This window comes from Mobula hypostoma, chromosome 5 (assembly GCF_963921235.1).
Source record: "Mobula hypostoma chromosome 5, sMobHyp1.1, whole genome shotgun sequence".
Taxonomy (NCBI): domain Eukaryota; kingdom Metazoa; phylum Chordata; class Chondrichthyes; order Myliobatiformes; family Myliobatidae; genus Mobula; species Mobula hypostoma.
In genome coordinates, this window is record NC_086101.1 from 2,150,515 (window position 1) to 2,294,693 (window position 144,179).

A 144,179-nucleotide genomic window follows, 5' to 3' on the forward strand; every position below is an offset into this window, starting at 1 on the left:
TTCAAAACATCCACTGTCGTTCCTGTACCTGAAAAGACCAAGGCAGCATGTCTGAACGACTGACGTCCTGTCGCACTCAGTAATATTCAATATAGATACACTGAACGTCAGAGAAATGTATACAATATACATCCTGAAAAATCTCTTTCTTCGCAAACATCCACAGAAACAGAGGAGTGCTCCAAAGAATGAGTGACAGTTAAACGTTAGAACCCCAAACACTCCCCCCACCCCCAGCTCCCCTCTCCCCCTCCCACTCACCTCAGTAATAAATAAATGCTTTGAGAGGCTGGTCAAGGATTACATCTGCAGCTTGCTACCACCCAGAATGGACCCCTACAATTCACTTACCGACACAACTGATTGACAGACGATGCCATAGCGACAGCTCGACACACCGTCCTTACACATCTGGAGAAGAGGGATGCTTATGTGAGAATGCTGTTCTTGGACTACATGCAACACCATAATTCCCTCCAGGCTCGACAAGAAGCTCAGAGACCTCGGCCTTCACCCTGCCTCGTGCAGCTGGATCCTGGATTTCCTGTCAGATGGTCGGCAGGTGGTAAGAGTGGGCTCCCTCACCTCTGCCCCTCTGACCCTCAATACAGGTGCCCCCAGGGCTGTGTCCTAAACCCCCTCCTTTACTCACTGTATATCCATCAACAGACAACAAAATTCAGATTGATTTGCCCATGGTAAAGACCCATGTGTCTCTGCCTTTTCCAAATGATCAGTATCTTCCCTGCCAGTGAGATTAGGCTTAGAGTTCTATTTCCTGTGGCCTCATTTCTCCCCCTTTCTTACTGCCCCGCCCTCTGGCAGTGAAGCTTTTTAGAATGGCCTGTCTGATGATCTTAGTGAAGAGTAATGGCCTTACCCCTGTCTGATGATCTTAGTGAAGAGTAATGGCCTTACCCCTGTCTGATGATCTTAGTGAAGAGTAATGGCCTTACCCCTGTCTGATGATCTTAGTGAAGAGTAATGGCCTTACCCCTGTCTGATGATCTTAGTGAAGAGTAATGGCCTTACCCCGTCTGATGATCTTAGTGAAGAGTAATGGCCTTACCCCTGTCTGATGATCTTAGTGAAGAGTAATGGCCTTACCCCTGTCTGATGATCTTAGTGAAGAGTAATGGCCTTACCCGTGTCTGATGATCTTAGTGAAGAGTAATGGCCTTACCCCGTCTGATGATCTTAGTGAAGAGTAATGGCCTTACCCCTGTCTGATGATCTTAGTGAAGAGTAATGGCCTTACCCCTGTCTGATGATCTTAGTGAAGAGTAATGGCCTTACCCCGTCTGATGATCTTAGTGAAGAGTAATGGCCTTACCCCTGTCTGATGATCTTAGTGAAGAGTAATGGCCTTACCCCTGTCTGATGATCTTAGTGAAGAGTAATGGCCTTACCCCTGTCTGATGATCTTAGTGAAGAGTAATGGCCTTACCCGTGTCTGATGATCTTAGTGAAGAGTAATGGCCTTACCCCTGTCTGATGATCTTAGTGAAGAGTAATGGCCTTACCCCGTCTGATGATCTTAGTGAAGAGTAATGGCCTTACCTCTGTCTGATGATCTTAGTGAAGAGTAATGGCCTTACCCCTGTCTGATGATCTTAGTGAAGAGTAATGGCCTTACCCGTGTCTGATGATCTTAGTGAAGAGTAATGCTCCTGCCATTGCAGTTGTGACTTTCAAGGCCCTCCATTGGTCAGGCTCGACCATGGATGCTGCATCTCAGCTGTCTGCATGATACGCGAGCCAGGGCAGTACGATGCAGAGGGCAGGCTGTTGTGCACGCAGCAGGCTCCCCCTCTCCACGCAGCTGATGAATCCAAAGGGACGACAGATACTAATACAGTTCGGACCCAGCGACGTCACAGGAGTTGCCAGTCAGTATTGAACTCAACGTAAGACTGCCTCAGGGACTCAAACCCCAGAGTTTTCCTTTGGGTTTACGCCTGAAAGCTTCCCGGTGAAGGTGTATAGTCTTCAGGAAGCGGAGGCTTGAGATCAGAGTTTTCCTTCTCCTAGATGAGCTGCCAACCCCAGTTGTCGAGCTGACTGGCCAGTGGTGTCACTGAGAGCTAAAACCGGCAGGAAATTTTCCATTCCCCCAAAGCTGCTTCCTCTGAACTCTTCATTAATTGTGTCTGTCTCGACCGCAGTCAGGATGTACAGACTTTATAAAGGACTGGTGAAAAGTATTGTGAACATTTACCTTAGAAAGGATGTGCTGAAACTGGAGAGGGTACAAAGGAGGTTCATGAGACTGATTCCAGGATTGAATGGCTTGTCATGTGAAGAGCACTTAATAGCTCTGGGCCTGTATTCACTACAATTCAGAAGAGTGAGGGATGACCTCATTGAAACCTATCGGATGGTGAAAGCCCTTGATAGAGTAGATGTGGAGAGGATGTTTCCTGTCGTGGGAGAGTCTATGACCAGAGGACACAGCTCAGTCCTTTTAGAGCTGAGATGAGGAGGAATTTCTTTAGCCAGAGAGTGCTGAATCTGTGTAATTCTTTGCCACGGGCAGATATGGAGGCCAGGTTTTTACGTATATTTAAGACAGAGGTTGATAGATTCTTGATTGGTCAAGGCATGAAGGGATATGGGGAGAAGGCAGGAGATTGGGGCTCAGAGGAAAATTGGACCAGCCATGATGAACTGGTGGAGCAGACTTGATGGGCCAAATGGCCTAATTCTGCTCCTATATCATATGGAATGCACTGAAGTTCTGTGTGTTTGGGAACTGGATTAATGATTTGTTTCTAAATACCTCTTGTGGGTTCTAGAGTGACTCCCAACTGCAAGGCCTACTCCCACTGGCACCTCCCAGTCTCCACCCAGCTAATGGGATTGACCTGCCACTCACTCCAGACTCATCACCGGCAACCTATTTAGCCCCAGTTCTCATCAATCACTCATAGATATTAAGGAAGAGGATGTGCTGGAGCTTTTGGAAAGCATAAGTTGGATAAGTCACTGGGACCGGATGGGATGTACCCCAGGCTACTGTGGGAGGTGAGGGAGGAGATTGCTGAGCCTCTGCTGATGATCTTTGCATCATCAATAGGGACGGGAGAGGTTCTGGAGGATTGGAGGGTTGTGGATGTTGTTCCCTTATTCAAGAAAGGCAGTAGAGTTAGCCCAGGAAATTATAGACCAGTGAGTCTTACTTCAGTGGTTGGTAAGTTGATGGAGAAGATCCTGAGAGGCAGAATTTATGAACATTTGGAGAGGCATAATATGATTAGGAATAGTCAGCATGGCTTTGTCAAAGGCAGGTCATGCCTTATGAGCCTGATTGAATTTTTTGAGGATGTGACTAAACACATTGATGAAGGTAGAGCTATAGATGTAGTGTATATGGATTTCAGCAAGGCATTTGATAAGGTACCCCATGCAAGGCTTATTGAGAAAGTAAGGAAGCATGGGATCCAAGGAGACATTGACAATAGACAATAGGTGCAGGAGTAGGCCATTCAGCCCTTCGAGCCAGCACCACCATTCACTGTGATCATGGCTGATCATCCACAATCAGTATCCAGTTCCTGCCTTCTCCCCCATATCCCTTGACTCCGCTATCTTTAAGAGCTCTATCTAACTCTTTTTTGAAAGAATCCATAGAATTGGCCTCCACATTGCTTTGTGGATCCAGAACTGGCTTGCCCACAGAAGGCAAAGAGTGGTTGTAGATGGGTCATATTCTGCATGGAGGTCAGTGACCAGTGGTGTGCCTCAGGGATCTGTTCTGGGACCCCTACTCTTCATGATTTTTATAAATGACCTGGATGAGGAAGTGGAGGGATGGGTTAGTAAATTTGCTGATGACACAAAAGTTGGGGGTGTTGTGGATAGTGTGGAGGGCTATCAGAGGTTACAGCGGGACATTGATAGGATGCAAAACTGGGCTGAGAACTGGCAGATAAAGTTCAACCCAGATAAGTGTGAGGTGGTTCATTTTGGTAGGTCAAATATGATGGCAGAATATAGTATTAATGGTAAGACTCTTGGCAGTGTGGAGGATTAGAGGGATCTTGGGGTCTGAGTCCATAGGACTCGCAGGTTGATTCTGTGGTTAAGAAGGCATACGGTACGTTGGCCTTCATCAATCGTAGGATTGAGTTTACAAGCTGAGATAATATTGCAGCTATATAGGACCCTGGTCAGACCCCACTTGGAGTACTGTGCTCATTTCTGGTCGCCTCACTACAGGAGGGATGTGTAAATCATAGAAAGGGTGCAGAGGAGATTTACAAGGATGTTGCCTGGATTGGGGAGCATGCCTTATGAGAATAGGTTGAGTGAACTAGGCCTTTTCTCCTTGGAGCGACGGAGGATGAGAGGTGACCTGATAGAGGTGTATAAGATGATGAGAGGCATTGATCGTGTGGATAGTCAGAGGCTTTTCACCAAGGCTGAAATGGCTAGCATGAGAGGGCAGAATTTTAAGGTGCTTGGAAGTAGGTACAGAGGAGACGTCAGGGGTAAGTTTTTTATGCAGAGAGTGGTGAGTCTGGTGACGGTGGTGGAGGCGGATACGCCAGGGTCTTTTAAGAGACTCCTGGATGGAGCTTAGAAAAATAGAGGGGTGTGGGTAAGCCGAGGTAGTTCTAAGGTAAGGACATGTCCAGCACAGCTTTGTGGGCCGAAGGATCTGTATTGTGCTGTAGGTTTTCTATGTTTCTATGTTTCATCCAACCAGCCGGATTGAACCAGTTGCTCCAAACTTTCACTTTCCCTGCCTAAAGTTTACCTTGTACTGTAGTGATTAGTTTCTTCCCTCTCTTGTTTTGTGTCCTCCCTCTTCCCCCCCCCGTTGAAGTTTAAGGGAATTAGGGGATTCTCAGATTCCTGTAAATAATGGGTTAAGTACCAACTATGTTTGTGTATTTTGTGAGTTACTGCAGTGTGTTTGAATAATGTCTCACAGTTGCTTATTTGGAGCAAGGTTATGGTTAAAGTTCACACAGATCCACATAAGATATCTCCTGATTTTTCCCACCTTTTAGTGTCGACAAAAGGCAGTACCTGATGGGAATTAGACAGGACATTCCTTTCTTAATTAAAGCACAAATTGGTGGATGTTCTTAACTTTGTAATTAAGTTTTGGCTCCAACAAACCAGGTAGGACATTTCTTTCTTTAATTAAAGTGGCTGGAGTGTCTATCAAACTGATTGTTCTTTTGTATTGGTGGCCTTATAAATTGTAACAGTTCTGGAAGGCGAACAGTGAACTTGTGGAACCACCAGAGGGATGAGACGCTTCTCCCCTGATGTCGGGACCAAGTTCACTCTCCGGTTGAACTCGAAGAAATAAATTGGTGAAAAGATAAACGATCCTTTTGTGCTGTTGTTATTTGGTCCGGCATTTTTTAAAGTTTACACCCCTGGTTTGTTATTTTTACAATATATTATTAAAATTATCATTCATCGCTAAATCGATTCCACTACTCTGGGTTTGTATCAAGCATTTCCTAAAACTGACTGTAAGGGGGTTAATTTTAGTAATGCAGTTCAACATAAAGTTATTATCAAAGTACATATATATATATATATATATATATATATTACCATATACAACCCCGAGATTCACTTTTCTACGGATGTACTCAATACATTGAAGTTCAAAGTAAGATTTATTATCAGAGTGCATACACATCACCATAAACAATCCTGCGGGCATACCCAGTAAATCTATAGAACAGTGACTGTAAACAGGATCAATCGACAACAAACTGCGCAAATGCAGATGTAAATAAAGAGCAGTAAATAACAAGATAAAGTGTCCTTAAAGTGAGACCAATGGTTATGGGAACACCAGAAGTAGAATAATCACCATAACAGAATCACTGAAAGACCACTCCAACTAGGGTGATCAACCAATGTGCAGAAAATAACAAACTGTGCAAATATAAAAATAATAAATAATAATAATAAATAAATCAGTAATAAATATTGAGAACATGAGATGAAGAGTCCTTGGACGAGAGTCCACTGGTTGTTGGAACAGTTCAGGATGGTGTGAGTGAAGTTATCCTCTCTGGTTCCACAGCCTGATGGGTGAGGGGTGAGGGGTAGTAACTGTTCTTGCACCTGGTTGTGAGAGTCCTGAGGCTCCTGTACCTTCTCCATGATGGCGGCAGTGAGGAGAGAGCATGTCCTGCGAGGTGGGAGTTTCTGACGATGGTTGCTGCCTTCCTGCAACGGCATTTCATGTAGAGGTGTTCAATGGTGTCAAGGGCTTTACCCGGGTTGGACTGGGCTCTATCCTCCGTTTTGTATCATTTTTCCATTCAAGTGTCCATACCAGGCCGTGATGCAGCCAGTCAATATGCTCTCCACTCTAGAAGTTTGTCAAAGTTTTAGATGTCGTACTGAATCTCCGCAAACTCCTAAGGGAGTAGAGGTGTTGCGTACTGGGCCCAGGACAGATCCTCCGAAATAATAACTCGGGAATTTAAAGCTGCTGACCCTCTCTCTCTCTCTCTGATTCCCCTGATGAGGACTCAATGTCCAAAACACAAAAGAGCTGATTGTGGACTACGGGAGAAACAGAGACGGGCTTACCCCAAGCAACATCAATGGGTCTGCAGCTGAGAGGGTGAGTAGTTTCAAGTTCCTTGGTATACACATCACCGATGATCTCACCTGGACTGTACACATCGGCTTTGTGGAAAAAAAAAGCACAACAGTGTCTCTTCCACGTCAGGTGACTGAAGTCGTCCAGCATGGGCCCCCAAATCCTCGAGAGCTTCTACAGGGGCACCATTGAGAGCATCCTGACCGGCTGTGGGAACTGCACCAACCGTGATCGCTGGGCACCGCAGAGAGTGGTACGGACAGCCCAGCACATCTGTGGGTGTGAACTTCCCTCCACTGAGGACATTTACAGTGGCAGATGCAGAAAGAAGGCCTGGAAGATCATCAGGGAACACCGATCACCCCAACTATAAAATACTTCCGTCTGGCAAACACTACCACAGCATTAGAGCCAGGATCAACCGGCTACGGGACAGCTTCTTTCTACAGATCATTACACTCTTAAATTCACATGTCTGTACATTGCAACGGAGCCATAACACAAAGATTTTTACTCACTCATGTTGTGGGATGGTTGTAAGATTTAAATAAATTCAAATTTACGGACGTCTGGTTTCCTTCTCCTGAAGTCAATAATCGGCTCTTGCTGACATTGAGCAAGTGGTTGTTGTTATGGACCACTCATTCAGATTTTCAACTTCCCTCCTGTATACTGATTTATCGCCGTCTTCCATTCAGTCTACCGCAGTGGTGTCATCGGCAAACTGGAGTATGTGCTGAGCCACACAGTCACAGGTGTGAAGTGAGTGGAACGGGAGGCGAAGCAACAGCCTTGTGGTGGAGATTGTGGAGATGCTGCCGCCAATCGGGACTGCGGTCCGTAAGTGAGGAAATGCACAAGGAGGTACTGAGGTCAAGTTCTGAGAGCTTATCGGTTAGTTTTGAGGGGATGGTGGTATCGAATGCTGAGCTGTAGTCGACAAAAAGCGTCCGGTCATTTGCATCGTTGCTGTCCAGGTGTTCCAGGGTTGGGTCAAGAGCCAAAGACATGACACCTGCTGAGTTGTCAGATAGGAGCGGACCTCAAACAAGAGTCGTTATGTTTCATCGCCAACCTCGCGAAACACCTCATCACTGCTGATGTGAGTGGCTACTCCGCGATACTCCCTGAGGCGGGTCACCGGTATAACTGAAGCCTCACACAGCAGCAGGCCAGGCAGCATCTCTAGGAAGAGGTACAGACAACGTTTCAGGCCGAGACCCTTCTCGAAGCAATTGGTCAAAGCAAGAGGTGAAAGATCTCAGTGAACACTCCAGTCTGCTGATCGGTGTACACGTCGTTGGTACCATATCTGGGCCGAATGCATTTCGCTGATTCGCCCTCCTAAAGGTGGCTTGCAGCGTTAGCCTCATCGGAGGATGAGGGAGTTTGTGATGGTTCCTTCATGACTTGATGCTCAAAGTCAGCATATTACCACCAGGGAGGGGGTACCGGAGCCTGAAGACCCACGTTCAACATTTTAGGAACAGCTTCTTCCCCTCTGTCGTCAGATTTCTGAATGGCCAATGAATCTATGAAAACTACCTCACCATCTTCCTCTATTTTTTTGCGCTACTTTTCAATCTATCTCTTCTTGTAATTTCAAGTCTGGCACTGCACCGCTGTCGCAAGCCATTTCATCAGGGATGGTAACTGTGATTCTGAATGTGGCCGCTCACTGATTGATTGCCACACATCACGGGACAGGACAGGGGGAAGCCGCGTCCACGACAAATACCACAGGGATTTAAGTCCCAGGAGGAGGCTCACGAAAGGGAGGGTTGGACGTTGATGCCCCTGGGCCTGCACTCGCGGATGTTTAGAAGAATGGGACGGGGAGGGATCCCAAGGAAACCTATCAAATGACTCCATAGAGCGGATGTGGAGAAGATGTTGCCGGCGATGGGGGAGTCTTGGACCAGAGAGGACACAGCCTAGGAATAGAGGAACGTCCATTTAGAACGGGGACGAGGAGGAATTTCCTGAGCCACTGGGTGGTGAATCTATGAAATTTATTGGCCCGAAGAGCCGAGCAGTTGGCGTATTTAACGCGGAGGTCTTCATTAGTCAGGGCATCAAAGTTACGGGGAAAAGCAGGTGAACGGGGTTGAGAGGGATAATAAACAGATGGCTCCTTTCTCTGGTGGCCTTACCGCCCACCCGATCGCTATCGCGGTTGTGAGGGGCTCGCTCCTCCGATGGCCGACACCGCCGGTTGGGTAAATTTCGCCGACCAAGCGCAGGCCTCGCGTTCCAGATGCGAACCAGGTACGGGATGTCAGTGATACACGTTACCGGGGTCGGGGGGCGGGGGCCGAGTCCCTCCCCGAGTCTGGCCTCGGCCGCTGCTCATAGCTCTGCCTCCTCGTCCTGTGCGGTCCACAGCCAGTATGCCAGGTAGCGGCCGATAGCCGACCAGTGGGTGATGTACCAGACCTTGTAGACGACCTCGGCGCTGAGGACCAGCAGCAGCAGTGCGAGGAAGACGAAGAAGACCCGGTCGGCATAGTGTATCACCTTGTGTCTGAGGGTCTGGCCCCGGGGTCCGGGCGCCGGCTCTTCTTCCACCTCGTCCTTGCTGATGGCCTCGGACTCGCCCGGGACCGGCTCATCCACGTCCGCCATCCGCCGGGTCCTGTGCCGAGGGGCCCCTCGGACTCGCTGGTTACGGGTGAGAGGGGCGTCCGCCGACAGGAGCGGGTGTCTGATCGCAGCCGGCGGGCGCGGGTGGCGAACACCGCCTCTCAGGTCAACAGCACGTCTAAATCCGCCTTGATCCAGCCCGGTTTTAGCGGAATAATCCCCGGCTGACGACAGCCCGAGCCCGGAACGAGGGAACTGGGTCACCCGTGGAAGAGAGAGAGGCTCAGCGGGTTGGTGGCGTGGCTGGCATCGCCAATGCCCTTGAAAGGAAAAGGCTACAGATTGTAGTGGGCACGGCCCAGGCCACCATGGGCAAAGCCCTCCGCTCCATTGAACACATCTACAGGGAGCGCCGTCATCCCACCATCCAGGCCTCCTTATCTAATCGGGGAGGAGGTACAGGAGTCTCGGGTCACACAACGCCAGGTTAGCAGGATGCTGAGGATGTTCTACGAGTCTGTGGTGGCCAGTGCGATCATGTTTGCTGTTGTGTGCCGGGGCAGCAGGCTGAGGGTAGCAGACACCAACAGAATCAACAAACTCATTCGTAAGGCCAGTGATGTTGTGGGGATGGAACTGGACTCTCTGACGGTGGTGTCTGAAAAGAGGATGCTGTCCAAGTTGCATGCCATCTTGGTCAATGTCTCCCATCCACTACATAATGTACTGGGTGGGCACAGGAGTACATTCAGCCAGAGACTCATTCCACCGAGATGCAACACAGAGTGTCATAGGAAGTCATTCCTGCCTGTGGCCATCAAACTTTACAACTCCTCCCTTGGAGGGTCAGACACCCTGAGCCAATAGGCTGGTCCTGGATTTATTTCATAATTTACTGGCATAATTTACATATTACTATTTAACTACTTATGGCTCTATTACTATTTATTATTTATGATGCAACTGTAACGAAAACCAATTTCCCCCGGGATGACTATGACTACGACGACAACAGGTGGTACCCCTCGAGCTGCGCTCCTGAATCGTGTGGATAAACCCCACCCCACCCCACTCCCCACTCCCCACTCCCCACTCCCCCCCCACTCCCCACCCCACCCCACTCCCCACCCCCCACCCCACCCCACTCCCCACCCCACTCCACACCTCACCCCACCACACTCTACTCCCCACCCCACTCCCCACTCCACCCCACCCCAGTCCCCACCCCACCCCCCCCACTCCCCACCCCACCCCCCCCACTCCCCAACTCTGACTCCGCGACTTTTATATGTCCAGCTGCTGCTGGTGGGGGCTCAGCCCGGAACGTCGACTTTCCTTGCCGTGACTGCTGAGTTTGTGCGCGGTACCTGGGTCTGCGGGTTTTCTCTGGTTCCGGTTCTGAAACTTACTTTGACCCCTGGAGAGGGGGGGCAGTGTCGGAGACAGGACAACTCCCGCGCCGCCGCCGCCGAGCGCTTGCCCGAGGACGCGCGCTCCCGCCGCCGAGCGCTTGCCCGAGGACGCGCGCTCCCGCCGCCGTGCGCTTGCCCGAGGACGCGCGCTCCCGCCGCCGTGCGCTTACCCGAGGACGCGCGCTCCCGCGCCGCCGCCGCCGCCGCCGCCGCTGTTCGCTGACCAAGAGCGCGGGCTCTGATGCCAACCGTCCGCAGTTTGAAATCGCAGGTCGGCGCCGCCTCGGCCAATCAGCTGAGGCGGTGGATGAGACACGTGACTCGGAGCGTCCAATAGATTCAGAGCGGTTGCCCGGTGAGCTGCCGTTTGTTTCAGGAAGGGCTCGGTGAGGCGCCAATTTAAACCGGGGGTGGGGGTGGGGACCGGGCAATGGGGGGGGGCAGGGGGAGAGACGGGACGGGTGAAGGGAGTTGTGGTGAAGAGACGGAGGGGGATGAGACGGGACGGGGGAGTGACGGGGTGGGGGTGAGACGGGGTGGGGGTGAGACGGAGGGGGATGAGACGGGGCGGGGGGGAGACGGAGGGGGGAGAGACGGGACCGGGGTGAGACGGGACGGGGAGACGGAGGGGGATGAGACGGGGCGGGGGGGAGACGGAGGGGGGTGAGACAGGACGGGGGGAGACGGGACGGGGGGGAGACGGGACGGGGGGGAGACGGGACGGGACGGGGGTGAGACGGGACCGGGGTGAGACGGGACGGGGAGACGGAGGGGGAGTGACGGGATGGGGGGACGGAGCGGACAGACGGGACGGGGAGACGGGACGGGGGTGAGAGGGGATGGGGGGACGGAGGGGGAAGACGGGACGGGGAGACGGAGGGGGAGAGACGAGACGGGGGTGAGACGCGGGGGGGGGGAGAAATTGCCTGGGTGGGGAGAGGTGGGACACGGGCAGCCACCGATGGGTTAGGTGAAGAGAGACATGACTGTGGGGAGGAGGGGGGAGAGACGGGCAAGGGGCTGGGGATTGAGAGACGGGGCGGATGAAGACAGACGAGGCGGGGCAGGGAGAGGGGGAGATATAGGCCAGTGCGGACGGGGGGAGAGAAGGGCAGGGGCAGAAAGGAGGTGGGGTAGAGGGGGAGATGGGCCGGTGGGGTAGGGACAGAGACGGGGTTGTGTGGAGATGGGGGTAGGGGGAAGAGAGTAAGTCAGGCCTGGGGGGTAGAGAGATAGAGAGAGTTGGGGTGGGGGGAGTTCGAGAGAAATGAAGAGATGGGGTAGATGGGGTGGGGGCTGGGGAGAGACAGGGTGGGGGTAGAGGGAGTGGGAGGGAGAAGATGCCAAGGGTGATGAGGGTGGTTGGATAGGAGTTGGGGAGAGAGGTGAGGGAGGGGATGGTGGAGGGTGATGAGGGGTTTGGGGAGATGGTGATGGGAGAGGTGAGGGAGGGGAGGGTAGAGAGTGATGAAGGGTTTGAGAAGATGGTGGATAGTGATGAGGGATTTGGGGAGATGGTGATGGGAGAGAGGCGAGGGAGGGGATGGTGGGTGATGAGGGGTTTGGGGAGATGGTGGACAGTGATGAGGGGTTTGGGGAGATGGTGATGGGAGAGAGGTGAGGGAGGGGATGGTGGGTGATGAGGGGTTTGGGGAGATGGTGATAGGGAGAGAGGTGAGGGAGGGGATGGTGGAGGGTGATGAGGGGTTTGGGGAGATGGTGATAGGGAGGGAGGGGAGGGCAGAGAGCGATAAGGGGTGAGTTGACAGAGGAACGGGACTGAAGGGGTGACGGGGTTGGTCGGACTGACGGGGAGTGGGCATGGGCTGGGATGGGGGTGACAGGGGTGTGTGTTGCTCTGTTTCTCCCACCTTTACCCTGTTCTAAAACTGGCTGTGACACACCCACTCCCTCTCCACTCAGCACTGATTCGCAGAATGGATTGGAGCCGGGGGTTACCTGTTGGCCAAGACAGACCCGCTGAGAGCCGGCCCCTGACGAAGAAACGCAAACTACAGGATGAAAATGCAGAGGTGAGCAGCTCCAAATCGGACCAGGATTAGGTTGTTATCGCTGTTTTATAAGACATTGTTTGATTTGGTGATATTGCCCAGAGGTTTTTCAGAAATGAAGAATGAGACACAAAGCTGAGTTATTAAACGTTCTCTCCACACTCAGGATTGTGTGGCCAGACATTGTCTCTGAATTTGCCAGTGGTACAACTGTTGGCAGAATGTTAGATGGTCATGAGGAGGCAAGTGGAGTGGTGTCAAAACAACAAACGGGCACTTCGTCAGGAGAAGACCTGCAGATGCTGGACACTGCCTGGCCTGCAGCATTTTGTGTGTGAAACTTGCACTCTTCATCAGTAAGATAAAGGAGTTGATTGTGGACTTCATAAAGGGCAAGACGAGGGAACACAGATAAGTCCTTTATCAGGGATCTCTGGGGAAAGGGTGAGCAACTTCAAATACCTTGGTGTCAAGATAAAGATGTGACGTAGGATCGGAAGATGTTGAATTCTTGTGGGTTAAATTAACAATCTGCAAGGGTAAGAGGACCCAGATGGCAGTTATCTACAGGCCTCCAACAGTGGCCGGGAGGTGGACCACAGGGAATAGAAAAGGCATGTCTATAGGGCAATGTTATGATAGCTGAGGGAAATTTCATCATGTGGGAAGATCAAGTTGGAAATGGATCTCTAGAGTGAGTTTGTTGAATGCCTACAAGATGGCTGTTTAGAGTAGTTTGTCATTGAGCTTACGACAGCATTAGCTATACCGGATTGGGTGTTATGTAACGAAATGGAGGTGGTTAGGGAGCTTCAGGTAAAAGAATCCTTAGGTATCAGTGATCACAATATGATTGTGTTCAACTTGAAATTTGACAGGGAGAAAGTAAAGTCTGATGTAGCAGTATTTCAGTGGAGTAAAGGAAATTACAATGGAGTAATTACAGAGAGAAGTTGGCCAAAGTAAATTGGAAGGAGTTGTTGGCAGGGATGACAGCCGAGCAGCAATGGTGTGAGTTTCTGGGGAAAAATGAGGAAGGAGCAGGATAGATGGTATTCCAAAAATGAAGAAACACTCAACTGGCAAAATAGTACAATTGTGGCTGACAAGGGAAGTCAAAGCTAATGTCAAACCGAAAGAGAGGGCATACCACAAAACAAAAATTAGTGGGAAGACCGGATTGGGAAGCTTTCAAAATCCTACAGAGCAACTAAAAGAATCATAAGGAGGGAAAAGATGAAATATGAAAGCAAGCCAGCAAACAGTATCAATGTGGATAGTAAGAGCTTTTCAAGCATGTAAAAATTAAGAGATGAGAGTGGATATAGGACCACTAGAAAATGAGGCAGGAGAAATAATAATGGGGGCCAAGTAGATAGCTGATGAACTAAATGAATATTTTGCATCAGTCTTTACTGTGGAGGACACTAGCAGTGTCCCAGATGTTAATGGATATGAGAAAAGAGAAGTAAGTGCAGTTACCATGACAAGGGAGAAGGTGATCAAAAAGCTGAAAGACCCAAGGGTAAATAAGTCACCTGGGGCATATGAACTTCGCCCTAGGCTTCTGAAAGAGGTAGCAGTAGAGATTGTGGAGGCATTAGAAATGATCTTTCAAAAATCATCAGACTCTTGTATGGTGCCAGAGGACTGGAAAATTGCAAATGTCACTCCACTCTTTAAGAAAGGGGGAAGGCAGCAGAAATACAATTATAGACCAGTTAGCCTGACCTCAGTGGTTGGGAAGATGTTGGAGTCAATTGTTAAGGCTGAGGTTGTGGAGTACTTGGTGACACAGGACAAGATAGGTCAAAGTCAGCATGGTTTTCTTAAGGGAAAATCCTGTTGGAATTCTTTGAGGAGTAGGATAGATAAAGGGGATGCAGTAGATGTTGTACATTTGGACCTTCAGAAGGTCAAACATGAAGCTAAGAGCCCATGATATTACTGGAAAGTTACTGGCATGGTTAGAGCATTGACTGATTAGTAGGAGGCAGCGAGTGGGAATAAAAGGATCCTTTTCAGGTTGGCTGCCAGTGAGCAATTACATGTATATTATATAAAATTATAAGCTACCATAGAAAAGTTAAACTAGAAGAAAAAACCAAGAGAAATAACAATCTTACACCCTGCCATTTGTTGTTTGTGGTAAATTACAAAACCACCAAATAAATACAAAAGTGAGCTTGTGTTCGTGGACTGTTCAGAGATCAGATGGTGGAGGGGAAAGATAGGCCACTGCCAGTAGCTCACCAGAGTCTTCTGTCCAGGGCCAGTCTTTTCTGTTGTCTTCAGGTGCAGCTCATCTTTTTGGTGTATCCCTCCTCTCCCAGGGATGAGGTCTTTGGATCTTCTGTTGGCGTTTCGGTAGCGCTGGATTTTTATGGGATGGGGTTGCTAGCCCTGTCCCCAGTCCTCTTTTCACAACAGGTTTGGGACTGTCCATGGGGAAGAATCTGTTCCTAAAACGTTGTGTGTGTCTTCAGACTCCTGTACCCTCCGCCCTGATGGTAGCAATGAGAAAAGGGCGTTGTCTGGGTGGTGAGGGTCTTTTGAACATGCCTCGAAGTTGGGGTGGCTGCTTGAGTCAGCTTGTCTTGATATTGTGCATTAGAGCCTTTGTACCAGCCGTAATTGTACTGAAGGACTGAGTGGCCACCCTTGCTCCCATTTCTAAAGTACTTACCCAGCCAAATTCAAAGCACTGCACATCACCCAAAGGGACAGAATCAGGTGAATTGATAGAGGTAGACAAGGGGGTGGTGCAGGTGGATGCTGAAAATGAGGGCATAGCAACACAATGCAGGAGGGACTCAGCAGGCCAGGCAGTATCTGAGGACGGGAATGAACGACCGAGATCCTTCGTCCAAGATTCATGATTGTTCAATGTCATTTCCAGTGCTCAAGTGTGAAGGAGAACAAAGTAATTGTTGCTTCCAATCTGATGCAGCACAAAAACCCCACAAAAGATAAGAACACAATAATAAAAAACACAATAAATGCAAATACATAAGATAACTTGTATATAGAGATTGTGTGTCCTCAGTATTGCTGGACACAGGAGTGTCTGTACGTAAGGTGACTGACAGGAAATGATAAGGTAGTGGTGTAAGGGTGGGTTAGTGTGTGGAGGTGTTGGTTAGCCTCACTGCTTGGGGAAAGTAACTGTTATTGAGTCTGGTGATCCTGGAGTGGATGCGATGATGTTACCGGCCCTTTTCTGGCACTTTTCTGTATGTACGTCCTTGATGTTGGGTAGGCTGGTGTTGGTGATGCATGGAGAGTTTTGACCACCCGTTATCGAGCCACCTTGCCCGCCACAGTGCCAAGCAACATGTTAGCATGCTCTCTGCAGTTCATCTGTAGAATGACATGAGTATAGATGTGTAAAGTCCAGCTCTCTTCAGTCTCAGAAAGTAGCTTTCCTGATTGTGTGGAATATATTATGGGATCATGAGAGGTTGTGTGAGATGTGCACTTCCAGGAGTTTGAAACTGCTTGAAGTTTCCACTTCTGTGCTGCGGTGTGACTGGTGCGAGTTCTCCCCAAGTTGATAGCCATCTCTTTTGTCTTGTCATGAAGAAAGAGGTTATTTGTCTGGTACCAAGCCTCAGGTTCTTCCACCTTCTCTCTGTAGGCCATCTCATCGTTGTTGGTGGTGAGTTTGTCGTCAGCGAACTGACAGTGTGACTACTGGAGTGTTTGGCCGCGCAGTTGTGTGCGAGCAGAGTGCCCAGCACTGGGCTCGGCACGAGGGGTGGGCTTACCCCTGCTGAGGGTGGTGGGGAGGGAGGAGGGCTCTGAGGTCTGTAACTGGTGCACCAATTGTGAGTTGGAGAGCTCTGAGAGAGGAGGCAGCGCACAGGCCCGGGAGCAAAGTTTAAAAGGGGAAAGCATCACGGGAACTCGGCTATAACCGGAACACCAATCATGAGTCGGAGAGCTGGGAAGGTCCAGGCATAAAAGGGAGACACTGCCTAGTGGAGCGGCCATCGATGGAATGGTTTGAGGCAGAATGGTAGGACTTTGGCTCATTTGGGCTTCAGCGAGGTCAGTGAGTAGGGGGACTTCATTTTTTTTTTCCCCTTGCATTTTTTTTTGAGGGATAGAGAGCACCTGAAGGCACATGACAAGATAGGCCAAAGTCAGCATGGTGCCCTGAAAGGAAAATCCTGCCTGACTAACCAACTGCAATTTTTTGAAGAAATTACAAGCAGGGTAGACAAAGGAAATACAGTAGATGTGGTGTACTTGGATTTTCAGAAGGCCTTTGACAAGACGCCACACATGAGGCTGCTTAGCAAGATAAGATCCAATGGAATTACAGGGGAGTTACTAGCCTGGGTGGAGCATTGGCTGATTGGCAGAAAACAGAGAGTGGGAATAAAGGGATCCTATTCTGGCTGGCTGCCGGTTATCAGTGGGCAAAGAAGTGGCAAATGAAATACAATGTTGGAAAGTGTATGGTCATGCACTTTGGTGGAAGAAATGAATGGGCAGACTATTATTTAGATGGGAAGAGAATTCAAAATGCAGAGATGCAAACGGACTTGAGAGTCCTTGTGCAGGATACCCTAAAGGTTAACCTCCAGGTTGAGTTGGTGGTGAAGAAAGCAAATACAATTTTGACATTCATTTCTAGAGGTATAGAATATAAGAGCAGGCTCTATAAGGCACTTGTGAGACCACACGGAGTGTTGTGTGCAGTTTTGGGCTCCTTATTTTAGAAAGGATATACTAACATTGGAGAAGGTTAGAGAAGATTCACGAGAATGATTCCAGGAATAAAAGGGTTACCATATAGAAACATTCTGAATGTTAAAAGGCCTGCACAGATTAGATATGGCCAAGTTATTTCCCATGGTAGGGGAGTCCAGGACAAGAGGGCACGACTTCAGGATTGAAGGATGTCCACTTAGAGCAGAGATGTGGAGAATGGCCTACTTCTGCTCCTATATCCTATGGTCTGTTGGTTAAGAAATCCAACACCCAGTTGCACAGTTGTGTATATTTATACCGAGGGATTTAACTAAGGTTTGTGGAACAATAGTGTTGAATACCGAACTGATATCCAGAACAACATTCTGGCATAAGTTCCACCAGGACTCGGGTTGAAGATCCAGCAAGACGTCACGGACAGCTGCTTCATGCAGACGCTGATTTGCAGTGAGTTGCCACAGATAGTGGTTGAGGTAGGCAGATTAACGTTATTTGTAACCCTTCCAGGCAAGTCCTTGTATAGGAGAGGTTTCGTGGGCTATGGGTCAAATGCAGACAGCACAGTCAGCGTGGAGGAGTTGTCTCCTTTCTGACCATGTCATCTACCACCCTGACTCCAGTACTTCTCACCAGAGTCCTTGAACAGACTGCAGCTTCCCCGTTTTACATTGGTAATATCCCAGGCTTCATGTCAGGCACACCACCACCCCGCCCCCCCCCCGGGCCTCACCCAAAACACATGAATGATCATTGTGCTCTATCCCTCTGTCCTTCTCTAATGCCAGCATTCCTTGACATGCCCCTACTCCCAAGCCTCACCACCCACTCCTGCTGACATCATTCAGGCCCTAAACAGTCCTTCCAGGTGAGGTGACTCTCCATCAGGGTCATCTACTGTATCCACTGTCCCTAGTGCAGCCTCCTCTATGTTGGTGACATCCAACAGATTGGTGGATTGCTTCGTTGAGCACCTTTGCTCTGACTGCCGCAAAAGACGGGTTTTCCTGTTATCTACCCATTTTAATTCTACTTCCCATTTCCATTTGGACATGTCTGTCATGGGCTCCTCTACCGTCACAAAGAGGCCACTCAAGTTGGAGGAGCCTGATGGCATGAATATCAATTCCTCCAGCCTTGTAATTTCTCCCCCCTCCTCTCCCTAGTCTCTTTTTTCATTCCCCATATCGGCTCTTCCCTCACTCCTTCTCTTCTTCTCACCTGCCCATCACCTCCTGGTGGTGTTCCTCCTTTCCGTTCTTTCACTCTTCTCTCCAATCAGATTCTTTCTTCTCCAGCCCTCTACTTCTTCCGCTTATCACCTCCCAGCTTCCTTCTTCATTGCTCCCCTGCCGCACCCACCTACTTTTCCCCTCACCTGGTCCGCCTAACACCTGCCAGCTTGTAGTCCTACCCCTCCCACACCTTATTCTGGCTTCTGCCCCATTGCTGTCCAGCGCTGGTAAAGGGCATCATCCGCCTGAAGTTTTGACTGTTCATTCCTCTCCATAGATGCTGCCTGACTTGTTGAGTTCCTCCAGCATTATGGGTATGTTGCTCGAGATTACCAGTGTGTGCAAAATCTCTTGTGTTTATCAGTCATGGCCTTGTGTACATTTCCACTGACCCACCAACCCTCCTCGACTGCGACTGCCCACCGGCATAATATTCCTTCAGTGAGATTTACTGGAGGACCAACATTATTCTAATCCATGCCGACTGCCATAACTGAAGCAGGTGAGCACTTGGAAATGTGCTGAGATCAGAGGGTATACTTTGTACTTTATGTTCAGAACAAAATGGGGAGGGTCTGTGATATGAGGAATCACAGAAAGTGTAGTATACCTGTAACCCAGCTCAACATGGTTATTGTACAGAACTGAATTAATTTTGCACTCGGACATTTCCTGAGCTTTGGGAAAGGGCAATTGCCAGTTTTCTTCTAAGTCTTTGGCTTCATAGTGACAGCACAAAGGGGTTAGTTTTAAATGGTGCTTGGCATACATATGACACTGTCTCTTTTTGTTTATGGTTTGGAGCAACAGAATATCACTGGAAGTACAGTTAACAACCGGATCCCATCATTACAACGCTCACGACTTCCACAGCCTTTAGCGAAGAAGACAGAGCTGACAACAGCAGTGACCAGAACCAACGTGAGTCCCTCTGAGTGCCAGTCAAAGTATGGATGGGAGGGTCAGAGTCCCTAATGTGTGACGACTAAACACCGATGATGCTCAGGGAGGGTGGGGTCAGGGTGGGTCAGAGAAGTTTAGTAGAAGTGTAATATTCATTGCCCAGTGTCAGATCTGGATGTGTGGTTGGGAGGAGGGTCGGAGGGAAAGAGAAAAAGGCCTCATTCCCCACGTTACACTCGATGCTTGTGAAATGCCGTTGGTTTCTTCAGCTGTGTAAGTCTAGGGAAGATGCTCCCAATCTGCCAAACCCGTGAGATTGAGACGGCTCTCACCCCGCCCAAACCCTGGTTTGTGTGGATGCTGTGTAACTTGCTACCCGGTTATAAATTAGTGCCACATAATAACAGGCAATACACTGCATATGATTAAAGGAATTATATTTATTAATCTTATGTCACGTGCCCAGCAACAATGAATATATAATTGAGTCAGGTTTGAAAAAACAAACATAAACATTTATTAAACTCTGCTCAACAATAGCGAAAAGAATTCAAACGACTAACTTAACCGGAAGTTAACTGCTATGCGGCAACTCTGGAACAGTTCCTAAAGTGGTAAATTCAAACACAGTCTTAAAATGGTAAATTCGAAAGTCCAAGTGATTTACACAGTCAGTAAGGAGAGACTTCTCTGGAAACAGATTTCTTCGAAGACTTGACGTTACTGCTGATCCCGTCCAAAGGATTCGCGACGAAGGAAATAAAATGGCTTAAAGGAACTGATCTTTTCCTGGTGAATGAACACTGCAAAAAAAAAAACCTTCCTGATATTACAGGGGTTATCTCAGATGCAGGTCACTATTTCTGAACGAAGATTCAATAAGGTCGATCCTTTATGAAACCACCGAACGACACCAACTTTACTCGATCCTTCAGATTCCCGTACTTTAGTAAGATCTTCACTCTCCAATACTACCGTAAAGATAAATCAAAGATACCCCAAGCAAAACTGGCAGCGATTGGCGAAACTGCCAGCACAACGATTTTACCTTGCAATAGAAAGTAAAACTCCACTTTAAAACGAAACTGTGTCATGAGATGAATACGCAGCATAATGGAGTAACAGATGAACTAACGAAAACTAAACTGCGTCACAACAGGGGTTTCCCTTTATATATCTGTTGAGAACATGTCATCACGTGACCTCACACTCGTGGGAAAATCACATCACCCCACCATCACAAGACCATTACGTCATGCTCACAAGATACTCAATTACATCTTGGTCATAAGACAGTCACAAGATGCCTACGAGGTATGTAACACTTAATTTACCTAAAGGTTTAGTAAAGAAAAGGGCCCATTTTAATTAAACAGTCAGATGTACAAGTTGGAGCTGGGCCTCAGTGGCTGTCAGTGAAACAAGTTGGACCTCAATGGATCGGCACCTGGCTCCATCGAATCACGATCGCGCACCGGGTCAAATCCTACACCCGGTTCTGTCCAGCATCTTCGTCTTCATCTCCCACTGAACAAAGACCAGCCCAAAACCAACCTTCTCTGCACTCTTTCAACCTTATTAATATCCTTCCTGTAATTTGGTGACCAAAACTGAGCACGATACTCCAGATTCGGCCTCACCAATGCCTTATACAACCTCATCATAACATTCCAGCTCTTATACTCAATACTTCGATTAATAAAGGCCAATGTACCAAAAGCTCTCTTTACGACCCTATCTACCTGTAACGCCACTTTTAGGGAATCTTGTACCTGTATTCCCAGATCCCTCTGTTCCACTGCACTCCTCAGTACCTTACCATTAACCCTGTATGTTCTACCTTGGTTTGTCCTTCCAACGTGCAATACCTCACACTTGTCTGTATTAAACTCCATCTGCCATTTTTCAGCCCATTTTTCCAGCTGGTCCAAATCCCTCTGCAAGCTTTGAAAACCTTCCTCACTGTCCACTACACCTCCAATCTTTGTATCATTAGCAAATTTGCTGATCCAATTTACCACATTATCATCCAGATCATTGATATAGATGACAAATAACAATGGACCCAGCACTGATCCCTGTGGCACACCACTAGTCACAGGCCTCCACTCTGAGAAGCAATCCTACTACCATTCTTTGGTTTCTTCCATTGAGCCAATGTCTGATCCAATTTACCACCTCTCTATGTATACCTAGCAACTGAATTTTCCTAACTAACCTCCTATGCGGGACCTTGTCAAAGGCCTTACTGAAGTCCATGTACCCATCCCTGCTTAAGGTTGGTCTTGGGCTGGTCTTTGTTCAGTGGGAGATGAAAGTTGCCTCACAGGTGGATAGGGTAGTTAAGAAAGCCTATGGGGTGTTAGCTTTCATAAGTCGAGGGATAGAGTGTAGAGTCGCGATGTAATGATGCAGCTCTATAAAACTCTGGTTAGGCCACACTTGGAGTACTGTGTCCACTTCTGGTCACCTCACTATAGGAAGGATGTTGAAGCATTGGAAAGGGTACAGAGGAGATTTACCAGGATGCTGCCTGGTGTAGAGAGTGTGCATTATGATCAGAGATTAAGGGAGCTAGGGCTTTACTCTTTGGAGAGAAGGAGGATGAGAGGAGACGTGATAGAGGTATACAAGATAATAAGAGGAATAGATAGAGTGGATAGCCAGCACCTCTTCCCCAGGGCACCACTGCTCAGTACAAGAGGCAGCTTTCAGGGATCTGTGGACATGTAACCCCAGATCCCTCTGCTCCTCGACACTACCAAGTATCCTGCCATTTACTTTGTATTTTGCCAGTCACTACGGAAAAGGATCTTGGCGATTGTTGGGATGATTTACATCGGACTGAAAAGCTTGACCGTGTAGATATTAAGGAAGAGGATGTGCTGGAGATTTTGGAAAGCATCAAGTTGGATAAGTCAATGGGACCAGACGAGATGTACCCCAGGCTACTGTGGGAGGCGAGGGAGGAGATTGCTGAGCCTCTGGTGATGACCTTTGCATCATCAGTGGGGACGGGAGAGGTTTCAGAGGGTTGGAGGTTGTTCCCTTATTCAAGAAAGGGGGCAGAGAGAGCCCAGGAAATTGTAGACCAGTGAGTCTTACTTCAGTGGTTGGAAAGTTGATGGAAAAGATCCTGAGAGGCAGGATTATGAACGTTTGGAGAGGCATAATATGATTAGGAACAGTCAGCATGGCTTTGTCAAAGGCAGGTTGTGCCTTACGAGCCTGATTGAATTTTTTGAGGATGTGACTAAATAGATATAGTGTATATGGATTTCAGCAAGGCATTTGATAAGGTACCCCATACAAGGCTTATTGAGAAAGTAAGGAGGCATGGGATCCAAGGGGATATTGCTTTGTGGATCCAGAACTGGCTTGCCCACAGAAGGCAAAGAGTGGTTGTAGACGGGTCATATTCTGCATGGAGGTCGGTGACCAGTGGTGTGCCTCAGGGATCTGTTCTGGGACCCCTTCTCTTCGTGATTTTTATGAAAGACCTGGATGAGGAAGTGGAGGGATGGGTTAGTAAATTTGCTGATGACACAAATGTTGGGGGTGTTATGAATAGTGCAGAGGGCTGTTAGAGGTTACAGCGGGACACTTCTCTGTGGATTGTCACCTTGTCGTGGTGGAGAAGCTTGTGTGGTCCTGTGATCCTGAGAGCAATGCCGTCTGGAGCTATGCTCCTGGTAAGGTCACCCATGGCGGTAAGGTCGAGGGTGAGGTCCCTGACAAAGAACAATCCAACCAAGACCTCAACGGTGGAACAGGCGGATGAAGTTACTTTGAACTCAACGGCTGTGAAGGCGGATGAAGGCTGCAACAAATCCATCAGCTCCAATCGTCATGGTTTCCATGCCATTGGAATCAGTTGGTTGATTTGTGAAGTATCGTGTGCTTCTTGGAGTGCAACATCAAGTACACGTTAAACAAATACACGCACAGGCGTCTTCACTCTGTGGGCTCAATGGAACGAAGACCATCATCCTCGACCTCGAGAGATAGCCACAACGACAACAGCGGGACATCGATAGGATGCAAAACTGGCCTGAGAAGTGGCAGATGGAGTTCAACCCAGATAAGTGTGAAGTGGTTCATTTTGGTCGGTCAAATATGATGGCAGAATATAGTATTAATGGTAAGACTCTTGGCAGTGTGGAGGATCAGAGGGATCTTGGGGTCCGAGTCCATAGGACACTCAAAGCAGCTGCGCAGGTTGACTCTGTGGTTAAGAAGGCATACGCTGCATTGGCCTTCATCAATCATGGGATTGAGTTTAGGAGCCGAGGGGTAATGTTGCAGCTATATAGGACCCTGGTCAGACCCCAATTGGAGTACTGTGCTTAGTTCTGGTCGCCTCACTACAGGAAGGATGTGGAAACCATAGAAAGGATGCAGAGGAGATTTACAAGGATGTTGCCTGGATTGGAAAGCGTGCCTTATGAGAACAGATTGAGTGAACTTGGTCTTTTTTCCTTGGAGCGATGGAGGATGAGAGGTGACCTGGTAGAGGTGTATAAGATGATGAGAGGCATTGATCGTGTGGATAGCCAGAGGCTTTTTCCCAGGGGTGAGATGGCTGCCACAAGAGGGCACAGTTTTAAGGTGCTGGGGAGTAGATACAGAGGAGATGTCAGGGGTAAGTTTTTTACGCAGAGAGTGGTGAGTACGTGGAATGGGCTGCTGGCGGTGGTGGTGGAGGCGGGTACGATGGGGTCTTTTAAGAGACTTTTGGATAGGTACATGGAGCTTAGAAAAATAATGGGCTATGGGTAACCCTTGGTAATTTCTAAGGTAAGGACATGTTCGGCACAGCTTTGTGGGCCAATGGACCTGTATTGTGCTGTAGGTTTCCTATGTTCTATGTTAAATACCTACAGCATAGAAGTAAAAATGTGAACCAGGGCATTACACTTGCATAAAAACACAATGACTGAAGTTCAGTTTATGCTTTCATAGATGCCCTGGGTAATTACAATTTGACATGCCAATTGCCATTACATTCTGGTCGTCTTCTCACTTCTTCTGGAGTTAGATAATATGTCAGTGGATGTTGTACACTCTATTCCTCTGAGCACTTCTCCAGTGTCCTTACCATCCATGCACATGAACTAAAGCTGGAGCAGTTTTCCATTAAACTTTGCTGATTCTAAAGCCTAGTTCTCGCACTCGATTACCCAAACTGAACCAAATGCTTTGCGAGACAATTTCTCAATCACAAGCAGCAAAGTTCTTGGTACACCTTGCATACCATTTGATTGGATTCAAAAGAAGAGGATTTGAGTCGGTTGGATTACCACAACAGCAGGCAGGCACTAAATAAAGACTTCATGATATATTAATTTGGTGGGCAATTCCTGATGGTAAAAACTGAGAAATTACTCCAGCAGTGGGGCTAATCCTCCCAGTTAAGGTTGCTGGATGTTTGAGTATATTCCTCAGTTTGCTTTAAGTAGGCCAGTTAAGGTGTGTGTGTGAAATTGATAGCAATGCGGTACACTCTTTCTTTCTCTCCCTCCACCCCCCCCCACCTCCCCCTTATTTAGCCAGTTGGGGCTGGGGCTGTGAAGAAAGTTGCCTTCAGTAGTGTCTCCCTCAGTACATCCAGGAGCAAGGTGGCGTCAAGCATGGCTGGCAAGGGGGCGAAGAGTCACTATGGAGGTATATGACCTCTCCCTTCTCTCATTTCTCCATGAATGCAATCTGTGTGTTGTCAGCCTCGGGGTGGTATGGACAGGGTGGGTAAACTTTGCCCTCGGGGTGGTACAGACAGGGGGTGGCTAAACTGGGCCCTCGGGGCGGTACGGACGGGGGGTGGGTAAACTGTGCCCTCGGGGTGGTATGGACAGTGTGGGTAAACTGGGCCCTCGGGGTGGTACGGACAGTGTGGGTAAACTGTGCCCTCGGGGTGGTATGGACAGTGTGGGTAAACTGGGCCCTCGGGGCGGTACGGACAGGGGGTGGGTAAACTGTGCCCTCGGGGCGGTACGGACAGGGGGTGGGTAAACTGGGCCCTCGGGGTGGTACGGACGGGGGGTGGGTAAACTGTGCCCTCGGGGTGGTATGGACAGTGTGGGTAAACTGGGCCCTCGGGGCGGTACAGACGGGGTGGCTAAACTGGGCCCTCGGGGCGGTACGGACAGGGGGTGGGTAAACTGGGCCCTCGGGGTGGTACGGACGGGGGGTTGGGTAAACTGTGCCCTCGGGGTGGTATGGACAGTGTGGGTAAACTGGGCCCTCGGGGCGGTACGGACAGGGGGTGGGTAAACTGTGCCCTCGGGGCGGTACGGACAGGGTGGGTAAACAGTGCCCTCGGGGCGGTACGGACAGGGGGGGTAAACTGTGCCCTCGGGGAGGTACGGACAGGGGGTGGGTAAACTGTGCCCTCGGGGTGGTATGGACAGTGTGGGTAAACTGGGCCCTCGGGGTGGTACGGACGGGGGGCGGGTAAACTGTGCCCTCGGGGTGGTATGGACAGTGTGGGTAAACTGGGCCCTCGGGGTGGTACGGACGGGGGGTGGGTAAACTGTGCCCTCGGGGTGGTATGGACAGTGTGGGTAAACTGGGCCCTCGGGGTGGTATGGACAGGGTGGGTAAACTGCCCTCGGGGTGGTATGGACAGGGAGTGGGTAAACTGTGCCCTTGGGGTGGTACAGACAGGGGATGGGTAATGTGCCCTCAGGGTGGTATGGACAGGGGGTGGGTAAACTGGGCCCTCGGGGTGGTACGGACAGAGGGTGGTTAGTTGTTGGCCCTCGTGGTGGTACGGACAGTGTGGGTAAACTGTGCCCTCGGGGAGGTACGGACGGGGGGTGGGTAAACTGTGCCCTCGGGGTGGTATGGACAGTGTGGGTAAACTGGGCCCTCGGGATGGTACGGACGGGGGGTGGGTAAACTGTGCCCTCGGGGTGGTATGGACAGTGTGGGTAAACTGGGCCCTCGGGGTGGTACGGACGGGGGGTGGGTAAACTGTGCCCTCGGGGTGGTATGGACAGTGTGGGTAAACTGTGCCCTCGGGGCGGTACGGACAGGGGGTGGGTAAACTGTGCCCTCGGGGCGGTACGGACAGTGTGGGTAAACTGTGCCCTCGGGGCGGTACGGACAGGGGGTGGGTAAACTGTGCCCTCGGCGGTACGGACAGGGGGTGGGTAAACTGTGCCCTCGGGGCGGTACGGACAGTGTGGGTAAACTGTGCCCTCGGGGCGGTACGGACAGGGGGTGGGTAAACTGTGCCCTCGGGGCGGTACGGACAGGGGGTGGGTAAACTGTGCCCTCGGGGAGGTACGGACAGGGGGTGGGTAAACTGTGCCCTCGGGGCGGTACGGACAGGGGGTGGGTAAACTGGGCCCTCGTTACGGACGGGGTGGGTAAACTGTGCCCTCGTGGCGGTACGGACAATGTGGGTAAACTGGGACCTCGGAGCGGTACGGACAGGGTGAGTAAACTGTGCCCTCGGGGCGGTACGGACAGGGTGGGTAAACTGGGCCCTCGTTACGGACGGGGTGGGTAAACTGTGCCCTCGGGGCAGTACGGACAGGGGGTGGGTAAACTGTGCCCTCGGGGCGGTACGGACAGGGGGTGGGTAAACTGTGCCCTCGGGGCGGTACGGACAGGGGGTGGGTAAACTGGGCCCTCGGGGCGGTACGGACAGGGGGTGGGTAAACTGGGCCCTCGGGGCGGTACGGACAGGGTGGGTAAACTGTGCCCTCGGGGCGGTACGGACGGGGGGGGTAAACTGGGCCCTCGGGGCAGTACGGACAGGGGGTGGGTAAACTGTGCCCTCGGGGCGGTACGGACAGGGAGTGGGTAAACTGGGCCCTCGTGGCAGTACGTACAGGGTGGGTAAACTGGGCCCTCGTGGCGGTACGGACAGGGTGAGTAAACTGGGCCCTCGTGGCGGTACGGACAGGGTGGGTAAACTGGGCCCTCGTTACGGACGGGGTGGGTAAACTGTGCCCTCGGAGCGGTACGGACAGTGTGGGTAAACTGGGCCCTCGTGGCGGTACGGACAGGGTGGGTAAACTGGGCCCTCATTACGGACGGGGTGGGTAAACTGTGCCCTCGGGGCGGTACGGACAGGGTGTGGGTAAACTGTGCCCTCGATGCGGTACGGAGAGGGGGTGGGTAAACTGTGCCCTCGGGGCGGTACGGACAGGGGGTGGGTAAACTGGGCCCTCGGGGCGGTACGGACAGGGGGTGGGTAAACTGTGCCCGCGGGGCGTTACGGACATGGGGTGGGTAAACTGTGCCCTCGGGGCGGTACGGACAGTGTGGGTAAACTGTGTCCTCGGGTCGGTACGGACAGGGGGTGGGTAAACTGTGCCCTCGGGGTGGTACGGACAGTGTGGGTAAACTGTGCCCTCGGGGCGGTACGGACAGGGGGTGGGTAAACTGTGCCCTCGGGGCGGTACGGACGGGGTGGGTAAACTGTGCCCTCCGGGCGGTACGGTCAAGGTGGGTAAACTCTGCCCTCCGGGCGGTACGGACAGTGTGGGTAAACTGTGCCCTCGGGGCGGTACGGACAGGGTGGGTAAACTGTGCCCTCGGGGAGGTACGGACAGGGGGTGGGTAAACTGTGCCCTCGATGCAGTACGGACAGGGTGGGTAAACTGGGCCCTCGGACGGGGTTGGTAAACTGTGCCCTCGGGGCGGTACGGACAGGGGGTTGGTAAACTGTGCCCTCGGGGCGGTACGGACAGGGGGTGGGTAAACTGTGCCCTCGGGGTGGTACGGACGGGGTGGGTAAACTGTGCCCTCGGGGTGGTACGGACAGGGGGTGGGTAAACTGTGCCCTCGGGGAGGTACGGACAGGGGGTGGGTAAACTGTGCCCTCGGGGAGGTACGGACGGGGTGGGTAAACTGGGCCCTCGGGGCGGTAGGGACAGGGGCTGGGTAAACTGTGCCCTCGGGGAGGTACGGACAGGGGGTGGGTAAACTGTGCCCTCGGGGTGGTACGGACAGGGGGTGGGTAAACTGGGCCCTCGGGGCGGTACGGACAGGGGGTGGGTAAACTGTGCCCTCGGGGCAGTACGGACAGGGTGGGTAAACTGTGCCCTCGGGGAGGTACGGACAGGGGGTGGGTAAACTGTGCCCTCGATGCAGTACGGACAGGGTGGGTAAACTGGGCCCTCGGACGGGGTGGGTAAACTGTGCCCTCGGGGCGGTACGGACAGGGGGTGGGTAAACTGTGCCCTCCGGGCGGTACGGACAGTGTGGGTAAACTGTGCCCTCGGGGCGGTACGGACAGTGGGTGGTTAAACTGGGACCTCGGGGCGGTACGGACAGTGTGGGTAAACTGTGCCCTCGAGGCGGTACGGACAGGGGGTGGGTAAACTGTGCCCTCGGGGCGGTACGGACAGGGGGTGGGTAAACTGGGCCCTCGTTACGGACGGGGTGAGTAAACTGTGCCCTCGAGGCGGTACGGACGGGGGGTGGGTAAACTGGGCCCTCGGGGCGGTACAGACAGGGTGGGTAAACTGTGCCCTCGGGGCGGTACGGACAGGGGGTGGGTAAACTGGGCCCTCGGGGCGGTACGGACAGGGTGAGTAAACTGTGCCCTCGAGGCGGTACGGACAGGGGGTGGGTAAACTGGGCCCTCGGGGCGGTACGGACAGGGGGTGGGTAAACTGGGCCCTCGGGGCGGTACGGACAGGGGGTGGGTAAACTGGGCCCTCGGGGCGGTACGGATAGTGTGGGTAAACTGGGCCCTCGGGGCTGTAGGGACAGGGGGTGGGTAAACTGTGCCCTCGGGGCGGTACGGACAGGGGGTGGGTAAACAGTGCCCTCGGGGCGGTACGGACAGGGGGTGGGTAAACTGTGCCCTCGGGGCGGTACGGACAGGGGGTGGGTAAACTGTGCCCTCGGGGCGGTACGGACAGGGGGTGGGTAAACAGTGCCCTCGGGGCGGTACGGACAGGGGGTGGGTAAACTGGGCCCTCGGGGAGGTACGGACAGGGGGTGGGTAAACTGTGCCCTCCGGGCGGTACGGACAGTGTGGATAAACTGTGCCCTCGGGGCGGTACGGACAGGGGTGGGTAAACTGGGCCCTCGGGGAGGTACGGACAGGGGGTGGGTAAACTGGGCCCTCGGGGAGGTACGGTCAGGGGGTGGGTAAACTGTGCCCTCGGGGCGGTACGGACAGGGGGTGGGTAAACTGGGCCCTCGGGGAGGTACGGTCAGGGGGTGGGTAAACTGTGCCCTCGGGGCGGTACGGACAGGGGGTGGGTAAACTGGGCCCTCGGGGAGGTATGGTCAGGGGGTGGTTAGTTGTCCGCCCTCGTGGTGGTATGAATGAAGTGGTGAAAAGTGGACACAAGCCTGACCTGAGCTCACACTGTCAGCTTGTTGAACTGTTAAAGGTTTTCTCAGGCTAATGTAACAAACCACCGAGTGTTTTCCGCAGCCCGGCAGGCGATGACAGTGAAAGGGACTGAGAGCAGACCTGCAACAACGGCCACTGTTTCCAACAGCACTTCAGGTATGGACGTCCATGTCTCCAAACTCGTAAACTAGAACCAATTTCTTGTGCCATTAAACAAAGTGAGGTGAGTTAAGAGATGGATTTAAATTGTGATGGGATGTTTTCACTGTACGGTGGGTGGGGTTTGGGGTGGGGAACTAGGAAGGAGGCGATAGGGCTCTCCTGTCCTTTTGCAGCTGAGATTGTAGTTGATCTACCATCGGGACGCTGCTCCTGCAACAGGCAACAGGTCAGCTTTAAGCTGTAGGCAAGTGGCTGTAGCAATCCCTCGTTGCCTGTGGCCTTGCTCATTGGGATTAGGGAAAGAAGCAGGTTAGCAGTTTGGGGTCTTCAGGTGTGGGACCACTTGATGGACTCTGACCTTGCCATTGTAGGGAAATGGACCATTGGGTCAGCACTCACAAAATGCTGGAGGAGCTCAACTGGTCAGCAATGAAGAGACAGTCAACACCTTGGGCCAGGACCCTTCTTCAAACTAGAAAGGAAGGGGGAAGACGCCGGAATAAAACGGTTGTGGGAGGGGGAGGGAGGCGAGCTGGAAGGTGACAGGTGAAAGCAGGTGGGTGGGGAAGGTAAAGGCCTGCGGGAAGAATCTGGAAAAGGAGGAGAACAGGCCACAAGAGATAGCGAAAGAGAAGTCAGAGGCAACAGTGGGGAACAGGAGAGAGAAGGAGGGAATCATTTCTCTGAGTCAGGATCACAGCTGGGTGAGGGGAGAGATGGCAGCTCAGACTGGGTTATCAGGAATGTCTGAGTCAGGATCACAGCTGGGTGACGGGGAGAGATGGCAGTTCAGACTGGGTTATCAGCAATATCTGAGTCAGGATCACAGCTGGGTGATGGCGAGAGATGGCAGCTCAGACTGGGTTATCAAGAATGTCTGGGTCAGAATCACCGCTGGGTGACGGCAGTAGAATTGGCAGCTCAGACTGGGTTACCAGAGCTGACTTCTTGAATGAAGGACAGAGATGGGGTGATTGCACACAATTTTCCCCAGGGAAGGTTAAGCCACCTGTGGATGACTACATGGATAAGAAAGATTTGGTGGAATATGGGACCATTACAGGTAAAATGTGGATAGATTAGATTGGCACTTGGGCCAGAAGACCAATCTGTATGTTTGTAACAGAAATCTGAATTTATTCTGGTGTTCAAAATGCTGCAGTCCAATCAGACAAGCTATTTTCTTCAAGCCTTGGGGTTGGAGATTGGATCTTTCATCAGAGTGTTGTAGATGGGCACAGGTTGGAGCTGGCATCTTTCATCTGACTGTCGTAGATGGGCACAGGTGGCATGGGATCTTTCATTGGACGCTGTTGTAGATGGGCACAGGTTGGAGATTGGATCTTTCATCTGACCGTGTTGTAGTTGGGCACAAGCAGAGGTTGGACTAAATCTTCATTGACCCCCTTTTGAACGACTGATTGGACAGTGGAGCATGGTGGTGAAGTCCTGTTCGACCTGCAGAGATCGTGGAATATCCTTTGTACAGATGGCTGCAGGGGTGGATGATGGAGACCAGGGAATTGGTTGTTTCTAGAAGAGCAGAGGTGCAGAAATAGTTGAGCTGCGGCCAGCGGATCTCTGTCCACTATGGTAGAGGGGAAATCCAGGTTAGAGAGAAAACAACGTTGGACTAGAATCATTCTTTGTGTAACTCCAAGAAAAGATCAGGGAACAATCTCTATCTAGTGGACACCAAATGTCTAAATCCCTGAATGTCTTCAGATCCACAAGTTTATTTCATGGTGGTCACAGTGAGCAATGGACCATGTCAATCTGTGTTTCCATTGGATGCTTTCTTGTCTCAAGTTTTAAAGCAGTGAATGGTGCCTAGTTGTGCATTGCTGGGTGTTGTATCAAGACCAACCTTTCTTCAGTTGTTGAAAATGTGTTTCAATTTCAATTGAGTTTCCTGTGTCAGATACTGTAAGTAATTTCCTGTACAGGAGAACCTGAGACTTGTTGCTGCGGATCTGATGCCGCACAGGAACACTATAAAGTAAAGAACACAACAACAATAATTAAAAACATACTGAAGAACACATAAGACAGCTGGTATTCATTGATCGATTGTGTGTCCATAAAGTGATGCTGGACACAGGAGTGTCTGTGCAGAAGGTGACTGACAGGAAATGATAAAGTTGTGGGTGTCGAGGGGTGGCTTAGCGGGTGGAAGTGTTGGATTGGCCTTACTGCTTGGGGACCGTAACCGTTTGAGTCTGGTGTGGTTGTTACGGGAGTGGGACAAATAATCCATCAGCAGGGTGGCTGGGAGCCTTCGTGATTGTCACCGGCCTTTTCCCAGCACCTTTCAGTATGTTTGGTATGACTGACAAGCAGTAGTCAGAAATTCTGTTGGTCACTGTCGAAATGTGCTCCTTTTCACAGCAGCGCTGAAGAAGCGCCCAGCTTGGGACTTGAAAGGCCAGCTGGAGGACATGAAGAAACGGATGTCGGAGTACTCGGGAAAGCTCCAGCTCTCGGAGCAGCAGAGGAAAGAGTTTCAGGAAAGTGCGGGTTTGCACAGCAAACATTTGTCTGCCGCCGTTTCACGAAACAAGGAGCTTGAAGACAAGCTGCAGTTAGTATTCCTTTGGAAGGCTATCAGTAATGGCTGGAATTGAATTGGACAGCCCGTTGGCTTCCCTTTGCACCCAGTGTAAATGTTGCTGCAGGCTTTGTGTTCATATTTTAGCATGAGATGGTCGCATTATTTATAGTAATACATGCAGTAAATTAATTCCAGTGGCAGTAGGTCAGAATTGTATTCAATCCTTCCACTTTCCTTGCAGTCATAACGTCTCTTAAAAGTCTCTCATGTATCTGTGTCTACTATCAAAGACAGAGCATTCCAGGCAGCCAACTCAAATGTACTGAAAGGTGTGCTTTTTATAAAATCTTGTCTCTCATATCTCCTTTGAAATTGCCCCCTCTCACCTTCAATGCACAGGGTGGGGTGCCTGGAATGCACTAGAGCCAGCCAGATACATCAGAGACTTTTAGACAGTCACATCAATATGAGGAAAGTGGAAAGATATAGACATTGTGCTGGCAGAGGGGTTACAATAGTTGGCCATTTAATTGCTAATTTAGTTTGGCACATCATTGTGGGGCAGATGGCCTGATCCTATACGGTACTGTTCCATGTTCTAGAAGGTACTCCAGCTGTCATCGCTGAAGATGAGCCTTGTGTCAGAGGGGAGGATAATCACGGAGTCTTTATCTTTTAAACGTTCTCCTAGTGTTAGTGGATGTGGCAGAGTGTTGTTCTGATCATTCTGTTCAGGTTACTGGAGCCTCTGGTGCAGAGCACAAGTTTGGAGTTGGAGAAGTACCGACGAGAGAACGCTGCCCTACAGGAGCTGTTACAACTCCGCGACACTCAACTCAGCACTTTAACTGCTGAAGCTGAAGAACTCTCCGCTGTGGTCAAAGCGTTAAAGGTAATGTCACACTTCTGGGTGTTTAGATAACATTTCCCCTTCCATTCCTCAGCCAAATGAAGGGTAGGAGTAGGGGACCTTAAATCTATCCTCTAGAAACACCTGGCTTGGCTCATTCTGGTCCAGGCCTGATACTTTGCTGTTGAACAGTGTGTGAAGATTGGAGAAGGTGTTAGCTGGAGTCAGTACAGAGAGAATCATGGGGCAATTAAGGAAGGATTAAGATGATTAGAGAGTAGGATGCCTGAGTGGGGTGTTAAGTAGCAGGTGAGGTGTGGGTGGCCCTGGAGGTATCTACAGTGAGTTCAGAGGGAAGGATGAAAAAGATTTAGGGAAGAAGAGTTAAACGTGATGCCCCTCTGGAGGAGGAAGATTGATTCTTTGGACATTCCAGTTGTCCTTGGCCAGAGGCTGGAGAAACTGGAATCATTGCCACAGATGGCTGCAGAGGCCACGTCATTGGGTATATTTAAAGCAGAGGGTGCTAGATTCTTGATTAGTCAGGAGTCAAAGGTAATGGGGAGGAGACAGGAGAGTGGGGTTGAAAATAAATCAGCCCTGATGGAATGGTGGAGCAGACTCGATGGGCTGAGTGGCCTCATTCTGCTCCTGTGTCCTATGGTCTTGCAGGTGAGATGTGGCCCTTCAGCCAAAGCAAGCCTTACCCTTCTGATTTGATCACCTTCTGTACTCTGTTAACAAATGCAGCCTGCGGAAATCTGACTCAAATTCTCAACGGTTCCATTTAGAGAGACGGTGCAGAATCTTCCACAATCTCCAGCGACTTGTAACTTTCCCCATGTGAAGCTTGTGCCTTTCCCAAATCTCATTTACAAGTGACATCAGATGAGTATCTGGAACTGCTTGTGGCCTGTGCAAAATCCTTTTGGGGTTCAAACTCTGCACCTTGTTGTGTTTTGAGTTACCGAGCTGTAAGTAGGTGGAATTGCCAATATTACCTTTAGATTTGGTGCTGATACTGTTAGGAGAGATTTCAGGTGTTGCTAACTCTATGCTATTTCCTCCTCTTGTGCCTCAATGAAGCCATCTTCATGATGCAGGAGCAACACCTTATTCTGTCTGGGTAGCCTTCGACCTCATCGCATGGATATCGATTTCTCCTTTTGATTTTTCTCCCCTCACTCTGTGTTCCTCTCATCTGCGTATCACTTCCCCCGGCCCCCCACCTTTCCCTTTCTCCACACTTGTCTCTTATCAGATAACTTATTCCCTAGTCCTTTACCCTTCCCACCCTCCTGGCTTCACCTATCATCTTTTCGCTATCCTCCTTCCCCTCCCCCGTCTTTTTATTCTGGCATCTTTCCCCCTCCTTTCCAGTCCTAAAGAAAGGTCTTGGTCCGAAACCTTAACAGTTTATTCATTGCCACAGATGGACCTGCTGATTTCCTCCAGCATTTTGTGTGTGTTGCCTCGGGTTTCCAGCACCTGCAGAATCTCTTGTGTTTTTGCCGTGTTTCTGTGACCAGACGGCATGCATCATGTCTGTGAATGTGTACAACTACAATGCTGATTAGCCATATTGCTCTCCTGTCCAGGCCACGCTATCCTGCAAAGAGGAGGAGCTCGTGCAGAAGACTGAGTGTCTGGAGGAACAGCAGAAGATCATTGCCAGTCAGGCAGATAAACTACAAAGTATGGAGCAGACACTTACAAATCTGGAGCTGGAAAGACGGCGACTGCACAATACAGTACAAGAGCTGAAGGTACAGTGGGTCCAAGCAGTCGTGGCACTTCCACTCGCCCAAGGAGGACCTTGTAATCCTTGACGAATTGGGGATGGAATTGAATTCACTGCACCTCTGTGTAGGGGAAAAGCAGGAGAGCCTGCAAGGGCTGGTGGTTCCCCTGACCTGCTTTATATTTGAGGCCATGAGCCAGGACTGCCTGGATGAGTAAGTGCAGTGATTCTCACAAAATGGAAGGCCGGACGGCCACATCTGCGCCAGGTGCGTCGAGCTACAGCTCCTTAGGGACCAAGTTAGGGAACTGGAGCTGCAGCTCGATGACCTTCGTCTGGTCAGGGAGAGTGAGGAGGTGATAGAGGGAAGTTACAGGCAAGTAGTCACACCGGGGCCTTGGGAGACAGCTATATGGATAACAGTAAGGAGAGGGAAGGGCTAGAGTCAGATACTAGAGAGTACCCCTGTGGGTGTCCCCCTTAACAATAAGTACTCCTGTTTGAGTACTGTCTGGGGGGGACAGCCTACCTGGGGGAAGAAACAGTAGCTGCATCTCTGGCACAGAGTCTGGCCCTGTAGCTCAGAAGGGTGGGGAAAGGAAGAAGGCAGCATTGACAGGGGACTCTGGATGCAGGAAAGAAACACAGATGTTAGTTCGCCTCCCAGGTGCCAGGGTCTGGGATGTTTCTGATCGTGTCCACGATATCCTGAAGTGGGAAGGAGAACAGCCAGAGGTTGTGGTACATATTGGTACCAATGACATAGATAGGAAAATGGAGGAGGTCCTGAAAACAGACTAAAGGGAGTTAGGAAAGAGGCTGAGAATCGGGACCTCAAAGGTAATAATCTCTGGATTACTGCCTGTGCCACTTGACAATGAGTATATGAATAGAGTGAAGTGGAGGACAAACGTGTGGCTGAGGGATTGGATCAGGGGGCAGGGATTCAGATTTCTGGATCATTGGGACCTCTTTGGGGGCAGGCGTGACCTGTACAAAAAGGATGAGTTGCGCTTGAATCCCAGGGGAACCAATATCCTGGTGGAGAGGTTTGCTTAGGCTATTGGGGAGAGTTTAAACTAGAACTGCTGGGGGGTGGGAACTGAACTGAAGAGACTGAGGAAGGGGAGGTTGGCTCACAAATAGGAAAAGCTTGTAGTGAGTGTGAGAGGGAGGTTAGGCAGGTGATAGAGAAGGGATGCACTCAGACTGAAGGTTTGAGATGTCTATTTTAATCCAAGAAACATCATGAACAAAGTGGATGAGCTCAGAGCATGGATCAGTACTTGGAGCTATGATGTTGTGGTCATTACAGAGACTTGGATGGTTCAGGGGAAGGAACGGTTACTTAGAGTGCCAGGCTTTAGATGTTTCAGGAAGGACAGGGAGGGAGGCTAAAGAGGTGGGGGCGTGGTACTGCTGATCAGAGATAGTGTCACGGCTGCAGAAAAGGAGGAAGTCATGGAGGGATTGTCTACGGAGTCTCTGTGGGTGGAAGTTAGGAATAGGAAGGGGTCAATAACTACTGGATGTTTTTTATAGACCACCCAATAGTAACAGGAACATCGAGGAGCAGATAGAGAGACAGGTTCTGGAAAGGTGTAATAATAACAGGGTTGTTGTGGTGGGAGATTTTAATTTCCCAAATATTGATTGGCATCCCCCTAGAGTGAAGGGTTTTGATGGGGTGGAGTTTGTTGGGTGTATTCAGGAAGGTTTCCTGACACAATATGTAGATAAGCCTACAAGAGGAGAGGCTGTACTTGATCTGGTATTGGGAAATGAACCTGGTCAGGTGTCAGATCTCTCAGTGGGAGAGCATTTTGGAGATAGTGATCACAATTCTATCTCCTTTACCATAGTATTGGAGAGGGATAGGAACAGACAAGTTAGGAAAGTGTTTAATTGGAGTAAGGGGAAATATGAAGATACCGAGCAGGAACATGGAAGCATAAATTGGGAACAGATGTTCTCAGGGAAATGTACGGCAGAAATGAGGCAGATATTCAGGGGATATTTGTGTGGAGTTCTGCATAGGTACGTTCCAATGAGACAGGGAAAGGATGGTAGGGTACAGGAACTGTAGTGTACAAAAGCTTTTGTAAATCTAGTCAAGAAGAGAAGAAAAGAAAAGCTTACGAAAGGTTCAGAAAACTAGGTAATGACAGAGATCTAGAAGATTATAAGGCTAATAGGAAGGAGCTTCAGAATGAAATTTTGGAGAGTGAGAAGAGGCCATGAGAAGGCCTTGGCGGGCAGGATTAAGGAAAACCCCAAGGCATTCTACATGTATGTGAAGAGCAGGAGGATAAGACGTGAGAGAATAGGACCGATCAAGTGTGACAGTGGGAAAGTGTGTATGGAACCGGAGGAGATAGCAGAGGTAGTTAATGAATACTTTGCTTCAATATTCACCATGGAAAAGCATCTTGGTGATTGTAGGGATGACTTACAGTGGACAGAAAAGCTTGAGCATTTAAATATTAAAGAAGAGGATGTGCTGGAGCTTTTGGAAAGCATCAAGTTGGATAAATTGCTGGGACCAGATGAAATGTACCCCAGGGTACTGTGGGAGGCAAGGGAGGAGATTGCTGAGCCTCTAGCAATGATCTTTGCATCATCAATGGGGACGGGAGAGGTTCCCGAGGATTGGAGGGTTGTAGATGTTGTTCCCTTATTCAAGAAAGGGAGTAGAGATAGTCCATGAAATTATGAGGTGATTCATTTTGGTAGGTCAAAAATGATGGCAGAATATGGTATTAATGGTAAGACTCTTGACAGTGTGGAGGATCAGAGGGATCTTGGGGTCTGAGTCCATACGACGCTCAAAGCTGATGTGCAGGTTGACTCTGTGGTTAAGAAGGCATACGGTGTATTGGCCTTTATCAATCGTGGGATTGAGTTTAGGAGCCGAGAGCTATGTTGCAGCTATATAGGACCCTGGTCAGACCATACTTGGAGTATTGTGCTCAGTTCTGGTCGCCTCACTACAAGAAGAATGTGGAAACTATAGAAAGAGTGCAGAGGAGATTTACAAGGATGTTGCCTGGATTGGGGAGCATGCCTTATGAGAATAGGTTGAGTGAACTTGGCCTTTTCTCCTTGGAGCAACGGAGGATGAGAGGTGACCTGATAGAGGTGTATAAGATGATGAGAGGCATTGATCATGTGGATAGTCAGAGGCTTTTTCCCAGGGCTGAAATGACTAACACGAGAGGGCACAGTTTTTAGGTGCTTGGAAGTAGGTACTGAGGGGATGTCAGGGGTATGTTTTTTACACAGAGAGTGATGAGTGCGTGGAATGGGCTGCCGGCAAAGGTGGTGGAAGCTGATACGATAAAGTCTTTTAAGAGACTCCTCGACAGGTACATGGAGCTTCATGTTCAGCACAGCACTGTTGGCTGAAGGGTCCCTTTTGTGCTGTAGGTTTTCTATGTCTATGAGTGGGCTCAACCATGAGCTGCTCTCAAAAGCCATCTTCAAGGCACTCTAGAAATCCCCCTCCTGGAATCCAGCATCAACCTGATTTTCCCAATCTACCTGCATATTGAAATCCCCCATGACTATTGCCCATTTGGTATGCTTTTCCTATCTCCCATTGCAATTTGTAGACCACAGCTTTACTACTGTCTGGGTGTGTGTGTGTTTGTCTGTGTGTCGTGAGTGATGAGGATCTCTGCCCAGGGTCTAGGCCTTTCAACATTCAAAAGATTTCAATGAGATCTCTCCTCATCCTTCTGAATACGGACCCAGAGCCATCAAACATTCCTCGTATGACAACCCTTTAATTCATGGAATCATCCTTGTGAACCTCCTCCGGACCCTCTCCAATATCAGCACATCTTTTCTTAGACGAGGAGCTCAAAACTGTTCACAATACTCAAGGTGAGACTTCACCAGTGCCTTATAAAGCCTCAGCATCACATCCCTGTTCTTGTATTCTAGACCTCCTGAAATGAATGCTAACATTGCATTTGCCTTCCTCACCACTGACTTGACCTGCAAGTTAATCTTTAGGGTGATCTGCACAAGGACTCCCAAGTCCCTTTGCATCTCAGATTTTTGGATTTTCTCCCCGTTTAGAAAATAGTCTGCATGTTTATTGTGCATTACTAGAGGTGGCGTTACTAGTTAAGGAAAACGTCATAGCAGTGCTCAGTCAAGACAGATTGGAAAGATTGTTTACAGGGGCATTGTGGGTGGAACTGAGGAATAAGAAAGGTATGACCATGTTAATGGGGCTCTATTAAAGTGGGCACATGACCAAGTGGTTAAGGCATTGGACTAGCGACCTGAAGGTCGTGAGTTCAAGCCCCAGCCGAGGGAACGTGTTGTGTCCTTGAGCAAGACACTTAATCACACATTGCTCTGCGACGACACTGGTGCCAAGCTGTATGGGTCTTAATGCCCTTCCCTTGGACAACATTGGTGTCGTGGAGACCACCCAACAGTCTGTGGGACTTAGAGAAACAAGTTTGTAGGGAGAGAGCAGACTGTTGCAGGAAACATGGTTGTTATAGTAGGTGATTCTAACTTTCCACATATTGATTGGAAATCCCTTAAGAGCTGGATGGGAAAAATCTTTACAAATATGTTCCTTAAAGTTTCCTTAAACCTAAGAATATAAGGGATAGGAGCAGGAGTAGGCCATCTGGCCCATCGAGCCTGCTTTGCCATTCAATAAGATCACAGATAATGGACTGGTCTCCACCTACCTGCCTTTTCCCTGTAACCCTTAATTCCCCTACTATGAAAAAATCTATCCAACCTGGTCTTATATTTACTGAGGCAACCTCCACTGCTTCATTGGGCAGAGAATTCCACAGATTCACCACTCTCTGGGAAAAGCAGTTTCTCCTCATCTCCGTCCTAAATCTACTCCCTTAAATCTTGAGGCTATGTCCCCTAGTTCTCACCTACCAGTGGAAACAACTTTCCTGCCTCTATCTTATCTATCCCTTTCATAATTATAAAATTATGTTTCTATAAGATCTCCTCTCATCCTTCTGAATTCCAGCAAGTACTGTAATTCAGGCAACTCAATTAAGTTAAACCCATCTCTGGAGTCAATCTGGTGAACCACCTCCAAAACCAGTAAGGTTTTGAGGAAGGATATATTGGTATACAGCCAGTGACATTTCTGTACTCTTTCTCTCTGTGCAGTGCACAGCCGATGATGCTTCTGTCTGTTGTGCTCCCTGCAGGGGAACATTCGTGTCATCTGCAGAGTCCGGCCACTCCTGGAGCTGGATGGAGATAGCAACATGGCGCATATTCAGTTCTTGCCCAGTGATGAGAAGGTGATTACCCTGTTGAAGCAAGAGGTAAGATTAAGCTTAAGCTGTGTACACTGCCCATAAGGCTGTGAAGCGCAGTGTCACCATGATGCTTGGCCTGGAGGGTTGAGAATAGCCACAGACGAAGGCTGGCCACTGACCGTTGTGCACTGGTGTTACACGTCAAACCAGTTAGTGCTGAGGACTGGAACAACTAGGGCTTGTTCACATTCGCTGCATGTTCCTGACCGTTAAGCACATGGGTGCTAGAGTGTAGAGACGTGGAGGTGTATGCGGGAGGGAAAGGTTAGATTGCTCTGAGTAGGTTAAAGGGTTGGCACAACATTGTGGGCTGAGGGGCCTGTACTGTTATATTCCATATTTCTGGGGTTAATTGTTAGAGGTAGTTGTGCAAAGCTGCGGTACAAAGTTCAATCATGGGATTGAAACTGCACCTGAGAGAGCTGAGGGCTAAGCTTTGGTCTTCAGCTCTTCTGCTGTGTTATACACTGAACTTCTTCAATCTTCCTCCTGCTCCGAAAGGCTCGCACTGGGCACAACCGCAAGGAAGATGCGAAATATAACTTCAGTTTCGACCGCGTTTTCCAGCCAGTGGCGAAGCAGGAAGAAGTGTTTGAAGATATCTCTCAGCTAGTACAGGTAATGTAGGCACGTTCACCATTCACACTTGCTGTACGTAGTGACTTGACACTTGACAGCAGGGGATGATTTGACATGCTGCATGCAAACTGGAGACCAGGGGCTGGGTAAATGAGCAAAGTGCTGATACAGTTGAATTTTGTACTGTTCAAGGGTTTGTTCTAATGTGGCTGCAATCATTTCAGTCATACTGCACAGAAACAGACCACTCCGGCAGCTTAGACAAATTAGAGCACGGTGCCCATTTACCCGCATCCCAGTGTAAACCTTTCCAATCCATGTACCGTGAAGGTGTTTCTTGTATATTATTATCAACCACCTCGTCTGGCACTCTGCTGAAAAGTTTCACCCTTCAACTTCCTACTAATTTTTTCCCCTCTCACCAAACCTCTGCCCTCAAGGCCCTGGGGAAAAGACTGTGAACATTCACCATATCTCTGCCTCTCATGTCGTTATACTCCTCTATAAGATCACCCCTCAGACCTCTGTGTTCCTAACCTGTCCAGTCTCTCTCTGTAACCCAGTCCCTCGAGTCCTTACAATACCTTTGTAAATCTTTCCTGCACTTCAGCTTAATGGCATCGTTCACTTTACAACTGCAGAACAACATCCCACCTTTTGCACTCAATGCCCTGACTGATGAGGGCCAGTAGGCGAGAAGCCACCTTATCACCCTGTGCACCTGTGACGCTGATTTCCGGGACTCTGCATTTGTACTGCTCTTGTTCAACGTTAACGGTCACCCTTCAACAAGGAATGAATATTACTGTACTATATACTAACTGATCAGACAAGAAGCCACCTTATCACCCTGTGTACCTGTGACGCTGATTTCCGGGACTCTGCATTTGTACTGCTCGTTCAGTGTCAATAGTCACCCTTCAACAAGCCATGGGTAGTACTGTACCATACACCCAATCCACTTCAAGTTTCAACGTGTTGCTCTTCCTCACATCACTGTACTAGCGTTGTAGGAAAGTACTGCTTAGGAACAGGCTATTCAGTCCATCTCGTCCATACCGAAACCGTTTAAACTACCTACTGCCATCGACCAGCACCAGGACCACAGCCCTCCAATACCCTACCATCCATGTACCAATCCAAACTAAACTTAAATGTTGAAATCGAGTTTGCATGCACCACTTGTGCTGGCAGCTCATTCCACACTCTCAAGACCCTCTGAGTGAAGAAGTTTCCTCTTGTGTTTCCCTTAAACTTTTCACCTTTCACCCTTAACCTATTGCCTCTGGTTGTAGTCCTACCCAACCTTAGTGGAAAAAGCCTGTCTGTATTACACCTCTATATCCCTCATAATTTTGTATACCTCTATCAAATCTCCTCTCAATCTACTCTACGCACTAAGGAATGAAGTCCTAATGTATTCAATTTTCCTTATAACTCAGGTCCTCCAGACCTGGCAACATCCTTGTAAGGTTTCCATACTCTTTTAACCTTATTTATATCTTTCCTGTCAATAGGTGACCAAACTGCACACAATACTGCAAATTAGGCCTCACCAATGTCTTATACAACTTCAACATAACATCCCATCTCCTGTACTCAATATTCTGATTTATGAAGGCCAATTTCTTTACAACCCTATCTACCTGTGATGCCACTTTCAATGAATTATGGATCTGTATTCCCAGATCTCTTTGACCTACCACACTCCTCAGAGCCCTACCGTTCACTGTGTAAGACCAACCCTGCTCGGTCTTACTGAAACTACCCCATCTGGCACCAGCAATCATTCCCGTCAACGTCACTTAGATCACATCTTCTCCCACTTCTGATGTTTGGTCTGAACTACAACTAAACTTCTTGACTGTGTTTGCATGCTTTCATGATTGGCTGATGAGATATTTGTATTTACGAGGGGGTGTACAGGTAGAGCCCTGAGCTGTAATGGCGTCGTGCTAACTGCCGCGGTAGAGTAATTGTGAGCACGACACCACCACAGCTTGGGATGTTCAATTCCGCCTCCATCCGTAAGGAGTTTGTATGTCACCCCCGTGACCGTCTGTGTTTCCTCTGGTGCTCCCGTTTCCTCCCAGAGCACAGAATCACACTGGTTAGGAAGGGTTAATTTCTCCTGTGGTTAGGTTAGTGTTAAATAGGTCAGTTGCTGTGCTTGTTGAGGGAAGGGCCTGTTCTGTGCCAGAACCTGTAAATAAAAATGATAGTGACCACGCAGTGTATAGCAAATGAAGATTTGGAGATTATTCCACCTTCAGTGATGCCACGTAGTTACGATGTTCTGCATGAATTTCATTGGAGGTGGAATAGGTTCCCAATCTGAAATGATATGATTTGGAATTCTCTAATTGGCGCCAGAGTTGTGTGCCCGAGATAATGACGGAATGGATTTGAATCTGTCTAATTATTTCTTGTTAAACCAGTCACGCCTACTGTGGCACAAGTATAGCAGCTCTGTCCAACAGGCCGTAACTTGCCCTTTCACCACATGACTTCATGTGTCTTCCAGGTAAAGATCCTTCCTCTCTCCAGGATGAGGACTTTGCAGCCTCTGCTGGTGTTTCTGTAGTTCGGGTATTTACAGGATGGGGTTACCAGCCGTGTCCTCCTTTCACAGCCAGGCTCGGACCATCTGCAGTAGAATTAGTCTAATTATTTGCCCTGCTGTAACCTTGTCTGCCTTTCTCTTTCAGTCTGCTCTAGATGGATACAATGTGTGCATCTTTGCCTATGGTCAAACGGGCAGTGGCAAGACCTATACAATGGAGGGACCTGATAACTTCACACGGGACACGAAGGGGATGATCCCACGAGCTGTCGACCAGCTCTTCACCACTGCACACAGACTGGAGAGCATGGGATGGGTGGTGAGTTGGCATGCGTCTCCCTATGTTCACCATTGTCGTGTGCTGTTCAGCTAGGTCTTCTAAATATACAGTGACAGACTACAACAAACACGAACAGATCAAATTATGTGCGCATTTATTACTTGCAAAGGAAGTCTACATGTTAAGTCATTGGTAGGTAGCTTACAGCTCAAAACAGATTATTTTTATGTCTAGAGTACAGTAATTTCATCAATTTCATGTCTCTGAGGTTATTCCATCCCTAACTGTATTCCTAAATAATCCCGTATCTGTCTTGAATGAGCTGCAAAGCACTCTGGAATCATACAGTTTCCACTTTGCCACATTACATTTAACAAAAGTCATAAATTCATAAAGACTTCAGGGCTACATTCTGTAGGAAAATGCAAGGCTTAGATGAGTGAATGACCAGAGACTTTTCCCCAGGGTGACAAAGGCAGATCAGAGTGGGTGTTTCATGAAAAGAGTAGCTGGGACGTCAGAGATCAGTTTTCATACAGAGTGGTGTGTGTGTGGAATGCCGTGCTGGAGGTGGTGGCAGGAAATACAGTGGCATTTGGGATGGGGAACCTGGATGATAGGAAAAGTCAGACTGATCTTGGAGTGGTTTAAAGGTCCGCACATCATCGTGGGTGCACTGTGCTGTTCCATGTTCACAACGAGAATGAACAATTGAAAAGAGATTTCATATCTCAGAGGATTAAATCTCCGGGAGTCAGGAAATTTCAGGGTCAGAGAACACTACAGCACGGAAACAAGACCCATCTAATCTATGCCTAGTCCCATTGCCCTTCACCCGGGCCATTTCCCTTCATAGCCCTCCCGTCCGTGTACTTGTATTCAGCTGAGGTGCTGGTGACTGGAGGGCATCGAATCTGGCTCCAGGCCTCTCAGCTGAAAACTAAGGAAGGTATTGAGCGAGGGTCGATCCACACTAGGCATGGGAACTACGAATCAAAGATGGTTAGCAGAGCTTTTTGGTTGTAGACCCTGTGTTTGGAGAGGCAACCAATTCCTGAGGGCAATGTTTGATGTAGAAGAACAAGGATTTTAACATGGTCCACACAAGAGGTCAGAGCTCGGGTCCACCATTGCCTTGTGATAGAAAGCTTGGTATGGTTGCAGATCAGCAGACTATGACCGTTACTTACTGCAGAGAGTGGTTATCGGGTCCTTGCTGTTAATTGTGTCCATTGTCCATACGGAGGTGTCATTTACCAAGCAGAGTTACTGAGAAGACTTCTAATTGACGTCAATCACATTGTTTGATGGTCAGAGCAATGGCAGCTGGAATAGAACGCTGATAAATTTGATGCAAACTCCCCTCCCCCCCAGACTGTGTGTGATCTCCAAACCCCTCCCTATAGATGGTGTCTGAAACAGGAAGATGGAGATGGTATCTCTCCCCCCACCACCACCACCCACTGTCCAAGAAGTGAGAAATGATCAGCTTCAACGTTCCTCACCGAGGGAAAAGTGCCAGGTTTCAGATAAACTCTTAAATCAACAAGATGTAGCAGAGGGCTTCCTTCACTTGGGGAGGATGGTCAGTATAAATGTGTGGGCTGAAGGGCCTTTCGTCTCACCATTAACCACACTTCTACATCAGGTTTTCTCCTGGCAACGCCAGTAGAGGATTGTGGAGAGATTCAATAGAGCTTTGAGTGGTATAGATAGGTAAATGCAAGCAGGCTTTCTGTACTGAGGTTGGTTGGGACTACGACCTAAGGTCATGTGTTCAGGCCGAAAAGTGGAATATTTAAGTGACAATAGACAATAGGTGCAGGAGTAGGCTATTCAGCCCTTCGAGCCAGCACCACCATTCACTGTGATATGGCTGATCATCCACAATCAGTACCCTTTTCCTGCCTTCTCCCCATATCCCTTCACTCTGCTATCTTTAAGAGCTCTATCTAACTTTTTCTTGAAAGAATCCAGAGAATTGGCCTCCACTGCCTTCTAAGGCAGAGCATTCCACAGAACCACAACCCTCTGTGTGAAAAAGTTTTTCCTCAACTCCGTTCTAAATTGTCTACCCCTTATTCTTAAACTGTGACCTCTTGTTCTGGACTCCCCCCAACATCGGGAACATGTTTCCTGCCTCTAGCGTGTCCAATCCCTTAATAATCTTATATGTTTCAACCAGATCCCCTCTCATCCTTCTAAATTCCAGTGTATACAAGCCCAGTCACTCCAATCTTTCAACATTTGACAGTCCCGCCATCCTGGGAATTAACTTCGTGAGCCTACACTGCACTCCCTCAATAGCAAGAATGTCCTTCCTCAAATTTGGAGACCAAAACTGTACACAATACTCCAGGTGTGGTCTCAGCAGGGCCCTGTACAGCTGCAGAAGGACCTCTTTGCTCCTATACTCAACTTCCCGTGTTATGAAGGCCAACATGCCATTAGCTTTCTTCACTGCCTGCTGTACCTGCATGCTTACTTTCAGTGACTGATGAACAAGGACCCCTAGATCTCATTGTGCTTCCCCTTTTCCTAACTTGACTCCATTCAGATAGTAATCTCCCTTCCTGTTCTTGCCACCAAAGTGGATAACCTCACATTTATCCACATTAAACTGCATCTGCCCACTCACCCAACCTGTCCAAGTTACCCTGCATTATCATAACATCCTCCTCACATTTCACACTGCCACCCAGCTTTGTGTCATCGGCAAATTTGCTAATGTTACTTTTAATCCCTTCATCTAAATCATTAATGTATATTGTAAATAGCTGTGGTCCCAGCACCGAGCCTTGCGGTACCCCATCAGTCACTGCCTGCCATTCTGAAAAGGACCCATTAATCCCTACTCTTTGTTTCCTGTCTGCCAACCAATTTTCTATCCATGTCAGTACCCTACCCCCAATACCATGTGCCCTAATTTTGCACACTGACCTCCTACATGGGACCTTATCAAAGGCTTTCTGAAAGTCCAGGTACACTACATCCACTGGCTTTCCCATGTCCATTTCCATAGTTACATTCTCAAAAAATTCCAGATTAGTCAAGCACGATTTCCCCTTTGTAAATCCATGCTGACTCAGACCGATCCTGCCACTGCTATCCAAATATGCTGCTATTTCATCTTTTATAATTGATTCCAGCATCTTCTACACCACTGATATCAGGCTAACTGGTCTATAATTGTCTGTTTTCTCTCTCCCTCCTTTCTTAAAAAGTGGGATAACATTCGCTACCCGCCAATCCGCAGGAACTGATCCTGAATCTATAGAACATTGGAAAATAATTACCAATGCATCCACGACTTTTAGAGCCACCTCCTTAAGTACCCTGGGATGCAGACCATCAGGCCCTGGGGATTTATCAGCCTTCAGTCCCATCAGTCTATCCAACACCATTTTCTGCCTAATGTGAATTTTCCTTTAGTTCCTCCGTTACCTTAGGTCCTCGGGCCATTATTACATCTGGGAGATTGTTTGTGTCTTCCATACTGAAGACAGATCGAAAGTACCTGTTCAGCTCGTCTGCCATTTCTTTGTTCCCCATAATAAATTCACCCATTTCTGTCTTCAAGGGCCCAACTTTGGTCTTAACTAATCTTTTCCTCTTCACATACCTAAAGAACTGAGTGGAAATGCTTAAGTGGACGTGTTGGGAAATTTTGTCACTCAGAGGGTGCTGTGAGTGTGGAGCAAGATGCCAGCGTGTGAGATGGGTACGTGCATGGGAGGGGTATGAGGTGCTGTGCTCAATGGGACGAGACGCATTACTACTTGGGCATGAACTAGATGGGCTGAAGAGCCCGTTTGTGTTCTGTGAATGATTAGATTATTAATGGCCTTAAGTTCGTTATTTGTGAGTGCTGTCTATCGTTTTCAGTACAAGTTCACTGTCAGCTTTCTGGAGATCTACAATGAAACGATCCGCGACCTGCTGGTCAGAAAGCCGGAGAAGAACGTTGAGTATGAGATCAAGCAGCTGAGCAGCACCAACCAGCAGCTCCATGTGACGAACCTCAAGTACGTCGGTGTTGAGACACAGGAGGAGGTGTGTATCTCTGCCGTCCGTCCAGCATTGCTTGTGTGTTCTGTCCTTTCTCCTCCCACAGCACGGATCGGGTGTTGTACAGAACATTGTCTCTGAGGCACTGGGCAGCTCGTGGTGTCCATATCCGCTGCTGGCCTGGTCACTGCCCCCAAAGACTGAGCTGCAGCTTGGGGTTCAGTCCCGGCCCTGTTCCGTAAGGAGTCTCTGTGTGCCCTGCCCTCCCGTGGAATGAGTGGGGTTTCTCCGCTTTCCTTCCACAGTTCAAACACGTTCCTGGTGGCTTAATTGGTCATTGTAACTCGTTCCATGATTAGGTTAGGGTTAATTGGGGTTGTTGGGGGCTGGGAGAGCAGTGTGGCTCGAATGGCCCGAAGGGCCTACGCCACACTGGATCGCTAAAATAAAAATAAAATCTGTACATTGCTCTGGTTCACCTATGACCACTAAATTGAGTGGAATAGAGTCACAGGTGAGCACAGCAGAATGGGATCAAGAGCACAATAACCTCCTCTTTGTGCTCTCTGCTCGTTCAACTGTTCAACACCTCCATGGTGAGACTGATGCAGTGGGGTGGGTGGTTGGGTTCTGGTGTGAAAGTGCTCTTTGCTCTCCCCACAGGTCTACAAACTGATTGCCATTGCAAAAGCTAACCGATCAGTGGCGAAAACCGCAATGAATGATCACTCTTCGCGAAGCCACAGTGTCTTCCAGCTGCACGTAGAAGGGACGGATTCTGCCCACGGTCTGCAGTGCACGTGTGAGTATCTACCCCATTGTGCGTGGGTTCAACCGAACCATCTGTCATTGAGAAACTCAACCATCTGTCATTGAGAAACTCAACCATCTGTCATTGAGTTTTGATGGATGGTTCGACCGAACCATCTGTCATTGAGTTCTGATGGATGGTCAATCGAACCATCTGTCATTGAGTAATCGAACCATTTGTCATTGAATTCTGATGGATGCTTCAACTGAACCATCGGTCATTGAGAAACCGAACCATCGGTCATTGAGAAACTGAACCATCTGTCATTGAGTTCTGATGGATGGTTCATATCGAACCATCTGTCATTGAGTAATCGAACCATCTGTCATTGAGAAACCGAACCATCCGTCATTGAGTTCTGATAGATGGTCAAATGAACCATCTGTCATTGAGAAACCGAACAATCTGTCATTGAGTTCTGATGAATGGTCAATCGAACCATCTGTCATTGAGAAACCGAACTATTGGTCATTGAGTTCTGATGGGTGGTTCAACAGAACCATCTGTCATTGAGAAACCCAACCATCTGTCATTGAGTTTTGATGGGTGGTTCAATCGAACCATCTGTCATTGAGTTCTGATGGGTGGTTCAATCGAACCAGTTCTGATGGATGGCTTCAACAGAACCATCTGTCATTGAGTAACTGAAGCATTTGTCATTGAGTTGGCTGATGGATGGTGGCTGTTGTCATTTCTGCTTTCGAGGCCACAGTGGCCAGAAACACCCATTTCCACTGCTCATTCATCATGAGTTTCTTTTTTCTCCCAGTCCCTCTCCGTTACTTGCTCAGTTATTTATTCCACTCTGAATGTAGCTGAGTGCTGTCTGAACACACTACAGAATAATCCAGTGCTCGTTTCCACGCTGGAAGCAGGTGCTGGATTATTCAGCACACGATGTTGTGCCAGTGTTTTGACTGACTCTAAAATTAATCTCCCCCTCCCCTCTCACATCACCCTTTGTTTTTCTTTCGTCCATGTTCTTATCTTCTTAAATGCCCCTAATGTACCTGCCGCTACCATCACCCGGGCAGGGTGTTCCATGCACCAGCCACTCTGTATTAAAACAACAACTTACCTCGGACATTCGCCCCCCACCCCCCAATACTTTCCCCCAGCACCTTACAATTATGTGGCGTCGTATTAGTCATTTTCACCCTGGGAAAAAGTCTTTGGCTGCTCACTCGATCTATACCTCTTATCATCCGGTACACCTCTCTCAAGTCCCCTCTCAACCTGCCTCACTCCAAAGAGTAAATGCCAAGCTTGTTAAACCTACCTGAGAGTCATAGAGAAGTACAGCACAGAAACAGGCCTTTCAGCCCATCTAGTCCTTGCCAAAACCATTCAAACTGCCTACTCCCATTGACCTGCTTCAGGACTATCACCCTCCCATATCTCGGCCATCCATGTACCTATCCAAACTTCTCTTAGCGTTGAAATCGAGCTCGCATGCACCACTTGTGCTGGCAGTTCATTCCGCACTCTCACCACCCTCTGAGTGAAGAAGTTTCAACTTAAACTTCTCACCTTACACTTTACACTCGTCCTACCCAAGTCATTGGTATCCACATGGACCACAATCTCTGGCTGTTCTGTAGGTCCTACCCTTTAACTTGGTACCTGACTCCCTCTGCAGAATCTCGTCACTCGTCCTACCCATGTCATTGGTACCCACGTTAGCCATGATCTCTGGCTGTTCTGCTTCCTACTGCAGACTCAGTCCAAAGATGTCTTGGATCTCCACCCAGATGCAGCACAGAGCGTCACAGGAAGTCACTCCTGCCTGTGGCCATCAAACTTTACAACTCCTCCCTTGGAGGGTCAGACACCCTGAGCCAATAGGCTGGTCCTGGACTTATTTCATAATTTACATATTACTATTCAACTATTTATGAGTTTATTACTATTTATTATTTATGGTGCAACTGTGACGAAAACCAATTTCCCCCGGGATCAATAAAGTATGACTATGACTATGATCCTGGCATCTGGGAGGCAATATACCATCTGGGAGTCTCGTTCCCACCCACAGAACCTCCTGTCCATTCTCCTAACTGATGAATCCCCTCTCACCACAGCTCTCCTCCCCTCCCTTCTGAGTCACAGAGGCAGACTTGGTGCCAGACACCCGACCACTGTGACTTTCCTCTGTTTGGTCATTTCGCCCTGACAGTATGTAAAGTGGTTTATCTGTTGAGGAAAATGGCCACAGGGCTACACTACACTGGCTCCTTAGCCCCTTTTCCCATCCTGACTGTCGCCCAGTTTGCCGTGTCCTGCACCTTGGGTGTAACTAACTCTCTGTATGTCCTGTCTATCACCCCTTCAGCCTCTGAATGATCTGGAGCTCATCCAGCTCCAGCTCCAGCTCCTCGACACGGTTTGATAGAAGCTGCAGCTGGATGTACTCCTTGCAGTTGTCAGGGACCCTTGAGCTTTTCTCCTTTTCCAGAGTTCTCTGACTGAAGCCTCTCCTCATGGAAGCCTCGAAGAGCCTAAAGACTCAGGACCACCACTCTATCTCTGTCCACTCATGATGGCCGCTGCACTTGCCTCAGCTTCCCTTTAATTTGCTCTCGCTGATCAATCCCAAACACTGACTGGTCGCTGGTTAGGGCTGTACTACGCTGCCGCGATCAGATGCTGCCTCTTTCTACTTGGTCAAATCTCCTCCTTTCAAATTTCTGATGTCTGAATTGGTCGCGAGTCAAAGCTCAGTTACTTCAGAAAAGATGCTCTCTATTCCTGGTAAATCTCCTCTGCACCTTCTCTGAAGCTTCCATGTCCTTCCTAATAATGAGCCGACCAGAACTGAGCACTCCCTAAATCTGTCTTCTCCGGCAATGAGGGTGAACCAGTGGGAGTGCAAAGATGTGCACGGGGGACGTAGCGAATTACTGTGTCCAGTGTTGCTACTCTGACAATGCTGGCTAACCTGAATCACCCCAGAACACAGACTCAGCAAATTGATCCTGATGAATTATTTCCTCCTCAGTCCGTGACCTGTGACGTACTTAATGGTGCGTAGCAAGCTCTGTATCCCGCTGTTCCCACGTTGCAGTCACGGCCCTGTCCACCCAGGCTGGAAATCATCGGGGAAGGAAGTGAAGCAGAACCCAGAGCCATTTCTCATTCTGACTCTGAGTGGGCACCTCCCACAGGTGATGTGTCCTGGCGTTTCCCTGCTCAAAGTACACGCCACTCAGCTCGCTTCAGGTACCCGTCTCCATCTTGCCTCCTGGAGCTGCCCCGGGCGACGTGTGGTGCTGGAGCTTCTGCTCACTCTGCTGTTTTACCCTTTCCTAGCGACCCTGTGCCTAGTGGACTTGGCAGGCAGTGAGCGCCTGACTAAATCGCAGTCGAAAGGTGAACGTCTCCGCGAGGCTCTGGCGATCAACACAAGCCTCTCCTGCCTCGGACGTGTTTTCATGTCGCTCTCCAACAAGGTAAGGCACAGCACGACGGTGGGTTGGGTTTGTTTGTGTCTCATCCCCCGGTCCAGTCTGGAGCATTCCCTTCTCCCTTTCCCCTTTCCAAGTGTTCCAGAGGGTGCAGACCAGTTTCACCAGGATCCAGCGCATGTGCTAAGATGAGGGATTCAGCAAAGCTGGGTTGACTTCTCTGGAGTGGCGGAGGCGAAGGGGGGATCTGCTGGAGGTTGATAAGATTAAGAGAGACGTAGACAGACGGTATCTTTACCCCAGGGTTGAAATGTCTATTTCCAGAGGGCATGCATTGTAGCTGGGAGGCAGAATTTCACAGGAGATGTGAGAGGCAAGTGTTTTTACACGGAGTGGTGCGTGCCTGGAATGCGCTGTCTGGGTGGTGGTAGATGCAGAAACAGTAGAGACGTTTATGTGTGTGTAGTTTAACTGTATGTGTTGCTCCAGCACCTGTGCCATCTCTTGTGTTTAGACTTTTAAGAGACATTTGGATAAGTACGTGAATGTGAGGGAGAGGGGTGGATATGGAGTTTGTGTTGGCAGAGGGCCCTTCGATTACTAATTTAATCAGTTCCGCACAACATTGTGGGCCGAAGGTCTGTTCCTCCACTGTACTGATCTGTGTTTCATGTTCCAAGGTCACAGCAACTCCTTAGCGTAAAGAATATTGTGTGGGAGTTTACCGATCTGTACTGATTATACTCGCTGTCTGATAGTCTGTGGCTGCCTGGTTAAACTCTGTTTCCAGATCCTGTGCTGTTGCTGCTCGTAGCTATGACAGTGGATGATTGGACGATTCAGCTGGGCATTTGTGCAAGTGAAGTAGACTGCGGCTGCAGGGACTGACTACTTACAGGAGTGTGGTGTGTTGGGGTCAGCCCCCTGCTCCCTGACACGTTCCCTCCCTGTGGACCCTTTACCAGGACAGCTCTGGGTGCTGCAGGGACTGACTACTTGCAGGACTGTGGTGTGGTGTGTTGGGGTCAGCCCCCTGCTCCCTGACACGTTCCCTCCCTGTGGACTCTTTACCAGGACAGCTCTGGGTGCTGCAGGGACTGACTACTTGCAGGACTGTGGTGTGGTGTGTTGGGGTCAGCCCCCTGCTCCCTGACACGTTCCCTCCCTGTGGACTCTTTACCAGGACAGCTCTGGGTGCTGCAGGGACTGACTACTTACAGGAGTGTGGTGTGTTGGGGTCAGCCCCCTGCTCCCTGACACGTTCCCTCCCTGTGGACCCTTTACCAGGACAGCTCTGGGTGCTGCAGGGACTGACTACTTGCAGGACTGTGGTGTGGTGTGTTGGGGTCAGCCCCCTGCTCCCTGACACGTTCCCTCCCTGTGGACTCTTTACCAGGACAGCTCTGGGTGCTGCAGGGACTGACTACTTGCAGGACTGTGGTGTGGTGTGTTGGGGTCAGCCCCCTGCTCCCTGACACGTTCCCTCCCTGTGGACCCTTTACCAGGACAGCTCTGGGTGCTGCAGGGACTGACTACTTGCAGGACTGTGGTGTGGTGTGTTGGGGTCAGCCCCCTGCTCCCTGACACGTTCCCTCCCTGTGGACTCTTTACCAGGACAGCTCTGGGTGCTGCAGGGACTGACTACTTGCAGGACTGTGCTGTGGTGTGTTGGGGTCAGCCCCCTGCTCCCTGACACGTTCCCTCCCTGTGGACCCTTTACCAGGACAGCTCTGGGTGCTGCAGGGACTGACTACTTGCAGGACTGTGGTGTGGTGTGTTGGGGTCAGCCCCCTGCTCCCTGACACGTTCCCTCCCTGTGGACTCTTTACCAGGACAGCTCTGGGTGCTGCAGGGACTGACTACTTGCAGGACTGTGCTGTGGTGTGTTGGGGTCAGCCCCCTGCTCCCTGACACGTTCCCTCCCTGTGGACTCTTTACCAGGACAGCTCTGGGTGCTGGAGGGACTGACTACTTGCAGGACTGTGGTGTGGTGTGTTGGGGTCAGCTCCCTGCTCCCTGACACGTTCCCTCCCTGTGGACTCTTTACCAGGACAGCTCTGGGTGCTGCAGGGACTGACTACTTGCAGGAGTGTGGTGTGTTGGGGTCAGCCCCCTGCTCCCTGACACGTTCCCTCCCTGTGGACTCTTTACCAGGACAGCTCTGGGTGCTGCAGGGACTGACTACTTGCAGGACTGTGGTGTGGTGTGTTGGGGTCAGCCCCCTGCTCCCTGACACGTTCCCTCCCTGTGGACTCTTTACCAGGACAGCTCTGGGTGCTGCAGGGACTGACTACTTGCAGGACTGTGGTGTGGTGTGTTGGGGTCAGCCCCCTGCTCCCTGACACGTTCCCTCCCTGTGGACTCTTTACCAGGACAGCTCTGGGTGCTGGAGGGACTGACTACTTGCAGGACTGTGGTGTGGTGTGTTGGGGTCAGCCCCCTGCTCCCTGACACGTTCCCTCCCTGTGGACTCTTTACCAGGACAGCTCTGGGTGCTGCAGGGACTGACTACTTGCAGGAGTGTGGTGTGTTGGGGTCAGCCCCCTGCTCCCTGACACGTTCCCTCCCTGTGGACTCTTTACCAGGACAGCTCTGGGTGCTGCAGGGACTGACTACTTGCAGGAGTGTGGTGTGTTGGGGTCAGCCCCCTGCTCCCTGACACGTTCCCTCCCTGTGGACTCTTTACCAGGACAGCTCTGGGTGCTGCAGGGACTGACTACTTGCAGGAGTGTGGTGTGTTGGGGTCAGCCCCCTGCTCCCTGACACGTTCCCTCCCTGTGGACTCTTTACCAGGACAGCTCTGGGTGCTGGAGGGACTGACTACTTGCAGGACTGTGGTGTGGTGTGTTCTTCCAGCTGGAGTGTGCTGTCATTAATTTGGTGTGTATTTTGGATGAATGTACTGACACCCCTCCCACTGGTTCTGTTTTCCAGGAGTCGCACATTCCTTACCGGAGCAGCAAGCTGACATATCTCCTGCAGAACAGTTTGGGAGGCAACTCCAAAGTGTAAGCTGCCCCCCTCTTTGTACCTGTGGCGGCCATGTCCCACTGTTGCTGCATATGCTACAAATCCTGCCATTAACCCGCTCTTCAAATTCAGATCTCCAGAGTGAATCACTTCACACTTCTCCAGTTTGAACTCCATTCTGCCACGTCTCAGCCCAGCTTTACATCCTGTTAATACCCTGTCGTAACCTACGACACCCCTCAACCAACTTTCATGTCATCTACAAATTTGCGAACCCATCCTTTCACTTCCTCATCCAAGTCAATAAAAAGGAGCCCCAGAACAAATCCTGTAGAACCCCACTGGTCACAGGCAGCAAGCACTACACCGATACCACCATTCTCTGGGCAAACCAATTCTGAATACATGACCAAGTTTCTCTGGGTCCCATGCCTCAGGACTCCCTGAGAACAAAATCCGATTATACCATATCCATGGCTCTAACTTCACCTCTGGGCGTTACAAATCCTCATGGTGGTGAGATGCAACCTGCAATGCTGGCGATCCTGAATCCTTCCACAAATCCTGGTTAATCTAGTTTCCAAGAAGAGTTTGCCCACTACTGTCATAAGATTCATTGGTCTATAATTTCCAGGAGTATCTTTATTAAATTTCTTGAACAAAGAACTAACATTTGCCACCCTGCGATCATCTGGTACAGTTATATACCATTGTGGCCATTGAGGACGCAAAGTCATTGACAAAGGTTCAGCAATCTCTCCCCATGTTTCCCATGGGATATATCCTGTCCAGAACCAGAGACATCTCCCCCCCTCGTTTTCCATGGGGTATGTCCTGTGCAGACTTGGGGACAATAGACAATAGGTGCAGGAGTAGGCCATTCAGCCCTTCGAGCCAGCACTGCCATTCACTGTGATCATGGCTGATCATCCACAGTCAGTATCCAGTTCCTGCCTTATCCCCATATTCCTTGACTCTGCTATCATTAAGAGCTCTATCTAACTTTCTTGAAAGCATCCAGAGAATTGGCCTCCAGTGCCTTCTGGGGCAGAGCATTCCATATATCCACCACTCTCTGGGTGAAAAAGTTTTTCCTCAACTCCGTTCTAAATGGCCTACCCCTCATTCTCAAATTGTGGCCTCTGGTTCTGGATTCCCCCAACATCGGGAACATGTTTCCTGCCTCTAGCGTGTCCAATCCCTTAATAATCTTATATGTTTCAATCAGATCCCCTCTCATCCTTCTAAATTCCAGTGTATACAAGCCCAGTCGCTCCAATCTTTCAACATATGACAGTCCCGCCATCCCGGGAATTAACCTTGTGAACCTACGCTGCACTCCCTCAATAGCAAGAATGTCCTTCCTCAAATTTGGAGACCAAAACTGTACACAGTACTCCAGGTGTGGTCTCACCAGGGCCCTGTACAACTGCAGAAGGACCTCTTTGCTCTTGTACTCAATTCCCCTTGTTATGAAGGCCAGCATGCCATTAGCTTTCTTCACTGCCTGCTGTACCTGTATACTTACTTTCAGTGACTGATGTACAAGAACACCTAGATCTCATTGTACTTCCCCTTTTCCTAACTTGACTCCATTTAGATAGTAATCTGCCTTCCTGTTCTTGTCACCAAACTGGATAACCTCACATTTACCCACAATAAACTGCATCTGCCCACTCACCCAACCTGTCCAAGTCATCCTGCATTATCTCAAAATCCTCTGCACATTTCACACTGCCACCCAGCTTTGTGTTATCTGCAAATTTGCTAATGTTACTTTTGATCCCTTCATCTAAATCATTAATGTATATTGTAAATAGCTGTGGTCCCAGCACTGAGCCTTGCGGTACCCCACTGGTCACCGCCTGCCATTCTGAAAGGGACCTGTTAATCCCTACTCTTTGTTTCCTGTCTGCCAACCAATTTTCTATCCCTGTCAGTACCCTACCCCCAATACCATGTGCTCCAATTTTGCCCACTAATCTCCTATATGGGACTTTATCAAAGGCTTTCTGAAAGTCCAGGTACACTACATTCACTGGCTCTCCCCTGTCCATTTTCATAGTTACATCCTCAAAAAATTCCAGAAGATTAGTCAAGCACGATTTCCCCTGTGTAAATCCATGCTGACTTGGACCGATCCTGTTACTGCTATCCAGATGTGCTGCTATTTCATCCTTTATAATTGACTCCAGCATCTTCCCCACCACCGATGTCAGGCTAACTGGTCTATAATTCCTTGTTTTCTCTCTCCCTTTCTTAAAAAGTGGGATAACATTAGCTACCCTCCAATCCACAAGAATTGATCCTGAATCTATAGAACATTGGAAAATGATTACCAATGCGTCCATGATTTCTAGAGCCACCTCCTTAAGTACCCTGGAGTGCAGACCATCAGGCCCTGGGGATTTATCAGCCTTCAGACCCAACAGTCTATCCAACACCATTTCCTGCCTAATGTGAATCTCCTTCAGTTCCTCCGTTACCCAGGTCCTCTGGCCACTATTACATCTGGGAGATTGTTTGTGTCTTCCCGATTGAAGACAGATCCAAAGTACCTGTTCAGCTCGTCTGCCATTTCTTTGTTCCCCATAATAAATTCACCTGTTTCTCTCTTCAAGGGCCCAATTTTGGTCTTAACTATTTTTTTCCTTTTCACATACCTAAAGAAGCTTTTACTATCCTCCATTATATTCTTGGCTAGTTTACCTTCGTATCTCATCTTTTCTCCCCGTATTGCCTTTTTAGTTACCTTCTGTTGCTCTTTAAAAGTTTCCCAATCCTCTGGCTTCCCACTCATCTTTGCTATGTTATACTTCTTCTCTTTTATTTTTATACTGTCCCTGACTTCCCTTGTCAGCCGCGGTCGCCCCTTACTCCCCTTAGAATCTTTCTTCCTCTTTGGAATGAACTGATCCTGCAGCTTCCGCATTATTCCCAGAAGTACCTGCCATTGTTCCACTGTCATCCCTGCTAGGGTATCTTTCCAGTCAACTTTGGCCAGCTCCTCCCTCATGGCTCCATAGTCCTCTTTGTTCAACTGCAATACTGACACTTCCGATATTCCCTTCTCCCTCTCAAACTGTAGTTTAAAACTTATCATATTATGGTCACTACCTCCTAATGGCTCCTTTACCTCAAGTTCCCTGATCAAATCCGGTTCATTGCACAATACTAAATCCAGAATTGCGTTCTCCCTGGTAGGCTCCATTACAAGCTGTTCTCAGAATCCATCTCGGAGGGACTCCACAAACTCCCTTTCTTGTGATCCAGTACCAACCTGATTTCTCCAGTCTACCTGCATGTTGAAATCCCCCATAACAACTGTAGCATTACCTTTGCGACATGCCAATTTTAACTCTTTATTTAACTTACACCCTACATCCAGACTACTGTTTGGGGCCTGTAGATAACTCCCATTAGGGTCTTTCTACCCTTAGAATTTCTCAGTTCTATCCATACTGACTCTACGTCTCCTGATTCTATGTCCCCCCTCGCAAGGGACTGAATATCATTCCTCACCAGCAGAGCCACCCCACCCGCTCTGCCCATCCGTCTGTCCTTTCGATAGGACGTATACCCTTGAATATTCATTTCCCAGGCCCTGTCCACTTGAAGCCATGTCTCTGTTATTCCCACAACATCATACTTACCAATTTCCAACTGATCCTCAAGCTCATCCACTTTATTTCTTATACTTCGTGCATTCATATACGATACTTTTAATCCATTACTCCCCTCACCTTTCACATCGATTCCTATTGCTCTTGGCCATACTCTCCGATCTCTTCCTGAGCTTTCTGTCCCGTTAATTCTGTTGTCTTTCTTAACTTTCCTTATTCTCTCTTTCCCTTTAACTCCATCCTTATATTTCCTCTCCTTCCCCCCCCCCCATTACTTAATTTAAACACACCCGTGTAGCAGTGGCAAACCTGCCTGCCAGAACGCTGGTCCCCCGCCTGTTAAGATGCAACCCGTCCCTTCTGTACAATTCACCCTTGCCCCAAAACAAATCCCAGTGGTCTAAGAATCTAAATCCCTGCTCCCTGCACCAGCTCCTCAGCCACACATTCAGATCCCCTATATCCCTCTTCCTGCCCTCACCAGCACGAGGAACTGGAAGCAAACCGGAGATAACTATCCTGGAGGTCCTGCTTTTCAGCCTTCTTCCGAGTTCTGTGAAGTCACGCTGCAGAATTTCTTTCCTCATCCTCCCGACATCTCTCCCTCTGTCTCCCCAGGGACGTCTATCCAGATGTTTTTCTAAAGTTCCAGCTCAGACTGTTCTACTCTGTTATTGGTGAATAATATCAAAGTATTCATTAAGGTCCTCTCCTACCTCCTCCAACTGCAGGAACTCGTTTCCTCTTCTATACCTGACTGGGCTTCCCCTCGCTTTTGTCATCCTGTTCTTCATGTACGTGTAGAACGTCTTGGCATTTTCTTCAATCCAACTTGCCAGTCACTTCTCACATTCCCTTCTATCTAAATCCTCTGGTCGCCTCACTACAGGAAGGATGTGGAAACCATGGAAAGGATGCAGAGGAGATCTACAAGGATGTTGGCTGGATTGGGGAGCATGCCTGATTAGAACAGGTTGAGTGAACTTGGTCTTTTCTCCTTGGAGCGACAGAGGGTGAGAGGTGACCTGATAGAGGTGTATAAGATGATGAGAGGCATTGATCATGTGGATAGTCGGAAGCTTTTTCCCAGGGCTGAAATGGTTGTCACAAGGGGACACAGGTTTAAGGTGCTGGGGAGTAGGTACAGAGGAGATGTCAGGGGTAAGTTTTTTACACAGAGAGTGGTGAGTGCGTGGAATGGGCTGCCGGCAACTGTGGTGGAGTTGGATACGACAGGATCTTTTAAGGGACTTTTAGATAGGTACATGGAGCTTAGTAAAATAGAGGGCTATGGGTAAGCCTAGTAATTTCTAAGGTAGGGACACGTTTCGCGCAACTCTGTGGACCGAAGGGCCTGTATTCTGTTTGTAGGTTTTCTATGTTTCTGTGCTCTATCTCCATTCTCAAACTCCTTCCTGGCTACATTTTAACTCTCTAAGACCCTGTTCCTAAACTTCCAAGACCCCGTTCTTGCTTCCTAAACTGTAAGTAAGCTGCTTTCTTCCTTTGACAAGATGGTTGACATCTCTTGCTAACTATGATTCCTTCACCCTACCATCCTTTCCCTGTCTCAATAGGAGAAACCTACTCAGAACCCCCTGTAGGTGCTCCCTTAACAACCTGCACATCCATTGTGAGAGCTGTCATAGATCGGGGGAGTGTTTTGTGGGGCATCAAGCAGGATTTCCTGAGTGGAAACCATTTTAATTCCAGTCCCAGTCTCATTCTGACAAGTCAGACCATGCCCTCCTCGGGATGGAGCAGGAACACCTTGTTCTATCTTTTACATTTCTCTCATTTCTAATCATTTCTCCCCTTACTCTTCTCTCTTCTTTCATTCTCCACTTTGGATCACGTCTTAGCTCCTCTCCTCACCTGTCTATCACCTCCCTCTGGTGCTCGTCTTCCTTCAGTCCCTCCCGTGGTCCACTATCCTCTCCTATCGGATTCCTCCTCCTGTTGCCCCCCCCAGCTTTTTACTCCATCCCCCTTCTCCACCCACCTGTCTCCTAGTTTGTCCTCCTTCCCCCCCACCCCCTTCTTATTCTGGCTCTGCCCCCTTCCTTTCCAGTCCTGATGAAATAAACTATCCCAAAACATCAACTATTGATTCATTTCCATGGGTGCTGCCTGACCTGCTGAGTTCCTCCAGCATTTTGTGTGTGTTGCTGTGAACCCCCACATTTCCCTGGGTGCACCTTTTCCCAATTTATGCTCCCAGGCTCCTGTCTAACAACATGATAATATCCCCATGCCAATGAAATACTTCCCCATACCATCGGCTCCTATCCCTCTCCAATCCTCAGTGAGTTGCGCCCACCGAGAGTTCGGATGTCCCACGTGCCTCATTGCTTGGTACCAGGTGCAGAATGGCCTCTCCTCTCGTCGGCCTGTCTACGTATTGTGTCAGGAGTCCTAACAAACTCTGCCCCATCTGAACCTTTGCCGCCAAGGAGCTGCCATTGGTATTCGGGAAATTGAAGTCACACGTGACAACCTGTTATCTGTTTCCCAGAGTCTCTGCTGCTATTGGGTGGTCTATCGAATACTCCCAGTGGAGTTACTGCTCCCTTCCTCTTTCTGACCGCAGCCTCACTGACTCAGTAGAAGATCCCTCCGTGACGTCCTCCATTTCTGCAGCGGTGGTACTATCCCTGATTGGCAATGCACTGCCCACCTCTTTGACCTCCCTCCCTCCCTCCCTTTTAGACGGCCTGGCACATCCAGCAGCCATTCCTGCCCTTTCCTCTGTGTCGGTCACAGTCTTGTAGCTCCATGTAGTGACCCACGCAGACTCTAAGTTCATCACCCTTGTTCCTGATACTTCACTTCAATTCATCCGCTGACTGCAATTTTGCCTAATCACCGGCCTGTCCTTCCTGAGTCTCACTGCACACTGTATCCACCTGTACACCAGCCTTCCCAACCTCTGACCTATTGCTCCAGGTCCCATCTCCCTGTCAGATTCGTTTAAACCTTCCCCAACAGCTCTGGCAAACCTGTCCACAAGGACATTGGTTTTCCTCGGCTTCATCTGTAACCCGTCCTTTGGGCTGTATCTTCCCCTGAAGAAGTCCCAATGATCTATAAATCTGATCCCCTGCCCCTGCACTGATCCCTCTGCCACTCATTCACCAGCCAGATCATTCTATTCATCCTCACTGGCACGTGGGGCAGGGGGCAATCCAGAGATTACCACCCTGAAAATCCTACTTTTCAGTTTACTGCCCAACTCCCTATATTCTCTATTCAGGACCTTTTTTTAACCTATATTGTTGGTACCAATATATACCCTAACTTTCAGCTGTTCATCGTCTCCCTTTAGGAAGATGTTGACCCAATGCGAGATCATAAGAGACAGGAGCAGGATGCAGCTCTGTATCATGGCTGCTCCATTTTCCTCTCGACACCATTCTCCGGCCTTCGCCCCATAATCACTGACATCCTGACCAATCAAGGACCTATCAATCTCTGCCTTAAATACACCCAGTGTCCCGGCCTCCACAGCTGCCTGTGGCAATGAATTCCACAGATTTCCCACCCTCCAGCTAAAGAAATTCCTCCTCATCTCTGCTCTAAATGGATGTCCCTCTGTTCTGAAGCCCTGTCCTCTGGTCTTAGACTCCCCCATAATAGGAAACATCCTCTTCACATCGACCCTATCAAGGCCTTTCGATGTTTGATAGGGTTCAACAATAGGTTTCCCCTCTCCCTCATTCTTCTGAATTCCAGTGAATACAGGCCCAAAGCCATCAAACACTCATTGTATGAGCCTTTGTATGACTCAACCTGCAAATTAACCTCATAGGGTCACTCAAGCTCTTTGCACCTCGGATTTTTGAAATTTCTCTCCCGTTGAGAAAACAGTCTATGCCTTTATCCCTCATACCAAAGTGCACTTCCTTCCCATCACTGTATTCAATCTGCTGTTTCTTTGCCCATTCTCCAAAGCTGTCTAAGTCCTTCTGTTTCCTCAACACTGCACATCTTCCTCATATCTTCTGCAAACCTGCCCACAAAGCCTTCAATTCCATCATCCAAGTCATTGACGTGCAATGTAAAAAGAAGCGGAACACCAGCAGTCAATCTGAAAAAGCTCCCTTTACTCCTATTCTTTGTGTCCGGAACCCTTCTTGAATTTAGTGATTCTTGAAATGCTTCCACAGTCTCTACCTTCAGATCTTCAGTTTCCCAAGTCCCTTCTCCCTAGTAATGGCAACTGCACTCACTTCTGCCCCCAACACCCTCAAACTTCTGGCATACTGCTTGTGTCTTCCACAGTGAAGACTGATACAAAATACTTGTTCATTTCATCTACCATTTCCCTGTCCGCCATTACTACCTCTTCAGCATCATTTCCAGTGGTCTGATATCCACTCTTGCCTCACTTTTACACTATATATTTGAAAATCCTTTGGAATCCTCTTTGATATTATTAGCTGTCTTACCTTCATATTTCATCTCTTATGGCTTTTTTAGTTTCCTTCTGTTGGTTTTTAAAATATTCTACTTTTCCACTAATGATGTTCCCTGTCTTTGGCTTTTATGTTGCCATCGACTTCCCATGTCAGCAATGGTTGTGTCATCTTTCCTTTAGAATCCTTCTTCATCTTTGAGATGTATATATCCTGTGCCTTCCAAATTGCTACCAGAAATTCCAGCTGTTGCTGCTCTGCCGTCATCCCTGCTAGTGTCCCCTTCCAACCAACTTTGGCCAATGCCTCTCTCTAGCCTCTGAAATCTCCCATACTCCACTGCAATATTGAAACATTTCACTTTAGATAGATAGATGAGTTACTGATCGCAAAGGAAATTAAAGTGTCATAGATTACAAATATTAGAACAGAAGTAAGAAAGAATAAAAATAATAATAAATTTAAAAAGTGCTTCTCTCTCAAATGGCAGGATGAATTCTATCATATTATGATTGCTGTCTCCAAAGGGTTCCTTAAGCTTCCTAATCAAATCTAGGTCATTGGAGAACACCCACTCCAGATAGCTGAGCCCCTACAGGTCTCAACCATGAGCTGCTCTAAAAAGCCATCTGGGCACTCTTTGCATCCAGCACCAACCTGATTTTCCCAATCTATCTGCACATTGAAATCCCCCAGGACTATTGCAACATTGCCTTGTCTAACTCCTGTTGTAACTCTCATCGGGGTCTGTATACCCTTGCTGCCTTGCAGATCTCTAGATCTGCCATAAAGAGCACATCACAGACCTTGGATCCATTCTGACTGCTCTAATTAGACAAAGAACGAGAAATCTGACAGTAATCTCAGCCTGGCCTGCGCCTCTTCTCACAGAAACCTCAAGGTGCTCCACCCTGACCCTGTCCGCTTGGGCCCTGGACGCGCCAGTTAAGCCTGACTTTTTTTTTAATTGGCTCTTGCCAAGTGCCCATTATCCAAAACTATCTCCAGAATGTCCCGAAAATCTAGCATTAAACTCCATAAGTGACTGTCTCAGATCTGGATTGTAATTGGAACTTGTATCTTGCAGGCTGATGTTCGTGAATGTGTCTCCTCTGGAAGAAAATTTCAGTGAATCACTGAATGCCTTGCGTTTTGCCTGTCAGGTAGGCTAACTGTTCTCAGCTTGGGAGAGAATGTGAGTGGCAAGGTGAGGTCTGTGGGCGATAGCAAAACTGGTGGGATGCAGAGGGTGAAAGGTTACCAGGGCTACAACAGGATCTAGGTGAACAGGGGTACGGGCCACAGATCAATATTTCATTGATCCCAAAGGAAATGGCAGTGTCACAGAAGCATTACAAGTGCACAGGTATACAAATATTAAATGAGAAGAAAGAAAGAATTAAAAAATAAGTTGCCCTCTGCTCTGGCTATAGGTTGACTCATTACAGAGAAACATAGAAACATAGAAAATAGGTGCAGGAGTAGGCCATTCGGCCCTTCAAGCCTGCACCGCCATTTATTATGATCATGGCTGATCATCCAACTCAGAACCCAGCCTTCCCTCCATACCCCCTGACCCCTGTAGCCACAAGGGCCATATCTAACTTCCTTTTAAACATAGCTAATGAACTGGCCTCAACAGTTTGCTGTGGCAGAGAATTCCACAGATTCACCACTCTCTGTGTGAAGAAGTTTTTCCTAACCTCGGTCCTAAAAGGCTTCCCCTCTATTCTCAAACTGTGACCCCTCGTTCTAGACCTCCCCAACATCGGGAACAATCTTCCCGCATCTAGCCTGTCCAATCCCTTTAGGATCTTATACGTTTCAATCAGATCCCCCCTCAATCTTCTAAATTCCAACGAGTACAAGCCCAGTTCATCCAGTCTTTCTTCATATGAAAGACCTGCCATCCCAGGAATCAATCTGGTGAACCTTCTTTGTACTCCCTCTATGGCAAAGATGTCTTTCCTCAGATTAGGGGACCAAAACTGCACACAATACTCCAGGTGTGGTCTCACCAAGGCCTTGTACAACTGCAGTAGTACCTCCTTGCTCCTGTACTCGAATCCTCTCGCTATAAATGCCAGCATACCGTTCGCCTTTTTCACCGCCTGCTGTACCTGCATGCCCACTTTCAATGACTGGTGTATAATGACACCCAGGTCTCGTTGCACCTCCCCTTTTCCTAATCGGCCACCATTAAGGTACCCCACTCCTCAGAAAGGAACAGCGTGTGTGTGAGTGGATTTTAGGTGAGTAGGGGGTTGCACAGGTCCAGACCCACCCTCTCGACATTCCCTCCTGATCCAGTGGCATGGTGGGGTCCAAGACGGCTGGGGGAAGTTCTGTTGCGGTGAATGGCCAGACCAAGCTTCGATGCGAGGGATGCCCTTTCCGCGCTTCACGGCACGTGTTTGCTAGATGGCCGTTGACCCTACGAGAGGGTTCATCCACCCTTTGACAGGTCTTGTTTTTCATCCTGCAGGGTGTCTGGCCACCCTCCTCACCAGGCAAGCCTGGAGGGGGAGCCGGTTTAGTCGCCGACCACCCGACCACGCGACAGGTAGTACTGGGTTACATGGTACCAGTAGCACGCAGACAAGTGACCTGACCAAGTTTTTTACATAGGGTGTCTAGGAATGGGTTGCCAGCGACGCTGGTGGAGGCGGATACGATAGGGTCTTTTAAGAGACTCCTGGACAGGTACATGGAGCTTAGAAAAATAGAGGGCTGTGGGCAACCCTAGGTAATTTCTAAGGTAAGGACATGTTCGGCAGAGCTTTGTGGGCCGAAGGGCCTGTATTGTGCTAGAGGTGTTTTATGTTTCTATGTAACTAACCCAAGAGTGTGGAAAAGATCATGACGAATGTGATTCTGAATCTCTGTGTACGGTGTCATTAATCCGGAGAGTGTGGAAAAGATCGTGGTGAATCTGATTCTGAACCTCTGTGTACGGTGTCATTAATCCGGAGAGAGTGGAAAAGATCGTGACGAATGTGATTCTGAATCTCTGTGTACGGTGTCATTAATCCGGAGAGAGTGGAAAAGATCGTGACGAATGTGATTCTGAATCTCTGTGTACGGTGTCATTAATCCGGAGAGTGTGGAAAAGATCGTGGTGAATCTGATTCTGAACCTCTGTGTACGGTGTCATTAATCCGGAGAGTGTGGAAAAGATCGTGACGAATGTGATTCTGAATCTCTGTGTACGGTGTCATTAATCCGGAGAGAGTGGAAAAGATCGTGGTGAATCTGATTCTGAATCTCTGTGTACGGTGTCATTAATCCGGAGAGAGTGGAAAAGATCGTGACGAATGTGATTCTGAATCTCTGTGTACGGTGTCATTAATCCGGAGAGAGTGGAAAAGATCGTGGTGAATCTGATTCTGAATCTCTGTGTACGGTGTCATTAATCCGGAGAGAGTGGAAAAGATCGTGACGAATGTGATTCTGAATCTCTGTGTACGGTGTCATTAATCCGGAGAGTGTGGAAAAGATCGTGGTGAATCTGATTCTGAACCTCTGTGTACGGTGTCATTAATCCGGAGAGAGTGGAAAAGATCGTGACGAATGTGATTCTGAATCTCTGTGTACGGTGTCATTAATCCGGAGAGAGTGGAAAAGATCGTGACGAATGTGATTCTGAATCTCTGTGTACGGTGTCATTAATCCGGAGAGTGTGGAAAAGATCGTGGTGAATCTGATTCTGAACCTCTGTGTACGGTGTCATTAATCCGGAGAGAGTGGAAAAGATCGTGGTGAATCTGATTCTGAACCTCTGTGTACGGTGTCATTAATCCGGAGAGAGTGGAAAAGATCGTGGTGAATCTGATTCTGAACCTCTGTGTACGGTGTCATTAATCCGGAGAGAGTGGAAAAGATCGTGACGAATGTGATTCTGAATCTCTGTGTACGGTGTCATTAATCCGGAGAGAGTGGAAAAGATCGTGACGAATGTGATTCTGAATCTCTGTGTACGGTGTCATTAATCCGGAGAGTGTGGAAAAGATCGTGGTGAATCTGATTCTGAACCTCTGTGTACGGTGTCATTAATCCGGAGAGAGTGGAAAAGATCGTGACGAATGTGATTCTGAATCTCTGTGTACGGTGTCATTAATCCGGAGAGAGTGGAAAAGATCGTGACGAATGTGATTCTGAATCTCTGTGTACGGTGTCATTAATCCGGAGAGTGTGGAAAAGATCGTGGTGAATCTGATTCTGAACCTCTGTGTACGGTGTCATTAATCCGGAGAGAGTGGAAAAGATCGTGGTGAATCTGATTCTGAACCTCTGTGTACGGTGTCATTAATCCGGAGAGAGTGGAAAAGATCGTGGTGAATCTGATTCTGAACCTCTGTGTACGGTGTCATTAATCCGGAGAGAGTGGAAAAGATCGTGACGAATGTGATTCTGAATCTCTGTGTACGGTGTCATTAATCCGGAGAGTGTGGAAAAGATCGTGGTGAATCTGATTCTGAACCTCTGTGTACGGTGTCATTAATCCGGAGAGAGTGGAAAAGATCGTGACGAATGTGATTCTGAATCTCTGTGTACGGTGTGATTAACCCGGAGAGGGTGCAGAAGAGATTTCCCGTGTTGTTGCCAGCGATGTTGTGAGAGAGTTTGCGTAGGCTGGGGATGTTTTCCTGATGTGAAGGAAACTGATGAGCGAGCAGGAGAGGTTTCTGAAATGATGAGGAAATGTGGATTACTGGAGAGGGAAGCCTAAATCTAGTCGGCAGAGGTTTAAAGTGAGTTGGGAAACATTTGGCAGTGCTTAGAGGCTGTGGGGTTCGAGGTGACATTGGTATCATGGTTTCCCTACCACTATCACAGTGGTATGGGGGGGAAGGTATTTGAGATGACACTGATATCCCTAACACTATCACGGTGAGGTGGGGGGAGGTATTCGAGGTGACACTGGTGTCGTGGTTACCGTAACACCATTACGGTGGGGTGGGGGGAAGATATTCGAGGTGACACTGGTGTCGTGGTTACCGTAACACCATTACGGTGGGGGTGGGGGGAGGTATTCGAGGTGACACTGGTGTCGTGGTTACCGTAACACCATTACGGTGGGGTGGGGGGAGGTATTCGAGGTGTCGTGGTTACTGTAACACCATTACGGTGGGGTGGGGGTAGGTATTCGAGGTGACACTGGTGTCGTGGTTACTGTAACACCATTACGGTGGGGTGGGGGGAGGTATTCGAGGTGACACTGGTGTCATGGTTACCGTAACACCATTACGGTGGGGTGGGGGTAGGTATTCGAGGTGACACTGGTGTCGTGGTTACTGTAACACCATTACGGTGGGGTGGGGGGAGGTATTCGAGGTGACACTGGTGTCATGGTTACTGTAACACCATTACGGTGGGGTGGGGGGAGGTATTCGAGGTGTCGTGGTTACTGTAACACTATTACGGTGGGGTGGGGGGAAGGTATTCGAGGTGACACTGGTGTGGTTACTGTAACACCATTACGGTGGGGTGGGGGAAGGTATTCGAGGTGACACTGGTGTCGTGGTTACCGTAACACCATTACGGTGGGGTGGGGTGGGTATTCGAGGTGACACTGGTGTGGTTACTGTAACACCATTACGGTGGGGTGGGGGGAGGTATTCGAGGTGACACTGGTGTCGTGGTTACTGTAACACCATTACGGTGGGGTGGGGGGAGGTATTCGAGGTGTCGTGGTTACTGTAACACCATTACGGTGGGGTGGGGGGAAGGTATTCGAGGTGACACTGGTGTCATGGTTACTGTAACACCATTACGGTGGGGTGGGGGGAGGTATTCGAGGTGTCGTGGTTACTGTAACACCATTACGGTGGGGTGGGGGGAAGGTATTCGAGGTGACACTGGTGTCGTGGTTACTGTAACACCATTACGGTGGGGTGGGGGAAGGTATTCGAGGTGACACTGGTGTCGTGGTTACTGTAACACCATTACGGTGGGGTGGGGGAAGGTATTCGAGGTGACACTGGTGTCGTGGTTACTGTAACACCATTACGGTGGGGTGGGGGAAGGCATTCGAGGTGACACTGGTGTCGTGGTTACTGTAACACCATTACGGTGGGGTGGGGGAAGGTATTCGAGGTGACACTGGTGTCGTGGGCAGATGAGTGACGTGGGTTTGTTGGGTCAAAAGGTCCCATTCCCGTGTTGTTATCTCGGAATAAATTTATACGTCTGCCTGAGGAAGGTGTGGTGACTTTTTATCCAGCATAGAGCATATCTTTTCAGCCCACAAAGTGTGCTGCCTAGCAACACACCAATTTAACCTTGGCCTAATCATAGGAGAACCTAAAATTACTGATTAACTTTGGACTGGGAGGAAACCAGAGCCCACACGGTCGCAGGAAGCAGGCAGAAATGTGCTTACAGAGGGCACCAGCATTGAACTCTGAACTCCAACACCCTGAGCTGTAATCATCACTACCCCACGTTTCAGCGCAGTGGGACTGGTACACGGATCGGGGAGCTTCCGTCAGCATCTGGGTTGGATTGCAGGATGGAGGAGGGGTCAGCAGATCACTGAGGGTTTGCTGCAGCCTCCGGGAATATCTGAGGAGCTGGGCTCCATGTGGCTCACTGCATCTTTCAGCTGAGTTAGTGAGATTCTAGTTGCAGTGCTTCTAATCAGGAGAGATGAGATGATCTGCAGTCTAAGATTGCGCTGATGTGCCAGGGGTTATAGGTGAGGTGCAGAGTGTCTAACCTCTCCTGCTTGGGGAAACCCAGCCCCCCATATCTCTATCTTCCCGTCAGAACCTCAAAGATATTAAACTTGAAATGTCATTGTCCATGAAGTGGGGGAACAGGAATATTTCACCCTGTCTCTTCTGGTACCCATCCCTGTCTAGGTGAACGAGTGTGTGATTGGGACTGCACAGGTGAACCGTAGACACATCATGTGAGTGAACTGGTACCCAAAGCCGAGAAATGTATCGCATCTTCAGTAACATTGCGTCTCCTCAATCGCTCTCTTTGCTTACCAGCTCTTGGGCTCTTTTTTTAATTACTATTTCAATCAATTTTATTGGTATTTTAATCAATAAAGATGAATTTGTTATGTCAGCTTGTTTGTGTCTCTCTCTGCACACTGACCCTAACCCTGACCTCAGGACTAGCAGAGCATTTGGATATACTGAGTGTTCATGGCAGCCAGCTTTCTCCTCACGAATTTGTGGGCGGTTGTATGTACAGATTCCAAGCTGTTTTGGTGGAAAAGACACGCTCAAATCATCCTTCCCTTGAAACACTGCACTCTGTTCTGAGGCACGACCTGTCCTGGGGGGAGGTTTCTGCAGGTCGCAGGTCCCAGCTCCTCATTTCTGCTGTGATGGGGTCCTGACTTACCTTGTACAGCAGGCAGTGCCCACCCTGTGCCCTCTGCTCCTTGTACAGCAGGCAGGCAGTGCCCACCCTGTGCCCTCTGCTCCTTGTACGGCAGGCAGTGCCCACCCCGTGCCCTCTGCTCCTTGTACGGCAGGCAGTGCCCACCCTGTGCCCCCTGCTCCTTGTACGGCAGGCAGTGCCCACCCTGTGCCCTCTGCTCCTTGTACAGCAGGCAGTGCCCACCCTGTGCCCCCTGCTCCTTGTACGGCAGGCAGTGCCCACCCTGTGCCCTCTGCTCCTTGTACAGCAGGCAGTGCCCACCCTGTGCCCTCTGCTCCTTGTACGGCAGGCAGTGCCCACCCTGTGCCCTCTGCTCCTTGTACGGCAGGCAGTGCCCACCCTGTGCCCTCTGCTCCTTGTACGGCAGGCAGTGCCCACCCTGTGCCCTCTGCTCCTTGTACGGCAGGCAGTGCCCACCCTGTGCCCTCTGCTCCTTGTACGGCAGGCAGTGCCCACCCCGTGCCCTCTGCTCCTTGTACGGCAGGCAGTGCCCACCCCGTGCCCTCTGCTCCTTGTACGGCAGGCAGTGCCCACCCCGTGCCCCCTGCTCCTTGTACGGCAGGCAGTGCCCACCCTGTGCCCTCTGCTCCTTGTACGGCAGGCAGTGCCCACCCCGTGCCCTCTGCTCCTTGTACGGCAGGCAGTGCCCACCCTGTGCCCTCTGCTCCTTGTACGGCAGGCAGTGCCCACCCTGTGCCCCCTGCTCCTTGTACGGCAGGCAGTGCCCACCCTGTGCCCTCTGCTCCTTGTACCGCAGGCAGTGCCCACCCTGTGCCCTCTGCTCCTTGTACGGCAGGCAGTGCCCACCCTGCGCCCTCTGCTCCTTGTACGGCAGGCAGTGCCCACCCTGTGCCCTCTGCTCCTTGTACGGCAGGCAGTGCCCACCCCGTGCCCTCTGCTCCTTGTACGGCAGGCAGTGCCCACCCTGCGCCCTCTGCTCCTTGTACGGCAGGCAGTGCCCACCCTGTGCCCTCTGCTCCTTGTACGGCAGGCAGTGCCCACCCTGTGCCCTCTGCTCCTTGTACGGCAGGCAGTGCCCACCCTGTGCCCTCTGCTCCTTGTACGGCAGGCAGTGCCCACCCTGTGCCCTCTGCTCCTTGTACGGCAGGCAGTGCCCACCCCGTGCCCTCTGCTCCTTGTACGGCAGGCAGTGCCCACCCTGTGCCCTCTGCTCCTTGTACGGCAGGCAGTGCCCACCCTGTGCCCTCTGCTCCTTGTACGGCAGGCAGTGCCCACCCCGTGCCCTCTGCTCCTTGTACGGCAGGCAGTGCCCACCCTGTGCCCTCTGCTCCTTGTACGGCAGGCAGTGCCCACCCTGTGCCCTCTGCTCCTTGTACCGCAGGCAGTGCCCACCCCGTGCCCTCTGCTCCTTGTACGGCAGGCAGTGCCCACCCCGTGCCCTCTGCTCCTTGTACGGCAGGCAGTGCCCACCCTGTGCCCTCTGCTCCTTGTACAGCAGGCAGTGCCCACCCTGTGCCCCCTGCTCCTTGTACCGCAGGCAGTGCCCACCCCGTGCCCCCTGCTCCTTGTACCGCAGGCAGTGCCCACCCTGTGCCCTCTGCTCCTTGTACGGCAGGCAGTGCCCACCCTGTGCCCTCTGCTCCTTGTACAGCAGGCAGTGCCCACCCTGTGCCCCCTGCTCCTTGTACGGCAGGCAGTGCCCACCCTGTGCCCTCTGCTCCTTCTACGGCAGGCAGTGCCCACCCTGTGCCCTCTGCTCCTTGTACGGCAGGCAGTGCCCACCCTGCGCCCTCTGCTCCTTGTACGGCAGGCAGTGCCCACCCTGTGCCCTCTGCTCCTTGTACGGCAGGCAGTGCCCACCCTGTGCCCTCTGCTCCTTGTACGGCAGGCAGTGCCCACCCTGTGCCCTCTGCTCCTTGTACGGCAGGCAGTGCCCACCCTGTGCCCTCTGCTCCTTGTACAGCAGGCAGTGCCCACCCCGTGCCCTCTGCTCCTTGTACGGCAGGCAGTGCCCACCCTGTGCCCTCTGCTCCTTGTACGGCAGGCAGTGCCCACCCTGTGCCCTCTGCTCCTTGTACGGCAGGCAGTGCCCACCCTGTGCCCTCTGCTCCTTGTACAGCAGGCAGTGCCCACCCCGTGCCCTCTGCTCCTTGTACGGCAGGCAGTGCCCACCCTGTGCCCTCTGCTCCTTGTACGGCAGGCAGTGCCCACCCTGTGCCCTCTGCTCCTTGTACGGCAGGCAGTGCCCACCCTGTGCCCTCTGCTCCTTGTACGGCAGGCAGTGCCCACCCTGTGCCCTCTGCTCCTTGTACGGCAGGCAGTGCCCACCCCGTGCCCTCTGCTCCTTGTACGGCAGGCAGTGCCCACCCTGTGCCCTCTGCTCCTTGTACGGCAGGCAGTGCCCACCCTATTACTCCTCTGCTCCTTGTACGGCAGGCAGTGCCCACCCTGTGCCCTCTGCTCCTTGTACGGCAGGCAGTGCCCACCCTGTGCCCTCTGCTCCTTGTACGGCAGGCAGTGCCCACCCTGTGCCCTCTGCTCCTTGTACCGCAGGCAGTGCCCACCCTGTGCCCTCTGCTCCTTGTACGGCAGGCAGTGCCCACCCTGTGCCCTCTGCTCCTTGTACGGCAGGCAGTGCCCACCCTGTGCCCTCTGCTCCTTGTACAGCAGGCAGTGCCCACCCTGTGCCCTCTGCTCCTTGTACCGCAGGCAGTGCCCACCCTGTGCCCTCTGCTCCTTGTACGGCAGGCAGTGCCCACCCTGTGCCCTCTGCTCCTTGTACGGCAGGCAGTGCCCACCCTGTGCCCTCTGCTCCTTGTACCGCAGGCAGTGCCCACCCTGTGCCCCCTGCTCCTTGTACCGCAGGCAGTGCCCACCCTGTGCCCTCTGCTCCTTGTACGGCAGGCAGTGCCCACCCCGTGCCCCCTGCTCCTTGTACGGCAGGCAGTGCCCACCCCGTGCCCCCTGCTCCTTGTACCGCAGGCAGTGCCCACCCTGTGCCCTCTGCTCCTTGTACGGCAGGCAGTGCCCACCCTGTGCCCTCTGCTCCTTGTACGGCAGGCAGTGCCCACCCTGTGCCCTCTGCTCCTTGTACGGCAGGCAGTGCCCACCCTGTGCCCTCTGCTCCTTGTACGGCAGGCAGTGCCCACCCTGTGCCCCCTGCTCCTTGTACGGCAGGCAGTGCCCACCCTGTGCCCTCTGCTCCTTGTACAGCAGGCAGTGCCCACCCTGTGCCCTCTGCTCCTTGTACGGCAGGCAGTGCCCACCCTGTGCCCTCTGCTCCTTGTACGGCAGGCAGTGCCCACCCTGTGCCCTCTGCTCCTTGTACGGCAGGCAGTGCCCACCCTGTGCCCTCTGCTCCTTGTACGGCAGGCAGTGCCCACGCTGTGCCCTCTGCTCCTTGTACCGCAGGCAGTGCCCACCCTGTGCCCTCTGCTCCTTGTACAGCAGGCAGTGCCCACCCTGTGCCCTCTGCTCCTTGTACGGCAGGCAGTGCCCACCCTGTGCCCTCTGCTCCTTGTACGGCAGGCAGTGCCCACCCTGTGCCCCCTGCTCCTTGTACGGCAGGCAGTGCCCACCCCGTGCCCTCTGCTCCTTGTACGGCAGGCAGTGCCCACCCTGTGCCCTCTGCTCCTTGTACGGCAGGCAGTGCCCACCCTGTGCCCTCTGCTCCTTGTACGGCAGGCAGTGCCCACCCTGTGCCCCCTGCTCCTTGTACGGCAGGCAGTGCCCACCCTGTGCCCCCTGCTCCTTGTACGGCAGGCAGTGCCCACCCTGTGCCCTCTGCTCCTTGTACGGCAGGCAGTGCCCACCCTGTGCCCTCTGCTCCTTGTACGGCAGGCAGTGCCCACCCTGTGCCCCCTGCTCCTTGTACGGCAGGCAGTGCCCACCCTGTGCCCCCTGCTCCTTGTACGGCAGGCAGTGCCCACCCTGTGCCCTCTGCTCCTTGTACGGCAGGCAGTGCCCACCCTGTGCCCTCTGCTCCTTGTACGGCAGGCAGTGCCCACCCCGTGCCCTCTGCTCCTTGTACGGCAGGCAGTGCCCACCCCGTGCCCCCTGCTCCTTGTACGGCAGGCAGTGCCCACCCCGTGCCCTCTGCTCCTTGTACCGCAGGCAGTGCCCACCCCGTGCCCCCTGCTCCTTGTACCGCAGGCAGTGCCCACCCCGTGCCCTCTGCTCCTTGTACGGCAGGCAGTGCCCACCCTGTGCCCTCTGCTCCTTGTACGGCAGGCAGTGCCCACCCCGTGCCCTCTGCTCCTTGTACAGCAGGCAGTGCCCACCCCGTGCCCTCTGCTCCTTGTACGGCAGGCAGTGCCCACCCTGTGCCCTCTGCTCCTTGTACGGCAGGCAGTGCCCACCCTGTGCCCTCTGCTCCTTGTACGGCAGGCAGTGCCCACCCCGTGCCCTCTGCTCCTTGTACAGCAGGCAGTGCCCACCCTGTGCCCTCTGCTCCTTGTACGGCAGGCAGTGCCCACCCTGTGCCCTCTGCTCCTTGTACGGCAGGCAGTGCCCACCCTGTGCCCTCTGCTCCTTGTACGGCAGGCAGTGCCCACCCTGTGCCCTCTGCTCCTTGTACGGCAGGCAGTGCCCACCCCGTGCCCTCTGCTCCTTGTACGGCAGGCAGTGCCCACCCTGTGCCCCCTGCTCCTTGTACGGCAGGCAGTGCCCACCCCGTGCCCTCTGCTCCTTGTACAGCAGGCAGTGCCCACCCTGTGCCCCCTGCTCCTTGTACGGCAGGCAGTGCCCACCCCGTGCCCTCTGCTCCTTGTACAGCAGGCAGTGCCCACCCTGTGCCCCCTGCTCCTTGTACGGCAGGCAGTGCCCACCCTGTGCCCTCTGCTCCTTGTACAGCAGGCAGTGCCCACCCTGTGCCCTCTGCTCCTTGTACGGCAGGCAGTGCCCACCCTGTGCCCTCTGCTCCTTGTACCGCAGGCAGTGCCCACCCCTATTACTCCTCTGCTCCTTGTACAGCAGGCAGTGCCCACCCTGTGCCCTCTGCTCCTTGTACCGCAGGCAGTGCCCACCCTGTGCCCTCTGCTCCTTGTACGGCAGGCAGTGCCCACCATGTGCCCTCTGCTCCTTGTACGGCAGGCAGTGCCCACCCTGTGCCCCCTGCTCCTTGTACGGCAGGCAGTGCCCACCCTGTGCCCTCTGCTCCTTGTACCGCAGGCAGTGCCCACCCCGTGCCCTCTGCTCCTTGTACGGCAGGCAGTGCCCACCCTGTGCCCTCTGCTCCTTGTACGGCAGGCAGTGCCCACCCTGTGCCCTCTGCTCCTTGTACAGCAGGCAGTGCCCACCCTGTGCCCTCTGCTCCTTGTACGGCAGGCAGTGCCCACCCTGTGCCCTCTGCTCCTTGTACGGCAGGCAGTGCCCACCCTGTGCCCTCTGCTCCTTGTACGGCAGGCAGTGCCCACCCTGTGCCCTCTGCTCCTTGTACGGCAGGCAGTGCCCACCCTGTGCCCTCTGCACCTTGTACGGCAGGCAGTGCCCACCCTGTGCCCTCTGCTCCTTGTACGGCAGGCAGTGCCCACCCTGTGCCCCCTGCTCCTTGTACGGCAGGCAGTGCCCACCCTGTGCCCTCTGCTCCTTGTACCGCAGGCAGTGCCCACCCTGTGCCCTCTGCTCCTTGTACGGCAGGCAGTGCCCACCCTGTGCCCTCTGCTCCTTGTACGGCAGGCAGTGCCCACCCTGTGCCCTCTGCTCCTTGTACGGCAGGCAGTGCCCACCCTGTGCCCTCTGCTCCTTGTACCGCAGGCAGTGCCCACCCTGTGCCCTCTGCTCCTTGTACGGCAGGCAGTGCCCACCCTGTGCCCTCTGCTCCTTGTACGGCAGGCAGTGCCCACCCTGTGCCCTCTGCTCCTTGTACCGCAGGCAGTGCCCACCCTGTGCCCTCTGCTCCTTGTACGGCAGGCAGTGCCCACCCTGTGCCCTCTGCTCCTTGTACGGCAGGCAGTGCCCACCCTGTGCCCTCTGCTCCTTGTACGGCAGGCAGTGCCCACCCTGTGCCCCCTGCTCCTTGTACGGCAGGCAGTGCCCACCCTGTGCCCTCTGCTCCTTGTACGGCAGGCAGTGCCCACCCTGTGCCCCCTGCTCCTTGTACGGCAGGCAGTGCCCACCCTGTGCCCTCTGCTCCTTGTACGGCAGGCAGTGCCCACCCTGTGCCCCCTGCTCCTTGTACGGCAGGCAGTGCCCACCCTGTGCCCCCTGCTCCTTGTACGGCAGGCAGTGCCCACCCCGTGCCCCCTGCTCCTTGTACGGCAGGCAGTGCCCACCCTGTGCCCTCTGCTCCTTGTACACCACCCTGTGCCCTCTGCTCCTTGTACGGCAGGCAGTGCCCACCCTGTGCCCTCTGCTCCTTGTACGGCAGGCAGTGCCCACCCTGTGCCCCCTGCTCCTTGTACGGCAGGCAGTGCCCACCCTGTGCCCTCTGCTCCTTGTACGGCAGGCAGTGCCCACCCTGTGCCCCCTGCTCCTTGTACGGCAGGCAGTGCCCACCCTGTGCCCTCTGCTCCTTGTACGGCAGGCAGTGCCCACCCTGTGCCCCCTGCTCCTTGTACGGCAGGCAGTGCCCACCCTGTGCCCTCTGCTCCTTGTACGGCAGGCAGTGCCCACCCTGTGCCCCCTGCTCCTTGTACGGCAGGCAGTGCCCACCCTGTGCCCTCTGCTCCTTGTACGGCAGGCAGTGCCCACCCTGTGCCCCCTGCTCCTTGTACGGCAGGCAGTGCCCACCCTGTGCCCTCTGCTCCTTGTACAGCAGGCAGTGCCCACCCTGTGCCCTCTGCTCCTTGTACAGCAGGCAGTGCCCACCCCGTGCCCTCTGCTCCTTGTACGGCAGGCAGTGCCCACCCTGTGCCCTCTGCTCCTTGTACGGCAGGCAGTGCCCACCCTGTGCCCCCTGCTCCTTGTACGGCAGGCAGTGCCCACCCTGTGCCCTCTGCTCCTTGTACACCACCCTGTGCCCTCTGCTCCTTGTACGGCAGGCAGTGCCCACCCTGTGCCCTCTGCTCCTTGTACGGCAGGCAGTGCCCACCCTGTGCCCTCTGCTCCTTGTACGGCAGGCAGTGCCCACCCTGTGCCCTCTGCTCCTTGTACGGCAGGCAGTGCCCACCCCGTGCCCCCTGCTCCTTGTACGGCAGGCAGTGCCCACCCTGTGCCCCCTGCTCCTTGTACGGCAGGCAGTGCCCACCCTGTGCCCTCTGCTCCTTGTACGGCAGGCAGTGCCCACCCCGTGCCCTCTGCTCCTTGTACGGCAGGCAGTGCCCACCCCGTGCCCTCTGCTCCTTGTACGGCAGGCAGTGCCCACCCCGTGCCCTCTGCTCCTTGTACGGCAGGCAGTGCCCACCCTGTGCCCTCTGCTCCTTGTACGGCAGGCAGTGCCCACCCTGTGCCCTCTGCTCCTTGTACGGCAGGCAGTGCCCACCCTGTGCCCTCTGCTCCTTGTACGGCAGGCAGTGCCCACCCTGTGCCCTCTGCTCCTTGTACGGCAGGCAGTGCCCACCCTGTGCCCTCTGCTCCTTGTACGGCAGGCAGTGCCCACCCTGTGCCCTCTGCTCCTTGTACGGCAGGCAGTGCCCACCCTGTGCCCTCTGCTCCTTGTACGGCAGGCAGTCTGCTCCTTGTACGGCAGGCAGTGCCCACCCTGTGCCCTCTGCTCCTTGTACGGCAGGCAGTGCCCACCCTGTGCCCTCTGCTCCTTGTACGGCAGGCAGTGCCCACCCTGTGCCCTCTGCTCCTTGTACGGCAGGCAGTGCCCACCCTGTGCCCTCTGCTCCTTGTACGGCAGGCAGTGCCCACCCTGTGCCCCTCTGCTCCTTGTACGGCAGGCAGTGCCCACCCTGTGCCCTCTGCTCCTTGTACGGCAGGCAGTGCCCACCCTGTGCCCTCTGCTCCTTGTACGGCAGGCAGTGCCCACCCTGTGCCCTCTGCTCCTTGTACGGCAGGCAGTGCCCACCCTGTGCCCTCTGCTCCTTGTACGGCAGGCAGTGCCCACCCTGTGCCCTCTGCTCCTTGTACGGCAGGCAGTGCCCACCCTGTGCCCTCTGCTCCTTGTACGGCAGGCAGTGCCCACCCTGTGCCCTCTGCTCCTTGTACGGCAGGCAGTGCCCACCCTGTGCCCTCTGCTCCTTGTACGGCAGGCAGTGCCCACCCTGTGCCCTCTGCTCCTTGTACGGCAGGCAGTGCCCACCCTGTGCCCTCTGCTCCTTGTACGGCAGGCAGTGCCCACCCTGTGCCCTCTGCTCCTTGTACGGCAGGCAGTGCCCACCCTGTGCCCTCTGCTCCTTGTACGGCAGGCAGTGCCCACCCTGTGCCCTCTGCTCCTTGTACGGCAGGCAGTGCCCACCCTGTGCCCTCTGCTCCTTGTACGGCAGGCAGTGCCCACCCTGTGCCCTCTGCTCCTTGTACGGCAGGCAGTGCCCACCCTGTGCCCTCTGCTCCTTGTACGGCAGGCAGTGCCCACCCTGTGCCCTCTGCTCCTTGTACGGCAGGCAGTGCCCACCCTGTGCCCTCTGCTCCTTGTACGGCAGGCAGTGCCCACCCTGTGCCCTCTGCTCCTTGTACGGCAGGCAGTGCCCACCCTGTGCCCTCTGCTCCTTGTACGGCAGGCAGTGCCCACCCTGTGCCCTCTGCTCCTTGTACGGCAGGCAGTGCCCACCCTGTGCCCTCTGCTCCTTGTACGGCAGGCAGTGCCCACCCTGTGCCCTCTGCTCCTTGTACGGCAGGCAGTGCCCACCCTGTGCCCTCTGCTCCTTGTACGGCAGGCAGTGCCCACCCTGTGCCCTCTGCTCCTTGTACGGCAGGCAGTGCCCACCCTGTGCCCTCTGCTCCTTGTACGGCAGGCAGTGCCCACCCTGTGCCCTCTGCTCCTTGTACGGCAGGCAGTGCCCACCCTGTGCCCTCTGCTCCTTGTACGGCAGGCAGTGCCCACCCTGTGCCCTCTGCTCCTTGTACCGCAGGCAGTGCCCACCCTGTGCCCTCTGCTCCTTGTACCGCAGGCAGTGCCCACCCCGTGCCCTCTGCTCCTTGTACCGCAGGCAGTGCCCACCCCGTGCCCTCTGCTCCTTGTACCGCAGGCAGTGCCCACCCCGTGCCCTCTGCTCCTTGTACCGCAGGCAGTGCCCACCCCGTGCCCTCTGCTCCTTGTACCGCAGGCAGTGCCCACCCCGTGCCCTCTGCTCCTTGTACGGCAGGCAGTGCCCACCCCGTGCCCTCTGCTCCTTGTACGGCAGGCAGTGCCCACCCCGTGCCCTCTGCTCCTTGTACACGAGGCAGTGCCCACCCTGCTGAAAATGAGTTACTAAATTTGACCAGGATGACAGGAGATTAATTTGTGAAGAAGGTATAAGGAAATGAGACTGCCCCTGCTGAAAATGAGTTACTAAATTTGACCAGGATGACAGGAGATTAATTTGTGAAGAAGGTATAAGGAAATGAGACTGCCCCTGCTGAAAATGAGTTACTAAATTTGACCAGGATGACAGGAGATTAATTTGTGAAGAAGGTATAAGGAAATGAGACTGCCCCTGCTGAAAATGAGTTACTAAATTTGACCAAGATGACAGGAGATTAATTTGTGAAGAAGGTATAAGGAAATGAGACTGCCCCTGCTGAAAATGAGTTACTAAATTTGACCAGGATGACAGGAGATTAATTTGTGAAGAAGGTATAAGGAAATGAGACTGCCCCTGCTGAAAATGAGTTACTAAATTTGACCAGGATGACAGGAGATTAATTTGTGAAGAAGGTATAAGGAAATGAGACTGCCCCTGCTGAAAATGAGTTACTAAATTTGACCAGGATGACAGGAGATTAATTTGTGAAGAAGGTATAAGGAAATGAGACTGCCCCTGCTGAAAATGAGTTACTAAATTTGACCAGGATGACAGGAGATTAATTTGTGAAGAAGGTATAAGGAAATGAGACTGCCCCTGCTGAAAATGAGTTACTAAATTTGACCAGGATGACAGGAGATTAATTTGTGAAGAAGGTATAAGGAAATGAGACTGCCCCTGCTGAAAATGAGTTACTAAATTTGACCAAGATGACAGGAGATTAATTTGTGAAGAAGGTATAAGGAAATGAGACTGCCCCTGCTGAAAATGAGTTACTAAATTTGACCAGGATGACAGGAGATTAATTTGTGAAGAAGGTATAAGGAAATGAGACTGCCCCTGCTGAAAATGAGTTACTAAATTTGACCAGGATGACAGGAGATTAATTTGTGAAGAAGGTATAAGGAAATGAGACTGCCCCTGCTGAAAATGAGTTACTAAATTTGACCAGGATGACAGGAGATTAATTTGTGAAGAAGGTATAAGGAAATGAGACTGCCCCTGCTGAAAATGAGTTACTAAATTTGACCAAGATGACAGGAGATTAATTTGTGAAGAAGGTATAAGGAAATGAGACTGCCCCTGCTGAAAATGAGTTACTAAATTTGACCAGGATGACAGGAGATTAATTTGTGAAGAAGGTATAAGGAAATGAGACTGCCCCTGCTGAAAATGAGTTACTAAATTTGACCAGGATGACAGGAGATTAATTTGTGAAGAAGGTATAAGGAAATGAGACTGCCCCTGCTGAAAATGAGTTACTAAATTTGACCAGGATGACAGGAGATTAATTTGTGAAGAAGGTATAAGGAAATGAGACTGCCCCTGCTGAAAATGAGTTACTAAATTTGACCAGGATGACAGGAGATTAATTTGTGAAGAAGGTATAAGGAAATGAGACTGCCCCTGCTGAAAATGAGTTACTAAATTTGACCAGGATGACAGGAGATTAATTTGTGAAGAAGGTATAAGGAAATGAGACTGCCCCTGCTGAAAATGAGTTACTAAATTTGACCAGGATGACAGGAGATTAATTTGTGAAGAAGGTATAAGGAAATGAGACTGCCCCTGCTGAAAATGAGTTACTAAATTTGACCAGGATGACAGGAGATTAATTTGTGAAGAAGGTATAAGGAAATGAGACTGCCCCTGCTGAAAATGAGTTACTAAATTTGACCAAGATGACAGGAGATTAATTTGTGAAGAAGGTATAAGGAAATGAGACTGCCCCTGCTGAAAATGAGTTACTAAATTTGACCAGGATGACAGGAGATTAATTTGTGAAGAAGGTATAAGGAAATGAGACTGCCCCTGCTGAAAATGAGTTACTAAATTTGACCAGGATGACAGGAGATTAATTTGTGAAGAAGGTATAAGGAAATGAGACTGCCCCTGCTGAAAATGAGTTACTAAATTTGACCAGGATGACAGGAGATTAATTTGTGAAGAAGGTATAAGGAAATGAGACTGCCCCTGCTGAAAATGAGTTACTAAATTTGACCAGGATGACAGGAGATTAATTTGTGAAGAAGGTATAAGGAAATGAGACTGCCCCTGCTGAAAATGAGTTACTAAATTTGACCAGGATGACAGGAGATTAATTTGTGAAGAAGGTATAAGGAAATGAGACTGCCCCTGCTGAAAATGAGTTACTAAATTTGACCAGGATGACAGGAGATTAATTTGTGAAGAAGGTATAAGGAAATGAGACTGCCCCTGCTGAAAATGAGTTACTAAATTTGACCAGGATGACAGGAGATTAATTTGTGAAGAAGGTATAAGGGAAATGAGACTGCCCCTGCTGAAAATGAGTTACTAAATTTGACCAAGATGACAGGAGATTAATTTGTGAAGAAGGTATAAGGAAATGAGACTGCCCCTGCTGAAAATGAGTTACTAAATTTGACCAGGATGACAGGAGATTAATTTGTGAAGAAGGTATAAGGAAATGAGACTGCCCCTGCTGAAAATGAGTTACTAAATTTGACCAAGATGACAGGAGATTAATTTGTGAAGAAGGTATAAGGAAATGAGACTGCCCCTGCTGAAAATGAGTTACTAAATTTGACCAGGATGACAGGAGATTAATTTGTGAAGAAGGTATAAGGAAATGAGACTGCACGGCCTTGCAAAAGGGAGTATTGTTCTGTGAACTGAGAGATCGCTAAGGAACCCGGGAATTCTGGAGCACCGCGGGAAAGGTGGAAATGAAGGTTACAGTATTCGGAAACAAATACTTGCGAATGGTTGGGTATTAGTGAGAGCTCATTCTGAGTCCTGTATTCAACACTAATCTTATTAACATCCTTGCTTAACTAACATATGATTAGCGGATTATTCGGCCCCCGGGGTCAGCAGAGTGTCCAGATGGGGGAGGGTAGAGATGTCTGGGTTTGGATCCCAGTCTGCACTGATGTGGCTGGGTATCAGTATTGGGACAAATGTCGAGGCCAAGTCACTGACAAACGAGAAAATCTGCAGATACTGGAAATCCAAAGCAACACACACAAAATGCTGGAGGAACTCGGCAGCTCAGGTAGCATCTGCAGAAGAGTAAACAGTCGATGTTTAGGGTTGAGACCCTTCTTCAAGGCAAGTTATCGAGTATATTTAAAGCAGAGGTTGATTGGTTCTTGATCACTGAAGGTGTCAAAGGAGAATGGGATTGAGAGGGATAATAAATAGAAACAGAAAACCTACAGCACAATACAGACCCTTCGACCCACAATGCTGCGCCGGACATGTACTTAACTTAGAAATTACCTAGGGTCACCCATAGCCCTCTATTTTTCTAAGCTCCAGGTACCTATCCAGGAGTCTCTTAAAAGACCCTATCGTATTCGCCTCCACCACCATTGCCAGCAGCCTATTCCACGCACTCACCACTCTCTGTGTATATAAAAAAAATCTTACCCCTGACATCTCCTCTGTACCTACTTCCAAACACCTGCCTTCTCGAGTTAGCCATTTCAGCTGGGAAAAAGCTTATCATCATCTTACACACCTCTATCAGGTCACCTCTCATCCTCCATCGCTCCAAGGAGAAAAGGCCGAGTTCACTCAACCTATTCTCATAAGGCATGCTCCCCAATCCAGGCAACATCCTTGTAAATCTCCTCTGCACCCTTTCTATGGTTTCCACATCCTTCCTGTAGTGAGGCGACCAGAACTGAGCACAGTACTCCGTGGGGTCTGACCAGGATCCTATATAGCTGTAACATTGCCTCTCAGCTCTTAAACTCAATCCCATGGTTGGTGAAGTCCAGTACACCGTATGCCGTCTTAACCACAGAGTCAACCTGCGCAGCAGCTTTGAGTGTCCTATGGACTCGGACCCAAAGATCCCTCTGATCCTCCACACTGCCAAGAGTCTTACCATTAATACTATATTCTGCTATCATATTTGACCTACCAAAATGAACCACTTCACACTTATCTGGGATATAACTCCATCTGCCACAAATCGGTCATGATGGTATAGCATAGCAGACTTGATGGGCTGAATGGTCTGAGCCCCACGTCTCAAGTTACAGCCCTGGCCATGCATATACTGGATGTGAGTCGGTCGAGTTAGCACGGCCCAAAGCAGGCAGACTGGATGGGGTGGTGGGAGCAGGGACAGGATCTTGCATGTGTGAGGAGAGAGCTATCTGTCTAACTTGAGGTGTATGCACCCCTTCCATTTCCTCATCCGAGTCATCTTTAAACATCACAAAGAGCAGGGGTACCAGAACAGAGGTGGAAATCAAATCATTAGAAAGAGGTCACGTAGGTAGAGGTAAGGAACTGCAGGGGTAAAAAGGCCCTGATGGGAGTTCTGTACAGGCCCGCAAAGAGTAGTAAGGATGTGGCCTACAGATTAAAATAGGACATGGAAAATGCAGGCCAAAAGGTTACTGGGGGTCCTGGGGGGCTTCAACATGCAGGTAGATTGGGAAAATCAGGTTGGTGTTGGGGTACAGGATTTTTTGGAGTTCCTGTAACATGCCTTTTTAGAGCAGCTCATGGTTGAGCCCATTAGAAGATCAGCTATTCTGGACTGAGTGTTGTGCAATGCACCAGAATTGATTAGAGAGCTTAAGGTAAAGGGACCCTGAGGAGAAAGTCATCATAATATGATTGAATTCACCCTGAAATTTGGGAGGAAGCTAAATTCAGATGTATCAGTATTCCAGTGAAGAAAAGGGAATTACAGAGGCCTGAGAGAGGAGCTGGCCAGAAATGATTGGAAAAGAATATTGGTAGGGATGAAGGCTGAGCAGCAATGGCTGGAATCTCAGGAAGCAATTCGGAAGGCACAGGATATACACAAAGAGGAAGAAGTATTCTAAAGTCAAGATGACACAGTCATGGCTAGCAAAAGAAGTCAAAGCCAGCGTAGCCAGAGAGAGGCATATAATAGAGTAAAAATTAGTGGGAATTCAGAAGATTGGGAAATGTTTGAAATCAACAAATGGCAACCAAAATAGTTGTTAAGACATTAAAGATGGATATGAAAGTAAGCTAGTCAATAACTAGATACATGAGATGTAAAGAGAGGTGAGAGTAGATATTGGATCGCTGGAAAACGATGCTGAAGAGGTAGTAATGGGGGTTAAGGAAATGGCAGACACACTGAATAAGTATTTCGTATCAGTCTTCACTGTGGAAAACATGAGCAGTATGGTGGGAGTTCCAGGAGTCGGGGTCAAGAAGTGTGTGAAGTTACTAACACTAGAGAGGAGGTTCTTGGGAAACTGAAAGCTCTGAAGGTAGGTAAGTCACCTGGACCAGATGGTGTACACCCCAGGGTTCTGAAGGAGGTGGCTGAAGAGATCGTGGAGGCATTAGTAATGATCTTTGAAAAATCTAAGTTCTGTAATGGTTCTGGAAGACTGGAAAATTGCAAATGTCACTCCACTCTTCAAGAAGGGAGAGAGGCAGAAGGAAGGAAACTATAGGCCAGTTAGTCTGACCTCAGTGGTCGGGAAGATTTTGGAGTGATTATTATGGAAGAGGTTTCAGGGTACTGGGAGGCACATGATAAAATAGGTTAGTCAGCATGGTTTCCTCAAGGGAAAATCTTCCCTGACAAATCTGTTGGAATTCTTTGAAGAAATGACAAGCAGGGGTCCTGACGAAGGGTCTCGGCCTGAAACGTCGACTGCGCCTCTTCCTATAGATGCTGCTTGGCCTGCTGCGTTCACCAGCAACTTTGATGTGTGTTGGTTGATGTTGTGTACTTGGATTTTCAGAAGGCCTTTGACAAGTTGCCACACATGAGTTTCCTTAACAAGGTATGAGCCCATTGTGTTACTGAAAAGATTCTAGCACGGATAAAGCAGTGGCTGATTGGCAGGAGGCAAAGAGTGGGAATAAAGGGAGCCTTTTCTGGTTGGCAGCCAGTGTTTCATAGGGGTCTGTGTTAAGACCGATTCTTTTTGAGTTATGTGTCAATGACTTGATGATGGAATTGGTGGCTTTCTTGCAAAGTTTGCAGGTGATATGATAGGTGGAGTGGCAGGTAGTTTTGAGGAAGTAGAGAGCCTGCAGAAAGACTTATTCAGATTAGGAGAATGGGCAAAGAAATAACAGATGGAATACAGTGTTGGGAAATGTATGGGCATGCACTTTGGTAGATGAAATTAATGGGTTGACTGTTTTCCAAATGGAGAGAAAATACAAAAACCTGAGTCACAAAGGGACTTGGGAGTCCTTGTGCAGGATTGCCTGAAGGTTAACTTGCAGGCTGAGTTCGTGGTGAGGAAGGCAAATGCAATGTTAACATTAATTTCAAAAGGACTAGAATACAAAAGCAAGGATGAGTGGTGAGGCCTCATTTGGAGTATTGTGAGCAGGTTTGGGCCCCGTATCTTAGGCGAGACTGGAGAGGGTTCAAAGGAGGTTCACAAAAATGATTGCAGGATTGAATGGCTTGTCAGATGAAGAAGTCTGCATTCACTAAAATTCAGAAGAATGAGGGCCAACCTAATTGAAACCTACTAACAGTGAAAGACCTTGAGAGAGCAGATGTGGCGAAGATGGTAGAGTCTATGACCAGAGGACACGGCCTCAGAATAGAGGGGGATCTTTTAGAATGGATCTGAGGAGGAATCTCTTTAGCCAGAGAGTGGTGAATCTGTGGAATTCGTGGCCACAGACAGGTGTGGAGGCAAAGTCTTTATGTGCACTTAAGGTGGAGGTTGATAGATTTTTGACCCATCAGGGCATGAAGGGATTCAGGAAAATGAAGGAGATTGGGACTGAGAGGGAAAATGGATCAGCCATGATCAGCCAGGCCTTCGGCAGTTGAACGGGGCACAACTGCGCAAGTGCGTGGAAGTCGGACCGTGAGGCAGCGGGAGTATTTAAAAGAGAGAAGATTAACGGAGCGGGTGACATTGTAGTGAGCGACGGAGTAGTGGGAGACAGTAGGAAGGCTTTGGCTCCTGAGGCTTCGGCGAGCAGAGGCTGAGGAAGAGCTTCACTCCAAGTGAGGTAAGGCCGGGTAAGTTCCTTTAATAAATCTAATTACCTTAAGAGGAGGTAATGGAGGCAGCAGTTAGGGCAGTCGAGTGCTCCGTTTGCAGGATGTGGGAAGTCAGGGGCAGTACAATCGTCCCTGATGACTACACCTGTGAAAGGTGCATCCAGCTGCAGCTCCTGACAAACCGAGTCAGGGAACTGGAGCTGGAGCTGGATGAACTTCGGATCACTCGGGAAGCAGAGGCAGAAATAGACAGGAGTTACAGGGAGATAATCACCCCTAAGAGTCAGGAGGCAGGTAGCTGGGTGACTGTCAGGAGAGAGAAGGGGAATAGACAGAATGAGCAGAGCACCCCTGTGGCCGTTCCCACCAATAATAAGTACACCGTTTTGGATACTGTTGATGGGGACGACCTACCAGGGACAAGTTGCAGTGGTTGCGTCTCTGGCACCGAGACTGGACCCTCAGCTCAGAAGAGAAGGAGGGAAAAGAGGAGAGCAGTAGTGATAGGGGATTCGATAGTAAGGGGGACAGATGAGAGGTTCTATGGAAGAGATCGAGAATCTCGGATGGTCTGTTGCCTCCCTGGTGCCAAGGTCCGCGATATCTCAGATCGAGTACAAGAGGGAGGGTGAGCAGCCAGATGTCGTGGTCCATGTAGGGACCAATGACGTGGATAGGAAGAGTGAGGAGGTCATGAAAGGTGAGTTCAGGGAGTTAGGCGCCAAGTTAAAGGACAGGACCTCCAGAATAGCAATCTCAGGATTGCTACCAGTGCCACGTGCATGCAGGTTTAGAAATAGTAAGATAGTGCAGATTAACAGGTGGCTGAAGACATGGTGCAGGAGGGAGGGCTTCAGATTTATAGATAATTGGGTAGTTTTCCAGGGAAGGTGCAACCTGTCCCAGAGGGACGGTCTACATCTGAACTGGAGGAGGACAAATATTCCTGTGGGTAGGTTTGCCAGAGAGGCTTCAGTGGATTTAAGCTAGATACAAGGGGGGAGCGGAACCAGAGTGTAGGAACAGATGTAGTAGAGAAGGAAGAAAAAGAAAATAAAGTTATTTGCACTGTTAGTGATAAACAGAGAGTAAGAGGTGGAAAATTTCTTAAATGCATTTATTTTAACGCTAGGAGATTTATAAGAAAGGTGGATGAGCTTGAAGCATGGATTGATACCTGCAAGTATAATATTGTAGCTATTAGTGAAACATGGTTGCAGGAGGGGTGTGATTGGCAACTAAATATTCCGGAATTTCATTGCTTCAGGTGTGACAGAATCAGAGGGACAAGAGCAGGAGGTGTTGCATTGCTTGTCAGAGAAAATATTACAGCGGTGCTCTGCAGGATAGATTAGAGGGCTCGTCTAGGGAAGCTATTTGGGTGGAATTGAGGAATGGGAAATGTGTAGTAACACTTATGGGGGTGTATTATAGACCACCAAATGAGGAGAGAGAATTGGAGGAGCAAATTTGTAAGGAGATAGCAGATATTTGTAGTAAGCACAAGGTTGTGATTGAGGGAGATTTTAATTTTCCACACATAGACTGGGAAACCCATACTGTAAAAGGGCTGGATGGTTTGGAGTTTGTAAAATATGTGCAAGATAGTTTTTTGCAGCAATACATAGAGGTACCAACTAGAGAAGGGGCAGTGTTGGATCTCCTGTTAGGGAATGAGACAGGTCAGGTGACGGAAGTTTGTGTTGGGGAGCACTTCGGGTCCAGTGATCACAATGCCATTAGTTTCAATATAATTATGGAGAAGGATAGGTCTGGACCCAGGGTTGAGATTTTTGATTGGAGGAAGGCTAACTTTGAGGAGATGCGAAAGGATTTAGAAGGAGTGGATTGGGACAATTTGTTTTATGGGAAGAATGTAATAGAGAAATGGAGGTCATTTAAAGGTGAAATTTTGAGGGTACAGAATCTTTATGTTCCTGTTAGGTTGAAAGAAAAGGTTAAAAGTTTGAGAGAACCATGGTTTTCAAGGGATATTGGAAACTTGGTTTGGGAAAAGAGAGATATCTACAATAAATATAGGCAGCATGGAGTAAATGAGGTGCTTGAGGAATATAAAGAATGTAAAAAGAATCTTAAGAAAGAAATTAGAAAAGCTAAAAGAAGATATGAGGCTGCTTTGGCAAGTAAGGTGAAAATAAATCTCAAGGGTTTCTACAGTTATATTAATAGCAAAAGGATCGTGAGGGAAAAAATTGGTCAGAGAATCAGAGTGGACAGCTATGTGTGGAGCCAAAAGAGATGGAGGAGATTCTGAACAATTTCTTTTCTTCGGTATTCACTAAGGAGAGGGATATTGAATTGAGTAAGATAAGAGAAACAGGTAGAGAGATTATGGAAACTGTGATGATTAAAGAAGAGGAAGCACTGGCACTTTAAAGGAATATAAAAATGGATAAGTCTCTGGGTCCTGACGGGATATTCCCTAGGACCTTGAGGGAAGTTAGTGTGGAAATAGCAGGAGCTCTGACAGAAATATTTCAAATGTCATTAGAAACAGAGATGGTGCCGGAGGATTGGCATATTGCTCATGTTGTTCCATTGTTTAAAAAGGGTTCTAAGAGTAAATCTAGCAATTATCGGCCTGTGAGTTTGACGTCAGCAGTGAGTAAATTGATGGAAAGTATTCTTAGAGATGGTATATATAATTATCTGGATAGACAGGGTCTGATTAGGAACAGTCAACATAGATTTGTGCATGGAAGGTCATGTTTAACAAATCTTATTGAATGTTTTGAAGAGGTTACTAGGAAAGTTGACGAGGGTAAAGCGGTGGATGTTGTCTATATGGACTTCAGTAAGGCCTTTGACAAGGTTCCACATGGAAGGTTGGTTCGGAAGGTTCAATCGTTAGGTATTAATATTGAAGTAGTAAAATGGATTCAACAGTGGCTGGATGGGAGATGCCAGAGAGCAGTGGTGGATAACTGTTTGTCAGATTGGAGGTCGGTGACTGGTGGTGTGCCTCAGGGATCTGTACTGGGTCCAATGTTGTTTGTCATATACATTAATGATCTGGATGATAGGGTGGTAAATTGGATTAGTAAGTATGCAGATGATACTAAGATAGGTGGAGTTGTGGATAATGAAGTAGGTTTTCAAAGCTTGCAGAGAGATTTAGGCCAGTTAGAAGAGTGGGCTGAAAGATGGCAGATGGAGTTTAATGATGATAAATGTGAGGTGCTACATTTTGGTAGGACTAATCAAAATAGGACATCCATGGTAAATGGTAGGACATTGAAGAATGCAGTAGAACAGAGGGATCCAGGAATAATGGTGCATAGTTCCCTGAAGGTGGAATCTCATGTGGATAGGGTGGTGAAGAAAGCTTTTGGTATGCTGGCCTTTATGAATCAGAGCATTGAGTATAGGAGTTGGGATGTAATGTTGAAATTGTGCAAGGCATTGGTGAGGCCAAATTTGGAGTACTGTGTACAGTTTTGGTCACCAAATTATAGGAAAGATGTCAACATATTAGAGTAGAGTGAAGATTTTCTAGAATGATACCTGTGTTTCATCACCTAAGTTATAGTGAAAGGTTGAACAAGTTGGGTCTTTATTCTTTGGAACATAGAAGATTGAGGGGGGACTTAATAGAGGTATTTAAAATTATGAGGGGGATAGATAGAGTTGACGTGGATAGGCTTTTTGCATTGAGAATGGGGGAAATTCAAACAAGAGGACGTGAGTTGAGAGTTAAGGGGCAAAAGTTTAGGGGTAACATGAGGGGGATCTTCTTTACTCAGAGTGGTAGCTGTGTGGAACGAGCTTCCAGCAGAAGTGGTAGAGGCAGGTTCGATGTTGTCATTTAAAGTTAAATTGGACAGCTATATGGACAGGAAAGGAATGGAGGGTTATGGGCTGAGTGCAGGTTGGTGGGACTAGGTGAGAGTAAGAGTTCAGCATGGACTAGAAGGGCTGAGATGGTCTGTTTCCGTGCTGTAATTGTTATATGATTATAAGATGATGAGAGGCATTGATCATGTGGATAGCCAGAGGCTTTTCCCCAGGGCTGAAATGGCTAACACGAGGGGGAATGGTTTAAGATGCTTGGAAGTAGGTACAAGGGGGATGTCAGAGGTAAGTTTTGCACATAGGGAGCATGGAATGCACTGCCAGAAAAGGTGGTAGAGGCAGATATGATAGGGTATTTTAAGGTAGATGGAGCTTAGAAAATTAGAGAGCTATGCGGTAGGGAAATTCTAGGCAGCTTCTAGTTCAGGTTACGTGGTCGCAGTGTGGGCTGGAGGGCCCTGTAATGCGCTGCTGATTTTCTATGTTTTATCTTCTTTCTATGTTAATGATGAAACAGCGGAAGAGAGTCAATGAGCCAAATGGCCTAATTCTGCTCCTATACTTCATGGTCTGATGGTCACCAAACTCCAGACAGGATACCCTCCAACTACAATTGTGCTCTGCCTTCCATGGACAAGCCAGTTCTGAATACACATGGCCAAGCTGCCCCGGATCTCATGACTCCTGAAATGACCATACCATTGGGAAGCTCAGCAAATGCTTCAGCACTCTCTGCCTTCATGGGACTGGCATCTGGGAAGACAAAGACAGCCTGACTAAGATCGGCCAAGGGTGAGTGTGGGTGTGAGGGGTGGGGCTGGGGCCTAGATCCCTTCCCTCAAGAACACCATCTCTGGGTTCAAGGCCGGTGGGAGTAGAGGGTGCACTTTCGATCGAGAAGGTTGGAATCCCTGCTCACAAAGGTTAACTGGTCACTGGTATGCCTGGCTGTCTGGGCAAAGAGACAATGAGCTTGAGAGGGCTTGAAGGCAGAGGTTGTACCTTCTCCCCGTGACCATGTGGGTCTCCTCCGGATGCTCCCGTCTCCTCCCACACTCCAAAGACGTACTGTTAGGGTTCGTGAGTTGCGAGATGGCGGCACGTCTGCAGACTGGGCCAGTCATTGGTGCAAGGTGATGCATTTCACAGTGTGTTTACATGACAAGTCAAGTTAATCTTTAATCAATTCGTAACAGAGCCGGGTTTTCTGAAGGAAGGTAACAGCCCCTGCAACTCAGTGTTGTTTGGGAATGCCGGCTGTGTTATCATAGCTCTGGCCGGGATCGCAGGTGGGAGGCTCCCTCACTCTCTCCTCCCTCACCGAGGGGCGGTTCGGGTTATTGGCCAACAGCCAGTCAGCCAGCCAGACCTGGAGCGGAGAAGAACGTCAGACCAATGCCGTCTGTTCGGAAAGCCCAGTTCCGGTTCCCTCCCTGGCTACAGTCAGGCTGGGCACGTCTGATCCAGCTGGGCAGGTGGCAGCCGCAGAGGAAGACCCAATCAGCTTCCCTGGGAGTTTGAAATCGCACCCGGGTCCTTCCCCCTGAACTCACTGACCGATACGCCAGGTGTTTTCATGGCTCTCTGGGGGTAATTTCAGATTCCCAGAGGGACTCTGGGGATTTGCTGGTGATTGTTCAGATACGCTGTGATTCCGGGCACCTGGGTGGAGAACTGTGGATCACTCGGGCACAATGTCCATCCAGCAGATCCACCTCAGAGTGCCCAACACACTGGGGACACAATGCCCTGGGACCAACCATCACTACGGGGAGCAAAAACACCCTTGGGATATAATGCCACGGGGAGCCAACACTCTGGGGACCGAACACACAGAGGACTGAACACACAGGGGCCCGAACCCTCTGGGGACGGAACACACGGGGGACCGAACCCTCTGGGGACCGAACACACAGGGGCCCGAACCCTCTGGGGACCGAACACACAGGGGACCGAACACACGGGGAATGGAACACACAGGGGACCGAACCCTCTGGGGACCGAACACACAGGGGCCCGAACCCTCTGGGGACCGAACACACGGGGGACCAAACCCTCTGGGACCCGAACACACAGGGGCCCGAATCCTCTGGGGATGGAATACACAGGGGACCGAACCCTCTGGGGACTGAACACACAGAGGACTGAACACACAGGGGACCGAACACATGGGAGCCCGAACCTTCTGGGGACCGAACACACAGGGGCCCGAACTCTCTGGGGACCGAACACACAGGGGCCTGAACCCACTGGGGACCGAACACATGGGGGACCGAACCCTCTGGGGACGGAACATACAGTGGCCCGAACTCTCTGGGGACGGACCACACGGGGGACCGAACCCTCTGGGGACGGAACACACAGGGGACCGAACCCTCTGGGGACCAAACTCTCTGGGTCCGAACACATGGGGGCCCGAACCCTCTGGGGACGGAACACACGGGGGACTGAACACACGAGGGATGGAACACACAGGGGACCGAACCCTCTGGGGACCGAACACACAGGGGCCCGAACCCTCTGGGGACCGAACACACGGGGGACCCGAACCCTCTGGGACCCGAACACACGGGGGCCCGAACCCTCTGGGGACAGAACACACAGGGGCCCAAACTCTCTGGGGACCGAACACACAGGAGCCCGAACCCTCTGGGGACCGAACACACGGGGGACCGAACCCTCTGGGCACGGAACACACAGTGGCCTGAACTCTCTGGGGACGGACCACGCGGGGGACCGAACACACGGGGGACCGAACACACAGGGGACCGAACACACGGTGGCCTGAACCCTCTGGGGATGGAACACACGGGGGACCGAACTCTCTGGGGACGGAACACACATGGGACCGAACCCTCTGGGGACCGAACACACAGGGGCCTGAAACCTCTGGGGACGGAACACACGGGGGACTGAACCCTCTGGGGACGGAACACACGGGGGACTGAACCCTCTGGGGACGGAACACACGGGGGACCGAACCCTCTGGGGACAGAACACACGGGGGACCGAACCCTCTGGAGACGGAACACACAGGGGACCGAACCCTCTGGGGACCGAACACACAGGGGCCTGAACCCTCTGGGGACCGAACACACAGGGGACCGAACACACGGGGAATGGAACACACAGGGGACCGAACCCTCTGGGGACCGAACACACAGGGGCCCGAACCATCTGGGGACTGAACACATGGGGGACCAAACCCTCTGGGACCCGAACACACAGGGGCCCGAACCCTCTGGGGATGGAACACACAGGGGACCGAACCGTCTGGGGACTGAACACACAGAGGACTGAACACACAGGGGACCGAACACATGGGAGCCCGAACCTTCTGGGGACCGAACACACAGGGGCCCGAACTCTCTGAGGACCGAACACATGGGGGACCGAACCCTCTGGGGACGGAACATACAGTGGCCCGAACTCTCTGGGGACGGACCACGCGGGAGACCGAACACACAGGGGACCGAACACACAGGGGACCGAACACATGGGGATCCGAACACTCTGGGGATGGAACACACGGGGGACCAAACCCTCTGGGGATGGAACACACAAGGGACCGAACCCTCTGGGGACAGAACACACGGGGGACTGAACACACGAGGGATGGAACACACAGGGGACCGAACCCTCTGGGGACCGAACACACAGGGGCCCGAACCCTCTGGGGACCGAACACACGGGGGACCCGAACCCTCTGGGACCCGAACACACAGGGGCCCGAACCCTCTGGGGACCGAACACACGGGGGACCGAACCCTCTGGGCACGGAACACACAGTGGCCTGAACTCTCTGGGGACGGACCACGCGGGGGACCGAACACACGGGGGACCGAACACACAGGGGACCGAACACACGGTGGCCTGAACCCTCTGGGGATGGAACACACGGGGGACCGAACTCTCTGGGGACGGAACACACATGGGACCGAACCCTCTGGGGACCGAACACACAGGGGCCTGAAACCTCTGGGGACGGAACACACGGGGGACTGAACCCTCTGGGGACGGAACACACGGGGGACTGAACCCTCTGGGGACGGAACACATGGGGGACCGAACCCTCTGGGGACAGAACACACGGGGGACCGAACCCTCTGGAGACGGAACACACAGGGGACCGAACCCTCTGGGGACCGAACACACAGGGGCCTGAACCCTCTGGGGACCGAACACACAGGGGACCGAACACACGGGGAATGGAACACACAGGGGACCGAACCCTCTGGGGACCGAACACACAGGGGCCCGAACCATCTGGGGACTGAACACATGGGGGACCAAACCCTCTGGGACCCGAACACACAGGGGCCCGAACCCTCTGGGGATGGAACACACAGGGGACCGAACCGTCTGGGGACTGAACACACAGAGGACTGAACACACAGGGGACCGAACACATGGGAGCCCGAACCTTCTGGGGACCGAACACACAGGGGCCCGAACTCTCTGAGGACCGAACACATGGGGGACCGAACCCTCTGGGGACGGAACATACAGTGGCCCGAACTCTCTGGGGACGGACCACGCGGGAGACCGAACACACAGGGGACCGAACACACAGGGGACCGAACACATGGGGATCCGAACACTCTGGGGATGGAACACACGGGGGACCAAACCCTCTGGGGATGGAACACACAAGGGACCGAACCCTCTGGGGACAGAACACACGGGGGACTGAACACACGAGGGATGGAACACACAGGGGACCGAACCCTCTGGGGACCGAACACACAGGGGCCCGAACCCTCTGGGGACCGAACACACGGGGGACCCGAACCCTCTGGGACCCGAACACACGGGGGCCCGAACCCTCTGGGGACAGAACACACAGGGGCTCAAACTCTCTGGGGACCGAACACACAGGAGCCCGAACCCTCTGGGGACCGAACACACGGGGGACCGAACCCTCTGGGCACGGAACACACAGTGGCCTGAACTCTCTGGGGACGGACCACGCGGGGGACCGAACACACGGGGGACCGAACACACAGGGGACCGAACACACGGTGGCCTGAACCCTCTGGGGATGGAACACACGGGGGACCGAACTCTCTGGGGACGGAACACACATGGGACCGAACCCTCTGGGGACCGAACACACAGGGGCCTGAACCCTCTGGGGACGGAACACACGGGGGACTGAACCCTCTGGGGACGTAACACACGGGGGACTGAACCCTCTGGGGATGGAACACACGGGGGACCGAACCCTCTGGGGACAGAACACACGGGGGACCGAACCCTCTGGAGACGGAACACACAGGGGACCGAACCCTCTGGGGACCGAACACACAGGGGCCAGAACCCTCTGGGGACCGAACACACAGGGGACCGAACACACGGGGAATGGAACACACAGGGGACCGAATCCTCTGGGGACCGAACACACAGGGGCCCGAACCATCTGGGGACCGAACACATGGGGGACCAAACCCTCTGGGACCCGAACACACAGGGGCCCGAACCCTCTGGGGATGGAACACACAGGGGACCGAACCGTCTGGGGACTGAACACACGGGGACCGAACCCTCTGGGGACGGAACACACGGGGGACCGAACCCTCTGGGGACGACCGAACACACGGGGGCCCGAACCCTCTGGGGACCGAACACACAGGGCCGAACCCTCTGGGGACCGACACACAGGGGACTGAACCCTCGGGACCGAACCCTCGGGGACGAACCCTCTGGGGACACAGGGGCGAACCCTCTGGGGACGGAACACACAGGGGACCGAACCCTCTGGGGACTGAACACACAGGGGACCGAACCCTCTGGGGACCGAACACATGGGAGCCCGAACCTTCTGGGGACCGAACACACAGGGGCCCGAACTCTCTGAGGACCGAACACATGGGGGACCGAACCCTCTGGGGACGGAACATACAGTGGCCCGAACTCTCTGGGGACGGACCACGCGGGAGACCGAACACACGGGGGACCGAACACACAGGGGACCGAACACATGGGGATCCGAACACTCTGGGGATGGAACACACGGGGGACCAAACCCTCTGGGGATGGAACACACAAGGGACCGAACCCTCTGGGGACCAAACTCTCTGGGGACCGAACACATGGGGGCCCGAACCCTCTGGGGACAGAACACACGGGGGACTGAACACACGAGGGATGGAACACACAGGGGACCGAACCCTCTGGGGACCGAACACACAGGGGCCCGAACCCTCTGGGGACCGAACACACGGGGGACCCGAACCCTCTGGGACCCGAACACACGGGGGCCCGAACCCTCTGGGGACGGAACACACAGGGGCCCAAACTCTCTGGGGACCGAACACACAGGGGCCCGAACCCTCTGGGGACCGAACACACGGGGGACCGAACCCTCTGGGCACGGAACACACAGTGGCCCGAACTCTCTGGGGACGGACCACGCGGGGGACCGAACACATGCGGGACCGAACACACAGGGGACTGAACACACGGGGGCCTGAACCCTCTGGGGATGGAACACACGGGGGACCAAACTCTCTGGGGACGGAACACACGGGGAACCGAACCCTCTGGGGACGGAACACACGGAGGAACGAACCCTCTGGGGACGGAACACACATGGGACCGAACCCTCTGGGGATCGAACACACAGGGGCCTGAACCCTCTGGGGACAGAACACACAGGGGACCGAACACTCTGGGGACCGAACACACAGGGGCCCGAACCCTCTGGGGACGGAACACACGGGGGACTGAACCCTCTGGGGACGGAACACACGGGGGACCGAACCCTCTGGGGACAGAACACACGAGGGACCGAACCCTCTGGGGACAGAACACACAGGGGACCGAACCCTCTGGGGACCGAACACACAGGGGCCCGAACCCTCTGGGCACGGAACACACATGGGACCGAACCCTCTGGGGACCGAACACACAGGGGCCTGAACCCTCTGGGGATGGAACACACAGGGGACCGAACCCTCTGGGGACTGAACACACAGAGGACTGAACACACAGGGGACCGAACACATGGGAGCCCGAACCTTCTGGGGACCGAACACACAGGGGCCCGAACTCTCTGAGGACCGAACACATGGGGGACCGAACCCTCTGGGGACGGAACATACAGTGGCCCGAACTCTCTGGGGACGGACCACGCGGGAGACCGAACACACGGGGGACCGAACACACAGGGGACCGAACCCTCTGGGCACCGAACACACAGGGGACCGAACCCTCTGGGCACGGAACACACATGGGACCGAACCCTCTGGGGACCGAACACACAGGGGCCTGAACCCTCTGGGGACGGAACACACGGGGGACCGAACCCTCTGGGGACAGAACACACGGGGGACCGAACCCTCTGGGGACGGAACACACAGGGGACCGAACCCTCTGGGGACCGAACACACAGGGGCCCGAACACACAGGGGACTGAACACACGGGGAATGGAACACACAGGGGCCCGAACTCTCTGGGGACCGAACACACAGGGGCCTGAACCCTCTGAGGACCGAACACATGGGGGACCGAACCCTCTGGGGACGGAACATACAGTGGCCCGAACTCTCTGGGGACGGACCACGCGGGGGACCGAACACACGGGGGACCGAACACACAGGGGACCGAACACATGGGGGCCCGAACACTCTGGGGATGGAACACACGGGGGACCGAACCCTCTAGGGACGGAACACACAGGGGACCGAACCCTCTGGGGACTGAACACACAGAGGACTGAACACACAGGGGACAGAACACATGGGAGCCCGAACCTTCTGGGGACCGAACACACAGGGGCCCGAACTCTCTGGGGACCGAACACACAGGGGCCTGAACCCTCTGAGGACCGAACACATGGGGGACCGAACCCTCTGGGGACGGAACATACAGTGGCCCGAACTCTCTGGGGACGGACCACGCGGGGGACCGAACACACGGGGGACCGAACACATGGGGGCCCGAACACTCTGGGGATGGAACACACGGGGGACCGAACACTCTGGGGACCGAACACATGGGGGACCGAACACTCTGGGGATGGAACACACGGGGGACCGAACCCTCTAGGGACGGAACACACAGGGGACCGAACCCTCTGGGGACCAAACTCTCTGGGGACCGAACACATGGGGGCCCGAACCCTCTGGGGATGGAACACACTGGGGACTGAACACACGAGGGATGGAACACACAGGGGACCGAACCCTCTGGGGACCGAACACACAGGGGCCCGAACCCTCTGGGGACCGAACACACGGGGGACCCGAACCCTCTGGGACCCGAACACACGGGGGCCCGAAACATCTGGGGACGGAACACACAGGGGCCCAAACCCTCTGGGGACGGACCACGCGGGGGACCGAACACATGGGGGACCGAACACACAGGGGACCGAACACATGGGGGCCTGAACCCTCTGGGGATGGAACACACGGGGGACCGAACTCTCTGGGGACGGAACACACGGGGAACCGAACCCTCTGGGGACCGAACACATGGGGGCCCAAACCCTCTGGCGACCGAACACACAGGGGACTGAACCCTCTGGTTACCGAACCCTCTGGGGACGGAACACACGGGAGACTGAACCCTCTGGGGTCGGAACACACGGGGGACCGAATCCTCTGGGGACAGAACACACGGGGGACCGAACCCTCTGGGGACAGAACACACAGGGGCCCGAACCCTCTGGGGACCGAACACACAGGGGACCGAACACACGGGGAATGGAACACACAGGGGACCGAACCCTCTGGGGACCGAACACACAGGGGCCCGAACCCTCTGGGGACGAAACACACAGGGGACCGAACCCTCTGGGGACCAAACTCTCTGGGGACCGAACACATGGGGGCCCGAACCCTCTGGGGACGGAACACACAGGGGACCGAACTCTCTGGGGACCGAACACACAGGGGCCCGAACCCTCTGGGGACCGAAAACACGGGGGACCGAACCCTCTGGGCACGGAACACACAGGGGCCCGAACTCTCTGGGGACGGAACACACGGGGGACCGAACACACGGGGGACCGAACACACAGGGGACCGAACACACGGGGGACCGAACCCTCTGGGGACGGAACACACAGGGGACCGAACCCTCTGGGGACCGAACACACAGGGGACCGAACACACGGGGAATGGAACACACATGGGCCCGAACCCTCTGGGGACCGAACAGATGGGGGACCAAACCCTCTGGGACCCGAACACACGGGGGCCCGAACTCTCTGGGGACGGAACACAGAGGGGACCGAACCCTCTGGGGACTGAACACACAGAGGACTGAACACACAGGGGACCGAACACATGGGAGCCCGAACCTTCTGGGGACTGAACACACGAGGGATGGAACACACAAGGGACCGAACCCTCTGGGGACCAAACTCTCTGGGGACCGAACACATGGGGGCCCGAACCCTCTGGGGACAGAACACACGGGGGACTGAACACACGAGGGATGGAACACACAGGGGACCGAACCCTCTGGGGACCGAACACACAGGGGCCCGAACCCTCTGGGGACCGAACACACGGGGGACCCGAACCCTCTGGGACCCGAACACACGGGGGCCCGAACCCTCTGGGGACAGAACACACAGGGGCCCAAACACTCTGGGGACCGAACACACAGGAGCCCGAACCCTCTGGGGACCGAACACACGGGGGACCGAACCCTCTGGGCACGGAACACACAGTGGCCTGAACTCTCTGGGGACGGACCACGCGGGGGACCGAACACACGGGGGACCGAACACACAGGGGACCGAACACACGGTGGCCTGAACCCTCTGGGGATGGAACACACGGGGGACCGAACTCTCTGGGGACGGAACACACATGGGACCGAACCCTCTGGGGACCGAACACACAGGGGCCTGAACCCTCTGGGGACGGAACACACAGGGGCCTGAACCCTCTGGGGACGGAACACACGGGGGACTGAACCCTCTGGGGACGGAACACACGGGGGACCGAACCCTCTGGGGACGGAACACACGGGGGACCGAACCCTCTGGGGACCGAACACACAGGGGCCCGAACCCTCGCTGGGGACCGAACACACAGGGGCCCGAACCCTCTGGGGACCGAACACACGAAGGGGACCGAACCCTCTGGAGACGGAACACACAGGGGACCGAACCCTCTGGGGACCGAACACACAGGGGACCGAACACACGGGGAATGGAACACACAGGGGACCGAACCCTCTGGGGACCGAACACACAGGGGCCCGAACCATCTGGGGACCGAACACATGGGGGACCGAACCCTCTGGAGACGGAACACACAGGGGCCAGAACCCTCTGGGGACCGAACACACAGGGGACCGAACACACGGGGAATGGAACACACAGGGGACCGAACCCTCTGGGGACCGAACACACAGGGGCCCGAACCCTCTGGGGACAGAACACACGGGGGACCGAACCCTCTGGAGACGGAACACACAGGGGCCAGAACCCTCTGGGGACCGAACACACAGGGGACCGAACACACGGGGGACCGAACACACAGGGGACCGAACACACAGGGGACCGAACCCTCTGGGGACCGAACACACAGGGGCCCGAACCATCTGGGGACCGAACACATGGGGGACCAAACCCTCTGGGACCCGAACACACAGGGGCCCGAACCCTCTGGGGACGGAACACACAGGGGACCGAACCCTCTGGGGACCGAACACACAGGGGCCCGAACTCTCTGAGGACCGAACACATGGGGGACCGAACCCTCTGGGGACGGAACATACAGTGGCCCGAACTCTCTGGGGACGGACCACGCGGGAGACCGAACACACGGGGGACCGAACACACAGGGGACCGAACACATGGGGATCCGAACACTCTGGGGATGGAACACACGGGGGACCAAACCCTCTGGGGATGGAACACACAAGGGACCGAACCCTCTGGGGACCAAACTCTCTGGGGACCGAACACATGGGGGCCCGAACCCTCTGGGGACAGAACACACGGGGGACTGAACACACGAGGGATGGAACACACAGGGGACCGAACCCTCTGGGGACCGAACACACAGGGGCCCGAACCCTCTGGGGACCGAACACACGGGGGACCCGAACCCTCTGGGACCCGAACACACGGGGGCCCGAACCCTCTGGGGACGGAACACACGGGGGCCCAAACTCTCTGGGGACCGAACACACAGGGGCCCGAACCCTCTGGGGACCGAACACACGGGGGACCGAACCCTCTGGGCACGGAACACACAGTGGCCCGAACTCTCTGGGGACGGACCACGCGGGGGACCGAACACATGCGGGACCGAACACACAGGGGACTGAACACACGGGGGCCTGAACCCTCTGGGGATGGAACACACGGGGGACCAAACTCTCTGGGGACGGAACACACGGGGAACCGAACCCTCTGGGGACGGAACACACGGAGGAACGAACTCTCTGGGGACGGAACACACATGGGACCGAACCCTCTGGGGATCGAACACACAGGGGCCTGAACCCTCTGGGGACAGAACACACAGGGGACCGAACACTCTGGGGACCGAACACACAGGGGCCCGAACCCTCTGGGGACGGAACACACGGGGGACTGAACCCTCTGGGGACGGAACACACGGGGGACCGAACCCTCTGGGGACAGAACACACGAGGGACCGAACCCTCTGGGGACAGAACACACAGGGGACCGAACCCTCTGGGGACCGAACACACAGGGGCCCGAACCCTCTGGGCACGGAACACACAGGGGACCGAACCCTCTGGGGACCGAACACACAGGGGCCCGAACACACAGGGGACTGAACACACGGGGAATGGAACACACAGGGGACCGAACCCTCTGGGGACCGAACACACAGGGGCCGGAACTCTCTGGGGACGGACCACGCGGGGGACCGAACACACGGGGGACCGAACACACAGGGGACCGAACACATGGGGGCCCGAACACTCTGGGGATGGAACACACGGGGGACCGAACCCTCTAGGGACGGAACACACAGGGGACCGAACCCTCTGGGGACTGAACACACAGAGGACTGAACACACAGGGGACAGAACACATGGGAGCCTGAACCCTCTGAGGACCGAACACATGGGGGACCGAACCCTCTGGGGACGGAACATACAGTGGCCCGAACTCTCTGGGGACGGACCACGCGGGGGACCGAACACACGGGGGACCGAACACATGGGGGCCCGAACACTCTGCGGATGGAACACACGGGGGACCGAACCCTCTAGGGACCAAACTCTCTGGGGACCGAACACATGGGGGCCCGAACCCTCTGGGGATGGAACACACGGGGGACCGAACCCTCTGGGGATGGAACACACAGGGGACCCGAACCCTCTGGGACCCGAACACACGGGGGCCCGAACCCTCTGGGGACCGAACACACGGGGGACCCGAACCCTCTGGGACCCGAACACACGGGGGCCCGAACCCTCTGGGGACGGAACACACAGGGGCCCAAACCCTCTGGGGACGGAACACACAGGGGCCCGAACCCTCTGGGGACGGACCACGCGGGGGACCGAACACATGGGGGACCGAACACACAGGGGACCGAACACACGGGGGCCTGAACCCTCTGGGGATGGAACACACGGGGGACCGAACTCTCTGGGGACGGAACACACGGGGAACCGAACCCTCTGGGGACGGAACACACGGGGGACCGAACCCTCTGGGGACGGAACACACAGGGGACCGAACCCTCTGGGGACCGAACACATGGGGGCCCGAACCCTCTGGCGACCGAACACACAGGGGACTGAACACACAGGGGCCTGAACCCTCTGGTTACCGAACCCTCTGGGGACGGAACACACGGGGGACTGAACCCTCTGGGGACGGAACACACGGGGGACCGAACCCTCTGGGGACAGAACACACGGGGGACCGAACCCTCTGGGGACAGAACACACAGGGGACCGAACCCTCTGGGGACATAACACACAGGGGCCCGAACCCTCTGGGGACCGAACACACGGGGGACCAAACCCTCTGGGACCCGAACACACAGGGGCCCGAACCCTCTGGGGACGGAACACACAGGGGACCGAACCCTCTGGGGACTGAACACACAGAGGACTGAACACACAGGGGACCGAACACATGGGAGCCCGAACCTTCTGGGGACCGAACACACAGGGGCCCGAACCCTCTGGGGACGGAACACACAGGGGCCCAAACTCTCTGGGGACCGAACACACAGGGGCCTGAACCCTCTGAGGACCGAACACATGGGGGACCGAACCCTCTGGGGACGGAACATACAGTGGCCCGAACTCTCTGGGGACGGACCACGCGGGGGACCGAACACACGGGGGACCGAACACACAGGGGACCGAACACGTGGGGGTCCGAACACTCTGGGGATGGAACACACGGGGGACCGAACCCTCTGGGGATGGAACACACAGGGGACCGAACTCTCTGGGGACCAAACTCTCTGGGGACCGAACACATGGGGGCCCGAACCCTCTGGGGACGGAACACACGGGGGACTGAACACACGAGGGATGGAACACACAGGGGACCGAACCCTCTGGGGACCGAACACACAGGGGCCCGAACCCTCTGGGGACCGAACACACGGGGGACCCGAACCCTCTGGGACCCGAACACACGGGGGCCCGAACCCTCTGGGGACGGAACACACAGGGGCCCAAACTCTCTGGGGACCGAACACACGGGGGCCCGAACCGTCTGGGGAACGAACACACGGGGGACCGAACCCTCTGGGCACTGAACACACAGTGGCCCGAACTCTCTGGGGACGGACCACGCGGGGGACCGAACACACGGGGGACCGAACACTCTGGGGACCGAACACACGGGGGCCTGAACCCTCTGGGGATGGAACACACGGGGGACCGAACTCTCTGGGCACGGAACACACGGGGAACCGAACCCTCTGGGGACCGAACACATGGGGGCCCGAACCCTCTGGCGACCGAACCCTCTGGCGACGGAACACACGGGGGACTGAACCCTCTGGGGACGGAACACACGGGGGACCGAACCCTCTGGGGACAGAACACACGGAGGACCGAACCCTCTGGGGACGGAACACACAGGGGACCGAACCCTCTGGGGACCGAACACACAGGGGACCGAACACACGGGGAATGGAACACACATGGGCCCGAACCCTCTGGGGACCGAACACACAGGGGCCCGAACCCTCTGGGATCCGAACACACAGGGGCCCGAACCCTCTGGGGAACGAACACACGGGGGACCGACCCCTCTGGGGACTGAACACACAGAGGACTGAACACACAGGGGACCGAACACATGGGAGCCCGAACCTTCTGTGGACCGAACACACAGGGGCCCGAACTCTCTGGGGACCAAACACACAGGGGCCTGAACCCTCTGGGGACCGAACACATGGGGGACCGAACCCTCTGGGGACGGAACATACAGTGGCCCGAACTCTCTGGGGACGGACCACGCGGGTGACAGAACACACGGGGGACCGAACACACAGGGGACCGAACACATGGGGGCCCGAACACTCTGGGGATGGAACACACGGGGGACAGAACCCTCTGGGGACCAAACTCTCTGCGGACCGAACACATGGGGGCCCGAACCCTCTGGGGACGGGACACACAGGGGCCCAAACTTTCTGGGGACCGAACACACAGGGGCCCGAACCCTCTGGGGACCGAACACACGGGGGACCGAACCCTCTGGGCACGGAACACACAGTGGCCCGAACTCTCTGGGGACGGACCACGCGGGGGACCGAACACACAGGGGACCGAACACACAGGGGACCGAACACACGGGGGCCTGAACCCTCTGGGGACTGAACACACAGAGGACTGAACACACAGGGGACCGAACACATGGGAGCCCGAACCTTCTGGGGACAGAACACACAGGGGCCCAAACTCTCTGGGGACCGAACACACAGGGGCCTGAACCCTCTGAGGACCGAACACATGGGGGACCGAACCCTCTGGGGATGGAACACACAGGGGACCGAACCCTCTGGGGACGAAACTCTCTGGGGACCGAACACATGGGGGCCCGAACCCTCTGGGGACGGAACACACGGGGGACTGAACACACGAGGGATGGAACACACAGGGGACCGAACCCTCTGGGGACCGAACACATGGGGGCCCGAACCCTCTGGCGACCGAACACACAGGGGACTGAACACACAGGGGCCTGAACCCTCTGGTTACCGAACCCTCTGGGGACGGAACACACGGGGGACTGAACCCTCTGGGGACGGAACACACGGGGGACTGAACCCTCTGGGGACGGAACACACGGGGGACCGAACCCTCTGGGGACAGAACACACGGGGGACCGAACCCTCTGGGGACAGAACACACAGGGGACCGAACCCTCTGGGGACCGAACACACAGGGGCCCGAACCCTCTGGGGACCGAACACACGGGGGACCAAACCCTCTGGGACCCGAACACACAGGGGCCCGAACCCTCTGGGGACGGAACACACAGGGGACCGAACCCTCTGGGGACTGAACACACAGAGGACTGAACACACAGGGGACCGAACACATGGGAGCCCGAACCTTCTGGGGACCGAACACACAGGGGCCCGAACTCTCTGGGGACCGAACACACAGGGGCCTGAACCCTCTGAGGACCGAACACATGGGGGACCGAACCCTCTGGGGACGGAACATACAGTGGCCCGAACTCTCTGGGGACGGACCACGCGGGGGACCGAACACACGGGGGACCGAACACACAGGGGACCGAACACATGGGGGTCCGAACACTCTGGGGATGGAACACACGGGGGACCATACCCTCTGGGGATGGAACACACAGGGGACCGAACCCTCTGGGGACCGAACTCTCTGGGGACCGAACACACGGGGGACCGAACCCTCTGGGGACGGAACACACGGTGGACTGAACACACGAGGGATGGAACACACAGGGGCCCGAACCCTCTGGGGACCGAACACACAGGGTACCGAACCCTCTGGGGACCGAACACACAGGGGCCCGAACCCTCTGGGGACGGAACACACAGGGGCCCAAACTCTCTGGGGACCGAACACACAGGGGCCCGAACCCTCTGGGGACCGAACACACGGGGGACTGAACCCTCTGGGGACCGAACACATGGGGGACCGAACACACAGGGGACCGAACACACGGGGGCCTGAACCCTCTGGGGACAGAACACACGGGGGACCGAACCCTCTGGGGACCGAACACCTGGGGGCCCGAACCCTCTGGCGACCGAACACACAGGGGACTGAACACACAGGGGCCTGAACCCTCTGGTTACCGAACCCTCTGGGGACGGAACACACGGGGGACTGAACCCTCTGGGGACGGAACACACGGGGGACCGAACCCTCTGGGGACAGAACACACGGGGGACCGAACCCTCTGGGGACAAAACACACAGGGGACCGAACCCTCTGGGGACAGAACACACAGGGGACCGAACCCTCTGGGGACCGAACACACAGGGAACCGAACCCTCTGGGGACCGAACACACAGGGGACCGAACACACGGGGAATGGAACACACAGGGGACCGAACCCTCTGGGGACCGAACACACGGGGGACCAAACCCTCTGGGACCCGAACACACAGGGGCCCGAACCCTCTGGGGACGGAACACACAGGGGACCGAACCCTCTGGGGACTGAACACACAGAGGACTGAACACACAGGGGACCGAACACATGGGAGCCCGAACCATCTGGGGACCGAACACACAGGGGCCCGAACTCTCTGGGGACCGAACACACAGGGGCCTGAACCCTCTGGGGACCGAACACATGGGGGACCGAACCCTCTGGGGACCGAACACACAGGGGCCCGAACTCTCTGGGGACCGAACACACAGGGGCCTGAACCCTCTGGGGACCGAACACGTGGGGGACCGAACCCTCTGGAGACGGAACATACAGTGGCCCGAACTCTCTGGGGACGGACCACGCGGCGGACAGAACACACGGGGGACCGAACACACAGGGGACCGAACACATGGGGGCCCGAACACTCTGGGGATGGAACACACAGGGGACCGAACCCTCTGGGGACCAAACTCTCTGGGGACCGAACACATGGGGGCCCGAACCCTCTGGGGACGGAACACACGGGGGACTGAACACACGAGGGATGGAACACACAGGGGACCGAACCCTCTGGGGACCGAACACACAGGGGCCCGAACCCTCTGGGGACCGAACACACGGGGGACCCGAACCCTCTGGGACCCGAACACACGGGGGCCCGAACCCTCTGGGGACGGAACACACAGGGGCTCGAACCCTCTGGGGACCGAACACACAGGGGCCCAAACTCTCTGGGGACCGAACACACAGGGGCCCGAACCCTCTGGGGACCGAACACACGGGGGACCGAACCCTCTGGGCACGGACCACGCGGGGGACCGAACACATGGGGGACCGAACACACATGGGACTGAACACACAGGGGCCTGAACCCTCTGGTTACGGAACCCTCTGGGGACGGAACACACGGGGGACAGAACCCTCTGGGGACGGAACACACGGGGGACTGAACCCTCTGGGGACGGAACACACGGGGGACCGAACCCTCTGGGGACAGAACACACAGGGGACCGAACCCTCTGGGGAGCGAACACACAGGGGCCCGAACCCTCTGGGGACCGAACACACAGGGGACCGAACCCTCTGGGGACCGAACACACAGGGGACCGAACCCTCTGGGGACCGAACACACAGGGGCCCGAACCCTCTGGGGACCGAACACACGGGGGACCAAACCCTCTGGGACCCGAACACACAGGGGCCCGAACACACAGGGGCCCGAACCCTCTGGGGACGGAACACACAGGGGACCGAACCCTCTGGGGACTGAACACACAGAGGACTGAACACACAGGGGACCGAACACATGGGAGCCCGAACCTTCTGGGGACCGAACACACAGGGGCCCGAACTCTCTGGGGACTGAACACACAGGGGCCTGAACCCTCTGGGGATGGAACACACAGGGGACCGAACCCTCTGGGGACTGAACACACAGAGGACTGAACACGCAGGGGACCGAACACATGGGGGCCCGAACCCTCTGGGGACGGAACACACAGGGTCCCAAACTCTCTGGAGACCGAACACACAGGGGCCCGAACCCTCTGGGGACCGAACACACGAGGGACCGAACCCTCTGGGCACGGAACACACAGTGGCCCGAACTCTCTGGGGACGGACCACGCGGGGGACCGAACACACGGGGGACGGAACACACAGGGGACCGAACACACGGGGGCCTGAACCCTCTGGGGATGGAACACACGGGGGACCGAACTCTCTGGGGACGAAACACACGGGGAACCGAACCCTCTGGGGACGGAACACACATGGGACTGAACCCTCTGGGGACCGAACACACAGGGGCCTGAACCCTCTGGGGACGGAACACACGGGGGACCGAACCCTCTGGGGACGGAACACACAGGGGACCAAACCCTCTGGGGACCGAACACACAGGGGCCCGAACCCTCTGGGGACGGAACACACGGGGGACCGAACCCTCTGGGGACAGAACACACGGGGGACCGAACCCTCTGGGGACGGAACACACAGGGGACCGAACCCTCTGGGGACCGAACACACAGGGGCCCGAACCCTCTGGGGACCGAACAGATGGGGGACCAAACCCTCTGGGACCCGAACACACGGGGGCCCGAACTCTCTGGGGACCGAACACACAGGGGCCTGAACCCTCTGAGGACCGAACACATGGGGGACCGAACCCTCTGGGGATGGAACACATGGGGGACTGAACACACGAGGGATGGAACACACAGGGGACCGAACCCTCTGGGGACCGAACACACAGGGGCCCGAACCCTCTGGGGACCGAACACACGGGGGACCCGAACCCTCTGGGACCCGAACACACGGAGGCCCGAACAGTCTGGGGACGGAACACACAGGGGCCCAAACTCTCTGGGGACCGAACACACAGGGGCCCGAACCCTCTGGGGACCGAACACACGGGGGACCGAACCCTCTGGGCACGGAACACACAGTGGCCCGAACTCTCTGGGGACGGACCACGCGGGGGACCGAACACACGGGGGACCGAACACACAGGGGACCGAACACACGGGGGCCTGAACCCTCTGGGGATGGAACACACGGGGGACCGAACACTCTGGGGACCGAACACACGGGGGACCGAACCCTCTGGGGACCGAACACACGGGGGCCCGAACCCTCTGGGGACGGAACACACGGGGGACCGAACCCTCTGGGGACGGAACACACGGGGGACCGAACCCTCTGGGGACCACTCGGGGGACCAAACACACGGGGGCCTGAACCCTCTGGGGATGGAACACACGGGGGACCGAACTCTCTGGGCACAGAACACACGGGGAACCGAACCCTCTGGGGACGGAACACACATGGGACCGAACCCTCTGGGGACCGAACACATGGGGGCCCGAACTCTCTGGGGACGGAACACACGGGGGACCGAACCCTCTGGGGACGGAACACACAGGGGACCGAACCCTCTGGGGACCGAACACACAGGGGACCGAACCCTCTGGGGACCCAACACACGGGGGACCGAACCCTCTGGGGACGGAACACACAGGGGACCGAACCCTACACAGGGGACCGAACCCTCTGGGGACGGAACACACGGGGGACCGAACCCTCTGGGGACCGAACACACAGGGGACCGAACCCTCTGGGGACCGAACACACAGGGGACCGAACCCTCTGGGGACCGAACACACAGGGGCCCGAACCCTCTGGGGACGGAACACACGGGGGACCGAACCCTCTGGGGACGGAACACACAGGGGACCGAACCCTCTGGGGACCGAACACACAGGGGCCCGAACCCTCTGGGGACCGAACACACGGGGGACCGAACCCTCTGGGACCCGAACACACGGGGGCCCGAACTCTCTGGGGACGGAACACACAGGGGCCCAAACTCTCTGGGGGGAACACACAGGGGCCCGAACCCTCTGGGGACCGAACACACGGGGGACCGAACACATGGGGGACCGAACACACAGGGGACCGACTCTGGGGATGGAACACACACGGGGGCCCGAACTCTCTGGGGACGGAACACACGGGGGACCGAACCCTCTGGGGACGGAACACACGGGGAACCGAAACGGAACACTGGGGACCGAACACACGGGGGGCCGAACCCTCTGGGGACGGAACACACGGGGGACCGAACCCTCTGGGGACCGAACACATGGGGGCCCGAACCCTCTGGGGACGGAACACACGGGGGACCGAACCCTCTGGGACGGAACACACGGGGGGAACCGAACCCTCTGGGGACCGAACACACGGGGGACCGAACCCTCTGGGGACGGAACACACATGGGACCGAACCCTCTGGGGACCGAACACATGGGGGCCCGAACTCTCTGGGGACGGAACACACGGGGGACCGAACCCTCTGGGGACGGAACACACGGGGGACCGAACACTCTGGGGACCGAACACACGGGGGACCGAACCCTCTGGGGACGGAACACACATGGGACCGAACCCTCTGGGGACCGAACACATGGGGGCCCGAACTCTCTGGGGACGGAACACACGGGGGACCGAACCCTCTGGGGACAGAACACACGGGGGACCGTACACTGTGGGGACCGAACCCTCTGGGGACCGAACACACAGGGGCCTGAACCCTCTGGGGCCCAAACACACAGGGGCCCGAACCCTCTGGAGATCGAACACACAGGGGACCGAACACACGGGGGCCCGAACCCTCTGGCGACCGAACACACAGGGGACTGAACACACAGGGGCCTGAACCCTCTGGTTACCGAACCCTCTGGGGACGGAACACACAGGGGACCAAACCCTCTGGGGACAGAACACACGGGGAACCGAACCCTCTGGGGACGGAACACACGGGGGACCGAACCCTCTGGGGACCGAACACATGGGGGACCGAACCCTCTGGGGACCGAACACACAGGGGCCTGAACCCTCTGGGGCCCAAACACACAGGGGCCCGAACCCTCTGGAGATCGAACACACAGGGGAACCGAACACACGGGGGCCCGAACCCTCTGGCGACCGAACACACAGGGGACTGAATACACAGGGGCCTGAACCCTCTGGGTACCGAACCCTCTGGGGACGGAGCACACAGGGGACCGAACACACGGGGAATGGAACACACAGGGGCCCGAACCCTCTGGGGACCGAACACATGGGGGACCAAACCCTCTGGGACCCGAACACACGGGGGCCCGAACCCTCTGGGGACGGAACACAGAGGGGACCGAACCCTCTGGGGACCGAACACACAGGGGCCCGAACCCTCTGGGGACCGAACACATGGGGGACCAAACCCTCTGGGACCCGAACACACGGGGGCCCGAACCCTCTGGGGACGGAACACACAGGGGACCGAACCCTCTGGGGACTGAACACACAGAGGACTGAACACACAGGGGACCGAACACATGGGAGCCCGAACCTTCTGGGGACCGAACACACAGGGGCCCGAACTCTCTGGGGACCGAACACACAGGGGCCTGAACCCTCTGAGGACCGAACACATGGGGGACCGAACCCTCTGGGGACGGAACATACAGTGGCCCGAACTCTCTGGGGACGGACCACACGGGGGACCGAACACACGGGGGACCGAACACACAGGGGACCGAACACATGGGGGTCCGAACACTCTGGGGATGGAACACACGGGGGACCAAACCCTCTGGGGATGGAACACACAGGGGACCGAACCCTCTGGGGACCAAACTCTCTGGGGACCGAACACATGGGGACCGAACCCTCTGGGGACCGAACACACGGGGGACCGAACCCTCTGGGCACGGAACACACAGTGGCCCGAACTCTCTGGGGACGGACCACGTGGGGGACCGAACACAGGGGGGACCGAACACACAGGGGACCGAACACACGGGGGCCTGAACCCTCTGGGGATGGAACACACGGGGGACCGAACCCTCTGGGGACTGAACACACAGAGGACTGAACACACAGGGGACCGAACACATGGGAGCCCGAACCTTCTGGGGACCGAACACACAGGGGCCCGAACTCTCTGGGGACCGAACACACAGGGGCCTGAACCCTCTGAGGACCGAACACATGGGGGATCGAACCCTCTGGGGACGGAACATACAGTGGCCCGAACTCTCTGGGGACGGACCACACGGGGGACCGAACACACGGGGGACCGAACACACAGGGGACCGAACACATGGGGGTCCGAACACTCTGGGGATGGAACACACGGGGGACCAAACCCTCTGGGGATGGAACACACAGGGGACCGAACCCTCTGGGGACCAAACTCTCTGGGGACCGAACACATGGGGACCGAACCCTCTGGGGACCGAACACACGGGGGACCGAACCCTCTGGGCACGGAACACACAGTGGCCCGAACTCTCTGGGGACGGACCACGTGGGGGACCGAACACAGGGGGGACCGAACACACAGGGGACCGAACACACGGGGGCCTGAACCCTCTGGGGATGGAACACACGGGGGACCGAACTCTCTGGGCACGGAACACACGAGGAACCGAACCCTCTGGGGACGGAACACACATGGGACCGAACCCTCTGGGGACCGAACACATGGGGGCCCGAACTCTCTGGGGACGGAACACACGGGGGACCGAACTCTCTGGGGACGGAACACACATGGGACCGAACCCTCTGGGGACGGAACACACATGGGACCGAACCCTCTGTGGACCGAACACATGGGGGCCCGAACTCTCTGGGGACGGAACACACGGGGGACCGAACTCTCTGGGCACGGAACACACGGGGGACCGAACTCTCTGGGCACGGAACACACGGGGGACCGAACCCTCTGGGGACCGAACACACAGGGGCCTGAACCTTCTGGGGCCCAAACACACAGGGGCCCGAACCCTCTGGAGATCGAACACACAGGGGACCGAACACACGGGGGCCCGAACCCTCTGGCGACCGAACACACAGGGGACTGAACACACAGGGGCCTGAACCCTCTGGTTACCGAACCCTCTGGGGACGGAACACACAGGGGACCAAACCCTCTGGGGACAGAACACACGGGGAACCGAACCCACTGGGGACGCAACACACGGGGGACCGAACTCTCTGGGGACCGAACACACGGGGGACCGAAACCTCTGGCGACCGAACACACAGGGGCCTGAACCCTCTGGGGCCCAAACATACAGGGGCCCGAACCCTCTGGGGACCGAACACACGGGGACCGAACACACAGGGGACCGAACACACGGGGGCCTGAACCCTCTGGGGATGGAACACACGGGGGACCGAACCCTCTGGGGACGGAACACACAGGGGACCGAACCCTCTGGGGACCGAACACACGGGGGACTGAACCCTCTGGGGACGGAACACACGGGGGACTGAACCCTCTGGGGACGGAACACACGGGGGACCGAACCCTCTGGGGACAGAACACACGGGGGACTGAATACTGTGGGGACGGAACACACAGGGGACCGAACCCTCTGGGGACGGAACACACGGGGGACTGAACCCTCTGGGGACGGAACACACAGGGGACCGAACCCTCTGGGGACCGAACACAGAGGGGACTGAACACACAGGGGCCCGAACCCTCTGGGGACCGAACACACAGGGGCCCAAACCCTCTGGGGACGGAACACATGGGGGACTGAACCCTCTGGGGACGGAACGCAGGGGGGACCGAACACACAGGGGACCGAACACACAGGGGCCCGAACCCTCTGGGGCCCAAACACACAGGGGCCTGAACCCTCTGGGGCCCAAACACACAGGGGCCCGAACCCTCTGGAGATCGAACACACAGGGGACCGAACACACAGGGGCCTGAACCCTCTGGGTACCTAACCCTCTGGGGACGGAACACACAGGGGACCAAACCCTCTGGGGACGAAACACACGGGGGACCGAACCCTCTGGGGACAGAACACACAGGGTACCGGACCCTCTGGGGATGGAACACACAGGGGACCAGACTCTCTGGGGACAGAACACACAGGGGACCGAATCCTCTGGGGACCGAACACACAGGGGCCCGAACCCTCTGGGGACGGAACACACGGGGGACCGAACCCTCTGGGGACAGAACACACGGGGGACCGAACCCTCTGGGGATGGAACACAGAGGGGACCGAACCCTCTGGAGATCGAACACACAGGGGACCGAACACACAGGGGACTGAACACACAGGGGCCTGAACCCTCTGGGTACCGAACCCTCTGGGGACGGAACACACAGGGGACCAAACCCTCTGGGGACAGAACACACGGGGAACCGAACCCTCTGGGGGCGGAACACACGGGGGACCGAACTCTCTGGGGACCGAACACACAGGGGCCTGAACCCTCTGGGGCCCAAACATACAGGGGCCAGAACCCTCTGGGGACGGAACACACAGGGGACCGAACCCTCTGGAGATCGAACACACAGGGGACCGAACACACGGGGGCCCGAACCCTCTGGCGACCGAACCCTCTGGGGACGGAACACACAGGGGACTAAACCCTCTGGGGACAGAACACACGGGGGCCCTAACCCTCTGGGGCCTGAACACATGGGGGACCGAACACACAGGGGCCCGAACCCTCTGGGGACCGAACGCACGGGGGACTGAACCCTCTGGGGACCGAACACACGGGGGACCGAACACACAGGGGACCGAACCCTCTGGGGATGGAACAGACGGGGAACCGAACCCTCTGGGGACCGAACTCTCTGGGGACGGAACAGACGGGGGACTCGATGCCCTTGCGACTCCCCATTTTTAAACATCTTATTGAGACCACCTTCAGTCGCAATACTTGGGGACCCAGTATGAATCCCCACCCCTCACCTCTGTGACTCACCACGGGCTTGCGAGGCTTCAGTTTGCACAGCTGGGTGAGGGCGAGGATCAGGGTCGGGGTGACGTACTTGCTGAGAAAATCCTCGGCCGCTTGACCACTCGGGAACGGCTCCATTGTGGCTGTGGGTCGTGAGAGTGTAGGGTCACTGCCAGTCGCTCCCCACCCCGCCTGTCCCAAAGCACTTCCTCCAGTCCACTCCCTCCCCAGTAATCCCAGACCTCCTCACCCCACCCATCCCATCCCCTCCCACCCTCATCCTCTCCCTCATCCCAGACCTCCTCACCCCACCCATCCCATCCCACCTCACCCCACCCATCCCATCCCATCCCACCCTCATCCTCTCCCTCATCCCAGACCTCCTCACCCATCCCAGACCTCCTCACCCCACCTGTCCCATTTCATCCCACCCTCATCCTCTCCCTCATCCCAGACCTCCTCACCCATCCCAGACCTCCTCACCCCACCCATCCCATCCCACCCTCTTCCTCTCCCTACCCATCCCATCCCATCCCACCCTCTTCCTCTCCCTCATCCCAGACCTCCTCACCCATCCCAGACCTCCTCACCCCACCCATCCACATCCCACCCTCATCCTCTCCCTCATCCTCTCCCTCATCCTCTCCCTCATCCCAGACCTCCTCACCCATCCCAGACCTCCTCACCCCACCCATCCCATCCCACCCTCGACCTCTCCCTCATTTCAGACCTCCTCACCCCTCCCATCCCATCCCACCCTCATCCTCTCCCTCATCCCAGACCTCCTCACCCCACCCATCCCATCCCATCCCATCCCACCCTCATCCTCTCCCTCATCCCAGACCTCCTCACCCATCCTAGACCTCCCCACCCCTCCCATCCCATCCCACCCTCATCCTCTCCCTCATCCCAGACCTCCCCACCTATCCCAGACCTCCCCACCCCTCCCATCCCATTTCATCCCACCCTCATCCTCTCCCTCATCCTCTCCCTCATCCCAGACCTCCTCACCTATCCCAGACCTCCCCACCCCTCCCATCCCATTTCATCCCACCCTCATCCTCTCCCTCATCCCAGACCTCCTCACCCATCCCAGACCTCCTCACCCCACCCATCCCATCCCACCCTCGACCTCTCCCTCACTTCAGACCTCCTCACCCCTCCCATCCCATCACACCCTGTCCTTTTCCTCATCCCAAACCCTCCTCACCCCTTCCATCCCATGTGCTCTGCTCTCATCCCAAACCCTCCTCACCACTCCTGTCCCATCCCACCCCGTTCTCTCCCTCCCTCCAGATGTCCTCACCCCTCCCGTCCCATCCCCTCCTGCCTCAGGCTCCTCACTGTTGGGGAAGAAGAAAGTGATTTCTCTCTCAGCCGCGGAGAAGCAGTCACTGCCGTGGAGCCCGTTCCGGATCCGATCCGTCCCGTAAATGGCCCTCAGACTGTGGGTGGAGTAAGCACACATAACCTCCGGAAAGCCCCACTGACCCAGTGTGCGTACACCCCTCCGCTCCCCTCCACTCGCCTCCCCATCCCAATGTCCGTACACCCCTCCCTTCCCCTCCCCATCCCAATGTCCGTACACCCCTCCCCTCCCCGCCCCATCCCAATGTCCGTACACCCCTTCCAATCCCCATCCCCATCCCTATCCCAATGCCCGTACACCTCTCCCAATCCCCATCCCAATGTCCGTACACCCATCCCCATTCCCATCCCCATCCCAATCCCAATGTCTGTACACACCTCCCCCCCTCCCCATCCCAATGTCTGTACACCCCTCCCCTCCCCTCCCCATCCCAATGTCCGTACACCCCTCCCCTCCCCTCCCCATCCCAATGTCCGTACACCCCTCCCAATCCCCATCCCCATCCCTATCCCAATGTCTGTACACCCCTCCCCATCCCCACCCCAATGTCTGTACACCCCTCCCCATCCCCATCCCCATCCCCACCCCAATGTCCGGACACCCCTCACCATCCCCATCCCAATGTCTGTACACACCTCCCCATCCCCATCCCCACACCAATGTCTGTACACCCCTCCCCATCCCAATGTCTGTACACCCCTCCCAATCCCCATCCCCATCCCCATTCCCATCCCAATGTCTGTACACCCCTCCCAATCACCAACCCCATCCCAATGTCTCTACACCCTTCCCCATCCCCATCCCCATCCCAATGTCTGTACACCCCACTCCATCCCCATCCCCATCCCAATGTCCGTACACCCCTCTCCATCCCCATCCCCATCCCAATGTCTGTCCACACTTCCCATCCCCAATCCCCACCCCAATGTCTGTACACCCCTCCCAATCCCCATCCCCATCCCAATGTCTGTACACCCCTCCCCATCCCCATCCCCATCCCAATGTCTGTACACCCCTCCTCATCCCCATCCCCACCCCAATGACTGTACATCCCTTCCCAACCCCATCCCCACCCCAATGTCTGTACACCCCTCACCATCCCCATCACAATGTCTGTAGACGCCTCCCCATCCCCATCCCCATCCTCATCCCCATCTCAATGTCTGTACACCCCTCCTCATCCCCATCCCAATGTCTGTACACCCTTCCTCATCCCCATCCCCACCCCAATGACTGTACACCCCTCCCCAACCCCATCACCATCCAAATGTCTGTACACCCCTCCTCATCCCCATCCCCACCCCAATGTCTGTACACCCCTCCCCAACCCTATCCCCATCACAATGTCCGTACACCCCTCCCCATCCACATCACAATGTCCATACACCCCTCCCCATCCCCATCCGCACCTCAATGTCTGTAAACCCCTCCTCATCCCCATCCCAATGTCTGTACACCCCACCCAGTCCCCATCCCAATGTCTGTACATTCCTCCCCATCCCCATCCCCATCACAATGTCTGTACACCCCTCCCCATCCCAATCCCAATGTCTGTACACCCCTCCCCTCCCCTCCCCATCCCAATGTCTGTACAGCCCTCCCCATCCCCATCCCCATCCCCACCCCAATGTCTGTACACCCATCACCATCCCCATCCCCACCCAAATGTCTGTACACCCCTCCCCATCCCAATGTCTGTACACCCCTCCCCATCCCCATCCCCATCCCCATCCCCATCCTCATTCCAATGTCTGTACACCCCTCCTCATCCCCATCCCCACCCCAATGTCTGTACACCCCTCCCCAACCCACCCCAATATCTGTACACCCCTCCCCTCCCCTCCCCATCCCAATGTCTGTACAGCCCTCCCCATCCCCATCCCCATCCCCACCCCAATGTCTGTACACCCATCACCATCCCCATCCCCACCCCAATGTCTGTACACCCCTCCCCATCCCAATGTCTGTACACCCCTCCCCATCCCCATCCCCATCCTCATTCCAATGTCTGTACACCCCTCCTCATCCCCATCCCCACCCCAATGTCTGTACACCCCTCCCCATCCCCATCCCAATGTCTGTACACCCCTCACCATCCCCACCCCAATGTCTGTACACCCCTCCCCATCCCCATCCCAATGTCTGTACACCCCTCCTCATCCCCATCCCAATGTCTGTACACCCCTCCTCTCCCCATCCCCACCCCAATGACTGTACACCCCTCCCCATCCCCATCCCCATCACAATGTCTGTACACCCCTCCCCATCCCAATCCCAATGTCTGTACACCCCTACCCTCCCCATCCCAATGTCTGTACAGCCCTCCCCATCCCCATCCCCATCCCCACCCCAATGTCTGTACACCCATCACCATCCCCATCCCCACCCCACTGTCTGTACACCACTCCCCATCCCAATGTCTGTACACCCCTCCCCATCCGCATCCCCATCCCCATTCCAATGTCTGTACACCCCTCCTCATCCCCATCCCCACCCCAATGTCTGTACACCCCTCACCATCCTCATCCCAATGACTGTACACCCCTCCTCATCCCCATCCCCACCCCAATGACTGTACACCCCTCCCCAACCCCATCCCCACCCCAATGTCTGTACACCCCTCCCCATCCCCATCCCAATGTCTGTACACCCCTCCTCATCCCCATCCCCACCCCAATGACTGTACACCCCTCCCCAACCCCATCCCCATCACAATGTCCGTACACCCCTCCCCATCCCAATGTCTGTACACCCCACCCAATCCCCATCCCAATGTATGTACACCCCTCGCCATCCCCATCCCCATCACAATGTCTGTACACCCCTCCCCATCCCCACCCCAATGACTGTACACCCCTCCCCAACCCCATCCCCATCCAAATATCTGTACACCCCTCCCCATCCCCATCCCCACCCCAATGTCCGTACATCCCTCCCAATCCCCATTCCCATCCCAATGTCTGTACACCCCTCACCATCCCCATCCCCACCCCAATGCCTGTACACCCCTCCCCAACCCCATCCCCATCCAAATGTCTGTACACCCCTCCTCATCCCCATCACGATGTCCGTACACCCCTCTCCATCCCCATCCGCACCTCAATGTCTGTAAACCCCTCCCCATCCTCATCCCAATGTCTGTACACCCCACCCAATCCCCATCCCCATCCCAATGTCTTTACACCCCTCCCCATCTCCATCCCCATCCCAATGTCTTTACACCCCTCCCCATCTCCATCCCCATCCCAATGTCCGTACACCCCTCCCCATCCCCATACCCATTCCAATGTCTGTACACCCCTCCCCATCCCCATCCCAATGTCTGTACACCCCTCCCAATCCCCATCCTCATCCTTATGTCTGTACACCCTTCCCCATCCCCATCCCCATCCCAATGTCTGTACACCCCTCTCCATCCCCATCCCAATGTCTGTACACCCCTCCCAATCCACATCCCCATCCCAATGTCCCTACACCCTTCCCCATCCCCATCCCCATCCCAATGTCTGTACACCCCTCCCCAACCCCATCCCAATGTCTGTACACCCCTCTCCATCCCCATCCCCATCCCAATGACTGTCCATCCTTCCCATCCCCAATCCCCACCCCAATGTCTGTACACGCCTCCCCATCCCCATCCCAATGTCTGTACACCCCTCCCCATCCCCATCCCAATGTCTGTACACCCCTCTCCATCCCCATCCCAATGTCTGTACACCCCTCCTAATCCGCATCCCCATCCCAATTTCTGTCCACCTTTCCCATCTCCAATCCCCATCCCAACGTCTGTACACCCCTCCTCATCCCCATCCCAATGTCTGTACATCCCTCCCCATCCCCAACCCCATCCCAATGTCTGTCCACCCCTCCCCATCCGCATCCCAATGTCTGTACACCCCTCCCCATCCCCATCCCCATCACAATGTCTGTACACCCCTCCCCATCCCAATCCCAATGTCTGTACACCCCTCCCCTCCCCTCCCCATCCCAATGTCCGTACACCCCTCCCAATCCCCATCCCCATCCCTATCCCAATGTCTGTACACCCCTCCCCATCCCCACCCCAATGTCTGTACACCCCTCCCCATCCCCATCACCATCCAAATGTCTGTACACCCCTACTCATCCCCATCCCCACCCCAATGTCTGTACACCCCTCCCCAACCCCATCCCCATCACAAAGTCCGTACACCCCTCCCCATCCCCATCACAATGTCCATACACCCCTCCCCATCCCCATCACAATGTCCATACACCCCTCCCCATCCCGATCCGCACCTCAATGTCTGTAAACCCCTCCTCATCCCCATCCCAATGTCTGTACACCCCACCCAGCCCCCATCCCAATGTCTGTACATCCCTCCCCATCCCCATCCCCATCACAATGTCTGTACATCCCTCCCCATCCCAATCCCAATGTCTGTACACCCCTCCCCTCCCCTCCCCATCCCAATGTCTGTACAGCCCTCCCCATCCCCATCCCCACCCCAATGTCTGTACACCCCTCACCATCCCCATCCCCACCCCAATGTCTGTACACTCCTCCTCATCCCAATGTCTGTACACCCCTCCGCATCCCCATCCCCATCCCCATTCCAATGTCTGTACACCCCTCCTCATCCCCATCCCCACCCCAATGTCTGTACACCCCTCACCATCCCCAACACAATGTCTGTACACCCCTCCACATCCCCATCCCCATCCCCATCCCAATGTCTGTACACCCCTCCCCAACCCCATCCCCACCCCAATGTCTGTACACCCCTCCCCATCCCCATCCCAATGTCTGTACACCCCTCCTCATCCCCATCCCCACCCCAATGACTGTACACCCCTCCCCAACCCCATCCCCATCACAATGTCCGTACACCCCTCCCCATCCCAATGTCTGTACACCCCACCCAATCCCCATCCCAATGTATGTACACCCCTCGCCATCCCCATCCCCATCACAATGTCTGTACACCCCTCCCCATCCCCACCCCAATGACTATACACCCCTCCCCAACCCCATCCCCATCCAAATATCTGTACACCCCTCCCCATCCCCATCCCCACCCCAATGTCCGTACATCCCTCCCAATCCCCATTCCCATCCCAATGTCTGTACACCCCTCACCATCCCCATCCCCACCCCAATGCCTGTACACCCCTCCCCAACCCCATCCCCATCCAAATGTCTGTACACCCCTCCTCATCCCCATCACGATGTCCGTACACCCCTCTCCATCCCCATCCGCACCTCAATGTCTGTAAACCCCTCCCCATCCTCATCCCAATGTCTGTACACCCCACCCAATCCCCATCCCCATCCCAATGTCTTTACACCCCTCCCCATCTCTATCCCCATCCCAATGTCTTTACACCCCTCCCCATCTCCATCCCCATCCCAATGTCCGTACACCCCTCCCCATCCCCATCCCCATTCCAATGTCTGTACACCCCTCCCCATCCCCATCCCAATGTCTGTACACCCCTCCCAATCCCCATCCTCATCCTTATGTCTGTACACCCTTCCCCATCCCCATCCTCATCCCAATGTCTGTACACCCCTCTCCATCCCCATCCCAATGTCTGTACACCCCTCCCAATCCACATCCCCATCCCAATGTCCCTACACCCTTCCCCATCCCCATCCCCATCCCAATGTCTGTACACCCCTCCCCAACCCCATCCCAATGTCTGTACACCCCTCTCCATCCCCATCCCCATCCCAATGACTGTCCATCCTTCCCATCCCCAATCCCCACCCCAATGTCTGTACACGCCTCCCCATCCCCATCCCAATGTCTGTACACCCCTCCCCATCCCCATCCCAATGTCTGTACACCCCTCTCCATCCCCATCCCAATGTCTGTACACTCCTCCTAATCCGCATCCCCATCCCAATTTCTGTCCACCTTTCCCATCCCTAATCCCCACCCCAACGTCTGTACACCCCTCCTCATCGCCATCCCCATCCCAACGTCTGTACACCCCTCCTCATCCCCATCCCAATGTCTGTACATCCCTCCCCATCCCCAACCCCATCCCAATGTCTGTCCACCCCTCCCCATCCGCATCCCAATGTCTGTACACCCCTCCCCATCCCCATCCCCATCACAATGTCTGTACACCCCTCCCCATCCCAATCCCAATGTCTGTACACCCCTCCCCTCCCCTCCCCATCCCAATGTCCGTACACCCCTCCCAATCCCCATCCCAATCCCTATCCCAATGTCTGTACACCCCTCCCCATCCCCACCCCAATGTCTGTACACCCCTCCCCATCCCCATCACCATCCAAATGTCTGTACACCCCTCCTCATCCCCATCCCCACCCCAATGTCTGTACACCCCTCCCAAACCCCATCCCCATCACAATGTCCATACACCCCTCCCCATCCCCATCACAATGTCCATACACCCCTCCCCATCCCGATCCGCACCTCAATGTCTGTAAACCCCTCCTCATCCCCATCCCAATGTCTGTACACCCCACCCAGCCCCATCCCAATGTCTGTACATCCCTCCCCATCCCCATCCCCATCACAATGTCTGTACATCCCTCCCCATCCCAATCCCAATGTCTGTACACCCCTCCCCTCCCCTCCCCATCCCAATGTCTGTACAGCCCTCCCCATCCCCATCCCCACCCCAATGTCTGTACACCCCTCACCATCCCCATCCCCACCCCAATGTCTGTACACTCCTCCTCATCCCAATGTCTGTACACCCCTCCCCATCCCCATCCCCATCCCCATTCCAATGTCTGTACACCCCTCCTCATCCCCATCCCCACCCCAATGTCTGCACACCCCTCACCATCCCCAACACAATGTCTGTACACCCCTCCACATCCCCATCCCCATCCCCATCCCAATGTCTGTACACCCCTCCTCATCCCCATCCCAATGTCTGTACACCCCTCCTCATCCCCATCCCCACCCCAATGACTGTACACCCCTCCCCAACCCCATCCCCATCCAAATGTCTGTACACCGCTCCTCATCCCCATCCCCACCCCAATGTCTGTACACCCCTCCCCAACCCCATCCCCATCACAATGTCCGTACACCCCTCCCCATCCCAATGTCTGTACACCCCTCCCCATCCCCACCCCAATGACTGTACACCCCTCCCCAACCCCATCCCCATCCAAATGTCTGTACACCCCTCCCCATCCCCATCCCCACCCCAATGTCCGTACATCCCTCCCAAACCCCATCCCCATCCCAATGTCTGTACACCCCTCACCATCCCCATCCGCACCCCAATGTCTGTACACCCCTCCCCAACCCCATCCCCATCCAAATGTCTGTACACCCGTCCTCATCCCCATCCCCACCCCAATGACTGTACACCCCTCCCCAACCCCATCCCCATCCAAATGTCTGTACACCCGTCCTCATCCCCATCCCCACCCGAATGTCTGTACACCCCTCCCCAACCCCATCCCCATCCAAATGTCTGTACACCCCTCCTCATCCCCATCCCCACCGCAATGATTGTACACCCCTCCCCAACCCCATCCCCACCCCAATGTCTGTACACCCCTCCCCATCCCCATCCCAATGTCTGTACACCCCTCCTCATCCCCATCCCCACCCCAATGACTGTACACCCCTCCCCAACCCCATCCCCATCACAATGTCCGTACACCCCTCCCCATCCCAATGTCTGTACACCCCACCCAATCCCCATCCCAATGTATGTACACACCTCGCCATCCCCATCCCCATCACAATGTCTGTACACACCTCCCCATCCCCACCCCAATGACTGTACACCCCTCCCCAACCCCATCCCCATCCAAATATCTGTACACCCCTCCCCATCCCCATCCCCACCCCAATGTCCGTACATCCCTCCCAATCCCCATCCCCATCCCAATGTCTGTACACCCCTCACCATCCCCATCCCCACCCCAATGCCTGTACACCCCTCCCCAACCCCATCCCCACCCCAATGTCTGTACACCCCTCCTCATCCCCATCACGATGTCCGTACACCCCTCTCCATCCCCATCCGCACCTCAATGTCTGTAAACCCCTCCCCATCCTCATCCCAATGTCTGTACACCCCACCCAATCCCCATCCCCATCCCAATGTCTTTACACCCCTCCCCATCTCCATCCCCATCCCAATGTCCGTACACCCCTCCCCATCCCCATCCCCATTCCAATGTCTGTACACCCCTCCCCATCCCCATCCCAATGTCTGTACACCCCTCCCAATCCCCATCCCCATCCTTATGTCTGTACACCCTTCCCCATCCCCATCCCCATCCCAATGTCTGTACATCCCTCTCCATCCCCATCCCAATGTCTGTACACCCCTCCCAATCCACATCCCCATCCCAATGTCTCTACACCCTTCCCCATCCCCATCCCCATCCCCATCCCAATGTCTGTACACCCCTCCCCAACCCCATCCCAATGTCTGTACACCCCTCTCCATCCCCATCCCCATCCCAATGACTGTCCATCCTTCCCATCCCCAATCCCCACCCCAATGTCTGTACACCCCTCCCCATCCCCATCCCAATGTCTGTACACCCCTCTCCATCCCCATCCCAATGTCTGTACACCCCTCCTAATCCGCATCCCCATCCCAATTTCTGTCCACCTTTCCCATCCCCAATCCCCACCCCAATGTCTGTACACCCCTCCTCATCGCCATCCCCATCCCAATGTCTGTACACCCCTCCTCATCCCCATCCCAATGTCTGTACATCCCTCCCCATCCCCAACCCCATCCCAATGTCTGTCCACCCCTCCCCATCCGCATCCCAATGTCTGTACACCCCTCCCCCTCCCCATCCCCATCCCAATGTCTGTACACCCCATCCCCATCCCCATCCCAATGTCTGTACACCCCTCCCCTCCCCTCCCCATCCCAATGTCCGTACACCCCTCCCAATCCCCATCCCCATCCCTATCCCAATGTCTGTACACCCCTCCCCATCCCCACCCCAATGTCTGTACACCCCTCCCCATCCCCATCACCATCCAAATGTCTGTACACCCCTCCTCATCCGCATCCCCACCCCAATGTCTGTACACCCGTCCCCAACCCCATCCCCATCACAATGTCCGTACACCCCTCCCCATCCCCATCACAATGTCCATACACCCCTCCCCATCCCGATCCGCACCTCAATGTCTGTAAACCCCTCCTCATCCCCATCCCAATGTCTGTACACCCCACCCAGCCCCCATCCCAATGTCTGTACATCCCTCCCCATCCCCATCCCCATCACAATGTCTGTACATCCCTCCCCTCCCCTCCCCATCCCAATGTCTGTACAGCCCTCCCCATCCCCATCCCCACCCCAATGTCTGTACACTCCTCACCATCCCCATCCCCACCCCAATGTCTGTACACTCCTCCTCATCCCAATGTCTGTACACCCCTCCTCATCCCCATCCCCACCCCAATGTCTGTACACCCCTCACCATCCCCAACACAATGTCTGTACACCCCTCCACATCCACATCCCCATCCCCATCCCAATGTCTGTACACCCCTCCTCATCCCCATCCCAATGTCTGTACACCCCTCCTCATCCCCATCCCCACCCCAATGACTGTACACCCCTCCCCAACCCCATCCCCATCCAAATGTCTGTACACCGCTCCTCATCCCCATCCCTACCCCAATGTCTGTACACCCCTCCCCCACCCCATCCCCATCACAATGTCCGTACAGCCCTCCCCATCCCAATGTCTGTACACCCCTCCCCATCCCCATCCCAATGTCTGTACACCCCTTGCCATCCCCATTCCCATCACAATGTCTGTACACCCCTCCCCATCCCCACCCCAATGACTGTACACCCCTCCCCAACACCATCCCCATCCAAATGTATGTACACCCGTCCTCATCCCCATCCCCACCCCAATGACTGTACACCCCTCCCCAACCCCATCCCCATCCAAATGTCTGTACACCCCTCCTCATCCCCATCCCAATGTCTGTACACCCCTCCTCATCCCCATCCCCACCCCAATGTCTGTACACCCCTCCCCAACCCCATCCCCATCACAATGTCCATACAGCCCTCCCCATCCCAATGTCTGTACACCCCTCCCCATCCCCATCCCAATGTCTGTACACCCCTTGCCATCCCCATTCCCATCACAATGTCTGTACACCCCTCCCCATCCCCACCCCAATGACTGTACACCCCTCCCCAACCCCATCCCCATCCAAATGTCTGTACACCCGTCCTCATCCCCATCCCCACCCCAATGACTGTACACCCCTCCCCAACCCCATCCCCATCCAAATGTCTGTACACCCCTCCCCATCCCCATCCCCATCCCCACCCCAATGTCCGTACATCCCTCCCAATCCCCATCCCCATCCCAATGTCTGTACACCCCTCACCATCCCCATCCCCAACCCAATGTCTGTACACCCCTCCCCAACCCCATCCCCATCCAAATGTCTGTACACCCCTCCTCATCCCCATCCCCACCCCAATGTCTGTACATCACTCACCAACCCCATCCCCATCCAAATGTCTGTACACCCCTCCTCATCCCCATCCCCACCCCAATGTCTGTACACCCCTCCCCAACCCAATCCACATTACAATGTCCGTACACCCCTCCCCATCCCAATGTCTGTACACCCCTCCCCATCCCCATCACAATATCCATACACCCCTCCCCATCCCCATCACAATGTCCGTACACCCCTCTCCATCCCCATCACAATGTCCGTACACCCCTCTCCATCCCCATCCGCACCTCAATGTCTGTAAACCCCTCCCCATCCTCATCCCAATGTCTGTACACCCCACCCAATCCCGATCCCCATCCCAATGTCTTTACACCCCTCCCCATCTCCATCCCCATCCCAATGTCTTTACACCCCTCCCCATCTCCATCCCCATCCCAATGTCCGTACCCCCATCCCATCCCCATCCCCATTCCAATGTCTGTACACCCCTCCCAATCCCCATCCCCATCCTTATGTCTGTACACCCTTCCCCATCCCCATCCCCATGCCAATGTCTGTACACCCCTCTTCATCCCCATCCCAATGTCTGTACACCCCTCCCAATCCACATCCCCATCCCAATGTCTCTACACCCTTCCCCATCCCCATCCCCATCCCAATGTCTGTACACCCCTCTCCATCCTCATCCCCATCCCAATGACTGTCCACCCTTCCCATCCCCAATCCCCACCCCAATGTCTGTACACGCCTCCCCATCCCCATCCCAATGTCTGTACACCCCTCCCCAACCCCATCCCCATCACAAAGTCCGTACACCCCTCCCCATCCCCATCACAATGTCCATACACCCCTCCCCATCCCCATCACAATGTCCATACACCCCTCCCCATCCCGATCCGCACCTCAATGTCTGTAAACCCCTCCTCATCCCCATCCCAATGTCTGTACACCCCACCCAGCCCCCATCCCAATGTCTGTACATCCCTCCCCATCCCCATCCCCATCACAATGTCTGTACATCCCTCCCCATCCCAATCCCAATGTCTGTACACCCCTCCCCTCCCCTCCCCATCCCAATGTCTGTACAGCCCTCCCCATCCCCATCCCCACCCCAATGTCTGTACACCCCTCACCATCCCCATCCCCACCCCAATGTCTGTACACTCCTCCTCATCCCAATGTCTGTACACCCCTCCCCATCCCCATCCCCATCCCCATTCCAATGTCTGTACACCCCTCCTCATCCCCATCCCCACCCCAATGTCTGTACACCCCTCACCATCCCCAACACAATGTCTGTACAGCCCTCCACATCCCCATCCCCATCCCCATCCCAATGTCTGTACACCCCTCCTCATCCCCATCCCAATGTCTGTACACCCCTCCTCATCCCCATCCCCACCCCAATGACTGTACACCCCTCCCCAACCCCATCCCCATCCAAATGTCTGTACACCGCTCCTCATCCCCATCCCCACCCCAATGTCTGTACACCCCTCCCCCAACCCCATCCCCATCACAATGTCCGTACACCCCTCCCCATCCCAATGTCTGTACACCCCTCCCCATCCCCATCCCAATGTCTGTACACCCCTTGCCATCCCCATTCCCATCACAATGTCTGTACACCCCTCCCCATCCCCACCCCAATGACTGTACACCCCTCCCCAACCCCATCCACATCCAAATGTCTGTACACCCGTCCTCATCCCCATCCCCACCCCAATGACTGTACACCCCTCCCCAACCCCATCCCCATCCAAATGTCTGTACACCCCTCCCCATCCCCATCCCCACCCCAATGTCCGTACATCCCTCCCAATCCCCATCCCCATCCCAATGTCTGTACACCCCTCACCATCCCCATCCCCACCCCAATGTCTGTACACCCCTCCCCAACCCCATTCCCATACAAATGTCTGTACACCCGTCCTCATCCCCATCCCCACCCCAATGACTGTACACCCCTCCCCAACCCCATCCCCATCCAAATGTCTGTACACCCGTCCTCATCCCCATCCCCACCCCAATGACTGTACACCCCTCCCCAACCCCATCCCCATCCAAATGTCTGTACACCCCTCCTCATCCCCATCCCCACCCCAATGACTGTACACCCCTCCCCAACCTCATCCCCACCCCAATGTCTGTACACCCCTCCCCATCCCCATCCCAATGTCTGTACACCCCTCCTCATCCCTATCCCCACCCCAATGACTGTACACCCCTCCCCAACCCCATCCCTATCACAATGTCCGTACACCCCTCCCCATCCCAATGTCTGTACACCCCACCCAATCCCCATCCCAATGTATGTACACCCCTCGCCATCCCCATCCCCATCACAATGTCTGTACACCCCTCCCCATCCCCACCCCAATGACTGTACACCCCTCCCCAACCCCATCCCCATCCAAATATCTGTACACCCCTCCCCATCCCCATCCCCACCCCAATGTCCGTACATCCCTCCCAATCCCCATCCCCATCCCAATGTCTGTACACCCCTCACCATCCCCATCCCCACCCCAATGCCTGTACACCCCTCCCCAACCCCATCCCCACCCCAATGTCTGTACACCCCTCCTCATCCCCATCACGATGTCCGTACACCCCTCTCCATCCCCATCCGCACCTCAATGTCTGTAAACCCCTCCCCATCCTCATCCCAATGTCTGTACACCCCACCCCATCCCCATCCCCATCCCAATGTCTTTACACCCCTCCCCATCTCCATCCCCATCCCAATGTCTTTACACCCCTCCCCATCTCCATCCCCATCCCAATGTCCGTACACCCCTCCCCATCCCCATCCCCATTCCAATGTCTGTACACCCCTCCCCATCCCCATCCCAATGTCTGTACACCCCTCCCAATCCCCATCCCCATCCTTATGTCTGTACACCCTTCCCCATCCCCATCCCCATCCCAATGTCTGTACATCCCTCTCCATCCCCATCCCAATGACTGTTCACCCCTAACAAACCACATCCCCATCCCAATGTCTCTACACCCTTCCCCATCCCCATCCCCATCCCCATCCCAATGTCTGTACACCCCTCCCCAACCCCATCCCAATGTCTGTACACCCCTCTCCATCCCCATCCCCATCCCAATGACTGTCCATCCTTCCCATCCAAAATCCCCACCCCAATGTCTGTACACCCCTCCCCATCCCCATCCCAATGTCTGTACACCCCTCTCCATCCCCATCCCAATGTCTGTACACCCCTCCTAATCCGCATCCCCATCCCAATTTCTGTCCACCTTTCCCATCCCCAATCCCCACCCCAATGTCTGTACACCCCTCCTCATCGCCATCCCCATCCCAATGTCTGTACACCCCTCCTCATCCCCATCCCAATGTCTGTACATCCCTCCCCATCCCCAACCCCATCCCAATGTCTGTCCACCCCTCCCCATCCGCATCCCAATGTCTGTACACCCCTCCCCATCCCCATCCCCATCACAATGTCTGTACACCCCTCCCCATCCCAATCCCAATGTCTGTACACCCCTCCCCTCCCCTCCCCATCCCAATGTCCGTACACCCCTCCCAATCCCCATCCCCATCCCTATCCCAATGTCTGTACACCCCTCCCCATCCCCACCCCAATGTCTGTACACCCCTCCCCATCCCCATCACCATCCAAATGTCTGTACACCCCTCCTCATCCCCATCCCCACCCCAATGTCTGTACACCCGTCCCCAACCCCATCCCCATCACAATGTCCGTACACCCCTCCCCATCCCCATCACAATGTCCATACACCCCTCCCCATCCCGATCCGCACCTCAATGTCTGTAAACCCCTCCTCATCCCCATCCCAATGTCTGTACACCCCACCCAGCCCCCATCCCAATGTCTGTACATCCCTCCCCATCCCCATCCCCATCACAATGTCTGTACATCCCTCCCCATCCCAATCCCAATGTCTGTACACCCCTCCCCTCCCCTCCCCATCCCAATGTCTGTACAGCCCTCCCCATCCCCATCCCCACCCCAATGTCTGTACACTCCTCACCATCCCCATCCCCACCCCAATGTCTGTACACTCCTCCTCATCCCAATGTCTGTACACCCCTCCTCATCCCCATCCCCACCCCAATGTCTGTACACCCCTCCCCAACCCAATCCACATTACAATGTCCGTACACCCCTCCCCATCCCAATGTCTGTACACCCCTCCCCATCCCCATCACAATATCCATACACCCCTCCCCATCCCCATCACAATGTCCGTACACCCCTCTCCATCCCCATCACAATGTCCGTACACCCCTCTCCATCCCCATCCGCACCTCAATGTCTGTAAACCCCTCCCCATCCTCATCCCAATGTCTGTACACCGCACCCAATCCCGATCCCCATCCCAATGTCTTTACACCCCTCCCCATCTCCATCCCCATCCCAATGTCTTTACACCCCTCCCCATCTCCATCCCCATCCCAATGTCCGTACCCCCATCCCATCCCCATCCCCATTCCAATGTCTGTACACCCCTCCCAATCCCCATCCCCATCCTTATGTCTGTACACCCTTCCCCATCCCCATCCCCATGCCAATGTCTGTACACCCCTCTTCATCCCCATCCCAATGTCTGTACACCCCTCCCAATCCACATCCCCATCCCAATGTCTCTACACCCTTCCCCATCCCCATCCCCATCCCAATGTCTGTACACCCCTCTCCATCCTCATCCCCATCCCAATGACTGTCCACCCTTCCCATCCCCAATCCCCACCCCAATGTCTGTACACGCCTCCCCATCCCCATCCCAATGTCTGTACACCCCTCCCCAACCCCATCCCCATCACAAAGTCCGTACACCCCTCCCCATCCCCATCACAATGTCCATACACCCCTCCCCATCCCCATCACAATGTCCATACACCCCTCCCCATCCCGATCCGCACCTCAATGTCTGTAAACCCCTCCTCATCCCCATCCCAATGTCTGTACACCCCACCCAGCCCCCATCCCAATGTCTGTACATCCCTCCCCATCCCCATCCCCATCACAATGTCTGTACATCCCTCCCCATCCCAATCCCAATGTCTGTACACCCCTCCCCTCCCCTCCCCATCCCAATGTCTGTACAGCCCTCCCCATCCCCATCCCCACCCCAATGTCTGTACACCCCTCACCATCCCCATCCCCACCCCAATGTCTGTACACTCCTCCTCATCCCAATGTCTGTACACCCCTCACCATCCCCAACACAATGTCTGTACAGCCCTCCACATCCCCATCCCCATCCCCATCCCAATGTCTGTACACCCCTCCCCATCCCCATCCCAATGTCTGTACACCCCTCCTCATCCCCATCCCCACCCCAATGACTGTACACCCCTCCCCAACCCCATCCCCATCCAAATGTCTGTACACCGCTCCTCATCCCCATCCCCACCCCAATGTCTGCACACCCCTCCCCAACCCCATCCCCATCACAATGTCCGTACACCCCTCCCCATCCCAATGTCTGTACACCCCTCCCCATCCCCATCCCAATGTCTGTACACCCCTTGCCATCCCCATTCCCATCACAATGTCTGTACACCCCTCCCCATCCCCACCCCAATGACTGTACACCCCTCCCCAACCCCATCCACATCCAAATGTCTGTACACCCGTCCTCATCCCCATCCCCACCCCAATGACTGTACACCCCTCCCCAACCCCATCCCCATCCAAATGTCTGTACACCCCTCCCCATCCCCATCCCCACCCCAATGTCCGTACATCCCTCCCAATCCCCATCCCCATCCCAATGTCTGTACACCCCTCACCATCCCCATCCCCACCCCAATGTCTGTACACCCCTCCCCAACCCCATCCCCATCCAAATGTCTGTACACCCGTCCTCATCCCCATCCCCACCCCAATGACTGTACACCCCTCCCCAACCCCATCCCCATCCAAATGTCTGTACACCCGTCCTCATCCCCATCCCCACCCCAATGACTGTACACCCCTCCCCAACCCCATCCCCATCCAAATGTCTGTACACCCCTCCTCATCCCCATCCCCACCCCAATGACTGTACACCCCTCCCCCACCTCATCCCCACCCCAATGTCTGTACACCCCTCCCCATCCCCATCCCAATGTCTGTACACCCCTCCTCATCCCCATCCCCACCCCAATGACTGTACACCCCTCCCCAACCCCATCCCTATCACAATGTCCGTACACCCCTCCCCATCCCAATGTCTGTACACCCCACCCAATCCCCATCCCAATGTATGTACACCCCTCGCCATCCCCATCCCCATCACAATGTCTGTACACCCCTCCCCATCCCCACCCCAATGACTGTACACCCCTCCCCAACCCCATCCCCATCCAAATATCTGTACACCCCTCCCCATCCCCATCCCCACCCCAATGTCCGTACATCCCTCCCAATCCCCATCCCCATCCCAATGTCTGTACACCCCTCACCATCCCCATCCCCACCCCAATGCCTGTACACCCCTCCCCAACCCCATCCCCACCCCAATGTCTGTACACCCCTCCTCATCCCCATCACGATGTCCGTACACCCCTCTCCATCCAGATCCGCACCTCAATGTCTGTAAACCCCTCCCCATCCTCATCCCAATGTCTGTACACCCCACCCAATCCCCATCCCCATCCCAATGTCTTTACACCCCTCCCCATCTCCATCCCCATCCCAATGTCCGTACACCCCTCCCCATCCCCATCCCCATTCCAATGTCTGTACACCCCTCCCCATCCCCATCCCAATGTCTGTACACCCCTCCCAATCCCCATCCCCATCCTTATGTCTGTACACCCTTCCCCATCCCCATCCCCATCCCAATGTCTGTACATCCCTCTCCATCCCCATCCCAATGTCTGTACACCCCTCCCAATCCACATCCCCATCCCAATGTCTCTACACCCTTCCCCATCCCCATCCCCATCCCCATCCCAATGTCTGTACACCCCTCCCCAACCCCATCCCAATGTCTGTACACCCCTCTCCATCCCCATCCCCATCCCAATGACTGTCCATCCTTCCCATCCCCAATCCCCACCCCAATGTCTGTACACCCCTCCCCATCCCCATCCCAATGTCTGTACACCCCTCTCCATCCCCATCCCAATGTCTGTACACCCCTCCTAATCCGCATCCCCATCCCAATTTCTGTCCACCTTTCCCATCCCCAATCCCCACCCCAATGTCTGTACACCCCTCCTCATCGCCATCCCCATCCCAATGTCTGTACACCCCTCCTCATCCCCATCCCAATGTCTGTACATCCCTCCCCATCCCCAACCCCATCCCAATGTCTGTCCACCCCTCCCCATCCGCATCCCAATGTCTGTACACCCCTCCCCATCCCCATCCCCATCACAATGTCTGTACACCCCTCCCCATCCCAATCCCAATGTCTGTACACCCCTCCCCTCCCCTCCCCATCCCAATGTCCGTACACCCCTCCCAATCCCCATCCCCATCCCTATCCCAATGTCTGTACACCCCTCCCCATCCCCACCCCAATGTCTGTACACCCCTCCCCATCCCCATCACCATCCAAATGTCTGTACACCCCTCCTCATCCCCATCCCCACCCCAATGTCTGTACACCCGTCCCCAACCCCATCCCCATCACAATGTCCGTACACCCCTCCCCATCCCCATCACAATGTCCATACACCCCTCCCCATCCCGATCCGCACCTCAATGTCTGTAAACCCCTCCTCATCCCCATCCCAATGTCTGTACACCCCACCCAGCCCCCATCCCAATGTCTGTACATCCCTCCCCATCCCCATCCCCATCACAATGTCTGTACATCCCTCCCCATCCCAATCCCAATGTCTGTACACCCCTCCCCTCCCCTCCCCATCCCAATGTCTGTACAGCCCTCCCCATCCCCATCCCCACCCCAATGTCTGTACACTCCTCACCATCCCCATCCCCACCCCAATGTCTGTACACTCCTCCTCATCCCAATGTCTGTACACCCCTCCTCATCCCCATCCCCACCCCAATGTCTGTACACCCCTCACCATCCCCAACACAATGTCTGTACACCCCTCCCCATCCCCCTCCCCATCCCCATCCCAATGTCTGTACACCCCTCCTCATCCCCATCCCAATGTCTGTACACCCCTCCTCATCCCCATCCCCACCCCAATGACTGTACACCCCTCCCCAACCCCATCCCCATCCAAATGTCTGTACACCGCTCCTCATCCCCATCCCCACCCCAATGTCTGTACACCCCTCCCCAACCCCATCCCCATCACAATGTCCGTACAGCCCTCCCCATCCCAATGTCTGTACACCCCTCCCCATCCCCATCCCAATGTCTGTACACCCCTTACCATCCCCATTCCCATCACAATGTCTGTACACCCCTCCCCATCCCCACCCCAATGACTGTACACCCCTCCCCAACCCCATCCCCATCCAAATGTCTGTACACCCGTCCTCATCCCCATCCCCACCCCAATGACTGTACACCCCTCCCCAACCCCATCCCCATCCAAATGTCTGTACACCCCTCCCCATCCCCATCCCCATCCCCACCCCAATGTCCGTACATCCCTCCCCATCCCCATCCCCATCCCAATGTCTGTACACCCCTCACCATCCCCATCCCCACCCCAATGTCTGTACACCCCTCCCCAACCCCATCCCCATCCAAATGTCTGTACACCCCTCCTCATCCCCATCCCCACCCCAATGTCTGTACATCACTCACCAACCCCATCCCCATCCAAATGTCTGTACACCCCTCCTCATCCCCATCCCCACCCCAATGTCTGTACACCCCTCCCCAACCCAATCCACATTACAATGTCCGTACACCCCTCCCCATCCCAATGTCTGTACACCCCTCCGCATCACCATCACAATATCCATACACCCCTCCCCATCCCCATCACAATATCCATACACCCCTCCCCATCCCCATCACAATGTCCGTACACCCCTCTCCATCCCCATCACAATGTCCGTACACCCCTCTCCATCCCCATCCGCACCTCAATGTCTGTAAACCCCTCCCCATCCTCATCCCAATGTCTGTACACCCCACCCAATCCCCATCCCCATCCCAATGTCTTTACACCCCTCCTCATCTCCATCCCCATCCCAATGTCTTTACACCCCTCCCCATCCCCATCACAATGTCCATACACCCCTCCCCATCCCGATCCGCACCTCAATGTCTGTAAACCCCTCCTCATCCCCATCCCAATGTCTGTACACCCCACCCAGACCCCATCCCAATGTCTGTACATCCCTCCCCATCCCCATCCCCATCACAATGTCTGTACATCCCTCCCCATCCCAATCCCAATGTCTGTACACCCCTCCCCTCCCCTCCCCATCCCAATGTCTGTACAGCCCTCCCCATCCCCATCCCCACCCCAATGTCTGTACACTCCTCACCATCCCCATCCCCACCCCAATGTCTGTACACTCCTCCTCATCCCAATGTCTGTACACCCCTCCTCATCCCCATCCCCACCCCAATGTCTGTACACCCCTCACCATCCCCAACACAATGTCTGTACACCCCTCCACATCCCCATCCCCATCCCCATCCCAATGTCTGTACACCCCTCCTCATCCCCATCCCAATGTCTGTACACCCCTCCTCATCCCCATCCCCACCCCAATGACTGTACACCCCTCCCCAACCCCATCCCCATCCAAATGTCTGTACACCGCTCCTCATCCCCATCCCCACCCCAATGTCTGTACACCCCTCCCCAACCCCATCCCCATCACAATGTCCGTACAGCCCTCCCCATCCCAATGTCTGTACACCCCTCCCCATCCCCATCCCAATGTCTGTACACCCCTTACCATCCCCATTCCCATCACAATGTCTGTACACCCCTCCCCATCCCCACCCCAATGACTGTACACCCCTCCCCAACCCCATCCCCATCCAAATGTCTGTACACCCGTCCTCATCCCCATCCCCACCCCAATGACTGTACACCCCTCCCCAACCCCATCCCCATCCAAATGTCTGTACACCCCTCCCCATCCCCATCCCCATCCCCACCCCAATGTCCGTACATCCCTCCCAATCCCCATCCCCATCCCAATGTCTGTACACCCCTCACCATCCCCATCCCCACCCCAATGTCTGTACACCCCTCCCCAACCCCATCCCCATCCAAATGTCTGTACACCCCTCCTCATCCCCATCCCCACCCCAATGTCTGTACATCACTCACCAACCCCATCCCCATCCAAATGTCTGTACACCCCTCCTCATCCCCATCCCCACCCCAATGTCTGTACACCCCTCCCCAACCCAATCCACATTACAATGTCCGTACACCCCTCCCCATCCCAATGTCTGTACACCCCTCCCCATCCCCATCACAATATCCATACACCCCTCCCCATCCCCATCACAATATCCATACACCCCTCCCCATCCCCATCACAATGTCCGTACACCCCTCTCCATCCCCATCACAATGTCCGTACACCCCTCTCCATCCCCATCCGCACCTCAATGTCTGTAAACCCCTCCCCATCCTCATCCCAATGTCTGTACACCCCACCCAATCCCCATCCCCATCCCAATGTCTTTACACCCCTCCCCATCTCCATCCCCATCCCAATGTCTTTACACCCCGCCCCATCTCCATCCCCATCCCAATGTCCGTACCCCCATCCCATCCCCATCCCCATTCCAATGTCTGTACACCCCTCCCAATCCCCATCCCCATCCTTATGTCTGTACACCCTTCCCCATCCCCATCCCCATGCCAATGTCTGTACACCCCTCTTCATCCCCATCCCAATGTCTGTACACCCCTCCCAATCCACATCCCCATCCCAATGTCTCTACACCCTTCCCCATCCCCATCCCCATCCCAATGTCTGTACACCCCTCTCCATCCCCATCCCCATCCCAATGACTGTCCACCCTTCCCATCCCCCATCCCCACCCCAATGTCTGTACACGCCTCCCCATCCCCATCCCAATGTCTGTACACCCCTCCTCATCGCCATCCCCATCCCAATGTCTGTACACCCCTCCTCATCCCCATCCCAATGTCTGTACATCCCTCCCCCTCCCCATCCCCATCCCAATGTCTGTCCACCCCTCCCCATCCCCATCCCAATGTAAGTACACCCCTCCCCATCCCCATCCCCATCACAATGTCTGTACACCCCTCCCCATCCCAATCCCAATGTCTGTACGCCCCTCCCCTCCCCTCCCCATCCCAATGTCCGTACACCCCTCCCAATCCCCATCCCCATCCCTATCCCAATGTCTGTACACCCCTCCCCATCCCCACCCCAATGTCTGTACACCCCTCCCCATCCCCATCACCATCCAAATGTCTGTACACCCCTCCTCATCCCCATCCCCACCCCAATGTCTGTACACCCCTCCCCAACCCTGTCCCCATCACAATGTCCGTACACCCCTCCCCATCCCCATCACAATGTCCATACACCCCTCCCCATCCCCATCACAATGTCTGTACACCCCTCCCCACCCCCATCCCAATGTCTGTAAACCCCTCTCCATCCCCATCCCAATGTCTGTACACCCCACCCAGTCCCCATCCCAATGTCTGTACATCCCTCCCCATCCCCATCCCCATCCCAATGTCCGTACCCCCATCCCATCCCCATCCCCATTCCAATGTCTGTACACCCCTCCCAATCCCCATCCCCATCCTTATGTCTGTACACCCTTCCCCATCCCCATCCCCATGCCAATGTCTGTACACCCCTCTTCATCCCCATCCCAATGTCTGTACACCCCTCCCAATCCACATCCCCATCCCAATGTCTCTACACCCTTCCCCATCCCCATCCCCATCCCAATGTCTGTACACCCCTCTCCATCCCCATCCCCATCCCAATGACTGTCCACCCTTCCCATCCCCAATCCCCACCCCAATGTCTGTACACGCCTCCCCATCCCCATCCCAATGTCTGTACACCCCTCCTCATCGCCATCCCCATCCCAATGTCTGTACACCCCTCCTCATCCCCATCCCAATGTCTGTACACCCCTCCCCATCCCCATCCCCATCCCAATGTCTGTCCACCCCTCCCCATCCCCATCCCAATGTAAGTACACCCCTCCCCATCCCCATCCCCATCACAATGTCTGTACACCCCTCCCCATCCCAATCCCAATGTCTGTACACCCCTCCCCTCCCCTCCCCATCCCAATGTCCGTACACCCCTCCCAATCCCCATCCCCATCCCTATCCCAATGTCTGTACACCCCTCCCCATCCCCACCCCAATGTCTGTACACCCCTCCCCATCCCCATCACCATCCAAATGTCTGTACACCCCTCCTCATCCCCATCCCCACCCCAATGTCTGTACACCCCTCCCCAACCCTGTCCCCATCACAATGTCCGTACACCCCTCCCCATCCCCATCACAATGTCCATACACCCCTCCCCATCCCCATCACAATGTCTGTACACCCCTCCCCATCCCCATCCCAATGTCTGTAAACCCCTCTCCATCCCCATCCCAATGTCTGTACACCCCACCCAGTCCCCATCCCAATGTCTGTACATCCCTCCCCATCCCCATCCCCATCACAATGTCTGTACACTCCTCCCCACCCCAATCCCAATGTCTGTACACCCCTCCCCTCCCCTCCCCATTCCAATGTCTGTACAGCCCTCCCCATCCACATCCCCATCCCAATGTCTCTACACCCTTCCCCATCCCCATCCCCATCCCAATGTCTGTACACCCCTCTCCATCTCCATCCCCATCCCAATGACTGTCCACCCTTCCCATCCCCAATCCCCACCCCAATGTCTGTACACGCCTCCCCATCCCCATCCCAATGTCTGTACACCCCTCCCCATCCCCATCCCAATGTCTGTAAACCCCTCTCCATCCCCATCCCAATGTCTGTACACCCCTCCTAATCCCCATCCCCATCCCAATTTCTGTCCACCTTTCCCATCCCCAATCCCCACCCCAATGTCTGTACACCCCTCCTCATTGCCATCCCCATCCCAATGTCTGTACACCCCTCCTCATCCCCATCCCAATGTCTGTACATCCCTCCCCATCCCCATCCCCATCCCAATGTCTGTCCACCCCACCCCATCCCCATCCCAATGTCTGTACACCCCTCCCCATCCCCATCCCCATCACAATGTCTGTACACCCCTCCCCATCCCAATCCCAATGTCTGTACACCCCTCCCCTCCCCTCCCCATCCCAATGTCTGTACACCCCTCCTCATCCCCACCCCAATGTCTGTACACCCCTCCCCATCCCCATCACCATCCAAATGTCTGTACACCCCTCCTCATCCCCATCCCCACCCCAATGTCTGTACACCCCTCCCCAACCCTATCCCCATCACAATGTCCGTACACCCCTCCCCATCCCCATCACAATGTCCATACACCCCTCCCCATCCCCATCACAATGTCCGTAAACCCCTCCCCATCCCGATCCGCACCTCAATGTCTGTAATCCCCTCCTCATCCCCATCCTAATGTCTGTACACCCCACCCAGTCCCCATCCCAATGTCTGTACATCCCTCCCCATCCCCATCCCCATCGCAATGTCTGTACACCCCTCCCCATCCCAATCCCAATGTCTGTACACCCCTCCCCTCCCCTCCCCATCCCAATGTCTGTACAGCCCTCCCCATCCCCATCCCCACCCCAATGTCTGTACACCCCTCACCATCCCCATCCCCACCCCAATGTCTGTACACCCCTCCCCATCCCAATGTCTGTACACCCCTCCCCATCCCCATCCCCATCCCCATCCCCATCCCCATTCCAATGTCTGTACACCCCTCCTCATCCCCATCCCCACCCCAATGTCTGTACACCCCTCACCATCCCCAACACAATGTCTGTACACACCTCCACATCCCCATCCCCATCCCCATCCCAATGTCTGTACACCCCTCCTCATCCCCATCCCCACCCCAATGTCTGTACACCCCTCCCCTACCCCATCCCCATCACAATGTCCGTACACCCCTCCCCATCCCAATGTCTGTACACCCCTCCCCATCCCTATCCCAATGTCTGTACACCCCTCGCCATCCCCATTCCCATCACAATGTCTGTACACCCCTCCCCATCCCCACCCCAATGACTGTACACCCCTCCCCAACCCCATCCCCATCCAAATGTCTGTACACCCCTCCTCATCCCCATCCCCATCACAATGTCTGTACATCCCTCCCAATCCCCATCCCCATCCCAATGTCTGTACACCCCTCCCCATCCCCATCACCATCCAAATGTCTGTACACCCCTCCTCATCCCCATCCCCACCCCAATGTCTGTACACCCCTCCCCAACCCTGTCCCCATCACAATGTCCGTACACCCCTCCCCATCCCCATCACAATGTCCATACACCCCTCCCCATCCCCATCACAATGTCTGTACACCCCTCCCCATCCCCATCCCAATGTCTGTAAACCCCTCTCCATCCCCATCCCAATGTCTGTACACCCCACCCAGTCCCCATCCCAATGTCTGTACATCCCTCCCCATCCCCATCCCCATCACAATGTCTGTACACTCCTCCCCACCCCAATCCCAATGTCTGTACACCCCTCCCCTCCCCTCCCCATTCCAATGTCTGTACAGCCCTCCACATCCACATCCCCATCCCAATGTCTCTACACCCTTCCCCATCCCCATCCCCATCCCAATGTCTGTACACCCCTCTCCATCTCCATCCCCATCCCAATGACTGTCCACCCTTCCCATCCCCAATCCCCACCCCAATGTCTGTACACGCCTCCCCATCACCATCCCAATGTCTGTACACCCCTCCCCATCCCCATCCCAATGTCTGTAAACCCCTCTCCATCCCCATCCCAATGTCTGTACACCCCTCCTAATCCCCATCCCCATCCCAATTTCTGTCCACCTTTCCCATCCCCAATCCCCACCCCAATGTCTGTACACCCCTCCTCATCGCCATCCCCATCCCAATGTCTGTACACCCCTCCTCATCCCCATCCCAATGTCTGTACATCCCTCCCCATCCCCATCCCCATCCCAATGTCTGTCCACCCCACCCCATCCCCATCCCAATGTCTGTACACCCCTCCCCATCCCCATCCCCATCACAATGTCTGTACACCCCTCCCCATCCCAATCCCAATGTCTGTACACCCCTCCCCTCCCCTCCCCATCCCAATGTCTGTACACCCCTCCTCATCCCCACCCCAATGTCTGTACACCCCTCCCCATCCCCATCACCATCCAAATGTCTGTACACCCCTCCTCATCCCCATCCCCACCCCAATGTCTGTACACCCCTCCCCAACCCTATCCCCATCACAATGTCCGTACACCCCTCCCCATCCCCATCACAATGTCCATACACCCCTCCCCATCCCCATCACAATGTCCGTAAACCCCTCCCCATCCCCATCCGCACCTCAATGTCTGTAATCCCCTCCTCATCCCCATCCTAATGTCTGTACACCCCACCCAGTCCCCATCCCAATGTCTGTACATCCCTCCCCATCCCCATCCCCATCGCAATGTCTGTACACCCCTCCCCATCCCAATCCCAATGTCTGTACACCCCTCCCCTCCCCTCCCCATCCCAATGTCTGTACAGCCCTCCCCATCCCCATCCCCACCCCAATGTCTGTACACCCCTCACCATCCCCATCCCCACCCCAATGTCTGTACACCCCTCCCCATCCCAATGTCTGTACACCCCTCCCCATCCCCATCCCCATCCCCATCCCCATTCCAATGTCTGTACACCCCTCCTCATCCCCATCCCCACCCCAATGTCTGTACACCCCTCACCATCCCCAACACAATGTCTGTACACACCTCCACATCCCCATCCCCATCCCCATCCCAATGTCTGTACACCCCTCCTCATCCCCATCCCCACCCCAATGTCTGTACACTCCTCCCCTACCCCATCCCCATCACAATGTCCGTACACCCCTCCCCATCCCAATGTCTGTACACCCCTCCCCATCCCTATCCCAATGTCTGTACACCCCTCGCCATCCCCATCCCCACCCCAATGACTGTACACCCCTCCCCAACCCCATCCCCATCCAAATGTCTGTACACCCCTCCTCATCCCCATCCCCATCACAATGTCTGTACATCCCTCCCAATCCCCATCCCCATCCCAATGTCTGTACACCCCTCCCAATCCCCATCCCCATCCCAATGTCTGTACACCCCTCCCCATCCCCATTTCCATCCCCACCCCAATGTCTGTACATCACTCACCATCCCCATCCCCACCCCAATGTCTGTACACCCTTCCCCAACCCCATCCCCATCCAAATGTCTGTACACCCCTCCTCATCCCCATCCTCACCCCAATGTCTGTACACCCCTCCCAACCCAATCCACATTACAATGTCCGTACACCCCTCCCCATCCCAATGTCTGTACACCCCTCCCCATCCCCATCACAATGTCCATACACCCCTCCCCATCCCCATCACAATGTCCGTACACCCCTCTCCATCCCCATCCTCACCTCAATGTCTGTAAACCCCTCCCCATCCTCATCCCAATGTCTGTACACCCCACCCAATCCCCATCCCCATCCCAATGTCTTTACACCCCTCCCCATCTCCATCCCCATCCCAATGTCTTTACACCCCTCCCCATCTCAATCCCCATCCCAATGTCCGTACACCCCTCCCCATCCCCATCCCCATTCCAATGTCTGTACACCCCTCCCCAGCCCCGTCCCAATGTCTGTACACCCCTCCCCATCCCCATCCTTATGTCTGTACACCCTTCCCCATCCCCATCCCCATCCTTATGTCTGTACACCCCTCCCAATCCACATCCCCATCCCAATGTCTCTACACCCTTCCCCATCCCCATCCCCATCCCAATGTCTCTACACCCCTCTCCATCCCCATCCCCATCCCAATGACTGTCCACCCTTCCCATCCCCAATCCCCACCCCAATGTCTGTACACGCCTCCCCATCCCCATCCCAATGTCTGTACACCCCTCCCCATCCCCATCCCAATGTCTG

The 144,179-nt window shown here is 54.2% G+C and overlaps 2 protein-coding genes across 5 annotated transcripts in view; one reads left to right on the forward strand and one right to left on the reverse strand.

The window, feature by feature from the left end:
• The first annotated feature begins 10,856 nt into the window (after positions 1 to 10,856).
• Positions 10,857 to 70,133, forward strand: kifc1 (kinesin family member C1). Of its 4 annotated transcripts, none has more exons than XM_063047857.1 (17): positions 10,857 to 10,967; positions 12,505 to 12,614; positions 19,349 to 19,465; positions 24,997 to 25,111; positions 29,853 to 29,927; positions 32,325 to 32,514; positions 33,220 to 33,376; positions 34,933 to 35,100; positions 40,280 to 40,399; positions 40,895 to 41,011; positions 43,681 to 43,854; positions 47,701 to 47,868; positions 48,487 to 48,625; positions 51,944 to 52,083; positions 54,973 to 55,046; positions 64,134 to 64,209; positions 69,910 to 70,133. In XM_063047857.1, exons 2-17 carry the CDS (start codon positions 12,519 to 12,521, stop codon positions 69,961 to 69,963), a joined length of 1,980 nt encoding a protein of 659 aa, XP_062903927.1. In that variant the 5' UTR covers positions 10,857 to 10,967; positions 12,505 to 12,518; the 3' UTR covers positions 69,964 to 70,133. The 4 variants fall into 4 exon arrangements, with proteins under 4 accessions (XP_062903927.1, XP_062903926.1, XP_062903928.1 ...); XM_063047856.1 differs by having other exon boundaries at positions 32,322 to 32,514; positions 69,910 to 70,132; XM_063047858.1 differs by having other exon boundaries at positions 19,355 to 19,465; positions 32,322 to 32,514; positions 69,910 to 70,130.
• Positions 70,134 to 91,751: 21,618 nt separating this feature from the next.
• Positions 91,752 to 144,179, reverse strand: part of LOC134346413 (nucleoside diphosphate kinase homolog 5-like) — a 65,532-nt gene continuing 13,104 nt past the window's right edge. Inside the window, exons 3-7 of the mRNA XM_063047782.1 lie at positions 116,698 to 116,798; positions 115,365 to 115,496; positions 104,927 to 105,021; positions 98,389 to 98,499; positions 91,752 to 91,886 (exon numbers count right to left, since the gene is read on the reverse strand). Coding sequence (XP_062903852.1) covers positions 91,752 to 91,886; positions 98,389 to 98,499; positions 104,927 to 105,021; positions 115,365 to 115,496; positions 116,698 to 116,798 — 574 coding nt within the window. The remainder of the gene's footprint in view (positions 91,887 to 98,388; positions 98,500 to 104,926; positions 105,022 to 115,364; positions 115,497 to 116,697; positions 116,799 to 144,179) is intronic.

Excerpts from the sequence above, each read along its gene's own strand:
- kifc1 (XM_063047856.1), top strand. The coding sequence starts at position 12,519 with ATGGATTGGAGCCGGGGGTTACCTGTTGGCCAAGACAGACCCGCTGAG. Across the intron at positions 19,466-24,996 it reads CAGCAGTGACCAGAACCAAC|CCAGTTGGGGCTGGGGCTGT; the intron begins GTGAGTCCCTCT and ends CCCCTTATTTAG. Across the intron at positions 33,377-34,932 it reads CTGTGGTCAAAGCGTTAAAG|GCCACGCTATCCTGCAAAGA; the intron begins GTAATGTCACAC and ends TCTCCTGTCCAG.